At 42.5% G+C, this 144,179-nt stretch overlaps 2 long non-coding RNA genes and 1 pseudogene across 3 annotated transcripts; 2 read left to right on the top strand and 1 right to left on the bottom strand.

The window, feature by feature from the left end:
• Positions 1-49,243: 49,243 nt before the first annotated feature.
• On the bottom strand, positions 49,244-54,582 carry LOC311578742. Its single transcript, XR_014772960.1, has 3 exons — positions 54,461-54,582; positions 50,600-50,670; positions 49,244-49,837 (listed from the first exon to the last, which is right to left on the bottom strand). It is a non-coding gene; the product is annotated as an uncharacterized lncRNA (long non-coding RNA).
• Positions 54,583-64,357: 9,775 nt separating this feature from the next.
• LOC311578741 (eukaryotic translation initiation factor 3 subunit K-like) lies at positions 64,358-65,153 on the top strand (annotated as a pseudogene). Its single transcript has one exon. The product of its transcript is annotated as a eukaryotic translation initiation factor 3 subunit K-like (transcript).
• A 13,718-nt stretch (positions 65,154-78,871) lies between these two features.
• LOC311578416 lies at positions 78,872-115,625 on the top strand. The gene is made up of 3 exons (XR_014772864.1): positions 78,872-78,965; positions 79,150-79,233; positions 115,591-115,625. It is a non-coding gene; the product is annotated as an uncharacterized lncRNA (long non-coding RNA).
• Positions 115,626-144,179: the final 28,554 nt, after the last annotated feature.

Genomic DNA, 144,179 nt, shown 5'->3' with positions numbered 1-144,179 from the left:
GCTCAGGAAATATCACAGAAGAAGGAAAAGAATATAAGAGCTGAAGTGTAAGGAGAAATGCTATCTTTTGGGCATGACACAATCAGGGCAACCATGATCTCACAGCAGCTGCAGCTGCCTTCAGTGAGTCTGAACAACAGTGGGCCTGTCAACAGTCATTCCCAGCCTGAAGAGAGGCTCACAGTTCCCTGTGCATTACTGGTGAACTACTAGCTACTGATAGATTCTTGGGAGAAGAGAAGACATTGTCTTCAGTTTCATACCCACTGATGAGCCTACCAGGCTCCAAGAGTTAGTTCCAAATGCATAGTCCACACAGATGGCCTTGGTTAAAGTCAGAGACTCAGAAACAAAACAAAAAAACCATGAGTGTGGAAAAGGGACTTGTAGGGAGAAGGAGGGGGTAAAAGGAACTGGAGAGGTTTCAGAGGGTGTGGGAGATGATGCTAATCAGAATGTACTTGTATGAATTGCCACAAAACAATTTTAATACAGTTAAAAAAGACAGAGAAAGAAACCAGAAAGAGACCCTAAATCTTAAGATCCTCAACCCCTTCTCTGTTGTTTTTTGATCATTTCAATTGATTCTATCTATGGCATACAGTGAGATGAGGAGTGACCTAGAACATTCTGAGGGACACCAGGTAAAATAAAACTTGGCATTTCCCCCCAAAGGACCCACAGTCTAGTGGAGAACACAGCTGTGTGTCATAGTGTCACTGGCCATCATGAAATGGATGCTGCAAGATCTTGGAGGCCTAGCGGCTTAGTTTCATTGTACCCATGGAGATAAGGTTTGGCTGAGTTGATTGGAAGCATGGGGATGGTGGCTCTGGAGAGTTCTACAAACTCTTCTTGTAGTTTTAGAGTTTTCCAGCTGGATGAAGGACTGTAGGTTGTGCAGTCAGTGAAAAACTCAGTCCAGATAGTAAAGTGAAAGAAGGCACAATGGTATTTGGGGAAATAAACATAGCTGCCGGGACATGGAGTTTGAGTTGAGAAATATCAAACAATGAAGGTGAGGATCGAGAGAAAAACCAAACATGACTGACCGTTCAAATGTTGGCTTCACAGAGAAATCTGGGTGGGAGTTTTTAAATTGTGCTTGTTTTAGTGTAGAAATTTACCTTCCGTGAGTGAACAAGATCTACTCCCTTACCTCCATAGTGCATTGTAAGAGATTAAAAATCAGTTGGTTCACTTTTTCCAGGACCAAGATTTTCTATTCCCGTAGCACATGCTGACACACTACTTAGTGATTGTAGTGATCTAACTGAGAAATGCCCCGCATTCATTGGGAAGGTTTGAACACTTGGTCCCCAGTTGATGGAAATGTTTGGGAAGGTTTAGAAAGAACTTTGCCACTTGAAGAAAGTATGCCACTATTGGCAAAGTTTGAGAACAAAATGCCCCTCCCCTCCTAGTTTGCATGGTTTGCTTTCTGCTTGGAGTTCAAGATGTGAGCTCTTAGAATGCTATTTCTGCTGCTTCCCCACCACGAACACCTTTTGTTTTTCTGGAGAAGTCTTTCATCTGTAAGTTGCCTTGGACATAGTGTTTTATCACTGCACCAGAGACTTAACTAATAAAGTGCTGTTGTGGATGCAGGAAAACTTACTTTTTTCTTTGATTTATTTACTATATTTGCTCCCATTAGGCTAGAATAGATTTTAGAAGATGGAGAAAATGGCATTCAGAAAGAGGAATAGCTAAAAACTCGTTGAAGCTGCACAGAGCTAATCCTGGCCAGTGTTACAGGAAGGGCTTTTGACAGTCACTATGATGTCCTGACTTTCCATTCCTTGGCTTTGAAACTTTAGGCAAGTCATTTCAACTTTCTAGGGTGGGGCTTCTTCATAAACTTGAATCTGGATGCTAAGTCAGTAGTGTGCTAAGGAGAAGATGGCTTGAGCTGATGTGTAGGTAAAGTCCCTGCAGAAAACTCTACACAACAAAGATACTCAACAAATGGCATATTTGTGCATCTAAATCTACATCTGTGTCCAAGTCTATATCTTTATTTATTACCTGCATCTCTGCTTTTATCTTCATCCATACTTCACTTCATCCATCCAGCATCTTTTTGACATTCATATGAAAAAAGTTTGTGTCAACGTGAGCTTGGTAGAAGTGTCTACTTTTATGATAACCACCTAATTTATTCAGAACATGCTTACCTTTTAATTTTATTATGTTTGAAAGGAAAACATGCAAAAATGCAAAAACACTCATGGCCCTTAAAGGTCCCTGCAAACATTCTGTAGCTGACAAAAAGCCAGCGATTTGCATAAGAGATACTTGAACAAAGCTATTTAATATTCCTCTTTTAATACAAAATACTACTTGTTTTTCCTTAAGGGACAGTGGGTGATAGTGAAAGAAAAAAAAAACACAAAAGAAAATAGGAAAAAGATGAAGAATCATATAAGGAATACACGCCCACTCTCTGAAGGGAGCAGGGGAGGTCCTGAGTGAGTGAAGGCGTGAGTGAATGTGTATTGTTGACATAGGCACAAGCATGCCAAGGACTCCAAGGTCTTGGACCCATGGGAACCTGGCGAAGCCAATACCCACATGTGTCAGGCTCCAAAAGGTGAAGCCGTCCTCTGTCCAAGTACAAGTTTACAGGTGATTGATTGGTGGGTACAAAAACTAGCAACTGCAGCTTCCTTCTCCTAGATGTTTACACCCTGAGACAACTAGTCTTCAGAGGTCTCCTACCCAGATTGCCTAGCTCCTTCTCCCGTGTTCTACATAATACACACACCGAGCTTCCCAGCTGAGGTGGTAGTAGGTGCTACCTCATCAGAGGGCACACCCGACTTGACCCCAGCACTTCTGTACATGTATCTGTATGTCTGTCTTTTCTTCACATTTCCTTCTTTCCCCTAGTGAGGGATCTAGCACCCAAGCTGGCTTGCTTAATTAAAGAGACAATAGCGATAGCCCTGGCTTAACTGATTGTCTAACTTGCTTTATGATAAAGCTAAAGAGCCTAAAGCTTAGCACAGGAGTGAGGTCAATCTTCACAGCCTTCCTGTGTTGTATTTGAGAAACTAATTTTCCTGTCTGTGGGGGTAAGCCTTATCACACAATTTTAAAAGCCCTCATTGTTCCTCAAGACCCAACTATTCCACTCCTTGGAATGGAATACTATTCAGCTACTAAAAACAAGGAATTCCTGAAATTTGTGGACAAATGGATTGAACTAGAAATTATCATAGTGAGTGAATTCACCCAGAAGCAAAAAGAGACAAATGGTATATATTCACTTATATCTGCACACTAGCCCAAGGGGCATGGCCCATGAAAGTCTTCACTTACCAGGAAAGTGGGACAGAGGGGAGGACATCCTATTGGGACTCAACGTGAAAGAAGCATGGGAGAATGGCAAAGTTGAAGGATCCAGAGGGTCCTGGAAACCTGCAAGAAGAACATTATAACTGGTGGATCTGGGTCCTGAGGTCCTGCTCAAACTATGGCACCAGCCAAGGAAAATATAAGCAGTAAACTTCGAACCCCTACCCATATCTAGCCAATGGACAGGACATTCTCCACAGTTGAGTGGAGAGTGGGGTCTGACTCTCATACAAACTCTGGTGCCCCATATTTGAGCTCGTCCCCTTGATAGGGAGGCCTCGTGGCACTCAGAGGAAGGATAACAGGTCACCAAGAAGAGACTCGATACCCTATGAGCATATACAGGGGGAGGAGGTCCCCCTCAGTCACAGACAGAGGGGAGGGGAGTAGGGAGGAAACGGGAGGGAGGGAGGAATGGGAGGATACAAGGGATGGGCTAACAATTGAGATGTAATATGAATAAATTAGTAAAATATTTAAGAAGCCCCCATCGTTTTCCCACTCTAACAGTCATAATATGAAATACATAGTTTTACTGCAGATCCTCCTCCAGTGCTGTATATGAGGTAGTTATTCAATGAATGAGCATGGCTTGACTGTGGACAAGGGTGGGGGATGGTGGAAACAGAGCAGCAGAACTAGAATTCTACATGATCCTTGGGTATAGATATGAATCATCTAAGGCCCAGTCAGAGGGAGAAAAGCAAGCCTGTCTGCAGGAGTCATTTCCTTAGGTGCCCTTCAGATATAAGGTGAGGGCTTAGTCTAAGATTATTGATGACTCTTGAGCAAGAAGTCCAAAACACCTGAGGACTCAAGAAGAGACGTTATAGGACATTCGCAGGAGCATCACCGTTCATCTCCGGCCCTTTAGTTTCATTCTCTTCCCTCTCACTCTCTCTTTTAAAATAACTTACCAGTTCAAGTATTTTGGGCTTCCCAAATGCAAGCACAGCTCTAAAGACTTCCGGCATCTGCTGAGGCCAGAATCATCTTTAACCCATCTTACAGATAAAAGGATGAGACACAGAAAGGCTAAGTGAATTGCCCAAGGTGAGTTCAAGTTTAAATTTCAGGTGGTTTGGCTTCAAAGCCCATGTTATCACTCATGTTTAGTGAGCCTGGCTGCTGGCACCCTCACTGCTTTCCTCCATGCCAGAGCACTGTCAACCTATTTGCTAAGTGGTTATTATTTATCTGTTCATATTTCATGTTTTCAACCAGACTCCAAGAAGCTTGTGACATTATCTTTTCTCTTCTAGTGGATTCTGTCCCCAGGACACATGTTCAACTACAAAGGCAGTAAATAATTGACAATACTTACTGCTTTTGATTATGCTGATATCAGAGTCTATGTTTTTAAAACCGACATAGCCCAAGGCATGAATACAATCACACCTGGCTTTAATTTTAGGGAAGGAAACAAAATGAAGAAGTGATGGATTTCCCACTTTCTTTCTGATCTGTTGTCATAGTAACACCAGCCCCTGCTTTCCTTGACCACCCTTGTAGAATGGTTTCTACGAAGAATGTCCAAATGAAAAAAAAAATACTATTGTTTGATAGAGCATCTTCTCAGGATCTAAGCACTGAGGGCCTGCCTGATCTGTGACCCACCATGGATGATTTTACCAGTAGCTAAATGATGCTTGCCTTTGAAAATGTGTTAGAGAAGTTACTGTTGCTTTGAGATGTTATCTGCCAAATTCCCCAAACATTTTCTACCTGGACTAAGTCTCTGGAAACAGGGATTTGATCATTGAAACAGTGACCTGATGCTATCTATGAAGGAGGAAATCAGGCCCTGCTGTGGGAGCAGGGAAAATGCCAGGGCACAGACCAAGGAGGCACAGACCACTGCACTGGTGAAGAATGTTAAAAAAAAACCCATTTATTTAGTCCCATCTGTGTATGTACCTTTAGTTGTATGAAATGGTTGTGTGGAGCAGTTTCCATTTTTCTAAAGATCATTCTTTGGGCCTGGGCCTCTTTTTTTTTTTTTTTTTTTTACAAGCTTTAATCTGAAAATTATACTATTCAAAAATAAAATTCATAAATCCACTCACCAAAGCAGACACACAGAGCTGTGATTGATGAGGGACCCAAGGCCTATATTTAAGTCACAATATTTAACTCTAGAACTTTATTTTTATTTTTTAATAAAGTGTTTAACCTCTTTTCCTTTCTTATAGGTCAGTTTCTCCCCTCACACCCTCCTCACTAAATTATATCTTTGGCTTTTAAAATAGCTTCAAAGCTGAAGCCTGCTTTAAAAATAGTCCCCTCTTCTCTAAAGGTGGACTGTTCAAGTTTATTTCAGGTTTTGAGGTGGGACACACCTCTGGGAGAAGAACAGATGTTCAACTGACTTCTCAGTTCTGGCCCTTTTGTCCTTTCACAGACATCCACTAGGACTGTGGGCTCTGAGTCCTATCGTTACTGTGAAAATATGCATCATTTCAGTACAAAAGGAGGTGCTGGCTGCCAGGCAGAAGGTGGTGTTCCCCACGTCTGCATACTTTTATATAGCCCTATTTTTTCCCCCTCTGTGACAGGCACTTGTCTTCCTCCCCACCCCTTCCCTCCTGGGACTGTTTAGCAGGTTGGTTGTCTTCTGTCTTGTTTCTTGCCCCTATGTGCTCCCTATTGCTGGCCTTCCCAGTGCCCACTGGAACGTACTTTTAGAGCCAGGCTGGCAGAAGCTCCAGCCGCCACCTCAGGCCTGGCTGCTAGCCAGAGGGGCCGAGGCACAACTCAACAGACACCAGGCTTCTTGGCAGCCACTTCACACAGAGGGAAAGCCGGTAACCACCACCGGCCTCCAAATGAGACCGTCCGCACAAACAAACAAATAAGAAAATGCCAAATACAAACACAAGTGAAAGAAACCACACACACACACACACACTCAGAGAGACACAGAGCGCAAAGTCAAGCATGCTGGTGCCCGGCCCTCTCATCAGCCGTGGGCTTGGTGTCCCACTCAGAGCTGATGGGATGGCGGGCAGTTTGGAGATTCCTGTGGTCTGAACACACACCCTCCTCATCACCAAGATGTGCCTGGAAAAAAAGCAGTCATGGTCTCTAGGCTTCTGATTTATTTCCTGATAAAATAACCTTTCCCACCCCAGGCTGACTTGCTCTCCCAGATCACAGGGAAGCAGTCTTATTCCCGTCCACCAAAGCCTTCTGTGAATTAGGTCATGCCTTCTGTGGCCATGAAGGCTCCCAGCTGCCTGTCCCCGTTGTTAGTGCACAATAAGCTCTTTAAGATGCCCCCACCTAATTGCCAACACCGCAGTGACTCCTACTTAAGAGTTTCCTGGGCTATGCCAAGTGTCACCATGGGGAGATGTGTGTCACAGGCAAATTACGGAAGTCTTTAAACAGGAGTTGGTTTTTATTTCATGACAACACAGAAACCTTGTCTGGTGGAGGAAATAATAGATAGTGATACGCCATTTCTCTCCTGTCCGGCTCCCCACCCATGTTTATTTTCTCTTGCTTAACACTGCACATCTATTTGCAAGGCTGTCCTGAATTCTCTGGGAGCCTCTGGAGGCTGCCTCCACTGGCTAGACCTCAGGATGCATTCCCGGTCTTTGTCATGTCAACACCCTTCTTTAAATTCATGCTACTTGCTTTCTCCTGGTGGGTGTAGTTCACATCTCGCAGAGGGGGAGACATGGAAACGTCGGGGGGGGGGGTGAATGGCAACATGAGTAATATCTTTCTTCGCTCTGTCTGTTTCGTTAAACTTAAGGAATCGCAAGAGCTACCACTGTACAAGATGTCTGCTAAACCCCAGCATGTTGTCTGTGCATAATAAGCCCTTAAAAAATGCTCCCCCACCCCCCATAGCTTAGACTATGGTCTGTTTGCCTGCATATTTACAGGAGGAAAAAAAATGCTATGTCTAATCTTCTATGGCCTCCAAGAGCGGTAGATGTTGTTAATGGAGAGTGCCTTTTGGTTTTGTTTTGTTTTGTTTTTTTGTTCATGTCATACACATGGCCGGAAATACATGGATCCTGCCATATAGTTAGTTCTACAAGGCCAAAGAGATATCTAGGACTAGGGTGGGTAGCTTTTGAATAGACATGTGTAGGGCGGTCTAAGCAGCGAGACTTGGGAGAAGTGGCATTGCTAACTCCATGAAGTTGTTGATTTGGGAGCCAGCGAGACATCTCCCCTACTAAACTTCACACTCTGTCTCCTGCCATGAATGTTGTAACAAAATGGACAGGCTTTGCTTATGCCCTTGGAGTGAGTCGGCTGCTTGGCTAGATGGGAAGGAGCTGAGAGAGTGCGTACTGGCTGGGTCAGCTCAGGCAGAACTATTTTTCTCCCTTTCTTTGCTTCCTTCCTCATGTGTAGTCTCTGTTCTTTCACGCCTGTTCAGATCCCTCATAGGCCTGATGTTTTTTTTTCCTTCTTTAATGACTGGATCATAACGTTGTGTGATCTTTGTATTATATGATTTCTTTTTTTCCGTTCTTTTTTTAAAAAAAGATTTATTTATTTATCTTTTATGTATACAAGTGTTCTGTTTTCATGCACACCAAGGAGAGGGAATCAGACACCGTTACAGATGGTTGTGAGTCACCATGTGGTTGCTGAGACTTGAACTCAGGACCTCTGAAAAAGTAGCCAGTGCTCTTAACCACTGAGCCCTCTTTCCCACCTGTAGCATATGCTTTCTAAAGGAAATATAAACTAGGATTCCAGGGTATGTCAGCTCAAGACTGGTGGATAATACATAATTGTGTGTCCACTTTCCACCCTGAGAGCGCCTTTAATCCCAGGACACTGGAGGCAGAGGCAGGCAGATCACTGTGAGTTCAAGGCCAGGCTGGTCTACAAAACAAGTCTAGGACAGCCAAGGCTACACAGAGAAACCCTGTCTTGAATAACAACAACAACAAAAAAAAAAAAAAAAAAAGAAAGAAAGAAAGAAAGAAGAAATCAGTAATAATATTTGCTTATTTATTTATTTATTTATTTATTTATTCAAGACAGGGTTACTCTGTGTAGCCTTGGCTTTCCTGAACTTTCTCTGTAGACCAAGCTGGCCTTGAACTCACAGAGGTCTACCTGCCTCTGCCTCCCGAGTGCTGGGATTGAAAGCGTGTGCCACCACCACCCAGCTAGAGTGTTTGGTTAACTGCTTTGGATGGTCTAGTAGGGAAAATGGTCAAGTCACCGGTGTTAGGATAATTTTACTAACATGAAGTTAGACTCAGCATGATGTGGAAGCACAGGAGAGTGAAGTATTATTCATGAAAGAGGGAAATTACTTCAGGCCAGTGGGAAGACAAGAGGGTAGCCTCATTTATTCTCACTGGAAGGGAGGGGTATTTGCCCTGGGGCTGAGTGTAAGCATTGTGATGAGAGATCTACTGGTGACACTGAACAGTTCCAGCAAAGAGCCAAAGTGACAGCTATCTGAAAGGGAAGAATGAGGAAGCCTAAAGAAGGACAGACAGGAAAGATGCTCTCCAAAGCTTCTAATCCTGTCTCTGGCAGGATTGTCTTACTGACCTGGACACTACAACCTCTTCCTGCTGCCCAAATGGAGCAAGAATACAATGTGTGCTAGACCAGCACCAAGGAAACTGAGGTTAAAATTGAGCAGACATACCCTGGAATCCTATTTTATATTCCCTTTAGATGGCATATGCTACAGGTGGGAAAGGGGGTCAGTGGTTAAGAGCACTGGCTACTCTTTCAGAGGTCCTGAGTTCAAGTCTCAGCAACCACATGGTAACTCACAACCATCGGTAACGGTGTCTGATTCCCTCTCCTGGTGTGCATGAAAACAGAACACTTGTATACATAAAAGATAAATAAACAAATCTTTAAAAAGAAGAACGAAAGAAAAGAAATCATATGATACAAAGATCACACACTTACCAATAGCTGCATTAGCTTGGGTTTGTCACTTGTCCTGTGAGACTTTAATAAGCGGTTTACATGCAGGTGTTTGTGGCTCATAGGTGAACATACCCGAACAAGCAGCTTATGGGCAGAGACGTCTGTTTGCCTCAGGGTTTAAGATGTTAGTTTATCAAAGAAGGTAGGGTGACTCTGGAGGATGGCACATTGTAGATGGCTTCCTGTCACTCTTCCTTACCCCGCATGGTACCACCTAGGAAGGAGAGAGCTTGTGCTGGAACCATGACACATTATATAGGCTCAGGGGGTGCCATTCCTCCCCATCATCAATGTTCTCTATCTTCTAAATGTTTCCCAGTCTCCCCAAACAGTACCACCAGCTCAGGACTGAGTGTTCTAACCCACAAGCCTTTGGGAGGACATTTGATATTGAAGCTATAGCAAACGTTACTTAAGCCACAATAAAATTGTAGGTTTAAACTCTGTTGATATAAAAGACACTGTAAGACAAAAAAAAATTACTTTTATAACTTTGCTACTGGAAATACCAATAAATACTTTTCAGAGCTTGATTAAAGCTGGAAACCAATATATTTTTCCCCTCAAAAAGAAAGGATTCTTGGTCAATGTTAGAAAATTACTATCTTTGAATTTAAAAAAAGAATAAAGTATGTGTTAAAGAGCATGCTAATTACTATGGGCTGCAACTCAGAATAAAGCATACTTTGAATGAGAGAAATTGCCCAAATGCGGTGTAGTCGCAAACGCTTTTCCATGTAAACAACCCTTGGCTTCGTAGCAGCATTTTGGCTGAATCACAAATGGCACCTTAATTTATTTTCCTTTACAGAGACATCATTAATGAGCATCCTGGAACTGGGCCTTTATTCCACCTGGTCCACTGTTAACCCCGTGTAGCTAATTATGTATTTGATGGATCATTTCTTTGGGTCAGAACCATGGGGGTATGATGAAAGTAAAGTATCACTTTTGGAGCCACAGTCAATGCTTTCAGGAAGCTGGCATGGGGATGTGCAGCTCTCCACCCCCACCTCCCCCACCCCAAGGGATGGGATGGAAGGAAGGTGATACACACTTGAGAGCAGAATACTGCGTTACTGTTTGAATGAGCTTGCTTGGAGCCAAACCAGGCTCTTCCTTTCCCAGTCTTGTTAGCGTGAATTCCCTGTCTCAGTTCATATTTTCTTCATAAACCACTTGCCAGCTGCACACTCCACATTCAACCCGTGGGTGTTCCAGGCCCACTGTGCATGCGACCTAACACATGCTGCCTCCGCCCCAAACACCTCTGATTGCCCAAGAGAACCGGAGTCCCCGTCATTCTTCAGTCAGCTTTGCCTTTGGAGAAAATAGTTTCTATGGTTACCACCACACCTTGGCTTATGCTGATTCCCCTGCTTGGGATGTCTCCCTGTACCATTTCCACCTTAATATCTACTTACTATTAAGACCACTGCTACCATGCCACCTCCTCCTCTGAACGTTTCTCTCTGTCTACTTTGAGGATTAAATAGTTCTTTATGGATCTTATCCTTTCCATATCACAGACCAACCAGAAGCCATTCCCCTTCCTGTTCACAGACTTCTTGGAGGATCAGGCTCCGAAGCGTTTCTAAGCCAAGGAAACCCGACCAGGAGAGCATCTTACTTTAAGGCACACAAATCTTGTTTCGCTCCATGCCCATGATTGAGGGTGTGTGAAGGGAGGGAAGGATAAAGAGATGAAGTGGGACTTCCATATTGAGACTTGTACAAATTAAATTTATATTTAATGTATAGCCTGATTAAATGTTACTTATGTTTACATACATGTATCTACGCATTCATTTGCCCACCCGGTATCCATGTTCTCAGCACTTAAATCAAGATACACAAAACACTAGCAGATACACACACACACACACACACACACACACACACACACACACACACACACACACATCTCCCTCGAACCTTTCTTAAATAGCCCTCTAGTTCCCACCTGGGTATATGGCATCCCAACTTTTAGGTTAGTTTCACTCATTAAAAAAAATATTTACTCATTTGCATTTTGTATATATGGGTGTTTTTGCTTGCATGTATGTCCATGTACCATGTGCATGCCTGATGCCTTCAGAGACTACAAGAGGGCATTGGGTTCCCTAGAACTGGAGTTGTGGGTAGTTGTGAGGCACCGCATGGGTGCTGGAAGTCAAACTTGGGTTCCCTGGAAGAGCATCAAGTGCTCTTAACCACTGAACCATCTTCTCTAGTTCTGGTTTCACCTGTTTTTAAAGCTTCATACAGCAGAATTATATATTATACATTTTTGTGTTTTTAATTTTTTTCCACTCAGCAATTGATTAGAGCCAGGCGTGGTGGTGCACACCTGTGATCCCAGCGCACGGGGAGGCAGAGGCAAGCGGATCTCTGTGAGTTCAAGACCAGCCTGATCTACAAAGTGAGTCCAGGACAGAGGCACTCAGTCTCAGGGTGTGTGTGGGGTGGGGAGGGGGGGAAGGGGGGAAAGGGAGGAGAAGCAATGTATCAGAGTCTTTCCCTCTGCAGTTTTGTGTTATTGCTGAGTATGACTACAGCGTGGTATATTTGTGTTTTTGACTGTTTGATGGACATTTGGATTATTTCCAAGATTTAGCTCTTATGGTGAAGTGACCATGCATACCTGTGCACGTGTGAACACTGATGAGCATGAAGGAAATCGGTCCAAGGACCAGGGATTGTGTCAGGGATCCTGAGCATATTCAGTTTCAGTGTTTGGAAAGTGTTGCAAAGCAGTTTCCAAGTGGTTGTTCTGATTCAGACTCTCATCACAAAACAAGATTTTTGGTTTCTTCGCATCCGTGCTGACTCTGGCTGTGGTCAGGGTTTTACATCCTGCACTCTGTGCTGAACATGTCATGGTATTTCATTGCAATTACTGTGGTCTGAATCAACTTCCCCCAGGATGATGGGTGAAGCTGAGCATCCTCATGTGTTTGGGGTTATTTTCATATTCTTTGTGAATACCTTGTGTCGTTTTGAGTGTTAGACTCTGAGCTGCCCCATGCGGGCATGCTAGCCACCTAGTCTAAGCTCTCTTACTATCATTCGGATTATGTCTTCACCCAGATAACTTATTTAACGCAATGCATTATTCCATGTGCAGAAAACACATTCAGCTTATTATATAGTGGACATCATCAGGGACTGATGAGGGCTTCGTAGAAGCTTCTGTTCCCTTCTTACTGTGTTACTGTGAATCTTGCAGAAGTACTTAGGCAATAGACATTTCTCTAAGAGCCACATCTAGTCTGTTATACATTTAGAGTTCTTTTCTTAGGGGGCCCCAGCTCTGTAGACCTTACCTGTATATTTTGATTTATATAGGTTAGCTTTACTTTTTTAAAAAGAATGGATGTCTTTATTGCTACTTCCTGGTAAGCTTTTTGTCTGCCACGGGTAAAGTGGTCCTTCTAAGGACGGGAGATTCATCATATCACTTCTGCCATTTCCTTTGCTCAAAAATGCCACTAGTTTTTCCAGGGTTGCCTCTCCTTTGAGAGTTTTTGTATATCACTTCTATCATACTGTCTCTTGCTTTTCATATTATGCCCAAACAAGAGCTATAGGAGAAGAACTTATTTTGCCAGTACATGTTTATGCTAAACAGAATCATAAGTAATAATGTCATTTTCCTGTTAGAAAGTTAAATTCTATGATTTTTTTTCTTGCAATACATTAAAATAATCTCTCTGGCTATAGCTGATCAAAGATTTTTCTCTTCAGCTATTTAACTTTCGTCATCATATGAGTCATTGCCTTGTTAGTGGTGGGTGCGTAGTGATGGTGACTTCCTCTGGGCTACGGTTTGAATAGTATGGAACATCATATGTAGTGGCATTTTCCTGGGTGTTTTGAGAGAGTATCAGGGCCAGCCACTCAGCACTGTGATTTAAAAAAAAATAACAAAGTTCTCATGCTCCAATTATGCAGTTTTTGCAGCTTGTCATTAGCTTGATAGTTTTCAACTGGATTTAGGTTGAAGTTACAACATGTCTCTAAATTCTCAACAAAGGAATCTCAAATGATGGAGCATTTAAAAATGCTCAACATCATTAGTCATTAGGGAAATGCAAATCAAAATGATTCTGAGATACCAAAACCCATCAGAATGGCTAAGATAAAAAAAAAAAAAGACTCAAGTGATAGCACATGCTGGCAAGCATGTGGAGAAAGGGGAAACACTCCTCCACTGCTGGTGAGAATCCAAACTTGTACAACCACTTTGGAAATCAATCGGGAGCTCTCTCAGAAAATTGAGAATAGATCTAACCCAAGGCCAAGCTACACCACTCCTGGGTCTATACCCAAAAGGTGCTCTAACGCACAACAAGGACATTTGCTCAACTATGTTTACGGCAGCTTTATTTGTAAAAGCCAGAAACTGGAAACAACCTAGATGTCCTTCAATAGAAGAATGGATAAAGAAACTGTGGTACATTTACACAATGGAATACCACTCAGCAATTAAAAACAAGGAAGCATGCAATTTGCAGGCAAATGAAGGGAATTAGAAATGTTCATCCAGAGTGAGGAAACTCAGGCCCAGAAAGACACATATGGTATGTACTCACTTATAAGTGGATGTTAGCCATATAGTGTCAGATAATGGTACTAGAATTCACAGACCCAAAGAAGATAAGTAACAAGGAGGACCTAAGGGAGGATGCACGAATCTCACCGAGAAGGGGAAATAGAATAGACAGAGGAAGTGCTGGAAGAGAGGGAACAGGGTGGGAGAGGGAGTGCTAAGGGAGATGAGGGTGAGGATCTGATGTGGGGAGGGGGGACAAGAGGACAGAGTGCTTGTAGAGAGAGGAGAAACCTTGGCCTGGAGCATCTCTGAGATAGACCGGAGACCTATGACCTAGGGAAGGCTCCGGGGAGGATATGGGGGTGACTCTAGCTGAGACCCCTACTAGTGGCAGACACAGAGACTGAAAAGACCATCCTCTAACCAGACAGGCCTCCTAGTTGAGGAAGAAGAACACCAACCAATCCGCAAAACCTAAAGTTTACACTGCCTACAAGGTGCGCATGGATAAAGAAAGAGCAGCATTGAGAGAATGTCCAACTAATGCCTGGCCACGCCATGCAAGAGACCCAACCCCTGACACTATTACTAATGCTCTACTATGCTTGGAGATGGAAGCCTAGCATAGCTGTCCTCTGAGAAGCTCCATCCAGCAACGGATTGAAATAGATGCTGGAAGTCATAGCCAAGCACTGGGCAGAGCGCAGAAAGCCATGTGGAAGAGTGAAAGGAAGGATAGAAGGACCCGGAGAGAACAAGAGCTCCACAAGAAGAGCAACAGAGCCAACTAAATTGGGCTCAAGAGACTGAAACACCAACTAAGGACCACGTATGGACTGCACCTAGGCTCCCTACACATATGTACTTGATAGGCAGCTTGGTCTTAATGTGGGTCCTTTAGTAAGGGGAGTGGGGGCTATCTCTGACAAGGACTTTCTTGCATGCTTTTCAATCGCTTTCCCCTGGGCTGCCTTGCCAAACCAGTGTGGTAGAGGATGCACTCAGTCCAGATGCTACTGGATGTGCTGGGGTGGGTATGTTGGAAGAAGGGGGAGCTCTCCTGTTCTGAGAGATAGGGAAGGGGAATATGGGGAAGAAAGAGGGAGGATGGGACTGAGAGGAGAGGAGGGAGGGGGATACAATTGGGATGTAAAGTGAACAAATAAATAAATTAATTAAAAAGACATGTCTCTAGACAACTTCTTTTAGATTCTTTCTATGTTATGTAAAAAGAAGCGTCTACAAGGTCAATAGCATCCATGTGTACTGCAGTGAGGATTTGTTATTGGGTCTTTGAGAGAAAGGCACTAAGGAACAGGACTAGTGAGGTGATGTAGGAGGTAAGGTTCACACCCAGGAGGAATGCCATTGGACAGAGACGGCACAAGGAAGAGGGAACTCTGCACAAGCCTCAGCGAGCTGTTTTCCTGTATAATGTCAGCTAATTCAGCTAATTCACTTTTCTTCAGCATAGCTTTCCTATATGTAAAGTGGAGTCTATTAAAAGGTATCACATTTGTTTGTTTTGTGTGTCAGTACACACAACTCACATCTCTCTCTGCTCTGTCTCTCTGTTTCTGTGTCTGTCTGTCTGTCTGTCTGTCTGTCTGTCTGTCTGTCTGTCTCTCTCCCCCTCTCTGTGTGAATTTGAACATGCATGTCTGGAGGTCAAAGGGCAGCTGTGGGAGTCGGTTCTTTACTTCCATCACATAGGGCCTCAGGGAGTGAACTCTGATCATCAGGCTTGATGCAGGGCAGGTGCCTCTACTCAGTCACCTTGGTCTTTTGTTTGCTTAACATGAGACCCAAACAGAGTGAGACATATAAAGATGCCTCAATCAATTTAAAAGAGTAACCAGACATGGTCTAATGCTATAATAAGTGTTGTTCGAGAGTGGTGGAAAATGGTATTTTGGTGACAAATTGTTCACTTTAATAACTGCCTAGGGTCATTGCTAGTAGAAATAAAGGCTGGCTGATGACATTTCTTTATGTACGTTTATATTATTCTGCAAGCAATGGCAAAAAAGGGCTCAAGTACATGCATATGATGGGACAAATGAACTCTTCAGTGAAAGATTATTTTTGTAAACAGCTAATTTAATGAGGCCGGGAGGCTATCTCAGTCAGTAAAGTACATGCCCTGAAAGTATGTGAACTGGTTTGATTCTCAGAACTCACAAGGCTTGACGTGGTGCCATATGCTTATAATCCCAGCAATGGGGAGGCAGAGACAAGTGGATTGCTGGAGTACAGCAGTCAGTCAGCCTAGCAAACTAAGTGAATTCTAGGCCATTAACGTGAAAGAAAGCAAGCTCAGGGGGAAGGGAAGAGATAGAGACATGATGCAATTATCATCTCAAAAATAAAACCAATTATTTAAAATAAAATGACACCTGAGGAATGATGTGCAAAGCTTTATTTTTCAGACCTCCATCTGCACACACAAACACATGTACATGCGCATATGTACCCATGTATATACAAACAAGCAATACGTATATACAAACACTTATTTATGCAAAACCAATTTAATGAATAAAATGGTTTTATTTCTAAGATGTATAGCAAAGCCAAAACAAAACAAACAAAAAGGACCCCAAACCACTATACGCCATTCTGTCCTTTTCCAGGATTGGTTAAGTTTGTCTAGTTTGGTGTAGGTAGAGCCAGAACAAAGCATGTTGCTCTCCAGGTTGACTGAGCCAGTTCAGAGTTCATCCTATAAATGCAATGGCTAACACAGTACTTGAGTTCCTTTTAAAGTCTATGATTACTGATCTGTTACTTCAACCCTCATGATTTCTAGTGCTTCCAAATGGACAGTTGTCAACAAATGTGTCCAATTTTGCATACATATTCTAATCTAGCAAATCAAGGAAGAGAGTAAACATTGCTTACAACTTGATACTTGGTTATCATTGAATATTTGTCGTGTACAGTCTTGCTTCACGGATCATCACACCTGTAGTCGCTGCCTCATCAATGACAGTGGGAACTCCTCAGAGCAGATACTCACAGTAGTGGCCAGTGATCTGCTTCCAGGATATCACTACACTGTATTAATTAGTTATATTTTGTAAATTTTATAAGACCACACTCACATATACACTTGCCAATTTTGTATGTCATCTCGGCAAGGCTATAATGCCAGTTGTTTGGACACACACCACTAGAGGTGTTAACTACAAAGGCATTTTATTTTACTGTTTTTACATTTTGAAAAAGGGTCTGTGAATATATCCCAGGCTGACCTCGAACTTGGCAGTCCTCCTGCCTCTGTGTCCCAAGTCCTGGGTTGATAGGTGTATCACGCCATGCCTAGCCTGTGTTTTAGATATGATTAATATTTACATAATTAAACTCTGAGTAAAGCACACTGTCTTTTATCTTGTGGATAGGTGGATGGGTTTCAGAAAATCAACTGAAGACCTCAAAGGCAAACACTGAAAGAATGCTGCATTAAGACTGGCACAAAATCTCACGAGAGTTTTCAACTTTTTTCCTTATGGAATTCATTCTACAGACTGAAACATCAATCCTAGCTGAAATTTTAGGCTCCTGTTTGCACTGTGAGTTTTTGACTTGCAAAAGTACACACATTGCACACAAAATTTAAGACCCTCTCCCTCTCTGGTTTTACGTTTCTGGAAAATACAATATTTAATATTATTTTTAATATTTTAATTTAATATTTTTATTGAGTTGTGACTATTCACTTTTGTACTGCATAGAATTTCAATTAAAGTACTATAATTTTCTTTTTAAAATTTATATTTATTTAAAAAAATTTATGCATTTTACATCCCAATTGTAGCCTCCCTCCCTCTTCTCCTCCTGGTCCCACATTCCATCCCTTTCCCCCCTATGCCCCTCCCCTAGTCCTTAGAAAGCGGGAGCCTTCTTTCCCTACAAACTGAACCCAGCATATCAAGTCTCATCAGGACTACCTGCATCCTCTTCCTTTGTGGCCTAGCAAGGCTACCCTGCCAAGGGGTAAGTGATCAAAGAGCCAGCAACAGAGTTCACGGCAGAGACAGCTCCAGCTCCCCTTACTAGGAGACCCACATGGATACTGAGCTACAGATTGGCTACATCAGAGCTGGGGGCCTAGGTCATCTTCATGCATGGTCGGTGCATCAGTTTCTTCAAGTCTTGCTCTCCCAGATTTGTTGGCTCTCTTGGTCTTGTTGTGGAGCTCCTGACCCCTTCAGGTCCTTCTATCTCCCAATTCTTCCATACAGCTTAATGTTTGGCTGTGAGTCTCAGCATTTACTCTAATCCCCTGCTGGGTGGAGTCTTTCAGAGGACGTCTGTGGTAAGCTCCCTTTCATGTTCCATCTCTTCATCTGCTTCCAGTGTCTATTCTATTTGCTCTTCTGAATGAGAAGTAAGCATCCTCTCTAGTGCCCTCCTTGTACTTAGCTTCTTTAGGTCTGCGGATGGTAGTATGGTTTATCCTGTATTATATGGCTAATATTTGCTTATAAGTGAGTATATACCATGCCTGTCCTTCTGGGTCTGGGCTATATCCTTAGTGATCAGTGAAATGCAAATCAAAATGACTCTGAGATTCCATCAGAATGGCTAAGATCAAAAACTCAAGTGACAGCACAGACTTTCAAGGATGTGGAGAAAGGAGACGACTCCTCCATTGTTTGTGGGAGTGCAAACTTGTCCAACCCCTTTGGAAATCAATCTGGTGCTTTCTCAGAAAATTGGAAACAGCTCTACCTCAAGGCCCAGCTCTATCACTCCTGGGCATATAACCAAAAGATGCTCCACCGTTCAACAAGGACATTCATTCAACTATGTTCATAGTAGCATCATTTGTAATGGAAACAACTCATGCCTCTCACACAAAGAATGGATAAAGAAACTGTGGTACATCTACACAATGGACTACTCTCCAGTGATTAAAAAGAGAAGAAATCTTGAGATTTGCAGGCAAATGGATACAGCTGGGGAAAAAGAAAACCAATCTTGAGGTAGCTTACGCAAACCCAGAAGGACACGTGTGCTATATACTTATTTATAAGTGGATATTAGCCATATAATATACATTTCTTAAGTCATCAAACAAAAGTAAGTCACCTATTTAAATTTTATGTACTTATAAGTACTTCAAAGTGAAGGGAAGTGACCTTTACTACTGCACGACTTAAAAGTCACGTATTTTATCTGTCTTCGTCTGTTGGCTCTGCTCTAGCAGAACACTGGCCAAGAGATTTATAAAGAACAGAAAAGTCCAACTTACAGCTCCGCAAGCTGGAGCTCCAGAGCAGGTTGCAGGAGGGCTGACATCTGAAGGCCCTGTCTCTGTTTCCAAGACGATGTGACCTCACATAATGGAAGGCAGAAGGGAAAGAAAGGGACCATCTCCAAGGGGTCTTTTGTAAGAGTGTAAAAAGGGGAGAACATTCACCACACACAATCTTTCTCTAGAGCCCCCACCTTTTAATGGCACTACAGTGGAGATTAAATTTCAACAGGACTTTAGATAATGAACTAGTGCTGTGGCTTATGACTTACAGCATAGCACTAGCTCACTATCTAAATGTGAGATGTTGAAAATCAATAACATATTATTTCAAAGTTAATTCTTGCTAGGGCCTTGAATTTACTATGTAACCATGGCTGGTCTTGAACTCCTGATCTTTGTGCTGGCAATACAGTCATGTGGAACAACGCCTGGCTGGATAAACAATTTTAAAGGCTTAGGTTTCTGAACCAGTTGGTACCGTCTGCACTTCTGTTTCCAAAAATGAATAAGTGTGCCTTAGTCCCTGTTCTGTTTCTGTGAGGAAACACCATGACCAAGGCACTTTAGGACATAAAACATTGGTTGAATTCTGGGCTTCCTTACAGTGTCAGAGGGTTAGTCCATGGCCGTCACGGTGGGGAGCATGGTCACATGCAGACATGGCATGGCACTGGAGCAGCAGATGAGAGTGTCCATCTAATGTGCAAGTTACAGGCAGAGATGGAGGACGAGCAGAGATGGTGCAGTGACACATCTTCTCCTAGTCCTTCCTAAACGATCTACCAACAGGGGAGCAAAGATTCAAGTGTGTGAATCTGTGGGAGCCATATTCATATAGGCCTTCATGCTTTGCCTCTCATCACCCCTCAATTTTTTTTTTTTTATTTTCTAGACAGAGGTTCTCTGTGTAGCCTTGGCTGTCCTGGACTTGCATTGTAGACCAGGCTGGCCTCGAACTCACAGGGATCCACGTGCCTCTGCCTCCCATGTGCTGGGATTAAAGGCGTGCGCCACCACTGTCCAGCACCCCCAAACTCTTAACACCTTACAAAGGTACACTATCGTCCAGTTAGTTTGCAACAAAAATGATTGGCAAATAAACAGAACCGGAAAGTGCACCACTGAAATTCTTTTCGAAGTAATACCAGATAATCACTGTTATGCTTGCACTGACTAAAAAAATATTCTTCACAACAGAGTTAATTATTTTGTTCTGGTATTAATATACAATGTCACTAGATGATAATTCTCATTTTAATTTCCCTTTTTTTGGACCTACTTTGTGAAGATGTGTATAAAGTGCATTGTGTGTAAATAAATGCATATGTGTTGAGGGTGTGTGTTCAAAAGGTGTGAGGGTTGAGCTCAGTGGGAGAGAACTTGCCTACGTTGCACGGAGCCCTGAGTTCAATCCCTAGTACCACAGAAGAGAGTGCTTGGAGTAATTAGAAAGGTTTGGAGCCTGAGGTTAGATTCTTTTTTTAAAATATATTTTATTAATTTATTCATATTACATCTAAATTGTTATCCCATCTCTTGTATCTTCCCATTCCTCCCCGACTCCCATTTCCCCCTTACTCCCCTCCCCTATGACTGTGACTGAGGGGGACCTCTTCCCTCTGTATATGCTCATAGGGTATCAAGTCTTGTCTTGGTAGCCTGCTATCCTTCCTCTGAGTGCCACCAGGCCTCCCCATCCAGGGGACATGCTCAAAAAAGGGGCACCAGAGTTCGTGTGAAAGTCAGACCCCACTCTCCACTCAACTGTGGAAAATGTCCTGTCCATTGGCTAGATATGGGTACGGGTTCGAAGTTTACAGCCTGTATTGTCCTTGGCTGTGCCATAGTTTGAGTAGGACCCCTGGGCCCAGATCTGCTCATCATAATGTTCTTCTTGTAGGTTTTTAGGACTCTCTGGATCCTTCTATTTCCCCATTCTCCCATGCTTCTCTCACCTAGGTCCCAGTAGGATGTCCTCCCCTCTGTTCCACTTTCCTGGTAAGTGAAGACTTTCATGGGACATACCTCTTGGGCTAGTGTCCAGATATAAGTGAGTATATACCATTTGACTCTTTCTGCTTCTGGGTTAACTCACTCATTATGATCATTTCTAGTTTAATACATTTGTCCACAAATTTCAGGAATTCCTTGTTTTTTATAGCTGAATAGTAAGAGTATAAATGTGCCACAGTTTCTTTATCCATTCTTCTACTGAGGGACACTTAGGCTGTTTCCATGTTCTGGCTATTATGAATAAGGCTGCTATGAACATGGTTGAGCAAATGTGTTCTTGTTGTATGCTGGAGCATTTTCTGGGTATATCCCAAGGAGTGGAATAGCTGGGTCTTGAGGAAGGCTTATTCCCAGTTTTCTGAGATAGTGCCAGATAGATTTCTAAAGTGGCTGTACTAGTTTGCATTCCCACCAGCAATGAAGGAGTGTTCCTCTCTCTCCACATCCTTGCCAGTATGTGGAATCGCTTGAATTTTTGATCTTAGCCATTCTGATGGGTGTAAGATAGAATCTCAGAGTTGTTTTGATTTGCATTTCCCTGATGACTAAGGAGGTTGAGCATTTCTTTAAGTGTTTCTCAGCCATTCAATATTCCTCTGTTGAGAATTCTCTGTTTAGTTCTGAGCCCCATTTCTCAATTGGATTATTTGGTTTGGTGGTGTTTAATTTCTTGAGTTCTTTATATATTTTGGATATTAGACCTTTGTCAGATGTAGAGTTGGTGAAGATCTTTTCCCAGTCTGTAGGCTGTCGCTTTGTTCTCTTGACAGTGTCTCCTGCCTTACGGAAGCTTCTCAGCTTCATGAGGTCCCATTTATTAATTGTTGACATTAAGGCCTGGGCTGTTGGTGTTCTGTTCAGGAGGTTGTCTCCTGTGCCCATGTGTTCCAGGCTCTTCCCCACTTTTTCTTCTAACTGATTTAGTGTCTCTGGTTTTATGTTGAGGTCTTTGATCCACTTGGACTTGAGTTTTGTGCACGGTGACAAATTTCTCTTAAGAACATTGATGCAAAAATACTCAGTAAAATACTTGCAAAATGAATACAAGAACACATCAAAGATATCATTCACCATGACCAGGTTGGCTTCATTCCAGGCATGCAGGGATGGTTTAATATATGGAAATCCATCAATGTAATCCACCATATAAACAAACTGAAAATAAAAAACCACATGATCATCTCCTTAGATGCAGAGAAAGCATTTGATAAAATCCAACACTCATTCATGTTTAAAGTTTTGGACAGATCAGGGATACAAGGCACATACCTTAACATAATAAAGGCTATATACAGCAAGCCAATAGCCAGATTCAAATTAAATAGTGAGAGACTCAAGGAAATTTCTCTAAAATTGGGAACAAGGCAAGGCTGCTGACTCTTTCCATATCTCTTCAGTATAGTACTGGAGGTTCTAGCCAGAGCAATAAGACAGCAAAAGGAGATCAAGGGTATCCAAATGGGAAAGGAGGAAATCAAATTATCCCTATTTGCAGAAAATATGATAGTGTACATAAGTGACCCCCAAAATTCCACCAGAGAACTACTACAGCTAATAAACACCTTCAGCAAATTGGCTGGATACAAAATTAACTGAAAAAAGTCAGTAGCCTTCCTATATACAAATGACAATCATGCAGAGGAAGAAATTAGGAAAACTACACCCTTCACATTAGCCACAAGCAATATAAATTATTTAGGAGTTACTCTAACCAAGCAAGTGAAGGACTTGTTTGAAAAATTTCTCAAAACTCTGAAGAAAGAGATTGAAAATGACATGAGAAGATGGAATGATCTTCCTTGCTTTTGGATTGTGAGAATTTACATAGTAAAAATGGCCATCTTACCAAAAGCAATTTGCAGATTCAATTCAATCCCTATCAAAATACCTACACAATTTTTTTTAAAGGCATTAAAAGTTCAATTCTCAACTTCATATGGAAAAAACAAAAAACTCATAATATACAAAACAATTTTGTACAATAAAAGATCCTCCGGAGGAATCTCCATACCTGATTTCAAGCTGTACTATAAAGCAACAGTAATTAAAACAGCGTGGTACTGGCACAGCAATAGGCTGGTTGATCAGTGGAATCGAATTGAAGACCCAGATATGAATCCACACACATATGGTCACTTGAGTTTTGACAAAGAAGCCAAATCTATTCAATGGAAAAAGGATAACATCTTCAACAAATGGTGCTGGTCTAACTGGATGTCTACGTGTAAAAAAAAATGCAATTGGATCTGAGGTTAGATTCTTAAAGGTAGATGACTGAAGGGTGCCCCCATGTGGTGGGGGGAAAGGCCACAGCCGTAGGCACAAGGTATAGGGCAATACCTAAGAATAGGAAGTAAGGAAACAATCTGAAGGCAGTAAAAAAAACCTCAGGGGCATCGAGCGATGCTGAAGGCAACTGTGCCAACTGGCAACTGTCCAGGATGCTAATGCCCCTTTTCTTGCAGAAATATCAAGGGAGCAAGGGGGCGGGGGGAACAGAGAGGCTAACTTGGAAGCCTATCAGGAAATACAGGAAATTTAATTTTAAAATTAGAAAAAGTTTTCATTTAATGGGATTAAGGAGAGCATTGGGTAAGCACTGTTTAAAAATGTAAAGCTGCACAGAACGGCAACCTGCCAGCCATCTATAGTAAGTCTCCTCTCCTCCGCATTATCTGGAATGGTTCTTTGTGTTTAACTTTTTCTCTCTGGAATACTAAACTTGTTGGCTGGTTGCTTCATTTTTAGCACATGCTTGCAAATGGAAGAGATACAACGTGATGGCTTGTTTATTATTATTGTTTTCTTTAGACTGTAACTTTGGTAAAAATGGTTGAAGTCTGGCGTAGGGTTGGAGTAAAGGATTGTCTTTCTCAATTAGCCAGAATGATCCTTAAATAAAAAGGGACCTAAGAGGCTCAAACCAGACAGGAACAGAACCAACACCAGAATTTCTATTGCTAGAATACTGCTTATGCACAGACTCTGTTAGGCAGGTGTGTGCAGTGTGGCTTTTGGAGGCGCACAGGGAGGGATGAGGTCTTCAAAGAGTACATTGTGTGTAGTTGCACAATTTTCCTTCCTCTTGGCAAAGCTTGACTATTACGAAAGGGTGGAGATGAGGACTCTGAAGAGATTAGGAAGGGCACGCCCTACAGCAGAATTCACCTTCAGAACCTCTGTGGGCTTCAGTGAAATTGAAGAGACAGAGTCAGTTTTGAATACGTGACTTACCACTTGGCACATTGATACCTTTCACGTTCAAGTTTGCAGCTATTCAAGGCTTATTTTCACCAAACCCGCCTTTGGATCTTTTCTTATGGGGACTGGGTAAGGGGCAGCCAAACTCTGAATCTTAGAAGTCTGTGGGAGATGCTGTCCCTGACCAGGGTTTTAAGGAGGTGTGTATGACCTCTCTTTATGGCCTGGAGGAGAAGTGGTCTGTTTTTGAAATACAATAACCTCCGGAACACAGTCCCTTGATGTCCTCATCACATTGTTCCCGGGACTCCTCCCACTGGCACAAAGCCCATTTGCAGATACCAAATCCACTGGGCGGACATGCAACTGCACAGTGACTGCACAGATATCCAGAGAGACTCATACAGTGTAAACCATCTCTGGATTCTTATAGCACAGAACACAATGTAAATGTATCTGAATAGTCGTTAAGCTCCGATTTTAGAGAAAATGATAAGAAAAAAAAATAGAGTCACTCTTAGGAGATTTGTGATTTTTTTGTGGGTTTAAAAATTACTTTTCATCTGAGGCCCTTTGGATCTATGGAGGTAGAGCCCAGGATACAGAGGGCCAGTTACACCTACAGAATCTGACCACTTTTCAGATATCCATTATTATCTTGTTGTGCAAGTTGCCATCACTGTCCACTGGCCTTTTCTAATACTCCTTTAGTTATTGTTGTTTCTGCTCACACCTTTGTTCCAATGGAATCTGTTCTAAGCACAAAGTCACAGTGATCATTTGCTAAGTTGGACTATGTTTCTCCATCTTCAGTGGCACCCCATTGTGTTCAGATGTAAAGCCCAAATCCATCTAAAGGCCTAAGGACTCTGCGGGGCTGTCGCTGTGCATACACCCTATCTGCCTTGCTCAGTTACACTTAGCCATGCATCTCCTTATGTTTCATCAAATAGCCCAAGTACAGGCTTTACTTTTTCTACTCCATGTCTCTGAAATATTCTTTTATCAAATAGATATAAGGATTCTTTTATGCCTCTTGTCCTTTGCTGGCCTATAGTATAGAATCATTCTGCAGTATTTCCTTTAGAAAACTTTTCGCTACCTACCAGGTACAAAGATTTATCTTTGTATTCTTTAGAGCTGTGCTTCAGAGACTCTGTCTATGGTGCCCATGTCTGTTGGGACTGTACCACTATTTCTCAAAAGCAGGAATTTGTTTTCTTCTAGCTTATGCAAAATGTACTTGAATTTCATGAAGTCAACATTTCTCTTTATTTTGGGGCAGTTATATTTCTGTGTGGTTTTTGGTGGCTGGGATTTAGTTATCAGGATATTTGTTGTGGACTGAATTGTAGTCCCCTTTGAACTCACCAGCCTCCAGACTTGACCCTCTGTGAAAGTATTTGGTGAGGGATCCTGGTCATAGGATGATGTCATAAGACTTGGAATTAACTCAATAGGACTGATGACCTTATAGGGGAGGGACGTTTGTTCTCTCTATGCACATACTGGAGAAAGGGCACATAAGGACATAATGAGAAAGTAGACTTCATACTCAAGGCAAGCCATGTCCTTACCAGGAACTGAGTCTGTAGGCACCTTGGACTTCCGGGAGTCCAGAACTTCAAGAAATAAATCTGTTAAGCTCACCAGTCTAATGTGATATTTTGTTATGGAAACATGAGCTACCGTAAAGAACATCAGAGGTGTACAAAAAGGTCAGTTTGTCCAGAAAAAGTGCTAGATGCTGTTTGGCCACCTAGCATTGTTTCTATATGTTCTTTATAAACCTTGTTTAATGGCTGTATAGTATTATAAAATGAATGTTTCAGAAATAAAGATAAACCCAGGGCCTTACATAGGCTAATCAGACAACCACATTTCCACTGAGCCTTCTAATTCTTAAAAGAGTATCTTGACAGAGGGTCTCATAGAATTGGCCATGCAAGCCTCAAACTTGTAATTTTCTTGCTTCTGTCTGCCCATTAGCCAGGACTACATAATGTGTGCTGTTGCTGCTCATGGCTAGAAAAGGAGTCTTTCCTAAAGAAAAAATTTTGGAGAGATAAAAAACCTTTGCCATCAGTGCATTACCTCCCAGCTTCCCAGAATAATCCTCTATTGAAGGTGCTGGTGTGGGAATGCCACGTTCATTAGCTTTCCATTACTGTAACAAAATACCAAAGATAATTAACTTAAATAGAGGAAAGGTTTATTTTGGCTGATGGTTTTGCAGTTTCAGTTGTTACTTTCTGGCCAGTGGCAAGTCAGTGCATCGTGTAGGGAATGTGTGAAGGATAAAGCTGCTCACCGTATGTTATCTAGGAAACGACCAAGGAAGAGGAAGAGAGAGGAGGGCACGGGCATCCTGTCAGTTGCCTAACTTTATCCCAGTATGTCCAATTTCTTAAAAATTCTATCGCTTCTCAAAGTTCTGGAGACAAAGCCTTCTTCATGGAGACCGTTGGTAGACATACGCTGAAGCCACGGCTCTGTGTGGCCCACGTTGGGTTTCAGCCTGGGTGGAGGCAGTTGAGTGATTAACAAAAGAGGAGTGTTTCTCCTGTGTTTTCAATTCCATGAGCTTTAAGAGAGGCATCTCAAGCCACTGGCAGTGCCTGTGTTTCCGCTGACATCCAACCTTTCTGAACACACCCTGAGGTTCTATGCTGCATAGACAGTTGTGACCTTTGAGATGATTGCAACTTGAAAACCGAACCATTTCCCACTAAACATGGCACAGGGGAAATAGCCCATAACCAAACCAGCTGCTTCTGAAGTCCAGGATTCAGGTTTTGACACTCAGGAACTTTCTACCAAAATTCTGCTAAGGTCCTTGCAGGACCTTCCCACTTTCTACTGAAACTGACTCAGGAAGAATTTGCTTGTGCTGTGAGAGTGCTGTGAGCTCTCATTTATATAATCACGCCTTCATATGGCTGCTCTCTGTCAACTTGGTGAAATGCTTAAAACAACCAAGAGATATTTAGGAGATGTTTCCCAAAGGAAGAATTGATCCACAGTTGCAGTTTCTCCTGCTGGCTGAGAGGAATAATTTCTGTATCTCACTCCACACCACTGCACACCTTGGTGGAGGTTTAGCTTTTCGACCAGCTCTCATTTCATTCACCAGTCTCTTTACAATGAATGTCCCTGGGAACTGGGCATTAAAAGCTGTAAGAAAACATTAATGTTGGTGACAGGGAATTTCTTGATTGAACAACTATAATAGAGATTCCTTATAGTGAGTGTAGGCTGCCTTCTTGGTCATTCTAATTTCTTGTTTGAAGCCACTTAGTGAATCTACAATTTCTTCTTTACAGGAAACCTCTGGATCATGATAAACATCTGCTCTGTGCTTCTCAGTGCCTCGATGGCCCAGGTAGAAGATTCTAGTTCCTTAAAGAATTGTCATATCTCTCTAACTCCAGATGAAAAGATGGTTCAAGCTGGGGCTATGAGTAATGTCAGAGATGGTGTCTTAAAACCCATCTCCAGCATGAAGGTAGCCATGCAAGTCACACAAAGACAGCAAATAATAAGATAAAATGAAAAAGTCAAGATCACTTATTAAGAAGGAGCCAGTCCTGCCATAGAAGCAGGCTCAAAAAGAAAGAGATCATAGCTACTTAGGGTGATGGTAGAGACTGGGTGGGGGTAGGTTAAAAAAAAAGAGAGACTGTTTAGGACACAGGTGAGAGTGAGAGTCAGACTTAGTGGGAATCAAGTCAGAGGAGGGAGGGGACTTCTGTAGTTTTGGCAAAGCATGACAACTAGAAAAAAGCTTTACCTCTGTTAGTTGCCTGGCCTGCTTTATGATGGAAAACAGACGTGGTCTGTGATAATATGGAGAGACTTTGTGGTTCCTATTGTCCTATTCTCTGCCTGAAGAACATCTTTGAGCCTAAGTCACTTTGAGTCACAACTAAGACACAGCCTACAAAAAGGAAAATTTTTGTCTTCTGCCAGGAACTGCTGAAAAACACTATCACACAGCAGCCGGTTCATCTAGTGTAGCTAGAAACCATTTTTATTGACAGATTCCCATCGGCTATTTTTTTTTTCTAGCCTTACCTACATCATAAATAAAGGTCCCAGAGAGATGTGGTCTGGAGAAATCAAAGACTATTACCTTTCCATTTTAAATAAAGTTTTCTCCTAATTGAAGCCTCATTTCTTCTAATTCAGTTCAATTTTCTGCGGACCATGGCTATTGGGCTAAGACTGTGACTGTGACTCTTCTCAGTATCTATTTGCTGGGGCTGAGACTGCACAGGTCAAGGACTGAAGAAGCAGGTTTGGTCCCCAGTGCAGTATTTGGAGGTGGAGATCTGGGGGGAAGTGACTCAGTGATGAGCACGCCGACGCAGTGTGTTGATGGAGTCTCGAAACCGAATGGAAGATGGTGAAAACACTGGAAAGTGGGGCCTGACTGGAGGAGGCAGGCAGCTAGGAGCTTGCTTTTGAAGGATGTGTCTTGTCCTCAGCTTCTTCCTCTCATTTTCCGATTGTAACAAGGTGGCCATCCTCTTCCACTACATACACCATATTTCTGCCTGGCAATGGATTCAACCTCGCAAGGACTGGAACATCTAACACCTCAAGTAAAAACCTTTTTCCTTTTAAGGTTGCTATTCTCAGGTGTTTTGTCACAACAACAGAAAGCTGTCTAACACAAGGAGATAGAGATAGATAAATAGATAGATAGATAGATAGATAGAGAGAGAGAGAGAGGGGGGGGGTGGGGGATGAGGTGGGATAGAATTTCAACATGAATTTGGAGAAAGACACATAATGTTTATTGTATGACCTTTCAGCATATTTGGCAGAGAATGCATACTTTATATGTCAACATTTATATTACCTATCTCACACAGTTGCATCCAACAGTGGATTTGCTAGATAGCCTCAGTGGCTATAGTAGGGCTCCCCAGAGGGACAGATCTGATAGGAGGAATATATGTTAGAGAGTAATTTATTAGATTGACGTATACAGTATAGCCTGGACAGTCTAACACTAATTGCTGCATACTGGAGAACACCGAGAACCAAGCATTTACTCAGGCCATGAGACTGAGGGTCCCAGCAGTCCTGATCTGGCACCGAAGGCTTAGAGAGCCACTGGTCTTCAGTCCACGCTGAAAGGCTGAAGGACCTGGGTTCCAGCATCAGCGAAAGGATGCAGGAGCAACAGTAGCAGGAACAGAGTAGATGAACTTGCTAGCAAGAGTGGACTGCTTCTTCTTCTTCTTCCTCTTATCAGAGCTGTCATAGGAAGATGTTACTGACACACAGGGTGAGACTCCACACTTCAAATAACCCAAGCAACACAGTCTCACAGGAGTCCCCAGTGCCTTACCTATTAGTTGATTACAGAACCAGTCAATTCTACAGCCAGGAGTAATCGTTCAGTGGTCAGCAGCCGTGGGGAAAGCTAACTATCTATTGGTCAAAGGTGTTTTCTATTCTGCTGTGAGGAATATTTATCAAGAATGAGGGACAAGGCAAACACACAGATTGATCTCTCTGTCTTCTTTGTTAATACTGCCAATACAGTATCTTAACAAAATTCTAAGTGACCTTAGGAGCTAGGCTCAATGTATATACCTTATTTCTAATTCTCACAAACATCTCCCAAGGGTGCTGTTTTTACTTATTTCCGAGAAGAACGAGGATCACTTAGTGACATTAAATAACTCACTCAGAAGATTTGTAGGTAGAAACTGACTGAGTTTGCATGTAAACCCAAGTCTGTCTAAGTTTCCCTAAACCCTGTAGAGAGGAGCTGTGGAAAGGGCAACACACGTATTTTGCAGAAAATGTCTCTTGGAAGGCAGAGACTCCTCTGGGCCAACCACAACCAATGCAGTGTCTCCAGGGAACCAAACAGTAAGGACTTGAAATGAGGAACCAAAATGACCCAAAGAGGGAGGCCAGGGCCAGCATAGCATGTCTTTAAGGCAGCTTGTGTGTACAAGGGGTGGGCCTTGAATGTTGAGCATGGTCCTTTCCTTCAACATAGAGAACAGACACTAGGACCAGAATTGTCACTGTTCAGGAAGGACAGGAACACCTCAACTGCAAAGAGCCTGAAAGTCTATAAACTAAAGCCAGCCGACAGTGGGTGCCCAGTAAACATTTGTCACAGGAATGCATGGATGGTTTAAAACTATTTATTCTGTTGACTCAGTTCTGACTTGGAGCAGCTGTTGGCTGTAGAGAAGGGTGGACCTCCCTCCTTAATACTGTTTAGGAGCATAATCTGGGAAGATGTGTCTTAGCAACGTGCCATGGATAGGATGTGCACTCTCACCAGATTTACGTTCAGGTTTGTGGAGTGGACCCTCACGAATTTCTTTGTTTCCTGTTGAATTCTTCTTCTGCACAGTAGAAACCTCCCTGCCACCCCCCGCCCCCAGCAAACCCAAACCAAACTGCAGGCAATCCTTAAATACAGTGTACAGATTTAAATCTCTAAGTGGATCCAGAAGCTGCTTTCTTCTTCTTAACCAAAACTGGAAATGATTTCATCAAATTGGAGAAAAAAAAAGACAGAAAGCAGCGGAGCATGCTGGGATGTGCTTCTGCACGGAGGGAGTCTGCGTTTGGACAAACTCTAGTTCAGAAACCCTGATATGTCTAATTTCATAAAGAAGACTCCAATTCCATGTTCGTCTCCAAGGCTCTCTTCCTCTAGGCTACTCAACGTTGGCCACTGTCTCCCATGCAGCATTTGGCTTTCATGTCTCCTTGGCTTGCTAACTTTTCTTATTCATGCACCAGACTGGTGGTGGCTTTGGGGAGGGGTGGGTGGAGAATGGGAGATGTGAGGGTAGGAAGTTTGCTCCTAGGGCAGGTGGGCAGGTTCACGTTCCCCCTTCACAGGCAACTCGGAAGCTTGACTTTAGTCTTATATCAAGTCACTCTCTTTCATTGGGAGAACTTCATCACTTTACTGCTTTATGATAGATGCATACTTTTTGCAGAATCTTTTACGATCTGTCTTCTTGTGTTCTTAGTTACAAAAACCTTCTCTGTTTTTTCTTCTTCTTCTTCTTCTTCTTCTTCTTCTTCTTCTTCTTCTTCTTCTTCTTCTTCTTCTTCTTCTTCTTCTTCTTCTTCTTTTTGTTCATAGAACAGACAATGTAAGAATTTTTCAAAAGTTGTCCCAGGACATCATGAGGCAGGGCAGCCTGTCAGTGGTGTGGATTTAGCTAGAATATTAATGAAGGGAAAAGCCACAGCGTTATTGTGGTCACTGCTGAGTTTTAAAACTTCACAGCTCAAGACAACGTGTTTTACATTACTGTTTACCTCCTTGAAGGAAACGGTTGTTTTAAGGCGACATGGTGTGACCAGGCTCATTATGCACCACCGTGACAGCGCTCATATCTTCTAGAAATCTGAAATGCTTTAAACACACCCACATATTTCCATGGTGAGGCATTCTCTGTGCAGGCCTGCCAAGCTCGGCTGCACATACAGCGTGAGACTGATTATTTACTAGCGTTCTTGGTTGATCACTGAGGCTAAGCGTCTACCTTTCCTGAATAGATGACAACAATATGTAACTGGGAAATTGATTCATGTAAAGAATTTTAAGGGATTCTTTTCCTTTTTCTATAAGAGTTGGGTAATGGCTAACACTTTGTTCCCCGTTACTGGTTCCTCGATGCCTCTGCCATGTGCAGTTCTTCTGTAGAAGCAGGTAGAGTAGTTGATAGGACTTGTGACTTGCCCTTTTCTCCCCGATTGGTATTCACCTGTCTGCAGAGGTGGACTTCTGGGAATACCTAGGGCCTCCACAGGAGTTCTGCAGAGATGTTCTTGATCAATAAACAAGTTACATGTTTTTAGAAGTTGATATCCTATGATGGAAAGAGAATACTAAATCTTCTTTTCTTTCCAAGTTATGAGGCAGGGTACATAGTCTCTCACCGAGTTCCCCGAGTGATGGAGCCCCAAGCAATAGCTAACTTTACCCAGCACCCCTGATGTGTCTTCCCTTGCCCTCCTCCATCTCTCCTCATTTGAACCTGATCAGAAACCCCCAGGACATGGTATATATATATTTCACTTATTTTACTTTATGTGTGTGGGTGTTTTGCCTGCATGTATGTATCTGTAGCATGTCCACATCTCGTGCCCTCTGAAGAGGATTTTCTGGAACTGTAGTTGCAGATGGTTGTGAGGCATGTGGGCGCTGGGAACTAAAACCAGGTCCTCTGCAGGCACAACAATTCCTCCTAACTGTTGAACCATCTCTCCAGTGCCCAAGACAGGGCTTTGAACCTTATAGAATGCATCTGAGTTGTCCTGAATGTGCCCTAGTCTGTCATGAATAGAACTTGACACCTCTTTTTGTTTCTTTTTTAATAGCCTTTGTGTTTTGAGCAGTCAATAGATTCACAGCAAAACCATGGCCCACCTGCCTTCACAGGAATACCATCCATCCCAAGGTCAGCATTTGGACAGTAAAACAACCCACATGAACTTATCTCTGTCACTCCCTGTCCACAGCTTATTAAGAGTTTGTTCTTGGAGGTGTGTCCACTGTGGATTTTTGACAAAAGCTGAAGGACATGTTTCTGCCATCCGCTTTTCTTCTCCTTAAGGATAAATTCCAGGTTTGTTATCTTTTAAAATCCAGAATGAATATTTAAATCTCACCCCTTTAGCCTTTGATCCGAGCTGTGCCACTTTAGAGCACCTGGTGATAATTTGCCACATGTCGTCTGCCTGGTACCAAAGGGAGAAGCATCCTTAGTCAGGTTGTCAGGGGGTGGTTCTGCATACCTAACTTCAGAGGCGTTGTCATCTGTCTCGGGAGCGCTAGTTGAGGCAGGCTATGTAAATATTATCTATTATTATTACTAATAATTACTGGCAGCTGTAACGGTGACAAAGCTAGCTTGCCCCATGTCCCAGATGGGGCCCTCCTAGGCCTCTGCTGCTTATAGTGATGTGAACTGCAGTGAACTTGACTTGTCTGCCTGCATCTCCATACCGAGAACAAAATCCCTGCTGCTCAGGCGCGATGTGTGCTGCGGAGCTTTACTGCAAAGCAGTCCTCATTTGCACTTCCGAGAAGTCCCCCCCCCCCCACCACACTGCCACTTTTTTTTCTTTCTGAAAAAACGTAGAACGGAATAATCAGCCACAGTTCTTGGTGTGAGGTCCCGTGTGTTCTGCCCTAGGTTCTGAAGCTGGCTGTCAGGCCAGGAGGGGCCTGTACCCAGGGAACGTTATTTTAGTGGCGCGCATGTTGTTTTTAGCTAGCAATTTTCTTCCTTTTCTTTCCCTTCCCCCCCTTTTTCCTTTTCTCTCTTTCTTGTTCTTCTCTTCTAAATCACCATGCTTAAAGCTGCAGAGCATCACAGACTGTCCTTCCTCCCTGCCGGCCTGCAAACAGAAAGTTATCTCCCTGGGAACAGTGACGGCCTAAGATGCAGGAGTTGAGTGGACTGTGTAGCTGAAGGGGCCTTGCTGACTCTCTCTTCCAGTTATTTGTTCCTGATCTGGACATTGTCTGTCAGTATTGGGAGCACTATTGAACCACAGCCATCTCTTTTATTTCTTCATAAAGGTCCCCATTATTTTATTAAATTAAATTAGTTCCTTAATTTTGAGAGAGGGTTTTAATGTTAGCCCAGCCTCGTCTCAGACTCACTACATAGCCGGGGATGACCTTGAACATCTAATCTTTGTGCTTGCACCTTCCAAATGCTAGGATTACAGGCATCTGCTTATAAATACCTGGCTAGTGTGGTGTCCTGTCTGCGAGACAAGCACCTTACCAACTGAACTACATCCACAGCCCCCGTTTCTTCTATTAAAGCCAGTTATCTCTGGTAATGCAGCTGGTGGATATTTCACCTCTACACGCTCCTGTTCTCCTTGCTGACTACAAGGACAAGTTAGCTCCACACCTACTGCTGTGCGAGGTACTAGTGTGCGCTCAGGAAGCCTTCGTTAACTGAACCGACAAAAGAGAGCTGAGGAGTCCCAGCTATCATATGGCCCGTGTTCTCTCACCCTTGTGTGGGAAAATGCAGCAAGTGCGCCATGGCCCTGCTGGGGGGTAGGGGGTCAACATACTGCTATAGGAATGACTTGGGGGAACTTAGATAAATTATTCTTCTAATGTAGTGTCTCAGATTCTCACAGGCCTTACCTGCTCTATCAGCCTCAGGGAATTTTTTAATGGGTTCAGTTTCAGGACAGATCCAGGACGCTCGCCTCTGTATTCCAGTGTAATTTCTACTTACACCCTCACTGTCTAGCTAAGCGTCCGTCGTCCCTCTTCTGCTGCTGATTTCTGGGAGTTACATTTTCTTGCCTGCTGCCCCAACTGAAGAAGGCTCATGTGTTCTACACAAATGCTGACTTTTATGAACAGGGGGGGGGGGGGGAGAAGTGGTTAACAGGCATGAGCTCTGAGCACACGTGGATATTAAAAAGAAAAGTTTTCGGAGCTTGCTGTGTGCACACTTGAGGCGTGGCTTCAGTAAGACCACTCCATCGGATGGAGGTGGGAGGGCGTCTTAATTCAGATTAAGGACCGGGTGCCAAGGTTTTGAATGCCAACATGCGTTAGGTATTGCTTTAGTCTGGCAGGACAGACAGACAGACATGTGGTAACAAGGTTACTGTCCCCTAAAGCTGGTCGCATGCTGAGGACCTTAGTTCAGGGTTAGAACTCTATCCTACCCAGGTGTATCTATTTCCTCCCCTAATTGTTCCTCCCCTTTACGAAATGCTGATGCAAGCTTTAACCATACCGTACTATCCAAGGGTGGGTTGCCAAATTAGTTTTGAAAAGGGTTCAACAAAGCTAAACCAGGTTAAGACGGAACCTTCCAGATCTTTGCTCCTGATCCTTTGAGATTTCGGAGAGCTCTGCTGAGTATTCCAAGCTTTGAGACCATGGAGTACTTTTGGCAGAGTTCAGGGGCATTCTTATTCTGAGAAGCCTATCTTTGGAAACGATCTTTTGATGTTCTCCCAGAGTTCAGCCATTTGCGATCTGAATGTCTCTTTGGCTTCCCTGGGTGAAATGTTCCTGCCTGGAGAATTGGATTCTTATGGAAACTTCCCGGTCATATTTGGTTGTTGCGTTTATCAGACTGAGTTGTCCCATCATTGTTATCACTTGGCACTGTAGTTTTAGATCTATCCAAATACTATTTGGAAGTTGAAGAATTACAGGTCCAAGTAGGTCAAATAACTTAACCATAATCAAATTATTATTTTGTTACTCTTACGTTTTGACTTCTTTGAATACCAGAGTTATTGTGTTGACTTTGGTTTCCTTTATAATGTCCCATAGAGCATCTTCTGGGGAAATGCATCTCTTCTTCTTGGAACAGAGCAGGAGTGGTCCAGAGGCCCAAGTATGCAAATTTAATGCCTGGGGCACAATTCCTATGAACTTTTTGATGCCTAAACAATGTAGAAATGGAAAGGAAATGACAGAAAGAAAGAAGGGGACTATAGAAATACCAGGGTCCTCGGAACAGGGTACTTACTTTTTGCATAGCTGAACTGCCAGGACTTGTAGATCAGGAAAGATTTCACCCATGGTGGAAAAATCAAGGTTAAAAGGGGAGCCCTGCTCCTCTCTAGCTCAGTGGGAGGTCCTCCCATGTGCTCTTCTTTCCAGGCAGACAGAGGAAGCGTAAGGAAAATGGCCTTTGAGTTTTGCTATCAGCAGTGTGGAGGATACGGTGAGTTTGGGTTTGGTTTTAAAAGGAACGATTAACATCTCTCAGAGAAGTTCAGAGAGAAAGCTGCTTGGGGGCTATGGAAGGGGATGAGGGACAGATTTGACATAGCTATCATTACTTTCCAAGGAGGCCCAAAGGGCTTGGAAAATCTTCAAAGCAGGAATTCCCAAAATGCATGGTCAGGACATTCCTGAGAACAAAAGCTTGTCTGCAGAAGTAGCTTGCAGGACACCAATGACCCAACAGTAAAACTCAGGTGTCCAGGACTTTGTTATAGGCAGGATGATCCTGAGTCAGAAGGACTTATCAATAAAGTGAAGCGCCCCACAGGTGAGACACACAATGCAGAAGTAGGCTCCTGCATTTGATGGACACGCCTTCCGCTGCTCGCCAGGTTCCCGGAGGAACTCTAGAACTTAGCAGATGCCCCCACATGAACTAGGGACATGATCAACACTTGGTGGATGAAAAATTAAGTTTTGATGTTGTAACTTCCTGGTAAGTTGCCTAAAGCCTTCTAGCCTCCTCTTTTCCCCCTTCCCACTTTCCCTCATGCCTCTTACTAGAAATTTGGTAATTGCCCAGAACATTTTATTTCTGTTCAATACAAAAATCTGGCAACCTTAAGGGCTTTGCAATTATAAAGACCAACTTGTTTTTTCAGGGCTAAGACCACAATGGTCTCTTCTGTGTAGTGAGAAGCAACTCGAGGGAAGGACCCTGTTGGCTGAACTTGTAGCATCTGTTTGATAAACCAGTTACTGGAGTCACCACAGCCAGATGCCCGGCGGGAGAATATATCTGTGATGTGGTTTTGAGAACGTTCTGGGTTTTGTTTTGTTTTTTTTTTTCTTTCCCTCATGGCATTTCCTTCTCTGAATTCTAATAGCACCTTCTTTGTACTTTTCTCACATCACTTGGGAAACAAGAGCAAAGGGTTCAGGGTTGGGACCCCTGGGTTCAAGGTGGGTTGCTTCTGGCTTGTTGACAGAAGTGTCCTTCCAACGTCATTGGCTGCTCTAGCTTCAGGTTGGAGCTGGTTAGGTGGGACGATAAATATCTCACATGATAATAAACCTGTGAGGAGGAAGCAAAACAATAAATAAGAAAATGCGCACCATAATCTTGCCTATTATGGCGCCATCACCTAGTCCTAAATTGCTGACCCCTGGAAAGCAGGGAGCTGTAGACGGTCATTCTTATCAGCCTCAGCAGCTAGACAGGTGATTTACATTAACAATGGCATCGGATATAGAAATAGAGATAACACGTGAACCAGGAATCAATCTTCCTCTCCCAGTTCAAAAAAAAAAAAAAATTACAGCAATAACGAAGGGACCTTAGGAGATTGTGGGTTGTGTGTGTGTGTGTGTGGAGTGGTTTGCGGGATAGAAGGTAGGTGATACAGAAGTTTGGTAAGGCAATTGTCACTCCCTTCTGTAGGAAAAACCAGGAAAGGAACAACTCCCTGCACTCCCTGGGCGAGGGTGGGGGGGTGGGGGGGGTAGGGGGGGCTGTCTCTTTTGCCAGTGGTCATGTTTTGCGTGAAAATTGCATTGGGAAGCAAACACCGTTTTTGGAAATCTTGTCCCTGGGTGCTAAATGAGAGGACTAACTGGAGTGGTTGGAAGAACCAAGAGTTTGTTTTGTTTTCTTGCCATGGACTTATTTTGTTTTTCCAAGATGATCTTCAACTCTTCATCCTCCTGTTAGTACCTCTCAAGTTCTGGGATTTCAGGTGTGTACCACCATGCCTGGCCATGGACTTCGGAAGGAAAAATCACAGGCTCATTTCCTAAGGATAGGCACTTTTATTCTACCCAACGAGCAATCAGGGTGACATGGACAGACTTTATGTGACTGAGTTCTATATCTATTGTATGATCAAATATGCATCTGGAAAACCTGATGATTTTAGGAAAGCATCGATAAGGCTATGAGTTCTTTTTCCAGTTTTAATCAGGGTCAGTGTGATCTGTGAAAGAGTCAGTTGCTTACGTGTTTCTCCTTCTATCTTGCAAGATGACTAAGGGATGATTTAGTCTTTGATGACAGTCACTCCCTGAAGCTCTGAACTAGGCATTACCAGCCTTCATTAAAGACTGCCCAGGCTATCTGTCTGACCGGCTCTTTTTCTTTTCCCGGAGTCTTCTTTCAATATTCGCTGCATTATCCTTTGTGTCTGAGTTTGGCATGTCTGCCTGGGAGTTCTCTCATTGTGGGTTTGGGTGTGGCAGAGAAGACAAAGATGAACATCCTCCTGGCTGCCTCCCAGCTGCCTGCTTTCTTCTAGTGTGGCATCAGAACACCTGTGGGAAAGTCACGGAGACCAGACAGGATGGGGAGGAAGTTGGGTCTGTCTCAACACCTCAAGCATTTGCTGCCTTCTCCTCTCTGTAGCCAATTATCTCACAAGATAATAATACTCGTTTATTGGTCTCAAAGTCTCCACCTTCCCTTGATATTGTTTCATATGCCTGCAAATTGTGTCTGCTTTCTCAAGCATGTTTGTCTAAGCTAACGTCTTCCACCTGTGGTGAGCCCACAGCCACGGGGATTACTTCTGAGCTGACTGTTTTTTTTATCATAATGGGCACGTTGAGGGCAATGAGGGAATTTATGTACGGGTACATCCATGGGCGCTAGTCCTAGCTTCACAACTGCACGTGGTGGTTGCTCAATAAAGATTTGGGGCAACTGGAAATTGAATAATGCCAGGTTTATTATATGTATGCCAGGAAAGTACAAAATAGAGGTCATAAATCACGAATGTGGGTTCATTAAAGACCCAGCTGGAGACTCAGAGTGAGCAAGTTGAGTGGAGGCCTACTGACAGCAGGTTCTACAATGTCAATCATTTCTGCTTAAACTTTTGATTCCTTATCATTTGCACTGGTTGCAAGTAGAGGCTTGAAATTTGTAAGCTCTACAAAAGGAAGGACCCCAGAACAGCTCAAGCTAGGTTGTGAAAAGCTATGTCTCCGGGAGACCCAGAAGGGCTGCTCAAGAGCCATTGTGAAGCTGTGGAATTGAGTTGGGCAATCTTTTCCATAGTTTCATTGCTGGCTCAATAATTCCCTCATCATCTGTGTATTTCCCCTAATAAATCTGCTCATTATGTTGTGTACGCATAAGTTCTTTTAATTTCACACTAGCTCAATTACTCCTTAGAACATTGTATAATTTCTATTGTGAATTGTTATTGCTTTGAGAGACAGACTGGAACTCATTTGCCTGCCTATCCCCTCTAAGGTAATGCCACCCTGTCAACACACTAATAATTCAGGACCTAAGGTTTTAAAATGAATTTTTTATTTTTTCTTCTTCACTAAATGAATGCCATCATAGAGAGAGAGAGAGAGAGAGAGAGAGAGAGAGAGAGAGAGAGAGAGAGAGAGAGAAAGAGAAAGAGAGAGAGAGAGAGAGAGAGAGAGAGAGAGAGAGAGAGATGCTTTCCTTGACCATACCTTGTAGATTCTGCTCTTCTTACAAAAGAATGAGGGGATCTCTGGAGGAGAAGGAAAATTCTGTTAATTTCAAGTGTTCCTTGTATTCAGAGATGCCCTGTAGGGGTGAGCCAAAACACCATGCTTATAATAATGGCCAAAGATATTTCACAAACAGTTTCTATGCCAATCAATACAAAAGAAATAATCGCTCAGAGTATTCTGTTATGCTTTTGATCAGGCTCACGTGTGATTTAGACAAGTTTATCTTGTTTTTCATAACATTTTTATTGATTATTTCGGAATTTCATATCGTGAACCCTGAAGAAACTCACTTTCCAGTCCTCCCAGGTCTTCTTCCACCTTGTGACTCTCCCCACCCATCCCCCCAAAAAAGAAGAAAAAAAATCATCTAATTTGTGTTGCCTATGGCCATGTTGTAACCATTGGAGCATGGTCAAACTCTTGGTAACCAGCCCCTTAAAGAAAACAGAGATCTTCCCCACCTTGCCAGAAGCCATTAAATGTACAGAGCTACACTTCAGCATCCTTATCACAATTTTAAAGAGTTCTTTTCAATGGCTTTCTTTTTTGGAGGGGATAATGTGAATTGGGGGGAGGGGTTATCATAAAAGCCTTCTATGTCCCTCTTTCTCAACTGTGAGTCTATAATCATCAATGGCGCTGCAAAAGTAGCTTCCTTGCCCTTTCCAGTCAGCAGGACCATAGATCATAGGTGTAAATGTGGTTTCTGGTGATAGCATGGATCATATGGTCTCTGGCCTTGGCACATGCCACAAAGTGCAGCATTGACACTGGTGGCAGCACAGCCAACGGACATCAATGTGACTTCAGGTTTCAACATAGACTATTGCCATTCGCATTTCCCTCTGTGGTAATAGGGTCATGGAGATCAGCACAGTGCCCAGCTTCTGTAGGATGACCAACCTAGACATGGCCGTCAGCAGCAGCAAGGACCCCCCGACATCAACATAGCCTCAGGTGTCAGTGCAGGCCACTCCCATCAATATGGCCCCAGCTGTAGCATGGGCCATGAACATCAACATGGTTTCAGGTCCAGCTTACCTTTTTATGACATACTATTTTATCAATTCTTTGAGAATTTCATGTACTATATTTTGATAATACCTGCCTCCCGCTCCTCTCCCTAACTCCTCCCATATCTACCTTTACCCCCCCTCATCCTTAAAACCTTCATGTCTCCTTCCTTTTTTCCACCTATAACAAAGTGAGTCCAATTTTTGTTGATCATGCACTTATAGGTGTGAGGCCATCTACTTTAAGATCACCCCTTAGAAACCAACTCTCTCCCTTCTGGATGTCATTACCCGCCAATATCTCCTAAGTAAGAGTGGGGGCTCCTGAGCTCTTTTCAACTGGAATGTTAGCTGGCTGGATCTTGTTCAGTCTTTCAGGCAGCCACCGCGGCTGTTTGAGTGCAAGAGTGCTGTGTTGTCTAAAAGAGACTGTTTTGCTTTGGTCTTGCAGATCGTTAGGGTTTTCAATCTTTCCAGCCTCTTTTTTGTAATGGTTCCTGAGCCCTGGAGGTTGGAGTGGGGGTGAGAGGGTCTGGGGGGGGGATGTAGGTAGCACTTTTAGTGGCTAGCACTCCATAGACATGCACTTGTACTCTTTGTATTCTGACCACTTGTGAGCTTGTATAGTCACTGCCTGCCATTGGACAATAAAACTTCTCTGACGAGGAGGACTGAGGGCTGCATGCATCAATGGTCATCAAGGTACAAATTTAGGGGACAGTTTGATACTATGCTCTTTTACTAAGATAATAATAGTAGGTTCACTCACTGGGGCCTGTGAGTTTCCTTATGTGAAGTGGGCCCTAAATCCAATCAGACAGAAAGCACCAAGTTACTTAAATAGTATTTGTACCCTTATTGTGCCCCTGAGCGTATCTTGTCATGTTGTAGACATGGCTAATTTTAGCATGTGCTAACTGAACATCTCCTACAACCCAGGCAGTTCACTAGAACTAAATATGCTAAGCTACACGATGCATGTTCAGTCTCTAGAACTAGAAACCTGTTTTCACATTCACCACTTAATGTAGATAGGAAAGAACCTAGACTTCAGATAAACTTATAGCAGTCATAATATTTCCTTATGCTTGATTATTATTACTACCACATCCTTTTCCCATATTTGTGTTCTGGTAAGTGCCATTAGTATTCACAAAATTGTTTGTTAGCATTTAGTCACATTCAATCACTCTGAACTGGATTGTTGCTTTATCTAAAGGCTACTTCCTTTTGTGGGGCAACTCCTAAATAAAAACCACTTAAATAGTTTTCATTTAGAGAGAGGGAAAACAAAAAAGGAAACATTCCAGCTATAACTGTGTCATTGTCAGATTCAACAAGACCACACCCCTATTTTGCATTTGTTTGTTGCTAGGAAGGCCTATCTTTCTCTGCTACTAGTATGAGTTTCTTTTCTTTTCCTTCCTTCCTTTCTTTCTTTCCCTCAGGTTGAGCCCAAACTCACTTGTTTTTGTTAGCCTTAGTTAACTGACCCAGGCCCTTTTCCAAACTCTTAAAACTCTGATTTGCTGACCATGTTTTGACATCTAGTTTGTATTTTATTAATTCTCATCCATGCTCAGGATAAGGCCATACTACCTAACCTTTGGTGGCCTTTGGACATCTAGCCCAATACCTCTCACATGGTAATGTACTTCATAAAGAATTTCTATTTGCTAATGGATGTTGCTTTACCCTACGCAAAAGTGTTAGCTGCTCACATTAATTAATGCCCAAGGCAAAACATGTGGGAATTGCTTGTGCTGATCTTAGAAAAATAAAAAGCAAAGCAAACCCTTGAAATCTGAGAGCCTGAAAACCTCATCTTGATAAGGGAAAGAGCACTTTTATGAGCTCAACCTTCATTCAGGATTTTGGCTTCTTCTTCCTGAACTGGCTCTGCACCACACCACAGAAAAACTTGTTTACATCCTAGGACCCTGGGCTGGGGGCAAGACACAGCCAGTGCCTGATTTTGTCATTTTTCATGTTGGGCAATTGAACCTGTTCCAAATAAAATGTTATTTTCAAAGAAGTTACAAACCAAATGACCACCAGAAACAAATTCTGTTTTGAGTCGTGAATCTCTCTCTATATTTTGTTTGGTTTTTCCCATCCAGATTGGCAAAATCTCTGTGTTATTGGTACTTGGCTGCTCACTAGGCAGCATCTCATTGGAACAATTAAAATGATTCAGAAAAGCTAGGGTTATGAAGTCGAAGCTTGAATTTTCCTGGGAACCATTGAAGATTCTTGGCAGTTTGTAGGAAACAGGCCTAGGCCATATGTAGGCAAATAACCATGCATTAAACAACTTCAAATCTCCATGTAATCGCTCTTGGATATCTTTTCCCTTTTGTTTTCAAGGACAGAAAAAGAGATAGCACATACCACCAAGCATCAATTTATGTCCAGGGATGAGATAATGTGCATCAATGCCCAGTACCCTGTATAAGGGGAGTGTAAGGTAATATCTTTCTCGACTTCCTCCTTGTCTCCCTAGCCATCTGAACTACTTTCTTCCACCTCAGATAGAGTTTATAATTTTATCAGCTCTATTCCGAAACCCCGCATATATTTGACAGTGGTCTTGTGATAGGTAGAGAAAACAATTGGTAAGTATAGTTGTCGCTTATCGTACCAGGGTTTGCGAATACATATTTACTTGGAAAATCCTTTTGGAGTTAGGAATCAATAGAGAATTCTTGTATTGTTCCCTTCCTAAGCAAGGAGAAAAGCTGTCATGGAATCAGAACCCTTGGAATTTATTTGTGGCCACAGAGATAATCCTTTTCATAGGAAGAATGAGCTAACAAACAACTCCCAGCCCAAAGCATATTATCTCTTGCTGACTCCCCCTCTCTCCAGTTATGCATTATAGTTATTGAGAAACGATTTGGCTTTTCGAGTGACTCTCTTGTGCCATTGTGTTTTGGACTTTGAGGTTGTTCAGTTGAATTCAGTCTGGCCTAATGCTTCAAAGTTCTTGTCTGAAGAAGACTTGGGTTAATTACCAAGCTCATCTATGGAAGAAGGATCTTAGATCAGGTTAAGCTGTGTATGTTTGCCCACAAATCCATATTTGCATTTGCATCTTAGCCAGTCTTCGGTTCTTGGAAAGCATTTTTTTCACACATGCTGAGCCTGGGTGGGAAAATATAAACTCCTGGCTTTGAAGGGTGCCATGTATGCAAATGTAAAAATGTGGTAGGATAAAATATATTTTCCTACTGGGCCAACTTTGGCTTCATGCACTTCTCGTTTCATCTGGCATCTATTGCTTTCACTATTCTGAAAAATATAAGTAAAGGGTGGGGTGAGCTTTACCTGAATAATTTGTGCTGTATAGATATTTGAACTGAATCATCCAGACTGCTGATCATTCAACTGCGTTTGTAAGATCTTTGCAAGTCAGTGACTTGGTCTTTCTGCCGGTCAGGAAGCAGCTTGGGTGTTTCCAGTGAGATGCTTTTATGTTGGTACTATGCCTTAAGGGTTCTTCCAAGGGCAAATGACCAAATCTAAATTGAGGAGTGAGGCAGTGGAAGTGGTTTGGGGCAACCTTATTTATGGAAAGCATGGAAAGTTGAAAATAACTACTATTAATAGGTGCGACCTAGTCAGGAGTTTTGTATGAAAAAAAAAAAAAAGAGAGATCACTCAGAAACTTTGAGTTTTGGCCAATTCTCTCGGGAAGTCCTCACAAGTCTCTGTAACTCATGGGTGTGACCATGGAAAATCGTAGTAAAATAATGACATATCGCAAAAGCTCATTATTTTTTTAAGAAAACTGGCCAATGAAACCAGAGACCCAATTCTAAGATGATAGAAGAATGTTTTTATTTTGGTAGAATGTTTTTGACCATTGATTTGGATATATCTTGAAGCTTTTGTATATTAAATCTTTCATTGCTGCACTTGAGTTATTTTCAAAATGGAGCAGTGAAGGTTGCTGTAGACATTATAACCCAGAGAACTATGTTACTGGCTCATTTTGCAGGGCACTGTATATGCAAAGCACACATGTATCCCCTGGAGTTTCCATTCTAGAGATGGAGCTCAGTGAATGGGCCTAGCACATTGTCTAGTATATAACAGGCATGCAGTGTCACCTACACATTTAGAAACCATCTCTGAGCATGTCCTCTGAGAAGAAAACAGACACAAAGCTGTTTGGAGCCATACAGTAGCACACGGCTAAGTGAGGACTTTGTGTTAATTGTGAGTCAGACTGACTCACTCACTGGTCCAGCGAAGTCACTCATCCATAAGACTGAGGCGGTGGGCAAGGCCTCGTGAAGCAGGATGGACCTGGACTAGAACAGAGGTTGGGGAGGATGTGAACAAAGAGATGGGAGTGAGGGGTTGAGGCTAGAACATGACGTGTGTGATACAGGGAGTAGGTGACATGCCAGTAGCTGGAGTTTGAATACCACCCATTAAGTCTGCCTTTCTTGTGCTTAGTGGGAAAACATCTGGCTACTTTTTTTTTTTTTTAAAAGCTGGTTGTGACAGAGTAAAATTGATTGGGGAAGAGGGGACGGTCCACAGCTATCGGTCCACAGCATGCTACAGCATGAGCTGCTGCAGGAAGACAACGGACAAATCACTTGAGCCTCTCTCCAGCTGCTGCAGTGATCCAGGTAGACTGGAAAGCAGCCAAATTGGAAGGACACAGCTGGGAACAAAAGTGAGGACACAGGTGAGGGAGCAGCCTCTGAAGGGAGAGGCTTGGAGGAAAGGGGTGATGGGGGATTCCTGAGGCTCACTTAGGGAAGAAAAGACCACCGGGCCATCCAGGACAGTGGCATTCTTGACCCAGCTTTGTAACTTAGTTTCTAAGACACTGTCTAATCGCCCTTCCACAATAATTCCCCTTTGCTTTGACCAATTGGTGGGTTTAGCTATTTACTCAGCAAGAAAAACAGCTGAGTCATTTTCTGAGGGAGCCAGCTACCTAGATAATTGCTGTGAGGATGGAAATTATAAACAGAGCCCTCACGCATACTGGTTAAGCTGCCGGAATATTTACTACTTGGTGGTGGCAAAACATTCCTTTGCCTAGAGACAGCTTTGGTGGGGCAGCCACACTCCTAAGGAAGCCAGGTCTTCTTTGTGTTTTCCTGCCAACCCCTGAAACTTAGTAGTTTGCTGTGTGCATAATAGAGTCTTTAAGGACCACTTGGTCCTGACCACCTAGAATCTTGCTTTTCACCTCCACTGTAAGTAGCTAAATTTTGTAACTTACAGGTCTGGCTTTCTTTTGACATATGCTACGTATGCGCTAGATTCTCTAAAGAATCAAGCCATTTCTTTCTTGGCTAGTCAAACAGCACATCTTAGTCTCTGCCTAGGAAAGCAGGCTTTGTCTTTGCCCTGAGTATCAATTTGCCCAAGAACAGTGTTGTAAATGAATGACTTTCCTGACAACACAAATTAAGGTGAGCTGTCCGAAGGGGACTATTTGTATAGATGTCACAGATCATCTGCCAATTGTCTGTTGAGTAGAGTTGGCATCCCAAGTTCAGTTTAAACTCTTTCCACCCACGGACACAAGGCCAACCAGTCCTTTAGGTAAGACTGGTCCTGAGCATGAATTTTCTGTTTTATTTTACACGGGCAAACATTGCAGGCCCATAGAATAGGACAGTATAGAATACAGAGTAGAATATCACACCAGAGTCCTGTTCAGAGCTTAATTATTATACACGAGACTCCAGCAGAGCGATTTCAAAGTCTCCTTTGAAGAGCTGAATATACAGTTTTCTGTGCCCACAGCTGCCAATTCTTAAGTTTTTTTTTAGTGGTCTTCCATTCTCCATTTGCTGAAGATATAAAACCACATCTCAGAATGCATGTAGAAACACTATAAAAAGCATCCATGATTAATAGAACGTTTTTAACATTAACTGTCTTAACCAATTCTATTAAAAGAAAACTTAAAGAATATCTCCCCCCCTTTTTTCTCCTTCCAAGTTTTAGGGGGTGTTCAAATATGGAAGCCTTCTGTCAGATTCCCCTTGAATCCACGGGAGACTGTGATTGTCACATAAAAAGACAGAGATTTCTCCTTCTTACCTCCCACATTGTTGTTTTAACCATTTTACTACTAAACTACGGTAAAGATCTCGGTACACTTACGAGAGTGGAACAGCCAGCCACTCGCATCTAAGACCATTTCAGAAATGGCAGGTTAAAAGTGAGGACACCCTTTGCTACTTCCTTGACTTATGTGCTGGTTCTCCCGTCACCATGATTCCTCTGTGTCTCAAGATTTCTTCCTCTCTCTTCTCTCCACTGTTCTCCAGGCTGACCCTTCATCTCCCTTTTGACAAACTGACATGGCAACAGAACGGAGGCGGCGATGCTCAGGTTTCAAAGGACAGTACAGCGCGCTGATGAGAAACAATCACCAGAAGGCAAGGACTCCTAAGACGCTCAAGATAAAAGGACCTTATTTTCTTGGCAAGCCACATAGACGTTCTGCAGTGACGGATGATACGACTGTTATCTTGACACCGTACTCTCCCATGTTGAAACTGTTTATGAGAACCAAACATCATATGAAGAACAGATTGCCAGACTAGCTAAGTAAATCATTGTAAAGGGCGGTGAGTCAAGTATTGCCAGTTTTACCCACATTGTCATTGTTATGATGTAACACATTCCTTAAGACTGATATTGTCTCCAAATTTGGGCACAAAAGCCTCCTCTTGATCAGTTGGCCAGGAATCTCTGCCCCCTGATATGTCACATACAGACCCACATACTGAGAGACCCATACATCCAGATTTGGACATATCCCCGACCTGGGTGCAGCGAAATGAACAACTCAGGAGAGAGAGGATACTTTAAAAGGTGTGTAGAGATTACACAAACTGTAAATTTCAACCCTTGCTCAAGCAGTAAACCCTGTAATCCTCTAAACTCTGCTAGCAATGATTAATAAACAGTGGGTGTGCTAAGCATATGGAAAAACCATCCCATCTGGACCATTTAAAACTAGGACAAAGACTTTATCTTTGTTTATTTCATCCTTAGCTAAAAGGCTTATTATGAATTGCAATAATCCAAGAAGCCAACCATGGAGGACAGACAAACTCTTTAGATAAAACCAAAAAAGCAAGCTCTGTAACTGAGGACCAGATGTATTTTTGGGTTTAGCCCTTGTACATATTTAGCCGAGCTTTTCAAGTGGGGAAGATTTGCATGTTTGTTTTGCAATACTAATGAATATGTTTTTGATTTACATTTTAGAAAATGGAAACTTTTATCTTCTTGAGGCTTTGTAACTTAATGACTTCCAGAGGGTAGCTTCGTGTCCTCTTTTAACCCTTCACCACGAGAAACACATCGTGTTCAGAGGCCCAGCATTGGGTCCTGTTGAGTAAAAACCCCTAGGATAATAGGATTCTGTCTTTGCTGCCGGGATGGTAAGGGTGAAAGAACATTTGACTTTCAATCTAGTGAAAACATATGTAAATGGCAAATTATTTTTAAACTGACTTTAATGTGAATCTTGGGGGCATAAAAATGACTCCACAGATGATCTTTATGTTAGACAAATGAGGATGACTCTTTGGGATGAAGGTTTGCTTTGGGAGGGAGAATCTTCAGGGTTGCCTCGACTTCCTCCAAGATAAAGCTTGTTTGAGGAACGAAATATCATAATATTAAAAAAATATGCTGGAAGATATCCTTAGGATCAGTTCTTCTGTCCTTCCTTTATATTTCTTTGAAGATGCTACGTGGAAAAATCACTAAACACATTTTACCCCCAAGACTTCCTTTCCTTGTAATTTGGGTTAGACAAGGACCTTATCAGAAATGGAAAAATTTACCCTTCAGGGGTAACAGTGTTTTAGAGGAAGATATAACGAGAGCTTTGAACTCTCATTATATGACAAACAGTCCAAAGAGCTTGCTTTTCTTCTAAACTCTTCCAGTAGTTAAAAAAAAAAAAAGCATGTGACAGACTAGGAGGATACCTTTAGAACCCGAATTGGGGCTTCTCTAAATGCTTAATTCTCTGGGACAAACAAATGGAGGTGTTATGTCACATGGAGCATGAAACAACATTTTACTTTAGTTCTACAGTTATTAGTTGTGTTGAGGTTCATTGAAAATGTACTAGCGAGAGCCAAGTACCTCCATGATAAGGGACAACGGGCATTTTTATGGTCTCACATCTGAAAAGCATCTGCTCAGCGGTCCCTAAGCCCACTCTTCTCCTGGGAAACCATTTTACCCCTGGAGAATATTTCTCCCACTCAGAGTCTGTTAATAACTAGTTTAAACTTTCCAGACAGTTTTATAGTGTTGTATTAAAATTAGATACATATTTGCTGTGAGTTCTTGGATAGCAAGCATTTTCTAACACAATTTCTTCAAAGCAAGAAAGGTTGAGATGTGGTGTAAGAATTCCTTATTTCCCCCTTTAAAATCCTCCAAAGCTTTCAGTTCCATTCTATTTTAAGCTTCTACAGGAAACTACCTACATGTCTTTAAAAACTAGGCATCTTTCTTACTATCCTGAATTCCAGACTAGAAACATACTTCTTTGACTAGGACTTTAATTTGTTAGATATTAAGTTATTTATTCATGATTTACATATTAATTTAGCCTTCTCCTGTATAAGGAAAAGGAAAGGAACAGTTAGCTAATTGATTCTGTAAACATTACACACCAGGAATTTAGTCCTTGTTGTTTTATTGTCTTAGGAGAAAGTACACACACAGGTCTTATTACAGAGAGAAGCTGAAATACAGAAAACCTCTTCAGCCAGTGGGAAAGCTAGTATTCAAACTCAAGTCCTTATGAAATAATTTTCTTTGTCCAATATCATAATGCTTTAATTACTGTTTCCCAATCATCCATCTAAAGCCCTTTGGAAGGAGCTTCTTGGAATGACTGTTCCAGGTATCTGGAATAACAGGCATAGAAGGGTTGTTTGGAGTAAGCCTGCTGGATGAACTCATGCAGGAGCAAGTGGTGAGGGAATGGAGACCAAGTAGTGCAATAGTGGCCATGGCCTCTCCTTCCAAGCCATTGTACAGAATCTTAGGAAACTCTGATAGGTGCTAAGCATGTTTAGCTACGAAAGCACGAAACACCCAAACACCCGCTTTAATGTTTAGTAGCTGGTATGTGTGACGAAGCTGCCGAGGTTGAGGAGTCTGTTGTGAGTCTGCCCTGAATCTAGGATAGCACAGCAGCTACCAGTTTCCGAATGTTGATTCCGAATGAAGAGAGAATCTCTGGTCCCCACTAGGTCTGGGATCTGAAATAAGATGCGAGACATTAAGGATGGTCTTTAGGTGACCTGGGGCTAGCCCCCCAACATATCTTCATGGCTGACTGCCCACTCATTGCTTTTTAGAATACCCAGAGGAAAGCAACGTTTTCCGAAGTGAGTCTTTTTTCTTTGCAAATATCCCGATTAAGTTCTGTCATAAACGGACATGAAATCTGCCTCTCTTGCTTATCACGGCTCCCACTTCTGCCTGATCAGCTGACATTTTAAAACTTCTCCCCCCCCCACCCCCCAACTGAGAGTCACCTCCTGAATGTTTCCTTGTTCTCCAGACATTGGAGTTACGATCGACAACGTAGACTGAAACTTGGGCTAGTTACACATGTAGCAAATTCTTGAATGTGTACATTAAAATCGTCCAATATCCCTGAAATATGGTTTCACATAAGCTCTCAGTCAATCATGATATTGTGAAGGCAAGAGGGGGAGGTCAAATATTTGGCTGGAAGAGCTCACATTATTAAGATTATATTAAGGATTCAATTTTGTGCAAGCCTTCCTGTAAATTTCCCTTCCCACCCCCTGTCTCACACCACGCCACTCTCCTGCTAGCTTGAATTGTCAGCACACCTGTACCTTTTTAATGATTATGGCTAACCCCCAGTGCCAGCTGGAGAGAAAGGTCACGTTTCATGGTGGTGTAACTGGAGAACAGTGTTTCTTAAGAGTAAAGGTGGCAGAGCCTTTTTGGAAAGTTTGAGAACATAGACCTATTCAAAAGCCACTTACCTTGGGTAGTGAATCATCTTTTAAATACCTGGCCGGGCCTCGGTTTTTATTGTGGCTTCTCCCTCATATAGCTAGGGATTAAATGAATGGTCAGAGTGAGATAGGTCACCAAACAAAGGTGGAATCTGAGTTGCAAGCAAAGGTAAAGGAGGTAATTGGGTCGAGTGTGTAATATGAGGTTTATTACACACTTTCCTACTTCTTCCCTGTATGAACGGATGGATGATTTTCCTTGTCTAGTGGCCACAAATCATCTTTATTAATGGAAACCGTGTTTGTTGTTATAATAATTAAAAAGTAACTCACATTTCTATACTTTCTATAGCAAGTCTGTTCCCTAAAGTGATCTGTTGATGGAATGCAGACAGAGGTGAGTACAGCCATGGTGTCTTTCAAATTTCAGAGTGCCTTTCAAGGAAAAGCTACCATGTGGAGATCGACATGTTTACATTGTTGAAATCCCTTTGGCTGCAAAACAGTGGGGACATCTAAGAGATGAAAAAATGCTTAGCACTTGGGTTTAAAATTTTTGTTTCATTTGCACAAACACGAAAATATCCGAGATCTAATCTTAAACTGAAACTTGGCTCTCAGAGACATGTGTAATAAATTAACAGATTAAAGTTGTTTACACCTTTGGCACTTCTAATCTCATACTTCTGCTTTAAATAGCTTGCCTGGCAATTACATACCAGATTTTTTTTCAATATATAATTCTAAAAGTTGCATGATGGGTTATCAGTACCATATCCTTCTCAGCCTCAGCTCTATGATGATTATTGATAATAATAACATACAAAATATTCTTATTTATGTTTGATTTAATTTCATGTGAATAAATCCCGAACTCGGTCAAACCACTTCCCATGTCTTTTCTCATCATTATTAGACACTACTTTGATGCTTTGAAGTGGTGACTATTGAAATCAAAGCAACACACTAACACAAATATTTGTGAGTTGGAGCCTACCGTGGATGCAAAGTATGATGTTCTGTAGGTCATCACAGACTTGGAAGTCACATAAGAAATTTAGGATGGCATTCAATATTACAGGAAAGCATTCAGACAGAGTGATGTGAATTCCAGGAAGGGAAGAAAATATCATTATGTGCTAAGTCTATGCCTTTGACACAGAAGAAAAGACACACTCCTCATCTGTATGGCCCATGGGGGTCACACACTCCTCATCCGATGGCCCAGGGGATCACACGCAAGCTATCCCCTTCTGTTTTGGTTTCCACCTCTGTGCTTTTTTGACTCACACTTCTTCTGCTTCAGCCCCACTCCTGGAACTGTAGCTATTCTCCTCTTCAAGACCTCTATCCTCGCTATTCTCTCTAGTCAGACTATTGCTTTCTCAGACACTTTATGGCATGCCCCCTCAACTCCTTCACACTGTTGCTTAAAATATTATAGTAGTGAGGACTCCACTTTTTACTGAGACAGAGTTTCACTGGGTTTCTCAGACTATCCTGGAACTCATGGTAATGGTCCTCCTGCCTTACTCTCCCGGTTGCTAGGATTAAGAGTGCGAGCTACCATGTCTGGCTTGTAAGTTATTTCAGAACCATCTCATTTAGAAATCTAACCTCTGGGATTTTACCTATTATTCCCCCTTAATTCTGTAACACTCTGCTCATTCTAGTATTGTAGATTTGCTTCAACCATCTTGTTCTTTCGCTTTCTCAGACCCAGATAATGTACCTCCTGAAAGCAGAGACTCGTCTGTTGTGTTCACTGCCATATCATTAAAATATCCTTACGCAATCTAATGGCCAAAATTGTTGTTGTTTTAAATACATGGATTCCACAAAAGCTTAGCCAGGATGAGGCCAACTGGGGCTCCTTGGAGGTCTCATCACCTTGCCAAAATCTCCTTCAAGGACATGGTTTTCAAAGCCCACCTCTTCCTTTGAACGTCTCCTTTCTTTTATTTCCCCCGGAGACTGCAAAGCCATTCACCCAACACTAGATGATTGGTTTCCCCTAGCTAAGAGGGGACAAATGGAAAGGCTAGAGGAGGGAGAAAATGGCGTTAATGTAGCCAAGAGGATGTACATTTCTCTGGAAGCTGGGTAGGCGATGAGAACTCTTATTTAAAAGCCCACGCTAAGACCTCTTGAGGTTCAGCTCAGGACTGGCCCCCCATCTCTGTGACTTGGAGAGTCTCATGCATTCACAAGCCTTTTCTTGTAGTTGTAAACTGAACTTCTTCATGAGTGGTGGTGGGGGAGGGAAGGAGACAAAATTCATTTTTTCTTTTATAAAGCATTCTGAAATTCTTGCATGAGAGGTGTTAAATATGCAAACTGTTAGGTTTTATTTTTAAATCATGCAAGCTATATATTTTCCCCATTAAATGTTCACTTGCCTGTTATCCTCTTTCTGGCCTGAAAAAAAATACAACCTCAATAATATATTATTCAATTACTATGATACATTTGACATATTAAAAAAAATTTCTCTTTGTTAATGGGAGCAAGTGCCTCTCATCACTTAAAAGATAATATTGGCTACAGTGACTTCCATGACTTCATGGCCTTGGCCACTATACTTGAGTCAATCATGTTAATATGGCGATATAAACATAGGACCTCTGTCTGTCTGTCTATCTGTCTGTCTGTCTGTCTGTTTGTCTGCCTGCCTGCCTATCTACCTTTCCACCTTGATCTCCTCCCTTCCTTGCCTTCTCCATACCTGACATTTTTCAAAGTTATAAATGTTTATTTTTTAATCTTCCTTATATTTTTCTAATAAAAATAGTTGTTATTGGCAGGACGCTATTACCCCCTCTCTATTGAGAGGTCCCTTCCATAGCTAACGCAGATCATTGTTTCTGGGCCATTTTCTTGCTTAGTCTTTATTTGGATCATCCTTGATCATTGCCTCAGCATTCTGACAGTCTTCCTGCTTAGCTTCCTGAGTGCTAAGTTGTACTACCACACCTAACGTGAGCCTGAGGTTTTCCTTTTGACATTCGCTATGTGAGGATCTTGGGCAAGTTGTGTCATGAGCTCGATTCCATCTGCTGCTCTATGCATACTATGACATGGGGCGGTGGAGGGGCAAAGGACCAAAGACCCCTGGGTAAACAAGGTGCTTCAAGGACTCACTCATCTGGGCAACTCTGTGTATCTCAGTAAGAAATTGTTATGTAGAACCCAGCATAGAATCTGGGATTTGAGTGTGTGACTTGTGGAAGAGATCACTCTCTATTAGACATTTTCAGAAGGCAGAGACAATCATGTGTATAGAAAGTTAATAAATGGGCACTAGCACGCGTGGAAAGCTGAAGTTGATAACTAGGCAGCTTTCCTTCACTGTAGGTGGCAGAAAGGAAGCCCTGTAATTTCAGAGTGGCACCAGGGTGATGTTGCTTTTGTCTCTGGACAATGTTATGAAGTGACTTTGCTTTCTTGGTCTATCATGGGTTCAGCTACGTGGCCTGAGGTTGGTATTCTGTGAGATAGTTTATGTCTTACAGAGTATAGCAAGACCTCACTGGGAATTCCAGGCTAGCTTCAGAAGCTGGGGCAGGACTATTTTTTTTCCATTCTTAAAAAAAAAAAAGCAACATAAACCCTTGGCACGGTATCAAGAGCCTGAGGACTCAATACATTGTGGTAGTCCTTTTTCATCATGAAAATCTAAATTACGCACTCAGTCATCCCAGTTCCAGGATAAATAATAACCAGTTTCTTCTGCTGAGCCTCTGGGTCCTGGAGGGCAATAAACACAGGGAACACTTCTTTCAACTTCATGCCAGCACCCTGCTAAACACTTTACATGGATGATCATATAGCCTTTACCATGATTTGATCGGAGAGGGCTTTTTTTTTTATTTAACTTTGGCAACCCACCTACGAGGCAACTGCCTTTGGAGAGTTTAAGAAAGTCTCCCGTGTGTGTGGCGCCTTCTCTTCAGGTCACACAGAGGCAAATAACTAAGGAAGCCTGAAACGGCTCCAGGAAGTCTCTCCAGAAACTCACTGCCTAGTGCTTCCTTCTGTTTCCTGAGGAATTGTGGGAGCTCTAATCCAGAGCCTCTCCAACGTCCGTTACACTTCTTACTCCTCTCTGAACCACACTGAATGTTGTACTCCTTGCGCGTATTTTACAGCAACCCTTTTACAGTTTTCATTAGCTGATAGCAGCAAAGCACGCAGCTTTAATTCAGCTAGACTGTGCCTTTCAGCCTTAGTGGCAGGACAAATCTGGTGCGGGTTTAGATCGGAAGTTTTGAAATCTTCTCTTTGGACTGGAGGAGAACAGTGATCCTAGGTTGAGAATTCCAGACATTATGGTCCCTGTGCTACTTTAAAAAAAAACCACATTTACAATATTCAAGCATAATAGTTTCTGGAGAGTTAGCGGAATGATAATACCGAACACTATGCAGCAGCCTCCAACTGGCACTTGCTTGGCGTTATTGTAATGTTGCTGTATCAACATTCCGCTGATGAGAATCCAGGTTTCTGGCACTCGCAGTTGCATGCGCTGTGGAAATAGAGATCTCGGCTGTGTACAGAGTTAGAAGAAGGGAACTAGAATAATTTGAGAATCTACTTGATGCCAGAACGTGGTCTGATTGCTTTTATGTTCAGTTCTTCCTTGTAACAATCTGGGAGAGGAAAGTGTGAATTGCTCATTGTTTAGGCTGCTGACAGTCCACCCTGGGTTCCTGGGCCACTCCCTTCCTAACTAATTGTTCTCCTTGTTCTGAGTTTTGCTTTTTAATGTCAAATCTGAAATTACCATTATTATTATTTTCTTCTTCATCATTTTTTTTTATGGTTAGCAAAATGGCACAGTGGATAGTGGTTCCTGCTGCCAAGCCTCACCTCCTGAGTTCGATCCCTGTGAGCCACCTGGTGCAAAGAGAACTGACTCCTGAGGCTTGTCTTCTGACCTTCACATGTATTCGATGGCACTCACACATACAAAAACGTAAATGCAATAAATTCTTTTAAAAAGACATTTTAAAAATTAGAGTCAAGCCCTCTTCCTTCCCTGCTTAAAATTCGCCTTGGGGTTTCATTGCTCTTGAGATGAAATCTCAGTCCCTTAGCATAACCCGAGCGCCCATTGGATGTGGCTCTGTCTGGTCTCTGATGTCATCTTAGCCATTCTTCAACTTGATCACCAAAAGCACAGATGTGTTCTCCCATCAAGGTTTTTAGACTTGCCAATTTTTTTTTTTTTTTGACTTGCCAATATCTAGGCCGGGAAACTCCCACTCTCCAATTCTTTCTGTGCCTGTCTTGTTGATGTTCAGCTTTGCACACCAATGCAGGTTTCTGTGGGAAGTCTGCTTGGAACAGTTACTGCAGTTGTCCCTTCTCTATGGCAGCAGTCAGCATCCAGCACACTGCCGTGTTTTCCTGTATGGCATTTCTCACCGTGTGAAACTGCAATGCTCATTCACATTTTCACATGGTATAGAGTGTGACTGTAGATGCAGACAAACGGTCAATAGTAGGAAGAGCTTGTCTGGGTGATGGTGCTCCTCATGTCGATTGACTGAATATGTAGTTGGGCACACCTATGAGAGGTTTTTTTTATCAAGATACCTGAAGGAAGACAACCAACCCTACATGTGGGTAGCACCTTCTGGTGGCAGTCCAGGTAAAAGGAAGTATAAAAGAAAAAACACTTTGCTTCTTCCCTTACTGTCTTCTGCTGGTAAATTCACCTACCCTGCTGCTGCTGCTGCAGCTGCAGCTGCAGCTGCACCTGCAGCTGCTACTACAATCCTTCAATGAGATAAGAACACAGCTCCTCTGTCCTTTCAATAGCTGCTTGAGGGCAGTGGCTTTTCTGGAATTCTCCCGGCTTTTGGCATCAGATAGGGCTGCATAAGGCAAGTTGCCTGGTAGACTGAGAAGCACCTGGATTCTCAGTCTCTCCAATGTGAAGGCAGTCATCATGAGACTACCCAGGCAAGCTCATCTGTTACAACCCTTTTCAATACCCCCCCCAATTATTCTCTGTGTTCTGTAGCTCTAGAGCAGTGGTTCTCAACCTTTCTGATGCTTTACCACGGCTCCTCATGCTGTGGTGACCTCCAACCATAAAATTATTCTTGTTCCTACTTCATAACTGCAATTTTGCTACTGTTATCTGTATGCAGGGTTTCTGATATAGGACACCTGTGAAAGGGTTGGTCAACTCCTAAGTGGTTGTAACCCACAGGTTGAGAACCTCTATTCTATAAACTATCGCTTGAACTTAGTTCACTATTACATAAGTGAATATGCATTTTATATGATAACATATGAATATGCACAGTTTATGTGATAAACATCATAATGGTGACTAGCTACATTTTATTCATTTATTTTGGGGTCTGTGCCTGTTTGTGGCAATAAATATGTACATATGTGCTTGTGAAGGACAGAGGGCACCTTGGATATTGTTCCCCAGGTATTGTCCACTTTTTTGAGACATTTTTCTTGGACTAGAGCTTGCATATAGACTGGCTGACTAGCCAGCAAACCTCAGGCATCTCCACCAGTGTGTCTCCTCGATGCTGGGATTGTAAGTGTGCACCACCTCATCCTATAACTATAATTTATTGAGTGACTTCTGTATGCTAGGCACCAAGCAATGGACATTAAAAATGAAGTCTCATTTTATTCTTCTGCAAAGCATCCCTAAGGAATACTCCAGGTGTATAGAGTTTTATTCTCAGTGAAATTTGTGGGAGGATAAGGTGGCCACTTGGTCTAGCGTATTCATGGATCCATCCTATAGGATCTGATTACCTGCTCTCCCCAGTGTGTGTGTGTGTGTGTGTGTGTGTGTGTGTGTGTGTATGTGTGTAGCTTAGTTTAGAAGAGGAGATAAAACACTGCTTTTGATATGATGGAAATCCCAGGGCTCAGACAGATGGCCCATCATCTGAGGCAGCATCATGGTGCAGTAAGGCTCTGATGTAGGTGGCCAGCTGACAGCACGAGTTCTGTGTACTGTTTTGACAAAAGCCAGTGCCATTTTTGCTCATCATTTACTCTTAATTGAAATATACCAATTATGCATGTTTTTATAGAATAAAGTGTTACATTTCAAGGCATGTAACCTTTGCGTGATGATAACTCGGGGTGTTTAGCATATCTACCACCTCAAGCATTTGGCATCTCTTTGTGAGGAGAACACTGAAAATCCTGCCTTCTAGTTCTTTTGAAATACACAGCATCATTTGCCCTCTTTACTCTGTTATTCAATACAACAGTAGAGTTTACCCTTAGTAGTAATCTTTTATCACTGACCCATCTCTACTCTATCGTAACATCTCTATCTTCAGACAACTTCTATTCAGCTACCTACTTTTATCTATCCATCTTTAAAGACTGCAAATGAGTAAGAACATAAAGTGTCTGGGCTTCCTTTTGTTTCTTTATTTCAATTAACATAGTTTTCCCCAGGTTCACCCATGTGGGTGTAAATGACAGGACTTCACTCTTCTTATTGCTGAATAGTATCTCCCGGTGTTTATGCACACCACATTTTCTTTAGTTTATCTGCGGAAAGACACATCATTTGGACATAGTGACTACTAGTAAGCATCATGCAAGAGTAAGCATCTCTTCAGCATACTGATTTCATTTTCTTTGGATAAACAGTAGTGGGGGTGCTGCAGCAGACGGTGAAGTAATGTGTTTGCTTTTCCTAAGAGGACTGTTTCAGAAGCTCTTCATAAGTAAGGCACAGACACCCCAGCCCGACTTCATTGGGAAAGTGAAATTATTTCAAGGTACCCAAGAAAAAAAAATTATTACTGGCTAGTTTGGCTTAGTGTAGTCTGGCACATTCAAAATGCTTTTGTTTTTCTGCCAGGGGTCTTTTTCTCAACTTAGAGACCTAATTGCATGCCACCCCGTGGGCTGAGACTGGCCACGATCTGGATCTAAGTAAAGAACTCCCTGGTTCTCCATGCTTGGCTTCAGTGTCACACCTTTGATTCAACCCAACTGCTTTCCCCATTGGTACCTGCACATAAGTTAAATGGTTAAATGATTAGTTGATTATTTTCTTCTGTGGGATGTCTTATCTACACCCATGTTTTCCAACATTGCTTCTCTAGTGACCATTTGGCCTAGTTAGTTCCCTTAGGTGTGGAGTCCTTTGAATTGGAGGGTTCTTAGAAAAGTCCTTGGATTTGACCCAGTAGATACAACTATTATGAGGCCTTAGTTATGAAAATGGTTTTCAGACATTGCTGAATCTTCAGGAGCCACGTATGCTATGGTACTGACTAGACACCACCTGAGTTCCCTAGCTGGGCCATCATATCTATTAAATGTGACTTTAGTCTTGTAAATCTGAGATGGACTTTTATATTCTCACATGAGAAGTACAAGTGGTGTTTCTGGAATCATGTGAAGGCAAGATATAGGCTTAATAAAGTAAACAGAGGGATGCCTGAGGTGTCAGTCCAAAAGCCATAGGGTTGAGACTTGGGATTCATATGAAACAGGTTGAAATGTAGGGACTTGCAGGTACCAAGGACTTGGAGTGATGATGTTGTACCAAATATGTAGTTACTGCTCAAATAGTGGTATTGCTCAGCGTGGTATCAAATAGGTAGTTAGTCCTCAAACAGTAGAGCTCAGTGTGATACCCAGAATATCATTAGTACTAAAGCAGCAGTGAGTCTTACACAGTGATTCCTAAACACCACACACAAATCTCCAAATCTCTATTATTCGTGTGTGTGTGTGTGTGTGTGTGTGTGTGTGTGTGTGTGTGTTCCAGGTATTGTGGCACCATAATCCCAGCACTATTGGAGGCAGAGGCAGGTAGATCTCTGTGAGTTTGAGGCCACCTTGCTCTGCAAAGTGAGTCCAGGACAGCCAAGGCTACACAGAGAAACCCTGTCTGGTATTAGGTGATGTACTGAAAACATGTTAGCATTGAAATATGCTGGTTACATGGTAATATTTTAGAAACCTCTTAGAAACTTTTTAAAGCATAACTTTGCTTTAAGGTAAACTTAAACTTTGCATAGGAGTCAGTACATAAAACTAGTGGGCTGGAAGTCACAGGAAAGTGAAAGTAAAATCAAGTCCTTGGTGCCTCTGAGCTTTGAGAGATATTTTTGTAGAACCCAAGGACAGTGTAAGAACAAGGTTTGAAAACTGCCAATCAGTGAAATGGGGCTGTGGCACAGAGGCAGGAGGATGGAGAGTTTGAAGGCAGCCTGGTCTACTTGGCAAGGTCTCATCTCAAGAACAACACAAGAAAGGAAAGAAAGAAGGAGGAAGGGGAAAGAAGAAAAGGAGAGGAAGGAGGAAGGAGAAAGGGAAGAAAGGAAGTGAGGGAGGAAGAGGAGAAAGCCATGACCACACAGCTACAGTAAACTTTGGTAAGTGTTTCCTGTGTCATCACTTCCTCTCAGGGATGTAGATTCTGGTCACGTGTTGCCCCTTTCCACAACACATTCTCTAGTTCTTACACAATAACGATTACTCATTCATAATTACACCTGTGTCCCAGTGAATGCCATTCTTTATCCAGAGCTGAAGTCAAGTTTGCTATTTTCCAGGATGTTTAAGGAGCTGCCTTATGAAACTTCTTTTTCTAAGAAACTGTGCCTTTTAAGTTTATAGTCACACCTTAAATTAAAAACACTGTTTTTAGCTCTGGCTGTATGCCACACCAGATCTACGCTGATGTCAGTGTTCCTTTAAAGAGACAAGATTTCATGACTGGCTTTGCTTCTTTGTGTGTGTGTCACCAAGTCCTCGTCCTTCATTTGTATTTGCACCCATGCATCCCAAGTGTAAGTGCTACCCCTGACCCACTTCTGCGTGCAGGCTTGTTTCGGATATGGGGAGTTCACCATCGTCTTGCCTTCAGAGCCAGCATATGTGGGGAGGTGCCACAGTGTCTGAACTTAATAGACCTTGCTAGATCTCCCTAACATATTGAAGAGTCAGTGCTTCCATTTGGACACTGACTGCCCCCTAAATGTCTGTGTGTGAAAGCCTTGGCCCCCAGGGTCCCCAGGGTCTCCTTCCCACTGTTGAAAGGTGATGGAACCTAAAAAGGAGGAGGAGTGTTCTAAGAAGTCCTTATATCTTGAAATGATAGTGGGACCCTAGTCACTTTCTGGTCTCTCTATTGCTTCCTAATAAAGTGCTCTAGCATGTCTTTTCTGCCATTGCCAGCTGACACCCCCAGGAGAGAATTTAAAACAGCACTTCCACCCAATTCCAGACTGCAGCCTCTAAAACTGTGAGGAAAAGCAACTTATTTGTTCATAAGTTAATGTCACCAGGTGACTTTTTAAAAGAAACAGTAAACTCTAAAACGCAGTTGGATAGCATGTTGATAATCAGGGACATCAGCCCCATGAAAGCTGGTTTGGAATGTTGGTCTTGTCTACTCTGCAGCCTTTAAAATAACTTATAACTGTTCAAAACAGATCAATGCATTTGGCCTTTAGATGCATCTTTATACACTAGCCAAAGTAGAGATGATTGGTTGGAGTAGTTGATAAACAATGGCAAGTTGAGTCTTGGGTTGGGCCAGGCAGGCTTTGGTTGGACATTCTCACAATCTCTGTTCTATCTGTTCTACCTTTATCCCTGTACATCTTCTAGGCAGGGTAAATTTTGGAAGAGAGCCAACCCCTGACACTATTAATGATACTTTGCTATGCCTGCAGACAGGAGCCTATCGGTTGTCCTCTGAAGGGCTCTACCCAGCAGCAGTTCAAAACAGATGCCGAGAATCACATTCAAACTTTAGGCGAAGCAAAGGGAGTCTAGTGGAAACATGGGAGGAAGGATAAAAGGACCTGCAGGTGACAAGAGCTCCACAAGAAGACCAATAGAGCCACTAATCAGGGCCCAGTGGGGCCTGTGGAGTCTGAAACATCAACCAAGGACCATGCCTGGACTGGACCTAGGTCCTCTACACAGATGTAGCTCATAGGCATCTCAGGCTTCATGTGGGTCCTCTAGTAAGGGACTGTCTCTGACATGGACTCTGTTGCATGCGTTTTGGTCCTTTTCCCCTGACAGGAGTGCCTTGTCAGGCCACAGGGGAAGAGGACACACTCACTCCTGATGTGACTTGATGAGCTGGGGTAGGTGGGTGGTTGGGTGGCTCCCCTTTTCCTAGGAATAAGGGAAGGGGCATGGAGGAGGGAGCAGGTTACAACTGGGATATAAAGTGAATGAATAAATGAATTAATAATAAAAAAACAATATCAAGTTGAGTCTCACAATGTAGTTCCTTGAAATGAAATGATGCTTCTGTTGTCCCCAAAGAAGAAACTCCAATGAGAATTCAGTGTGACCAAAACTCCAGAAATCGTTACCTGCTCAAGAAGGCCTTCCCTGGTCTGCCTTTAAAACTTCAACCTCTCACTAGTGGACAGCTTTCTTCCTAGTACTATGGTTAAGGGCTTATGATTTGGCACAGTGCTAAAATACTATATATTGGATTTTTTTTTTTTTTTGCATCTCATTTATTGGCCTTGACCCACAGTAGAGGTGAGACAGAGAGTTCCGTCTGTTTTCATTTCTTCTGTTTCTTTGGTACTTGAAAGAGTACCTGGACCGAGAGTTTTTCTCAGTAGAGTATTGTCCAAAGACTGAGTACAGTAAGCCATGTTCGTGTAGGACTCAGCCATATATGTATGTTAGCTTAGCCTCCCTTGTTCTGCAGACACGCGGGCGCCGAGGTGCAGAGACACAGGGCACTACAGGCACACAAACCGGAGTCCCAAGAGCCAGGTTCGGATTCTGTTCCTGCCCTTACATTGTGGTGACCTGTGTAGGTTGTTGAATTCTGCACCCTGCTTCTGCAGCTGTGATGTGGAGATGATACATAGCTGATTGTAATGGGAATGGAGTTATTAAAAACCCAGGCCAAAGTATGTGCCTAATTAACGTGAGCTGTATCTGAAGCAGAACTCTTACAAGGGTACTAAAAGCGTCTCTCTTTGAGAAAACATTGATTTTTAGTGAAGGATAAAAGCTAAAGGCACTGTGACATTTTTATTTTCCTGAGGGGGCCCTAAAACATTTTAGCAATTTCCCTTCTGGCAAATGCCAGAATAAAAACCGTCTGCTTGGCACACCCAGCCATCCCTTTGACTGAAGCCCACGTCAGGATGCAGAGCCCCAGGGAATCCAGGGCAGTTTCATAGGTGCCTGGGGACTGCAGGTGCTTGGTGAGAGCTTTCACAACCTTCAGAGGCTGGGGAGACGTGAAGCTGGATGTTGGGGGGCACATGGATTGGAATAGCAGTGAGTGGATTGTTCTTTAGCCAGTGAACAGCCCTACTGGCACAGTTAACAGAAGGTTTTTAAATGCATCATAGGGTATACGTTGCTAAGAACTGAATATGGAAAACCAAACTAACTCAGTCAAATGTTGAAGAGGTTCAAGGCAGGAAATTCAGAGGTTCATAATGACCTGTGTTGCAAAGGCATCGTTGCTCTCATTGCTTTGTGGAATGCTGTGCTTTGTTATAATTTATGGAGCAGGATTCAGGAGGGTAGCACTTGGTGGCAGATGCTATGAAACAAAACGTGGCAATGGTGGGGAGAGTGCCCGGGTGGAGGAGAAGGTGAGAAAGGGGTTTTGCTTGTGTAGGAGACATCCTCAAGAGCCTTTCTCACTACAAGCTGAGTGGGGACTCCATACACTCAATGACAGTTGCTTGGATTCTAAGAAGTAGCTGGCCTTGAACCATTGTCTTTCAAGACTGTCGTCAGCATCACTTTGAGGAAGAACTTTTGAAGAACGGTGTTGATGATGACAGAAGTGCTTCCTGGAAGGGGAACACCTACATAGGCCTTCAAGTGTAAATGCAGTGGCATGTCACAGGTGCTTCATGTAAACGTGGTTCACAGCAGAGCCAGAGCCTCAGGTTGCGAGTGCACCAAGGCGAGTTTTCAGAGATCACTCGACCTCCTGGCCTCAAGCCCTCTCTACCTTGGGAATGAATGCTGTGAAATATTCTGAAAAAAAAAATAGCTGAGCAAGAAGGGTGGACTGTGCTGGGGCACTGTGTAGTTTCGATCTCTGTGGAAAGAAGGGCTGCTGATGACTTTTTCTTTCCGGGGTTGTGGGCCTGGAGAAGGTGGAGGAAGGACTGGGACTGTGGTAGGGCTTGAGAGCCTTCCCTTTGCTCACTCCTCACACTGTCTCATCCCTTGTCAAGGCTCTTGAGCTTTTCTTTTGTCTCTCTCATCATACGTATGATGACACATGTCAAAATCTTTCTGCGAAGGAAAAAAAAAGCAGCAAAACTTCCATGTATGAAAAACACTGAGGATAGCAGAGCGAGCAACAGTGGACAACAAAAGCACCCAAGACACCTGTTGTCTTTTTACTAAAACACACAGGGATCTTTTGTCTAAGTAAACTCATGGATGGGTAAGAGGGCTTGGTCAGGAGTCTTTGCGGCTACCAGGGAAGACACTGGAGCCTGGTTGGGACTGGGCTTCCAAGAAAACTGAGTAATACAACATCACCATGCACAAGTGCACCATCCTTCCTACCCCCAGCATTTGCTGGTGTCATCTGAAACACTTCTGTATTGGTATTGAATTTGTTTTCCCTATGACCTGGGTGTGGTTTGTCCTTTTAATGTTGGTTATATACAAACCTGTCCCTTATTGGTGATGCTGAGATGGTGGGATTTTTAAAAGGTAGGACCTTCTGCCATGCGATTAGGTTGTGGGGTGTCATACCGAGAAGGGGTTAACATGACTCTTACAGAATTAGTTTTTTCCTTTTCTTTTCCTTCCGGCCCTGGAGAAGTGCACACGGAGGCTGGTGTTCGACTCCTGCCGTGGGGTGCGGAAGACGGCAGTGATCATGGCGATGTTTGAGCAGATGAGAGCGAACGTGGGCAAGTTGCTGAAGGGTTCGATAGGTATAATCCAGAAAACTTGGCTACCCTGGAGCGGTATGTGGAGACGCAGGCCAAGGAAAATGCCTATGACCTGGAGGCCAACCTAGCCGTCCTGAAACGGTACCAGTTCAACCCAGCCTTCTTTTAGACCACAGTCACAACCCAGATCCTGCTGAAGGCCCTCACCAACCTGCCCCACACCGACTTCACTCTGTGCAAGTGCATGATTGACCAGGCACACCAAGAAGAACGGCCCATCAGACAGATCCTGTACCTTGGTGACCTGATGGAGACCTACCACTTCCAAGCCTTCTGGCAAGCCCTGGATGAAAACACGGACCTGCCGGAAGGCATAACTGGCTTTGAAGACTCTGTCCGAAAATTTATCTGCCACGTGGTGGGCATCATGTACCAGCGCATCGACCGCTGGCTGCTGGCGGAGGTACTTGGAGATCTGACTGACAGCCAGCTGAAGGCATGGATGAGCAAGTACCGCTGGAGCGCCGACGAGTCCGGGCAGATCTTCATCTGCAGCCAGGAGGAGAGCATTAAGCCCAAGAACATCGTGGAGAAGATCGACTTTGACAGTGTGTCCAGCATCATGGTCTCCTCCCCGTAACTGTGTGTGCATTTAATAAAGCTGTGTTCACTCAAAAAAAAAAAAAAAAAAAAAAGAATTAGTATTTCAAGAGGTATTGTTACAGAAAAACAAGCTCAACCCCCCACATCTCCCTCTTTTGCCATATCATGTGACCTCCCCATCTGCGCGTGTTCTTATCACAATGCCGTCTACCATGCTGGGATGTATGTGGATGTTCCTTGTAAGAGCTCAGCAGATGCTGGTGCTATGCTCTTGAGTCTGCAGAAATGCAGGCTAACAGCAACAATAACAACAACAACAGCAACAACAACAACAACAACAACAACAACAAAATAAAGCCAATTTCCTTACAAACATTTCACCAGAGGTATTTTGTTATAGGAACAAAGAATGTGCTAATGCAAAGCTTCAGTCTTTGACATTGGCTCATCAAAGTTTGCATACCCAGAAACATCTCTAGGGCAACAATATAGAAAATGGAACAAGGCTCAAAATGGTACTGATTAAATGATGCACCACTTTGGGCCATATGCAAAGGAACTGAAATCGTTCAACTTGCGTTCCAATAGCAACCATCAAGTGAGCTTTAGACCTCATTAACAATTTATCATCTACATAGATGATCAGTAAGTGGTAGAAAAAAAGGGCTATAGGAAAATGTTCTGTTTTTTTTTTTGTTTTTTTGTTTTCATGCTTCTGGGCTGTGATATAGAGACATGAAGACCAGACAATGTCAAGAGTAGCTCTGTGTTCCTTAAGCTCGCATCTTCTACCAGGGTCTCATGTACCTTGACCAAGCCTGACCGCATAGCATAAGACAAAATACGTACCTATTTGTAGACATCAAGCCATGCATATAGCTGCTTTTTGAAGAGGTATGAACAAGGATACTGCTTAGATCTGCACACATACAGGATAAAACCAAATCGGAAGTGGAAGGGCAGCTGACTTTAGATCATGTTATCCTTAGATGGGAGAGAGGAAGCGAATAGAAAACACAGAGACACTATTGTCAGCGATTTGATCCGTAGCTAGCTGGATAGTGAGATAAGCGTGTGCCACCGCCTTACAAGAATAAGCCAGAGATGAAATAAAACAGACTAAGGTAGAATAGAGACACACATGAAACAAAGAAGCCAATGGGTGATTAACTGGGGATTAGTATAACCCGATTCTGCATGCCTGGTTATTATAAATGTAAATGAAGGAACAAAGAAACAGACTCACGACTAAGCACGGAGATGAATGGTTTAATGGATGAATTGATGAAAACAGGTAAGTCTGTCTCTTTTAGCCCATAATTGTTTTTTCTTTCTGTATAGAAAAATTATTTCCATGCATGTGTTTTGATCATGTTTTTCCCTTGCCCCGATTCCTCCTACAATCTCCATATACCTCTAGCTATTTAGCTTTATGCTCTTTTTCGCTTTCTTTCTTTAAAACAACTAAAACCAAAAACAAAAAGACAAACAAACAAACAAAAGAACCCTGAAACACATACACCCTGACCCCCACAAACCCACAAAAAGTTTTTTTTAATGGATCTATAAACAGTTTTTGATGATGTGTATCATTCACTTAGGGATAGGGGTCTAAGTTATGGCAATATTAGAAGGAATTTCCATTAAATTCCAAGGCAGTTTCAATTACTCTTTAATTTTAATTATGTGTATGTATGTGCTTGCATCTGTCTGTCTGTACTTGTGAATGCAGTGCCTAAGGTGGCCAGAAGAGGGTTTTGGATTGCCCTGGATTGGGAATTACAAGAGAATACACAATGTGGGCACTAGGAGCCAAACTCTGGTCTTCTGCAAGAACAGTACATGCTCTTTAGCACTGAGTCATCACTCCAAGTCCCTCTATAAAAGCCCAAATGCTGTTCCAAATCTCAGCTCACCTCTCAGAGTCACAGAACTGCAGTGATTGACAGGAGTGTGTTACATTGTCTGAAAATGTAGAAGCAGTGATATTCCATTTTCTTTTTCTTTTTTCTTTTTGCATTATTAGTTTAATGCACTAGCTATTTATTTAGCTCTTAAAGTAAGACTGATAATGACTCAGATTTTATCTCCAGAGATTTATAGTCTTGTTAGGGTAACACACCCATGAGCAGCTTATTCCTGCTCTGACGGGAAAAATATCAGAGGCCAGGTGAAGGTGTGTGGTGACAGTGTGGAAAAAAGGTGAATAACAGGGACAAGAGAGATTTTCATGAAGAATGTGGGGGTGATATGGAAGACGGATCAGTGTGTTGAGACTTATACAGTTGTTCTATTGCCTTGTCTCAGAGTAATAGCTTGACATTAATTACTTCTAATAAGGTTGGTGCTATAAAGATGTATATATATATATATAAAATCTCCGTACATATATACGTGTGTGTGTATAAAGAAAGTATTGCTGTGTAGCCCAGTATGGTATAAAACTCACAGTCTTTCTGTCTTTCTCTCTCAGGGGCTGGGATTACATGTGTACAATACCCAGCTCTTTCCTGAGTCTTTGAGCAAAGCCTACTATGGTATGCTTTCAAGTTAGACTGATTAACTTCTGCTTTTTCTTCTTCTGCAGAGTGAGTTTTCTTCCATTTTAAGCCCAGTCCTAAGCACTAAATAGATTGTTTGTAAGCTGAGATTGGCTCATGGTACTCTTGCCATTCTTAAGAAAGTGGAACAACTTTGCATGGAGTTTAAAAGATATTTTTCTGGCAAAATCTGAAGTGCTTGGCTGAATTTTCTAATTTTAATATTTTGACACATTACACAAGCAAATAAAGGTCTCATTTTCATATGCAGAGTCTCTCTGCATAGAAGTCTATTCGTCTGAATATAGACACACATATGTGTCTATCTATAAATGTATGTGTAACAACCGAACTTCATTCTGGCAAGTGGTAGCACGTTTCATATACTGTAAGAGCAGAGTTCCTACGTGAGTTAGTGTTCGTTGTTGAACAAATCTATACAAAAGGTGAGAGTTAAGAGGTTAAAAGGCAAGGGGGTGTGTAGGATGACCCATTCCAGCGTGGCTCAGAGAGTAAAGAGCCCTAAGAAAAAATAGAGCAGTGTTGGAAATGGTCACCTGACTTGCAAATGTTTACAGTTGGGAATGCCCAGCAGGCTTTGGTTTATTAACTTCAAGAAGGCTGTGTAGGAGGCTGGCGTTATCTGATGGAGCAGCGCTTGTGACTTCTCTACAAAGTGGAGAAGCTGTCATTTGCCCAAGCCCTCATTTCTTTGTTGATTTTACTGAAGCGTCTATTTATCTAATCTCCGAGGGATAGTTTCCATTTAAACAGGAAAAATAATCTTGGAGGATTTTACTCTCTGTTTAATCTTTGCCTCTCTTCCTTTCTTGTGAATGTTTCCCTATTTAAAACTCGCCATGAGTCACCTTCATCAACGTTTCTGACAAAAACCTCTTCTGTATTCCAGTGGATCTTAACAAAACAAGCATGACAGGAATTGTCTGCCATGCCAAAACTTTAACTAGTGTGACTCCACTTTTGGTGATAAGTGGTGGTTTTGTTTTGACGTCTTTCTAAGACAGCTCTTAAGTAGCACAAGTTGCAAATGGCATGGTACTTCGGTAACTCTGAAGGAAGTTATTTTTCCACCCGAGAGAAACCACTTATTTTTTTTTATTCTTTGTGGAATAAAAGACACACATTTATGTATATAAACACATATACATAAACGTTTGTGGAAGATTGGATTGAAGGAGGACTATTCTAGAAACTTCTGTTTGTGAGCACTTACTCTCTAAGCAAGAGTGCAGGGATGGACAACCTCAGGGCCTGACTTCAGTGTCAGTTATTTCCCAGACTTACAGTGATGTATGCAGAGATACAGCTAGAGCAGAAGGAGCCAGGGGGGCTCTTGCCTGTCCATCATTCTGACGTGACTGAGCCTGCATCCCGCCTCAGTGCTCTCTGAGCTTGTGGTCTCTGGGGATCACCAGCACTGGTGTTTTGTAGTTCTCAGTTTGGTCCTTAGGTCAGTGTGTAGTCACTGCTGCCCTTCTGATCAAACAAGGTGTGTGTTCAGCGCTGCCATCTTGGATATCTTCCACCGCTTTCTGAGTTTGTGAGGAAGTGTTTCTTTACATATGGGTGAGTTTTCTTTCTTTAGGTGCTCTGTGTGCTGCACTTTGCTCTAAGAAATTACGAGAGAAAAAAGCAGGTTGAGTATTCACCCAAATTTCAAGCGTGTGTGTGTGTGTGTGTGTGTGTGTGTGTGTGTGTGTGTGTGTGTGTGTGTATGTGTGTGTGTACCTGTCTGAGCCATTGTATGTATGCATGAATGTGCGTAGACCCATGTGTGTATGTGTGGTTGATGTTCAGAGTTTTCTCTATAACTCTACACCTTCATTTTTGTTGAGGCAATGTCTCTCACTTGACCCATATGAGCTTGAGTTTCAGTTAGATGGGATCCACTTGTTTCCCTGTACCCATCACTAGTATGCAAGTACATGCCCCACAGCCAGCTTTTACCATAGCTTTACGGATTTGAACTCAGGCCTCCATGCTTGCAGAGCAAGCACTTTACCCACCCACTGAGCGATTACCACTTCTGTTTGATGCATTTTGGATAATGTTGCTGCCTCATTACTATGAACAAATCAGATTGCCTTCCATTATGGGACACACAGAGAACTTGGTCACTCCAGTGTCATCAAGGGGTTATAATGCGCAAGCCTAGAATTGTGGTGCAGACGGAAGCGGATCTGAGCCTGGAAAGGCTCACCACAGTTTGAAGCTTGCTGATAGTAGCTTCATTGAGAATTCAAAGAGAGGCATGAGTTCCAGCCACAGCTGCCTGGATTTGTTCCTGAGTGCTTGGGAGTGGAAACAGTTCAGCTACCACTCTCCAGTGCGCAGATGGCCCAGGGTGAGGAAGGAGGCTTGGCACAGACGAAATGTGCAAGAAGAAGGTGATGAAGAAAGAGGACCACCACATAGACCCGTGGGAGGGTGGAAAAAAGATGACAACAAGGAAAGGGAACAGGTTGCCTATGCACTCATGTCGTAAGAATTCATTATGTTCTTCCTGTGGCACCAGGCTCAGGCAGAAGCTGGAACGAAGAAGCAAAGGACACAAATAGAGCCTGCTGGGAGATTCACCTGCTGCTGTCAGTGGTGGAAACAAGGGAGCGCCAGAGTGTTAATGATGACAATGTTCTGTGAATAGGGATGACGCCGGCACTTTTCTGGGTGGTATGCAAGATGAGGGTCAGTGTGTGTGGATCAAGTCTGTTTTCCAAAAAGGCTGTTGTTGTGTCAGTTGGCTTTAGCTGGACACAAATGAAAAATGGTGATGGTTGTGTGAGGAGCAAGGATAAAACGAGGAAAGAACAGTTTCGAAGGACCATAGCGAGAAAAGAAAGAAGTGCATACTCAAGAGGGCATGAGGGGAGAAAGGAGACGGTTAAGTCATGTGCCGGAAGTGGATATAAAGTGGGGGCACACGCATGTGGAGATTCAAGAAGAGGGGAAAGGTAAGGAACAGTAAATGCTGTGTGTGCTGCAGTTAGAGAACTAGACTGGATTTTACTCAGTGAGTGAACGCGCCTATCAATTGTCTCCCAAAGGAAAAGCTGGAGCTTTAGCTCTTACTACTGGCCACATACTAGAATTCGCCAGAGACTTCCAAAAGACCTGTCCACCCTCCATTTGCTTCAGAAATCTTTACCCATGTGGCCTGGATAGAGTTTGGTCATAGCTTTTTAAAGGACCTTTGACATCAAAGCTACGGTTGTGTCTTAATTTTGCCATAAATAAAATGAGAAAACTCACGTTATTTAAATAATTGTTAAGGAAAAACAATCTTTAGAAGGGCAAAGGTTGATGAACTGGTGTGGTTTTCAACTAGGGGAGACTTTGCTCCCAGGAGATATTTGGCAAAACATAGAGACATTTTTGATGGGCCCACCAGAGAAGGAGGTGTGACTGATGTGTAGTGAGCACAGGGCATGAATGCAGCTCCGTATCCTGCAAAGCTTGGGGGTGTCACTACAGCAAAGACCGGGCAGGCTCGCAATGTCAGTAGTGATAAGGCTGAAACACGCATGGGTAGCAGGTAGACACAAGGCTCTGGACCAGACTGCCTGGGATCAAATCCAGGTAGAGCCTGGGCTCTACCACTGACTATATAACCTTAAGGCATTTATAACCTTTATGCGATTCAAGTCTCAAGACCTGTGTACTTCAGTTGTGTGGCAAATGAAGTGGAAGCAATGAGCAGGTATTAAACAGATAGTATACATGGAAGCAGAGAAGTCCTTATCGTCATTAAAGGAGCAAGGAACAACTGAGATTTTGGGGATGTCCCTTGCTTAGATCATTGGGTTTGTAGTATTTGAAGAAAAGATTAAACAGAATTTGTAATAATCATAGTTTACTAAGAGCTCAGTACATGACAATGTGTTAAGTGCCATATTGTAAAGCGACAAGTAGAGTGGTTTTGTGTACGATTTCATTGAGTCTTTGCAAGAATCCAGATGGCATAGGTATTATTAATCCCAATTTAATATGTACCTTCTCCTCTTTGAGATAGGATCTTGTGTAGCCCAGGCTGGCCCCGAACTCACTATGTAGTGAAGGCTGGCTACAAACACCTGATCCTTCTGCTTTCATTTCAAAAGTGTTGTGATTATAGGCATGCATCATCATGCTCATCTAATTGTCCTACTTCTCAGAAACAAATTAAGGACTGAAAAATTAAGGACTTTACCAAATTTTAAATAAGAGCCATGTAAACATTGTCTGTTTGCAGAGCTTGTGCACTCAACACAATGATCTACAAAAGGTGAAAATGTGTAGCAACAAAGCAAACAGCACACAGCACATGATTGTGGCATCAGGTCTTCTGGCTTCAACTTACTTGGATTTTCATCTAGTCTAACTCCATCAGTTTCTTTTTTTTTTACTGGATCCTTAGTTCTAAGAGTAACTGTCAGCACACTGTCTGTCTCTGTGGGCCATGGTCCTCAGACTATTTACAGTGGATACTTCTTAGTGAAATATTTTAAATTGGGAATCTTTCCAAGTAGAAACACACACACACACACACACACACACACACACACACACACACACACACACACACACTTATTTTATTATATATTAACCCTGCTCTCCAAAGCACAGCTTGGCTGGACTGGAAACAAGTCCAGAACTCTTTTCCTTTCTGCATTTCCTTGACAAAGAGGGTGGGTGTTGGGAAACAAATGCAGATGAGGAGAGATGAGATATGATAGGTATTGAATTTCATTCAGAAATTTAGATCCAACAAGACAAGAAAGATGCTTACTTCAAGTTTGACAAATACAAATAGCCAAATCCCTATGAATGTGACATTTATATAATTCACGACTGTCTCATGGTTCTCCCTGCTCTATGTAGTTTGTTTTATTCATGTGCAATAAAATAAATGTATATGTTAAAAAATAAAATAAATAAATATAATTGTTTTAGTTAGGGTTTAAAAAAGGCCAATCAATGTAGCTAATCAATATACCAAACCCAGGGTGAATAAATAAATCTGAATTTATCTTCTAAAAAAATGCTACAGATGATCTGCAGATGATTGGGTAGATTTACTTCAAATTGGCATCTGGGGGTCCAAACTTTTCTACTACTTTTCTTTAATTTTGGCTTCTTAAGATATCTTTGATAAGATGTAGCAGTCCTGATAATGAATGAGAATGAGAATTTCTTATGACGCCATTGGCTAGGAAAGAGGAAGGTCAAAGAGACCGGAGAGCCACCATTCTTTTTCGGACTTGAGAAATTTTGGGTAGAGAGAAACAGTCCCCAACAAAGTCAGCCATTGTCAGAGCAAAACCCAAAGAGGTGAGAACAAGAATTTCTCTCACAAGGTCTCACGGCTTTGTCAGATATTTTCCCCGTCTCTTATTTCTAGTTGCATTCAAGACTTTCGAATCTTAAACCCCTTGCATTCCATAAAGCAGCGCGGGGTAGAAATTTTGATTCCAGTTCTAAAGAGAGCAGTTTTGTTGTTGTTGATGTAGCAATTGAAGAAATTTGCTTGGTACTTTTTCATTCTTAGGAAGTTAAGAATATATAAACAAAGCCTGAGGAGTAGAAAAACTCTAAAGCAACTTATTAAAGTGCCACTATACAAAGATGTTTATGCAATCAGACAAGCAGTTAAAAAGAGCAGAATGATTAGTTCTCTGCATGTGTAGTCATCTTTTATATTGGAGGATGAAGAAACAGATGGTCTTGTTATCAGTTTGCATATTTGTCTGAAAAAAAAAAAGCAAACAGCACAGGTGTAAGACCCACATTCGATTCCACATGGCACACGCATAAGAGCCTGGCTCTGGCTTAGTGATGATAGATGCTGCATGAGAGCCTAACATGAATTCACTACGCTCCAGGGTGCGCCCAATCCTTGGGCAAGAATCCACCCCATTTTCAGTCACCACATTCCAAATTCATTTGCCCCAGACCTTGTTGATATTGAACTTGGAGTGTTCCTGTAATGATTCTTTTGGCTATATTCAGAAATAATTATCAAATAATTGCCATTGCCAGATACCATGCAAAGCACCTGCTCAGTAAAAAATGTTTTGATCAGGCACCCTGATTGGGCTTTGGTTCCAAATCGAAACAACACAGCAATGCTGGCATTGCCTACTTGGTAGTGTAGTTTTGAGTATTGAATGACTGTGTGTGTGTGTGTGTGTGTGTGTGTGTGTGTGTGTGTGTGTGTGTGAAATCCCAGCATTAAGTTTTTGAAACCCAAAGGAAGCACTCACAGAATTCTTGCCCACATCAGGTGACTGTTTGCCCACTGAGAACACGTGAAAGTTTGCCATAAGGGCTGGAGAAATGGCTCAGTGGTGAAGAGTACTTGGTGTTCTTGCAGAGAACCAACTTTCAGTTCCCGGCACCCACATGGTAGCTCACAACTAGCGTTTATAACTAGGGGATCCAGCGGCCTCTGCAGATGCCAGGCATGCATACAGTTGCACATACTTGCAAGCAAAGACTTATAAAATTAAAGCTTACTCCGGTGCATTGGTTGAATGAGTTCGATCCTTTGGTATTTGTCACAGTTTTTGGTATTCTACACAGGAGGTGGACTTTCAAGAGTGTCCTCACTGCCCTGCTCTATTGAGTACATCTCTGGCTCCTTACAGTGGTGGTACTGGCTCTCTTTTCTCAACCGTATGTTGACCCACATGGTCATCTTCTGGGATCAGCACCCAACCTCTAACCTAACCCCTTATTCTCATCTCTTTTACTCCTTTCTCCAGGTCCTTGGCCTTTCTTTCATCTCAGCAATTCATCCGCAAGGGCTTTGCCTTGGTGCTGGCCTTTAATCTGTGACTGTCTGTTCCCTGCTGGATGGCTACAGAGCATCCTTCCAGGAGAGAAGAAAAGAGGCAAGAGAAGCCCACGTCGACTGTTCTTACTGTGCGAAACTACATGACAATCATACCGACTGGATTATCACCTCATAAGTCTCTATGACTTTTAATGCTAAAAGATTGTTAATTTCTTTCAGTTATTCTGTACAGATACTGATACTTACATGGAAAAAAAAGTGGAAGAAAAAGAATCTAGTCTCAAAAGCTGTGTGGTCACCTCAGTGCTAGAACATGGCAAATGATTAATGAGTTAGGGATATTTCTATTTTATTAGTTTAGTAGGGATGCCAAACTACCACAGTCCTCAAGATAAACAGTAAAAAATCATTTTCTTATAATTCTGGAGGCTGAAGTCTGAGGTCATGGTGCCAGAAGAGCTGATTGATTCTGAGACCCTGTCCTTGGGCTTCTAGGTCACTATCTTTTTGGGTCCCCCTCTTTATGTGTCAGTTGCCAAAATACCCTCTTTAGGTAAGGACACCAGTCATATTAGATTAAAGTCTTGCCAGAAATGCAGCTCAGTGGTAGAGCCCATGCCCTCACGTGCTCCAGGACCCAGGTTCAGTCCTCTTCACATTGCTATGACAAAACACTGACGAGAGCAACTTCAGAAAGAAAGGGCTTATTTCAGTTCACAGTTTATGGAGAGTGAAAGTGGAAGGTGCTTGAAGCAGCTGGTCCCATTACACCCACACCAGGAAACCCAGAGGGATGGATGCCTGGGGCTGCTCAGCTCCCTTTCCCCAATTACACCAGCCAGAATCCTAGCTAGGAAATGGTGCCACCTGCAGCAGGTAAGTCTCTCCACCCCAGTGAATGAAATCATGATAACCCTCCACAGGCATGTCAAGAGGCCTGTTTCCCAGAAGAGTCAGGTTCTGTCAAGTTGACATTTAACATTAACCCTAACCCCAATCCCCAATACTAGAAAAGTAACGTATGTTTAAATTACACAGTACCTTAATGCCACTAGCATCCTGTCTTCAAATACAACCACATTCTAAAGTGCTTCAACACATACAATTTGAGGAAGCAGAATTCTGCCCCTACATTACTGTTAGCTGTGGTCTTATCTATTTAAAAGGTCACATTCAGGATCATGCGCACAGGTAACTTGCTTAAGGTAGCCCTTGTATGTGCTTTGCTGGTAGATCTGCCACCTTTGTTCTACATGGGATCTGATAAAGGTTGTTCCTCCCTGGCTCAGTCATGAGGCCTGTTCAAGAACAATGCGTGAGACCTGATGTGGTGGTGCACACTTGAAATCCTAGTGCTCAGGGTGTGGAAACAAGAGTCAGCCTAGGTGGCATGATACACTGCTGAAGAAGGCAGAGGAGGAGGAGGAGGAGGAGGAGGAGGAGGAGGAGGAGGAGGAGGAGGAGGCGAAGGAATTAGTGTGAAGTTACTGATCTGACAGAGTAATGTAAATTAATTAGAATTTCCATCTTATCTATCTATTTATCTAATCTATCATCTATCTATCTTTTCACCTTTCTCTATCTTTTTGAATCAAGGTCTCACACTGTAGCTTAGGCTCACCTGGAACTCACTATGTGAGTTATCTTATGGTAATCATTTTGCCTTAACTTTTTAAATGCTGGGTTTATAGACATGAGCTCTCCTGCCTTGCTAAAAACTCCTGTCTTATGTATAAGTTACTGAAACAGAACATGAAGTGACTTAACAAGCTCATAGGACTGTTGGCAATTATTTATGCACCTTACTTGTACACCGAGAATCAGGGAACATTGATGGCCCATAGATGTACCCTCTGAGTTACTGTAGAACTGCCTGGCAAGTATCAGCTTCTGGGAACACGCTTAGCTTTCTTTATCAACTTTCTAAAATATAGTTAAGTATATCTGGGACAATCTTTGGCAATGTCTACAGCTTCTTTGATAGAGAAAAGTAAACACATAAATCTTGATTATTGCATGCACACATCTGCAAAGTTGTTTCTTACATACCATGGGTAGATGCTTTCAGGAAAGATTTTATAGCAAATTGCTCATAATTACAACTCCGATTCAGGCACCAGAGCACAATAGTATCTAAGACTTGGGAACCGTGACTGCCTGTGGATCTGTTGGAAGGCAACTTTGCAAAATGGCTACCCATATCCAACTTCAACTTACTGCTGTATTTTACTTGGCAAATAAATTGTATGTATATGTATTGTGCTTGCGGCGTTTGTAGATAAACGTTGTCTAGTTTCCCACAATCTTTATCACTCCCTGTTATCTTATTCCAGCTAGATTTAAACATGCACATTACTACATCTTCTGATAGGCATGTGAGGATAAAAGATGAAAAGGCTTCAGGAACACATAGAGAAAAGAGGCAAGAAATGCAGAGTTCTTGGATCTAGCCCAGAGCAAAGGTCTACCAAAGACACCAGGGGTGTGATGGGGAGGTAGAGTTAGGAATGAGGAGATGGGCAGGGTTCTTAGTCAAGTATTACACCCTAGGTATTTTGCCTATAGAATCCCGTTTCACAAACTCACAAAGCTAATGCCAAGTAGGAATTCTTACCCTATTTGTATTAGCAAAAAACAGGTGGAGAGGTTAAAAGACGTTGCCAAAGATAATGAGTATAGCAAAGAGCGAGGTGTGCTGTCCAGGGCTGTGCTGGTCTAAAGCTGACACTTTCACATTTTCTCATCACACCTGTGTGATAACACTAGCAGTTTTGGCACCAAATGTGTTCTTGGAGAAAGTAAAAAATAGTTTTTTTTTTCAGACTCATCCATTTAAATCTAAAATGAAAGAAACCTTCTCAGACACCATAGAAGAAAAGTATATTTTTGTAATTTAAGCTACCTCTTTTACAGAAAAAAAAGAAACCCAACAACAAAAGAGGATTACTGATGAGGAAATTAGAGATTTTTTTTTTCATAAGAATAGTAACTCATCAGATGCTGTAGGCCAAAGAGTGGACTTAGGAGTGTCTAAAGGAAGGTACCTCATACAAACAACAGTAGCTATAGTAGAGCAAAGTTGTAGATAGAATCGAATCAGTATCCTGCTCCCAAAGACACATTAAGCAAGTCACTGCAGGAGAGGCATCTTCCCACTAAAGCCACTGAGCAGCAATTTGGAATGGAAACAACAATCTATGATAGGTTGAACCTCAGTTACCAAGGGAAGGAAGCATGCACGAGAGTGAAGGATGCATCAAACATCACTGTAATGTATGGAGTTTTAACTTAAAAACAGAGCAAGAGGAAGATGCTGTGATAAGAATATTTAAAAGATGGTGGGGGATAGCTCAGTTGGCAAAGTGTTTGCCATGTAAGCATGAGGTCCTAAGTCCAATCCTCAGCATCCATATAAAAAGCCAGATACAGTTGATCATCCCTGTTATTCTAGCACTGGAGAGGTGGAGATAGGAGGACCACTGGGGCTTCTTGGCCTGTCAGTGTAGCTGACTCAGTGCGCCCAGGTGCACTGAGAGACCCAGTCTCAAAAAGTCAGGTGTATAGAGTGATAGAACAAAGACTCAGAGCAGAATTTTGTCTTACTCCCCCCCCCCCATGAACACATATGCACTTGCAGCCTCCCTCCAAATATGTACACAAAATGCAAGAAGTAAAATTAAAAATCAAGTCCCATTAATACATCTATATGGATGATATAATGAACTCTGTCTGAAATCATAAAGATAAGGAACTTCTTTTTATTGTGTGGTTAACAAGGGCCCATCATGTAGGATAGTGTAAACAACTTGGACATAATTAAGAGCCTGTAAATGTAGTTATGGGTAAAGGATAGTTAAAAGACCACTTAACATGTTTGGACATGTGCACTCCAGGAATGTGTGTTTCTAAGACATTGGTGACAACCACCGTTAATGGTAATTGTTGGCCTCCAAGGACCCCTGTGAAAATCCATAAGAAGTGAAAAGTGGTAACAAATTTGTTTTACTGGAGGGATTTATGGTTGTATGGGAGCCCGTGGGATGCCTGGTTTCCATAAAGCATTTCTTCACAGAAGTTAAGTGACTTGTGCTGGAAAGACCCTCCAGCTGATTCTCCTTGCTCTTCAGCCTGCCCTGTTTTCTGGGAGGCATCAACAAAATTCCTTGCCCTTTGACCTCTCGTTGAGTATGGCCAATGGGGGCAGGAGAAGAGAAGAGGGCATCACCAGTGTATTTTCTTCCTTGCCTGCCTTCCTGTGGGGCTGTGGGTTGTCCCTGTTTTTGTTTCTTTACAGGATGGCATAGCTCTTCTGTGTGGCTAGGCAGCTGGAACTTCCTAATTGAGTTCACGGTAAAGTTCATACAGCCATTGTAATTCCCCAAAGTAACCTGCAGGCTCCACAAGCCCAGGCACCAAGTAACTTCCTGGAATGCTGGGAATTGTAGTTCTTGGGAACTAACAAAGCCTCATGGGTTTGTCTTCTCTTGGCTAGTATTTAATATTTAGTAAATGCTTGCTTTAAATTTGGCCATAAATGGTGGAGTTGGTTTTCCTGGCAATCTCAGGATTAACAGGTGGGTTCAAGTGTGTGTGTGTGTGTGTGTGTGTGTGTGTGTGTGTGTGTGTGTGTGTGTGTGTGTGTAGGGAGGGCAGGGGCGGGGTGTGAGGAGATGGCAGGGAAGGCAGTACAAGCCGCTGGTAATTCCAGTAGGCTTGTAACCATTCTCTCTACATTTTTGAATCTTGCTCTTTTATAAGACTCTGTCCTCAACGCTGAGCTGGTGCATCCTCCATTCCCTCACAGACAAGACGCTGAGCTTCAATTTTGACCCTTCAGAACAGGTGAGCCTACTTTTTATAGCTACACTGACAGTAAAACTTTACATACGAATCAAGTAGAATAATAAAGGCATCATAATTAATAGTATCCAAAAAGCATGTATGGTAATTGCCTTGAATGTGAGGAAGGAACATCCGTGTGAAGCTTGAACGCAGGTGGCCTGTGGAGTAGTCGCTGTACGGTCTACAGGGTCATAGCGGCCCAGTTAGTCTTGTTGCCTTCGTGGTGTGCTATTGGCTTGGTTAAGAGCAGCGTTAGTGTCGGCCTTCCGGCCTGTGCACGGTACAAAGCAGAAGTTTAAGATTTTTGGTGGGGGCAAACTCCAGGTGGGGCCAGCAGTTCACACTACTTCAGATGAACTCTGACAAGCCCTTGTAATATGGAATGTCGTGTTTCAGATATAAGTTTTCTCTGTGGGTCTTACACTCAGAAGCTTTTTGCTTCCTTCCCCGACTTTAAGTTATTAAATAGCCCTTAAGTCATGGTTCAAGGATGGAGAGCCTCTGAAGATGGGTCCCTGGTTGGTTCGTGCCCTTATGAAAGCCATTTCACCCTTCCTGAATCTGACAGAACACAGGACACAGCGAGCTAGGCAGCAAGTCTTTATCAGGCATTCAGTTGCTGTGGTTTTAAGCTTGGACTGACCAGGTTCCAGGACTGTGAATAATAAATGTTTCTTATTTATAAACCACCCTGGGCTACAGTATTCTGTCATAGCAGTTCCAATGGGCCTAGACAGGAGATAGCTATTGAAAAGTCTCTAGCATCTATGTCCCTATCTGGTGAACATATTCTAATCCCCGTTCAAGCTGCTGATTGATTTTTACCCATATGGGTAATTGTGCGGCTTTCCATTGTCACTTGCAACGTTTAATCAGTAGGATTATACACACTGCTCTCCAGATCCAGCAGGAGAATGGCTGGCTGTTGCTGGAGGGGGGAATTACTGGCTCCGTGAGGTGAATGCTTTCAGCAGTCAAATAAGGACAGTTAATTCAAGTGTGCGTCATAGCCTTGTGCATCCGGTAAGGAATGAGGCTGGCAAAAAAGTCCTCCCTTTCTCAATCTGTCTGGACCACAGAGAGCACCAGACACAGTGTGTGGTAGATCCCTGCCTAGTCCTTGTTTTCAGCAACAAGGCTTACGCCCCTGCAGTGCTCTAGCATCCAGAGTGAACTGCATGTATTGCTGCTGCTGTTGCTACTGCCTGGCATCCCTGGGCTCTGGGGGGGGGGGGGGGAGGGGGAGGAAGACTGATACTGTCCACTCCTCTCTCATCACCTCAGGGGATCCAGGTTATGAAGGCATTCAGGCCCTGTCTTTCATGTACTTGGCTTGTATTATAAGGAATCACCGAATAGAAAATATAATGTTCCCAAGTTAAAAAGGAACCATAAAAAGTAAAAATAAATTTTGATTTGTGCTGAGCGCGGTTGCTTCTCCAGGCAAAAATAATGCCAATATATCAGAACTTTTCACCTACTGAAAGCAATTATTTCAAAGCACTGGGAACAGGCTGTGGGGGCAACTCCTGAATCAGTGCTTAGAGATGGCCTAAGTTACTAGCTTTCCTCTCCTCCCCCACTTATCATCCAACAGGGAGGTGACTGTACAGATATTACAATCTTAGGAGCCTATCGGGAAGAATTACAGTACCACATACCCCACAGGATGCTTAATTTCAGTGCCCTTCTCAAGAGAATAGTTAGGACCCAGCTGTGAAAGCTTATCACATCTTAGAAACACAAACTGTGTGAATAAAGTATTAACCTTGTGAACTGTAGGACTCTGTTATGTACATATTCCCAACACCTACCCCCTCTTTGGAGAAATGAGGGCGCACAAGGCAGCAAGATTGTCAGCTCTGGGACAGAAATAGCCACAGATCCAGCCTTCTCTTCCCAGAGGCAGCGCTTATCTCCACATCTTCCTGAGTTTTTCAAGCTTGGCCGAATGTTGCTTTAAAAATGAACATCCCAACTGCCCATACCCAAGCAAGCAGGGCTCTCTTCCTGTAACTACTGCCCCCCGCCCCACATATGAAATTGCTTTTGCATGATTTGGTAGCCTGTGCCTTCATATTGCCTTACTGAAAAGCGCAGTACATAGCTTTCTTTTCAAAGCTCTAAATTGTCTTGCTTAACAATTTAAGGGGGAAATTTAACCTAGGTCTTAACTTAAAGTTAAAACAAATACTAAGCTCAGTTACGACTGAAAGCCAAATAATCTGTCCTAATGCATTTGCCTTGTGGGAAGAGACACCACTTTGAAGAGATTTTTACAAAAATAATAAATTCTACCAAAAAGGGAAAAAGGAAGTCTACCATTCTTTTGAAAGCACTGCCCGTTTTCAAGGACCTGAGGGAGGAGGGCAGTGCCGGCAGTGCCCTCAGCCCAATGACCTGACACTGGAGAGGAGAACAAACAGGATCTGTGTGAGTTTTGATGTAATCTGAGACTTTTCTCTTTTCTTGTGCCCTTAAACAATGCAGGAGTGAGTCGCATCACGGCTGAGTGGATGCCTTGCTCTGGTATTTTAATGTATTACAATTTACGGCAGTATTTACTTCAGTTCTTGGCTTGCTGACACTAAAATTATCTTAAACAGGAATTATAACATAAAATTAGATTAGATATACTTCAACAAGTTTATCTCTAACAATAAATATATACAAATTCTGCAGTGAAGAACCCTGCAATTTTCAGCTCGTGCTTAAAGTAATTACACATTCTGTGATGGTAACACATTCCTTTTTTTTTTTTTTTTTTAAATTGTGCCACAAGCTGGTGAGGCACCTCTACCACGCATGTTAATGCTAATTAGCAGATAAAGTGTAAATCTGCGGAAGCTTCAGACTCTGTCTTTCTGCCAGCTCCCCCTTGATTGGAAACTGCAGGCCGAATTTCCTCTCGTTCCCGGCATGGCCTATTCGGGCATGGTGTGAGATGTCTTTCCTCGGTGCGTTTTAATCCATCAGCCCTGTTCATCGGAATGCCTCGCTGCTCGCTGCTCGTTCTGAATTCAGCAGTCGCCAACCGTTTCCTCCATAACTGCCTTTTACAATCCGTCAGAGGAGGATTTAGACGGTGCCCAACAATAGGTGGGGACACTGTGTTTATCCCATGTTCCCTCATCCATGTCGGGGAGGTGTTTCTGTTTAGATGTTAATAAAGTGGCATTTTGAAATATGTTCCTCAACCAAGAGAGAGAGGGAGATGAGCTCTGAGCCAGCTTCGTTTCCTTATAGGCAGCCGGACCGCCCCCCGCCACCCCCCCTGCCCCCGTGTTTAGGACCAGTTCTTGCACTCAGGAGTTCAGCTAAAGGGAACATCTACAGGCTTGCAAGTCCCTTGGTTCTTTGGTGTCTCAGGCCAAGGGTGTGGACAGCAACCTACCAGTTTCAGGATTTATTTTGCTCTGCTAAGCACAGTCAATGCACAGCTTGCAGCACCGTCCGTAGCCTCTTTGCCTCTCCGCCTTGTGGCCCGGTCCTGCTTTTGAAGTTGGTGGAGGATCATTAATGGCACAATTTTTCCTTTGCCTTGAGCTGTGGGGCTATATTTAATTTGAAGTTATAATCTGGGCTTCACAATGGAACATATTTTGGGTTTCAATAAATTAAAATGCAGCTCATCAAATCACCCCTCTCACCACCTCTTTATTTCCAGTTGCCTTTTCTTTTTGTTGTAGTTTGTTGCTTTGAGACAGGTTTTCTGTGTGTTTAGGCTTGAAATTGCTATTCTACCACAGTGGTCTGAGAGCTGGGGTGACAGGTTTGTGCTACCACACCCAACTCCTACTGTCTTTTGGCTTGCCTCCATGTCAATCTCCAAAAGTCTCCCGTCGCTCCCACACCCATGTGCTCTTTACTCTGTCCCTGTTAATTGCTAAACTTTGCCTACAATCTTGACCAATGGTGTGGGCAGCTAGCAGGGTCATCATCCTAGAATGAGACGTCATTGTCTCTGGGACACTTGGCAATCAACACAGATGCACTCTCTGTTTCTTCCCCTTCTGAGGGGAGTGGTGAAGAAGATAAATTATGTTGGACATACTCCCGTCGCTAGTGGCAGGCTTCACTATAGAAAGTTTAGAAAGAAGAGTTGAGTAAGAAGGAGAAATTGTCTCCAAAGATGTGCCACCCAGAAAGAGTACCTGGTCCTGTGTGAATGTCCTGGGACGTCATGAGCAAGCTTGTCTGTGTTGCGGTCACAGGTGCTCCAAGGCAGGCAGGTACACCATGCACTCTGTTTTCAGATAGGGCTCCATATTGTGTGTCTGCTTAGAAGTCTGCTTTTCATGTTTCACAGTATTGTTGTTAATATGTCCAAATTTATGGTAAATGAATTTAGTATTTTATTCATTTTATTAATTTATTCATATTACATCTCAATGGTTGTCCCATCCCTTGTATCCTCCCATTCCTCCCTCCCTTCCATTTTCCCCTTACTCCCCTCCCCTATGACTGTGACTGAGGGGGACTTCCTCCCCCTGTATATGCTCATAGGGTATCAAGTCTCTTCTTGGTAGCCTGCTATCCTTCCTCTGAGTGCCACCAGGTCTCCCCATCCAGGGGATGTGGTCAAATATGGGGCACCAGAGTTCGTGTGAAAGTCAGACCCCACTCTCCACTCAACTGTGGAGAATGTCCTGTCCATTGGCTAGATCTGGGTAGGGGTTTGAAGTTTACTGCACGTATTGTCCTTGGCTGGTGCCATAGTTTGAGCAAGACCCCTGGGCCCAAATCTGCCTATCATAATGTTCTTCTTGAAGGTTTCTAGGACCCTCTGGATCCTTCTACTTTACCATTCTCTCCCATGCTTCTCTCATCTAGAGTCCCAATGGGATGTCCTCCCCTCTGTCCCACTTTCCTGGTAAGTGAAGACTTTCATGGAATATGCCCCTTGGGCTAGTGTGCAGATATAAGTGAGCATATACCATTTGACTCTTTTTGCTTCTGGGTTTACTCACTCATTATGATCATTTCTAGTTTGTCCACAAATTTTGGGAATTCCTTAGTATTTTATTCTTGAGAGTTTTAAACACACACACACACACACACACACACACACACATATATATATATATATATATATATATATATATATATATATATATATATACACAATGATATACAATCCTATTTGCCCCCGTATTTCCCTCAATATGCCCCCTCCCAATTTTATTTTTATTTACTGATTTTTGGAAAACCCAACTAGTGATGTGCATATATTCTTGCGTAGGTGTGAGCCATCCACTGGGGCATGGTATACTGCTACCAATGGCCACACCCTCAAGCAGAGTGGTTCTCCTTACCTCAGTGACTATCAGCTTCTGGCAGCTCCTCAGTGGGGCCTGGAGATCACCTGCTTCATGTATGTTAGAGGCTTTGTTTTGTGTAGGTAACTGCAGATGCTGTAAGTCCATGATTGCCTTAGCCACATCATGTCCAAAGGACAACGTTTCGGAGCTTTCCACCATACCCTTCTACTCTTACTTTCTTGTCTCTTCTGTGATGTTCCCTGAGCCTTGGTGGTAGAAATTGATAAAGAGGCCCATTTAAGGCTGAGCATGTGGCCTCTGGTTGCCAGCACTCTGACCAGTTCTGCATCTCCATTGGCTACTGCCCACTGCAAAAAAATTTTTTTTCTGATTAAGCTGAGAACAACTGTGTCTATGTGTATACATATGTATATATATATAATATATATATATATATATACATTTTTAATTAAATACTTTTTGAAATGAAACTATATTTATATTATTTCTTTCCTCTATGTTCATTTTTCATCCATCCAATTCCTCTCACAGCCTCTTCTTGCCTTTTTCAATTCATGGCATCTTTCTTTTTTTATTATTGATATTTATCCCCCCCCAACATGCATACAAAAGTACATAAATATAACCTTCTCAGTGTGTTTAGTGTCACTCACATGTATGTGATTTCATGGCAGACCATTTGGTATTGGATAACCAATGAGGAGCCTTATCCTTGAGGAAGAAAAATTCTTTCCACATTCCTTAGTTGCTGTAGTTCTTTGACGATGGGCGGGTCCCCATGAAAATTTTCCTGTCCATGTTAGCCTGTCTGTTGGTGTTGTCCCTGTCCAGGTTTTGTTTGGACAGCCATACTGTCGGACCTCACAACTTCTAAATTGAGACTATAACAGAATAGCATGCCTGGGTTCTGGGGAGAAAAGGGAACAGCAGTGAGATGCAAAGTGCCATGATCCAAAGGCCTAGAAAGCTCTGAGGGACAAGCCACTCAACCAAAAAAGTGCCAAGTAGAAGGGACGGTCACTCTTGTCTCACGGAACATTCATCATGTCTCTTGGACACATGGTTTCTGACAAGCCTGGATCCCATCGAGTTTGCATCCATCGCTATGCTAGGGTGGTGACTTAATAACAAAACCCCCAACTTGCAGTTTTGACTCAGCTATCACAAGGAAGCCAGCCCTGTGGTGTAACAAATGTGTGAATGTGTCGGCACGTACCGGGAAGGAGCAGTCCACTGCTGTTTAAATACTTAGAGGGATTACTTGCCATCTCTTAAAACTAGTTACATTAAAACACCTTGTAAATTTACTCTCTGAACAACCCATGCAAGAATGCCCCTTTGGTAAAGGGCCAGAAAGTGACTGGCAGGCATTTGAATGACAATGGGATCAGAGGAATCGGGACTAAAGGTATCAATTGGTTCAGCGTGCATGAATAAAGAAAATAAAATCTGGGGGGAGGGGGAAGGAAGAAATAAAAGGTGAAGCAAACATCTATAGCGCCGGTTGTGTAATTTGGACATCAAATGTGAAAGCCATCCTATGTGTGTAGGGTGCTGAGGTCCTTTGGCAGAGGGCAGCACGTTTGGAACCTTGAGCCCTGGAGAACTTTCAGAGGAAAGAGGACCGGCTGGTCCAGCTCCAGAAAACCGTTGCATCTTAAGACACTCAACATTTGTATGTACGGAGAGGGGGAAAGAGATACAGAGTTATGTGCTGGATGGAAGTCTCCAGATAGAGCGTACACCTACTCTGGATTGAGGCATTACTGATGTTCGGCTGGGGCCATGCATGAGACTAAGTTTCCTAGCTATGTTTACTGAGGATCTGGTGTTCAATGCATGACCATTCTGTGGTGCTTGGGGCATAGCTGTATTCTGTGGCGTGGGCCAGAGGAAGATCCCTGACTTTTCTTCACATTTAGGTTTCTGGGTGTAGATAAGACAAACGCTCACAGGTAGAGATTGCTGAAAGTCCATCAGAGTGAATTGCAAATAGCTTCTTGGTTAGTGGGTGGAACTTTGAATCCATCTTCCCTTCTCAGTGATGGGATTTTTGTCTGGTTTGAACCTGGGCCATGTGCAGAGAAGTGTGAGCATCCAGTTCTGAATGAGCTGTCTTCAACCAAACCCCCCCCTTTAAGGCTCAGGCATCTATGTGGAAGAGAAGGCAGAAAGTGTGTCACTAGAGGGGCTGGGTGACTCCAAGGAAACAGTGTTTCTAGACACAACTGCCCTGGTAAACATATGAACTGACAGAGACGGTGACCACATGCCTCATAGATGGCTTTTTTCTTTTAAATATAGGTTCTGGGGATCAAATTCAGGTCCTTCTGTTTGCAAGACAAGTGTTTGACTGACTAAGCTATTTTCCCAGCCCTGAGGGAGGACCCCTTTCCCCCAGCCCTTAGCTGGTGGCCAGAGGACTCGCATCTCTAGCATCCTGGCTATGCTTTTGTTATGGCTCTGGGTGGCCAGAAGGGCTTAGATGAATTCCCAGGCAGTTATGGTTGAATCAAATGGAAGCAGTCTGGGTTTCTCTTTAGTTCCCGTGAGGCACAGGAGCCTGCATGTTAAGAGTCTCCTGTGCACTAGTGTTCTAAGCTGAGACTCAGCTTTAGAAGACGGTAGAGAACATTCTAAGAAGACTGTGTCTGGGTGTGGAGGAACGCAGTCAGCGGGGTGTTGCTGGGCTTCTCTCTAATGATGGAGCAGGCGTAAAGGTGCCATTCTCTCTTTCTGGAGCTCTCTGCTAAGCTCTGGAGACAGAACCTCTGGAGACAGAACCTCTGGAGGTTTTCACTCTACTTCTGGGGTTTATCATGTGGCTAAAGCCGAGTCTTCCAATGTTGTGCGCCATGATTTCCGGTTACTTTTCCCAGCCAGGCTACACTGTTGAGAGAAACTAGTTACATATCTAGTATGGGGGGAGGTTCTGATGTAAGAAATCTTCTGTGGGGTTCTCATTCTTGCCTGCAGATTAGTGTCACTGAGCAAATAAACAAACAGGCCCAGATGCGACAGGTTGCCTCCAAACTTGATCTCAGAGTCAGGAAGCAAAGGGCTTCTCCAGGCCTCAGTTTTAGCTTCAATTTCCCTCCTGGGTATTAATGTCGGGAGCTGGGGGAATAGGTATGGTTGGTAGAGATGTCCATTACCTGGGAGTAAAAGTTTCACTCAGGTCTAAAGATTGCCTACACGGCTCTTTGTGCTATGTCCAACTTTTTGCATGGGTTGGAGGCATGTGTCTCCATGCCTAGATAATGTCATGCTGGGGACCAAATCACAGGCCCAGCTCTTTATTTTGTCTAGTTAAATCATCTATTATACATCATTGTAATTATAACAAAGTGACATGGCTTGTGTCTGAGGTAGGACAGAGATGTAGGCCTGTCCTCTCTGACCTTAAAATAAAACAAGCCAGATTTGTCAAGGGCAGTGCAGAAGGGCCCCAAAATATCGTGGATGAAAAAGCCTGTCTTCAGAACCCTCAGCTTCAGTGTGTCTGTGTAAGACATTCAGGGCGTATTAGGTGTTGGAACGGGGAGAGAGAGAGAGAGGTGTGAAACAGTTCTAGCAGCCGCCCACAGGTAAGATGTTAACGGTGCTGGGTGAGAGAGTGCCCGGCTCAGATGAGATCTGTGAAGCCTCAGATGGTGATTTTCCACTGGAAACATATTTTTCCATTCCAGAATTCTACTGCTGGCCTGAGGCGGTGATTTAACAGCAGAGGCTGCTGGCTTCTTCTAGGCTTCTCCTTCTTCTCCTTCTTTTCCTTTCTTCCTTCCTCCTCTTCCTCTCTTTTCCTTCCTGCCTCTTTCTCTTTTCCTCCCTCCCTTCCTTTATCCTCCTCCTCTTCTTCCTCTCTCTCCCTTCGCCCCTCTTATTTCTCTGTCTCAGTCTCTCTCTCTCTCTCTCTCTCTCTCTCTCTCTCTCTCTCTCTCTCTTTTCTCAGACACCAGGCTAAGCCTAGGGACGGAGGTGAAAGCTGGAATCTGCAGGCCTCTGATATTCTCCACTGTTGCACACTGTTCCGCATGCCCGTCCACTGCAGCATGGGTGGTCTCCACTTGTACTGGGCAGCTGCAGGGGTTCAGCCAGCTCCCAGCCCCAGCCTCTGATGCAACTAAACACATGACCATTGATTGGCCAAGAGCTGGCAGCTGGCCACGGCTGTTATTATAATTTTTTTTTCCTTTCTGGTGTTTTGCACTTTTATGTCAAAGCTGCTACCTTTGCTGAGCTTAACGGAGGCAGAACATTTGAAATTTATTTTCAGACCCAGAAAGGGCTGCAAGAAGCAATTGGTGGCCAGGCTTTATGTGAGTCCAGAGAACAAGGTCATGGGCTTTATTAGTGTATGTGTGTGAGGAAGGAGGGAGGTAGGGAGAGGAGAGAAAGACGTTCAGATGCGCATATCTAAGTCTTGTTCTTTCTTTCTATATTTTCTGCTTTTTATTTTCCTTCCTTCCTTTTTTTTTTTTCCCCTTTTGGTTTTTTGAGTCAGACTTTCTCTCTGTAGACCAGCCTGGCCTCGAACTCAGAGACTTGCCTGTCCTTGAGTCCTGAGTGCATTGCCACTACCTGTCTCTTTTCTGCTTCTTAAGGAAATAATTGCTTGAATCATTTCAAGGCTGAAAGAAGGAGGAGCACAAATCAGGAGATGTGTGTCCAAGCTGCTTTTGTGTTCTTTCCAAGTGCGCCTCGTATTCTCAAGTTCGAGTGCCCCACCTTGATTGCAGAGACAGCCCGACCTCCGTGGCCTAGAGCTTGTGGACTGTAACATTTCTGTTATTCCGGATATGCTGGTGTGAACAGGATAGTTGAAGAAAATGGCTACTAATTGAGTGGCGTGTGTGATGCTGGAACTTTCAACGTTCTGCCTCATAGCAGTACTACAGGCAACCCTCACATCTTACAAACGAGATGGCTGAAGCTCAGAGACGTTCAACAACTGGGCCAAGGTTGCGGTTGCGGAATATAGATGCCGGGGTTGTGATGTCAAAGCCCATCACTTGCCTCCTGGTTCTAACAAGCTCGCAACATATCATTGCAGTCTATCAGCACTGTGAACAGGCTTGCTTTGAAACAGTCAGATGTACCATCTGTATTGCTGCTGTATTCCCAGAGCCCAGGATGCCAGTAAACATTTTCTCAATGTGTGGGCACTTCTCTTGGGACCTCAATTCTTCTAATACTGGCATTCCAAAAACCAGCCAAGCTTTCATTTCCTTTGCCTTTTTTGTTTGTTTGTTGTTGTTGTTGAATTTAGAAAGGCTTGTCTATATTTTTTGAATTATACTTTGGAGGGAACAAGGGCCACATTAATTGGCTCTAACTGGTGCAGTAGACTGTTAATGGCCTGAGCATTTGCTGATGTGCCTCTGGAAACGAACTGCTGAACAGACAGTTGTGTGTGGGAAACACAGTTAGTGTCTTCCCTGCTTTGAAAGCCTTGTCTTAACATTCAGAGGCGAACGGATGACATCTTGGTGAAGTCGCATCCAGTGAGCTCTGTTTGACATGATGCTTATTTTAAAAGACACTGTGTGCACTGGCAGTGGGTGCACACCATGCCAGCTTGTCGGGAGGCAGGATTTTCCCATCTTATTTTATGGAAATGTGGTACACCATATGTCTCAGGGGGTGAGAAATCTGTGATGCCATTGAATGAACGCCTAAACTGCACCAAGTTTGGCATCATCAGGGTCTGGCACAGGAGTGCTCACTTCTGCCAAGTGAGGTTTAGTTTATGGAAAGTGAGAGGTGGGAGAGCAATTTGAATGATCAGTTTCTGTGAGGCAAAAGAAAAGATCCTTTTGTCAGCATTTTTTGACTCTTCTCATAAAATATGAAAAAAAAACTGCATTGATAAAGATACTGCTAAAGTGAATTGCATTAAGATGCTCCCCTTTCCTCTCCTTTGATACAGAGCATCACATAGCCCATGCCGTCTCCAAACTCACTATGTAACTGAGGATGACCTTGAACTTAAAGCTTTCATTGATTCTTATTTATTTTTATTGTTTTACAGTTTTGTACATTTATATTTTACTTTTAATTGAATGTATATATTTGTATCTATGTGAGTGAAGGTGCCCACAGAGACCAGAGGTCTCAGGTCCCCTGAGCTGGAGTTACAGGCGGGTGTGAGCTGCCTGGCCTGCATGCTGAGAAGTGAGCTCAGGTCCTCTGCAAAGGCAGTATGTCCTCTTAATTGCTTAATCATCTCTCCATTCTCTTCATACATTTATGTAATTAATTTTAGTTGTTTTCATCTACCATTTCCCTCTCTCATCTACTTCCCTCTCTGTCAGAAAGTCGGCTTTGCAGTGATCCCACCTCCTAATTTTAGGCCTTCTTCCCTGAGTTTAATTAGAGTTTCTTGCTCAGTGTAGGTAGAAGGTTATTTGCCAGAGCAAGTGCAAACTATCAGTAGCTATACCAGTGAAGAGGGTGATGCCCTTTCTCCCAACAACCATTATTTGTCATTACTCATACCTCAAGAAGGAATGGGGCCTCATGGGTCTCTCTGTCATGGACGGGCTGACTCTTGTGTAGGATTTGTGTAGATAACCACAACTGCAGTGAGTCCATGAGTGCAACAAATACGTCATGTCCTGAAGATGTCTTTTTATTGTTAGCTTCCTATTCTCTAGCTCTTCCCTTCTTTCCATCCTTCTTCTGTGACATTCCCTGAGCCTTGGAAGAGGTGTTACAGAGGTCCTACTTAGGCCCGAGTACTCCACTATAAGTACTTTGGCCAGTTATTCTGTAGTAAGAAGTTTCTCTGATAAGGGTTGGGAGCAGTACTACTACATGAGCATAACATGACCCTTCAGTAAAACAAAACGACAGTTGTAGGTTCTCCACTAGAGCCTACAACCTCCACAGTCCAGGGCTCTTGATCAGGTTTCTAGATGTTCAAAGTCAATTCATAAGCAACTGGTTCCTCCCACAATAGTCATGCCCCTGTTGCGCTAGAGGACACTGTTTGCTTGGCATATGTCTTTGAAAGTGTGGTCCTCTTATTGTCTCCTTCAGGATTTCAGGCACTTCAGCTTCTGGTTTATTAGGTTCTAGGGATTGAAGTCAGGGTTTCTTGAATGCTAGGCAATCATCCTACTAATATCTATATGTAATTTCTTTTTATAAATTACTTTGGGTCAAGATATATATATATATATATATATATATATATATATATATATATATATGTATATATGTATATATTACTATAAAACAAGTACAACTTAAGAGTCAGAATGATGTCAAAAAAAGAGACTGTTTTTTGACTTGATTGTTGATACAAAAAGGAGTTGGCATTGTCTTAGATGTTATATAATTAATTAACTTTTGTGAGTGTAGTGGGGCAGTGATAAGTTCAAGATCACATGACCAGCAAGTAGTGGATATAGGATTGAAGTTCAGGTTGATCTGAAAACCAAATTCATGGATGACCCCTTTCCATTGGCGGGATGCTGTTTCCTGATGGCGCCATACAAGATTTGAGTCCTGTCGTTACTGGACTGCAATGTTTCCTCATGTATATTTATATTGAGGCAGAAATGAATTATGCATCACTATGTATTATTTAATCAGTTTGTTTATTCATTAAAGTCCTTGGCCTTTGCATTGTTAGAGAGGATACTTAGGTGAGGGATCCCCTACTGAGTTTTGGTAGAGAACAAGGGGCATAGATATCATATCGTAAAGGTAAAATTATCCTTTTTGGCCACTGAGGCAAGGTCTTGTATTTAGAGAAGGAAACGGTAGTAATATAAAACTTACAGGAGAATGTCCCAACTTATGACCAAGACTTGCTTTATAAAAACTTAAAAAAAAAAGTGTTCCATTTTGGTAATAACCCTAAGTGTGGTACGGGAATATAATGAAGAAGAGCAGCAAGCTCACTGCCTGGCTTAGACCTTCAATTGCTGTTTAATAGCTGAGTAGATTCCTCCAGGCCTCCCTTGCTCAGTTCCTCCATCTGTTCAATGCTTCGGTTTTGGTGATCTTTATTTAACTTTCCCTCATAGGGTCTCATGTAGCCAAGCCAACCGTCTATAGTTGAGAATGACCTTGAACTCTTGATCCCCTTGCCCCTACCTCCCGAGTGCTGGGATTTTAGTCATATACTGAACACCATGCCTAGTTTTGTTGCCCATTGGTAATGTCCACTTTATGGGCTCAACAGTAAGATGAAATATAAAAGGAGATAAACTTGGAGGCTATTTTTTGCCCAGCACAGAGTAAGTGGCTCAAGAAAAGTGAATAGTTATGAAAATTATTTTACTGTATGGCTATAGGAAATATTGTCTCTATGGTGATTCTAAGCCATTGGGTAGTTGAACATTTTCTTAAGTAGGTTTGGAAAACGTAGCAAGTGAATTTCTTCTTTTCTGCACTGTAGAGAAAGATCAAAGAACTAGAAAGCAAAGTCCCCACACAGAGTTCCAACTTCTTTAGCTCTAGCCTGTGCTAAAAAGTATACTCCTGCTGACTTACCGTGAAGTTGGAATTTACTTGAGCATGTTGAGATATATATATATATATATATATATATATATATATATATATATATATCCATATATATACATATATACATATATATATATTTGATCAACACAGCTTTTTTTACATTTGTTTTCCCAATTATCTGTGGTTCAGCTCTCCTTTTCCTGTTGCTGAACTATAGCTCCCCTCAGTCTCATATGTACACTGATTTTCAGTTTGTTTCCTTCTGACATCTGCCTAGTGCAGACCTTGCTCTGGGTGAGCAACTGAACATCACATGTTTCCCAAAGGCCTGTTGTGTAATGAGTGAAGTTTCTAGCATCTTGTTTCCTAAGCCTACTGTGATGCCCCTCTCCAAATTTCCAGTTTAGAGTTACCTGATATAACCCTTGATGTATACTTGTTGACAGTATAGTAAATGACGTTAAAATACATTTTACAAAAAATGAGTGACAGGGATTCCTTTTTAGTGTCCAGGCTTGAAGTAGTATTGTTTTTTAAAAGCAGAATAAGGTGGTTTTCCTTTTTAAAGGTCTTTATAGTTTAGATCTTTTAAAGATCATACTATTTTTCTTCATTTGTGTTTAATGTAATTTGATGGCAGGCAAATGTGTGTGGAAAGGAATGACATTATTATATGTTTGTCTGGTTACTTTATAGTTAAAAATAGTCATATGCATTCTTATGGAAAGTATAACTTTCGTGCAATCTTATCTACAGTGCTGCTGTTTTCATTTGGCTGGCTGGGAAATGACATGAAGGTGGGGCTAACTGGTCAATGGCAGTGACATGAAGGCGGAGGTAACGAGTGAGTGGCAGGGCTCTTGTGTCAAGCTGTGCCTCCTTGACTTTAGAATATTTTTTATTCACAATGCACTGTGATGCTTTTTCTGAGAGTCAGCCTATATTCCTGTCTAGGTCAAAGTACTTAAGTCTGTTGGAGGACTGTGAAGCCAAGGTCACCAATTGTACTGAGATTTCCTCATCATTTAAACCCTACATGCACTTTAGGCTCACCTGTCTTGTTATGTTGCTAGGGGAGATATAGCTATATTGTCCTTAAAAATTATTGCACTGTCTCTTCCATTTTAAGATAAGCCATTTTAAATTTCTTCTCTCCCTTCCTCCAGTTTCAACAAATTAAACTATGAAGGTAATTGTGTCTCCCAACTTCCTGTGATCTTGTAACATTTCTGACCTTAGTTTCCCTAGCAACATCAATGGATGACTCTGAGAATCTGGAAGACAACACAAAAATCAATGTTGTCTGCCAAAAAAGGGCACAGTTAATATTATAATTGCATTCTTAATATATATTTATGGGATCAACTTATAAGGGTTATGAGTTTAACAATTCTGTGTTAATCTGAGGGCAATGCATTGTGTTACTGCACGTTCAAATGTCACTCCAGCCTGTTTGATCTTTGGCTTCCGGGACCAGAGAGACCTTTTAGTGAGCTATTCAATTAGGTGACTAAGTGACTTAAAAGTGTCAACTACATTTTAGTTCAAAATCAAGAACAAAGCACAGAGAAATGGTGAATGGAGTCACAGAGCAAGGTGTCACTGAAGCCACTTAGGACCTGTAGGTTTTCAGATGCCAAATTGATGGGCATCATCCTTAGCAGGCAGAGCCTGGGAGTGAAAGTCACACAACTCCAATTGCAAATCCTGTGGTTCAGAGAAAACTCAATTGCCTTGCTTCTTTCAGGGGCTTGCCCATCCTCCCAGGGTGGACTCATGTGGCTCCAACATGGAAGATTTGGAAACTGATGCAGCCTTCTTTCCAAGCTAGGAAACCTGCTTGGTATCCAGTGCCAGACTGTCACTCCTCCCCAGGAAGGGAAAGATTTCTTGATGTCATAGCCTTCCCTGGACCCAGACATCAATCGTCTGAAGATATGAGTAGTGTAAACACGTTTTTCTTCAATTTTAGGGTAGGAAAGTGGTCTTGCATAAAATTCATAAAATTAACATGAAAGGCATGGCTTGGATTTCACCGTCCACGCTCACCCATGCACAGATATGGTTTACATTGGTAACAGAGCAGTTTGAGGCAAATAGGTTTAGAGATGACAAGACAGGAACTCTCATGCATGACTGGCAGTCAATGCTTTAGACAAATAAATGGAAAATTATATGCCAATTTGCTCATGCTTACCATGAGGCCAAACTGATACATTTTGTGAGAAATAAAAAAAGGGTCAGTTCTTTTCACAGCACCCAGGGGCTTTGTCCTGTTTCATTAAAGTGGTATACCACTTTTTTTTCCTTCCTGAATTTGAGTTTCAGAGTGTAGGGGTGATGCCTTAAACTATGTTGGAGTCTCATTCTCAGGCATTGGCATACATCTTTCTCAAAGAAGATGATCATTTACTTCTGAGTTGTGCAACCCCTGACTTTAACATTCTTGTAGATATCTTTAGTGTACATGCATTTAAAAGAATTGAAAATGAGAGATACCAGGAGAGTGTAATGAGAAGTAAAATTTATTATTATCGTGAGTGGCCCCAGGCTTCTTGATAGTTCAATAAAGAGTTTATCCATGACAAGTAAAATTCCAGTCAGCTAAAAAGGTGATCTTTTAACTCAGGCACAGTGGGAATATCTTAAAAGTCTTTTTCCCCTCTACAAATCTGTTCAAGTAAACATGTGAGTTTGCACAGAGAAGAAACATCTCCATAGAAAACACATTCAACTGACAGGTTTTTATGGTCTAGACATTCCAGAATTTCATAAGATTTACAAGGATCCAATAAAATGTGGAAGAAAACCTATAAAACTCCAAGTGGTTTGAAATGAAACATTTTCACCAAGTGGAAACCAACCTGCTTTGATTAAAACACAGTTCAAAGGAAAGTGAACCAGTGTGATAGAAGAAATTCTGTGAATACAGTGCTTCCTTTACATCTTCCATCACTCTTCTCAGTAAAACTATTAGGATGATAAGAAGAATTAATCACTCATATAGGACCTGAGATGTAGTATGTTAGGAAAGAGTATTGTTATTCCAAAATATTGGTCTTAGTGGCTGGAAACACAAACACACATACACACACAGATATACATACACATACATATACACAGATACACACAAACATACTAATTTACACCTCCACATATACATATTCACACACACATACACAATAGACACATACATACACATTCATACATAAACATAGACATAGATACACACATACCGACATACACATCCCCTCACAAGCACATACACACACACACACAGAGACACACAAGCATACACAGTTGCACACATATACATACGTACACTCACATGCATATACCCACACACTTAACAGTTTCTACTACAAATATTATATACATATCTCATTCTATTTTAGGAGAGTTATTATGTCCACTTTAGATATAGTTTCAGTGTTGGGTGAATTTAGAAAGACGTCAAGGGCATTCAGTTAGTTGTGGTCTTTCTATTTTCAAAGTCTCATCAAGGCCGTATGTTTGGGTGGCAAGCATATCTTTCTCTCTATGATGACCTAGTGATGCTTTTATGGCTGTGAGACTCAGTGAAGGCAGATGGCACTAATAAAGCTGGTAGGTAGAGGAGAAAGTTTGTCCATCCATTGAGGGTTATCAAGGGAACCTTGGAACTTATGTCTTCCTAATAAAAGTTTCAAGGAATTATAGCACAATAGAAGGCCAATTGCACATGAGAAGGGCAATCAGCCTGGTACACAGCTGTATTACTCATCTCCGATGTACGGCAGCATCGTATAACACTCAGCACTCCCAAGTGGCTTCTGTGTGGTGAGTTGGAGCACAGACTCATGGGTAGTCTACATATGTTCAGTGATAGCGCACACTGGAACCACCTCAGCAGCTGATAAACACTGCCTGTGAAACTCTGTCTCCAAAGTGTCTCATCTTTTAGAGTAGAGACAGGACCAGCAGATTCACATTTTAAGTGCCCACTTGTTGCTGCTGCTATGAGTTTGAAACCTTGCATCCTTGCAAACTATTTGCTCTTTGTTGTCAAGTATGTATTTTTCATAATGAGAGTGCTTATGTCCACTCTCATTTAAACAGTATGTAAGAAGCTCCACAAACTTATCACCAAACTTTGCTACATCATCCACCAGGCATGTTATTATTGTTAGGTATGCTGCTTGCTGAGCACCTCATAGCATAGTCCAGATGATCACAACTTTCTTAGTTAGTGATTAGGTACCGGCTGTACTTTTGGAGCATATTTCTTAGGCACTTTGCTTTATTCAACTGGATTTCCTACACTGAGTTTGGGGAAAGTTCATTTTCTGATCAGATAACACTTATAGTAGCTCCTCAAGATGAAGCCATTTCTCTAGCCAATCTCTTTTCTCACAGGATGCTTCCATCAGCTTCATCAGAGGCTGGTGTTTTCTCTGGTATGGCCCTCCACATTGCCTGCGGGACCCTCTTTGTGGTCTCCAATATGTATTGATGGTGTGCGATGATGTCTCCTATTTATTGGGAGATTATTATGTCAGGAATGGCTCCAGGCATCTATACAAAGAAACTTATTTCGTGTTAAAAATCATAGCCACATGAGAAAAGCACTTTAAAAAACCTATTTCTACACTAAAGATGAAGGGAGAAAGATAAAGAAAGGTGAGACAGTTTGTCTTAGTTTGTGTTCTATAATATGAGACCACACAAGGATTTGAACCTGTTAGTTAGAAATCTGCTTGTCTATCTCTTGCTTTTGATGCCTTCTGTCTGGATGGCTGAGAGGAATATTTTCCACTAATCATGTGTTCTCAGAAGTGGGTATGACCTTCATTGCACTTGTACAGGATGGTTGAGTCTTACGGATCCATGAAGGCTGAGAGCAACTGAAATTGGATTGTACATAGTTTGCTGGCGTAGGCCCTGCTATCTAAGATGAGGCTTCCTGCCCCATGAAACGGTGATTAGAAGAAAGCACTTAAGAGGAGAGAACCATTTTGGATCTCCCTTTCTCTCTCCTCCTTTTGTCACAGAAATTAGTATATTATTGTAGGTGCTCCAATGTTCCTGTGCCTGTGGTGGAGGTGGTAAAGTTAACTAGAATGTGTGAAGTTATTATTTCATGGTTTTTCTTGCTGTAGGAAGTTTATTGTATATATGTGTAATAATATAAATGTACATGTAAAAACATTTAATAAAAATTGTAAAAAAAAAAAAGAATGCCCTAAATAATTGATTGAAAATTAATAAAAAAGTCTGTGCGTGTGTGTGTGTGTGTGTGTGTGTGTGTGTGTGTGTGTGTGTGTTTATTTATGTAGACTTGGCTGACCTGGAACTCACTATATAGATCTGTGTGGCCTCAAACTCAATATACCTGCCTTTCTCTCACAAATCCTGGGATAAAAGACATGGGTCATCATACCCACCCTTAGAAGTCTTATTATGGCATCACTTCTAAGCCAAGTATCATAACTGGATTCTCTAAATCAGCCCAAGGCAAGAACCTGAATATGTGTGATTGCTGAAAGAATATTCAAGAAAATTTACACTGGCTGTGTGTGGTGGCAGACATCTTGGATCCCAACACTTGGGAGGCAGAGGCAGGCGGATCTCTGAGTTCAAGGCCTTTCTGATTTACATAGAGAGTTCTGGGTGATTCAGAGCTATATAGAGAGACCCTGACTCAAAAACAAAATAAAGAAATGAAAACAAAAACAGACCTCACAAACAGAAAAACCCAGAAAATTTACACTAGAGTGAGAGAAACAGCAGAGAGGAAGCTGCAAGTAAGGACAATATATATCCTCAGGTTAAAGGCATCTGAGACACAGATGTCATGAGGAGCCTTCACAATTACTTGTATTTGAGACAGTGGAGTTGATGGCTTGTAGAGGTTGGTGAGGGGACTGGAGGATGGACTTTAAAGTGAATTGGCCCCTCAGATGAGATTTTTCAGGCCATGGAGGCATCTATCATGTATTAAATGTTACATATTTACCTCTGCCAGGAGTGGGTAACTTGGTCCTAAAGGAGATCTGGGTGTTAAATTAAGCTCTGATTTCAAAAGTAGCATGAACAGCTATAAATATTATATTTTTATCTTCTTCTAGTTGGCTTATATATCTACTCTTCACTTAGGTGGAGAGATTTGATTATCAGTGTAAACCCCATCAGTAGGCAGCCAAGCTTTCCTCTGCACTAATAGCAGATTGAGACTGCTTATTTATAGAATAATCACACATTCTCTTAAGCCTCTCATCCCAGTGAAGTATGCCTGCGTTTGTCTAGAAGGTGGAAATGAAAATAATTTGTTGGGTTGTTTTTCTTTCTAATAATTGATGATAGCAAATGGTTGTATTATGATACTAGTTGTGTTTTGAAAGGAAGGAAGAAAGGAACAGAAGAAAGAGGGGAGAGAGGAAAGAAGAGTAGCTAAGGAAATGTGTGAATGATGTTTTTGGTTAATAGCTTCAGGGGCGTCTGTAATGTACTGGGGACTTTATGGGCTTTGGAAAATGTGGATTCAAATGGAGACTTTCCCCTCTGCTAGCTGCTTGATTTTAAGCAGTCAGCTTCTCTGAGGTTCATCCCTCTTATTCATAGAGTTGTAGGAAAATTTCACAAGAAACTGTTTCAGAAGCTTCTCTTACAGTGCCTGGCACATAGTGGGTGCACTAAATGTAGACACCATGCAGGCAATAAAGATTCATTCATTGCTCTAGTACAATAATCCCTATGTGATACAGTGGTCAATGGGTGTATAAAAAGGTGTATAATAAATATTTCAAGAGCAGATTAGCCTGATCTGGTTACATAACATAATCCTAACACCTGGGAAGATGAAGCAGAGGATGCTGAATACAAGAGCAGTCTGAACTATGTAACTAGACCCTGTTTAAAAGAAATGGAAAAGGAGAAGGTACAAACCACCACACTCTATGAAAATGTTGCTACTGAAAAAAAAATACTTGATCTAGGCTGCCTTCACAACTCTGATATTGGACAACCTGGTGTTGATATCTCTTGTTATAAATCAATATTCACCTGCCATTTTGGTCCATTAGACCTCTGAACTATATATGACAATTCAATAACATTCCCAAGTACAGGTTCTATTAATAAAAGTCTCATGAACCTCCCCAAGGAATGTTGATGAGGATTACTGTGGTATGTTGATATGAATGTATAGCACACAGCAGAGGTCTGCCAAAAATTCATATGAATGTTGAATTTAATTTCCATAAATTGAATTACAGTGTAAATGAATTAGGAACTCAAAATTTATTCATGAATATGATTTTAAAATTTTAAGAAAAGACATTATACATATTAAACAGTAGTTTTCTTTATGATCGAAAGAGAAATTTCTAATGTACCTTTATAAATCAATACTTCTTTTTTGAGGGTAGTTTAGCTAGGAATAATAATGGCTTTAAGATGGTTTAACTATTAAAGAGACAAATAATATGCACAGAGTACTTATCATGTGTTAAATAGTTTGTAATATCATTTAAGCTTTTCAACACACTGGGAGAGATTTGGGTCAGTTGCTACCATTTTCTTACTACTCTCTACATTTCTTCTTACTAATAACACTCTTCATTTGTTCAGAGGTATGCTATTATGGAGTACTTTCCAGATGATGAACAAAGATTCAGCTATGGTATCCTGATGTTTAAGCAGGGATGGGTGTAAGGCTAAGTATGTGACTCCAATCTGGCCAATTGTCCCCAAGGAGATTTCTTCTAAGGGCTTCTGGGCAAGACTTGATGAAAAGAGGAAGCCTTTGCTACCTTCTTGAAGCTTTGGGCATTTTGACATGAGAATATAAATTCTTGGAGCTCTTATAGACCTCTCATGGTCATGAGAGGGAGTCTAGAATATCCACTTCTGAACAGTTGATCTGTAGGATCTTCCCTGCAGCTAACAACCTCTGGAGTATGTGATAGATTAGACAAATAAACCCACATTGTTGAAGCAAACTATGTCCAGACACTATGTTAACTTACTTCTAAAAGTATCCCAACTAATGTGTTCCCGCTTTCAGGTTAGGTCATGGAAGTGCAGTTGGGCTAAGACACTTACTCAAGATATTAACAGATATTAGAGAGAGAAGAAAAATTATGTCTGTCAGAAGCCGAAACTTAGGTTCTGTGTTGGGTAAAAAAATGAGATTAAAAATTTCCCTTTTTACATTAATTTATTTTTTATTAACTCCCTAACGCTCACAATCAAGAACTATTCAGTAACTTGTTGGGGGTTAGTCTGGTGCCACTATTCAAATGCTAAGTTACTGGCTCCCAAGATCTGATGGCAGCCCAGATGAGCATATTCTTATGTATACCAAGTGATGTCCTGTAAATTTTCCTCATTAATATTCTCTGACTGGTTAAATAAGGTTGCTGACAGCCTATAGCTGGGCAGGAGAGAGGTAGGTGGAGCTTTGATTCCTCTGCTTAGGGTCTCTGAGGGACCACAAGGTTGGAAGGAGGAGAGAGGAAGCAGAAGATGTAGCAAGAAGAGAAGCTGGGAAAGAAAGAAGATGCCACGGGGCAGTATTGACCATGGGCATGTGGCCATGAGGGTTGGCCTGATGGAACATAAGCTGCCTACACACTTGGGGTGTGTAGGTGGGAAATAGTAATATAGCTTAGAGGGTTGCTATCTGCCCAGTATGGAGCCTTAAAGCTTTTATTAATCTAAGCTGTCTCTGTCTTGATTATTTGGGAACTAACTGGGGTAGAGAAGCCCTCTAGAGCCTAATATCCCTTCCACCAACAGGAACCATCTGTTGTAAAGCATCCACACAGCACAAAAGCTAAAACAGACACGGTATTCCCGAAGCCAGCCTTCCTCTATGATAGTCCGTGTCTACTACTTACTGCCAGTTTAATATGTGCATTGTGTGAAGTGTTTTACATACATTATTTTATTGTAACCATAACCATATGAAGTGGGTTGTTTCAGACAAGGAAATACATTTTATAAGGTTTGAACAACTTGCCCAAAGTCCAGAAGCTTGGCAGAGCCGAAGCCACTTTTAACTACTATCTTATATTCCCACCATACTGCACCATAAGCTGTACTTGGAAATCTTGAGCAGGAAACACTTTTCTCAGCCTTTTTTTCTCTCTGATTTTACAGGGAAACTATACAGTCAGTAGAAATTTTTGCAAGAATAAGTTTTACTTTTGCCAACACAAAACAAGAGAGAGAGAGAGAGAGAGAGAGAGAGAGAGAGAGAGAGAGAGAGAGAGAGAGAGAGAGAGAGAGAGAGAAGGGATTAACTTAATATGGTGTCCAGATGCTTGCCAATACATTATACCATCTTAGTTTGGACGATTGCTAAAGTCATCCTGTCCAGCTTTTTCCTTCCCTGGATGGCTACTTCAAGCAGACATTATTCAGTGTTCACTCATTTTGGGGCTCCTCACTATGGCCTAGATCCAATTGTCAGAGAGCTGATTTTTCCTATGGGCCTTTTGCAGTATCATTTTTGGAGGGTCTAGATCTATCTTCTCCACAGGAACACTCTTTGGCTGCACAGTGACCTAGGCTCATGTTTTTCTAAAATGAAATATTGTCTGTCCTTGCTCAGCCTCAGGTTTCTCATTAAAATGAGGGAGAGAACCTGTCTTATTTAGGGGTTATGTTTGCTGTAAAGAGACATCATGACCACGTCAACTCTTCTAAAGAAAAACATTTAACTGGAGCTGGCTTGCAGATTCAGAGGGTTAGTCCATAGTCATCATGGTGGCGAGCACGGTGGCACGCAGGCAGACATGGTGACAGAGAAGCAGGCTAGTGTTCTACGTCTGGATCCAAGGCATCAAGAAGAGAGAGTGAGCCTGGGCCTAGCTTGAGCTTCTAACATCTCAAAGACCTCCACCCCGAGTGACTCACTTCCTCCATCAAGGCCACACCTCCTAATAGTGCCACTCCTTATGGGTCTATTGGGGCCATGTTCTTTCAAATGACCACAGAACTTTTGGTATCATTGGGTCAAAGTATGGATGAGAGTTGGACCTCAGTCTCTCCTATGTATGAATTTCCAAGTGGGTCTGATCCTGTGTGGCTACTACTTTAAGGATGGTATTTTCAAATCAGCTGTGCTCATGACCCAAAGGAGTAGAAGCAGTTTCTCTATTCTTATGTCAGTATTCAGGAGAATGTCATGTCCCAAGGGTCTCATCAGGGACTATAACCTGCAGTAGTTCCCATCAGCAAACACCCACAGGTACAGGGGTAACAATAGAAACTAAAAGAGTCCTGTGTAGCTTCCATACTTAATTTAGAGTACAGATACTTAATGCATTTTAGTTTGTTTCATTATCTTCTTATTTCACTTGAAAAACCTTTCAGATTCTCATTCAAGATAATCTAGAAGTTATTGACTGTATGTTTCCCATGTTTGTATGTTACTGCATGTGTGACAACTTTCCCAGCAGTACTTGGGGCATTTTCCATGCTTTTGGTTTTTTTTCCTGCTACCATCAGATAGCTGTGCATGGGAAGGGGGTTTCAAGGTTGGAATGACTGAATTGATTCTGAGATACCACACACCTAAAGCTTTTGTTCTACATGCAGGATTCGGAACTATTTCAACCCAGTTATTCTAGTCTTCACCACTCTAAGTAGCCATTGTTCAGTGGTAAATCTCTGAAAAAGTCAGATCTCATAAATATTGCATTGGAAGAACATGGAAGCAAGAAAATGCATACCATTGTCCTAGCTTTCTACATTTTCCCTTGCCATAGTGGAGACGCACCTTATGCCAGGATAGCCCCCAATCTAGCAGTACTCAACTTTAGTGTGGATCAGATTCCCCTGAGGAACAATTTTTAGATTTCTAAATCTTATCCTTAAGTATTCTAATCCATATGGAGCATCAGAAATGACATTTAAAGATAATCCCAGGCTGGAGAAATGGTTCAGTAAGAGAGCTCCTGCCCAGTATACAAATGCTACTCTTTCTTTCTTTCTTTCTTTCTTTCTTTCTTTCCTTCCTTCCTTCCTTCCTTCTTTTCTCACCCTCAGCAGTTCTTTTATTACTCAGGATCTTTATTTTGTATTTTTTATAATTTATTCACAAATGCTATGGCTTCAAGCTCCAGTCTGTCTGTCTGTCTCTTTCTCTCTCTCACACACATGTGAAGCAGTCATTTTTAGAAACAGCCAGGCATGGAAAATTTAGGACTCCTTGGATCAGCAGGCCAGGGGCTTTCCTTGGAAGCAAACTTGTTCAGACCTCGGGCTCCCACTTCTTTCTGAGATCTTGCTTATTGTTGGCTCCTATCTTGTAGGCACTCCGTTTGCATGTCCCTCAGGACATTTGCTGCTGAATGGCTAGTTAATTTACACTCACAGAAGACAGAGATTTCTGGATACAGAACCAGCCAAGGGGAAGCTGCTTGATTTATTGAAGAATGAATTTAATGCATCTCTGGTGCGATAAGGTTGAACAAAATCCAAGTGATTAAACTTAGCCATTATTTCTAAAGTTGTCATCTCTGGACTTATCTTTGTCACTCAAATTGTCCTCTATGTTATTAGCTTTTTTTTATGCTTGTTTTGGTTTTCTGGTCCGAGTTTTTGCCTGACCAACTATCAATTGCAGACTATGACCTGACATAGTACTAAATTTTTCTGTTTTTAAAATGTATATTTTATACATATATAGATATGTATCTTTATATAGATATATTTATATATACTTCTCCCTCCAGCCCCCTCTCTCTTCCCCCCCTCTCTCTACACACACACACACACACACACACACACACACACACACACACACACACACTTAGGCTACCCAATCCTTATAGCACAAGTATGAAGTCATTTCTGTTTTTATTTAAGATGAATATATTCCAGGGCCAGTATGGTGGCTTATCTGATAAAGGTCCTGGCTGTCAAGCCTGGTGACCAGTGTTGTATCCTTTGGTCCTATATGGACAAAAAAGAGAGCTTTCCTTTGATCTCACACATATACTGTGCCATGTATGCTCCAATATGCAAAAATATACACAAATAAATATAATTAAAGACTAATACATGCTTTTTTATTTTTAAATTAATTTTTTGAACTGACATCACCATGTTGATATTCATATGGCTGAATAATAGACTCCTATAAACCATACATATTCCCGTTCTTGAAGAAACTGAGTCATGAAGAAGGTAGATTTACAGTGTTGGTGGGACAGTGTTAGTACTACACAGGCAAAGTGACTCCTGGTGCTGTGTGTGCTTGTGTGTTGTCTATTGCTGTAGCCCCCTTTCCACAGAGCATTCTATGGCTCACAGAGTGACAAGGGAACACTTGAAAAATATGCCGTTTTCTTTAATGTGTGTCATAACTGACAGAAGTCATCGGTGGGGGGATCTGGAGTTCCCAATAATTGTTCCAGGGAACCCTATGTGTAGCATTTAATTGCAGTTGTTACACCCTTCACCCCCACCAGTTCAAACACACTTTTCTGAAGCCATAGCATTTCCTGCTATCTTTCCTAAACAAAGAGATCATCTCTGTGATTCTGGGTGACGCATTTTATCAGTGGTGCCTTTGTTGCACAATTCACATTTTTGCTCTTGAAGATAGAAAAAAGATTTATGTCTGGTGGTCTGTGATGTGGTTTGCATCTAAGAGAAAAACAATTCCTTCAAAAAAAAAAAAAGGAGAAGAAAAGGAAAAAATGAAAAAAGAAAATAAAATACCATATCCCCAAATGATTTTATAATTGCAAACAGTGTTGACGAGCTCTTTGGCTTAAATACGTTTATAACATATTTGCTGTGTTTTTGTGTAGATATGTTTTGATGTGCTTGCTAAGGAAAAAATAATTAAAAACCCTCTGCCATTTCTAATTGAGAAGAAAGTAATGCAACCCATTAGTTGGTGTCTACCATCATGAGATTTTTTTTTTCCTCCCTCATTTCATTCCAGATTTGTTTCAAGGATTAACTTGTGTTAAATAGTTTCAGGTCTGAACGTCAGCCATGTTTCTCATTATTGGAGATCAAAATGGCTTAATTCCCTTTGTGTGTTGGTGCCACTAAAACACAAGGGACTCCTAAAACTACAAACTTCTGATAGAAGCACCGCATTTTCTTAGTCAATCTGTCTGGCAGACCTTGTATATTTTCTTCTGCATTAATGGCTGAACCAGTGCTTTGTGCTAATGATGTTTGAGAGTCTGGAGCCTTGTAAAGGCTGGGCAGGGGTTGGGGGTGGGGTGGGGTGGGGATTGCTGAGGACCTATTCTGGCTCTGAAATCCTTGGCATCCCTGTACCTACAGACATATGGTTGGTAGCTTTGGTTTCTAACACTCTGAATGAAGTATGGTGTCCTGCTCTCTGAGGATGGTGCAAGAAACCACCATCAAAAGGAAATCCATCCTCCGTCTCTGTACTCAAACAACCTGATGTTAAGTTCTGATATCAGTACTACCTCTAAGACTCATGAGGAATTTGAAGATCTTTCTTACCTGCAAACCAGGGCCAATGGTAGCATTTGCCAAGACCTAACACCAAGCCACAAGCAAATGAAATTGGAATACTATTTTTATTTATTTAAAAAATTTTATTAATTCATTCATTTTACATCTCAATAGTTATCCCATCCCTTGTATCCTCTCATTCCCCCCTGCCTCCCACTTTCCCCCTACTCCCCTCCCCTATGAGTGTGACTGAGGGGGGCCTCCTCCCCATGTATATACTCATAGGGTATCAAGTCTCTTCTTGGTAGCCTGCAATCCTTCCTCTGAGTGCCACCAGGCCTCCCCATCCAGGAGATCAAATATAGGTGGTGGTCAAATATAGGGCACCAGGGTTTGTGTGAAAGTCATACCCCACTCTCCACTCAACTTTGGAAAATGTCCTGACCATTGGCTAGATCTGGGTAGGGGTTCAAAGTTACTGCACGTACATTCCTTGGCTGGTACCATAGTTGGAACAGGACCCCTGGGCCCAGATCTGCCCGTCATAATGTTCTTCTTGTAGGTTTCTAGGACTCTCTGGATACTTCTATTTCCCCATCCTCCCATACTTCTCTTGCCTAAAGTCCCAATAGGATGTCCTCCCCTCTGTCCCACTTTCCTGATAAGTGAAGACTTTCATGGTACATGCCCCTTGGGCTAGTGTCCAGCTGTAAATGAGTATATACCATTTGAGTCTTTGTACTTTTGGGTTAACTCACTTATTATGATCATTTCTAGTTCAATCCATTTGTCCACACATTTCAGAAATTGCTTGTTTTTAATAGCTGAGTAGTGGAATACTACTTTTATGACTGATGAAAACCAAGCGCAAAGTCAAGCCAGTGTCAATGGCATTTTCATCAGAGCCCTAGAAGCAGGGGCAGCCTTTTACCCAGCCTGGGGTCCTAGCCACCCCCTTTCTTGAGAAGCACAACTGCCTGACAGCTTGCTCACCAGAGGAAATGACACAGCTAATATATTCTTTCTAAATTCACCCATCAAAAAAAAAAAAAGGCGAGTGAGGGCTGGTGAGGTACTGGGAACCAGAGCATACTCTGTATTCTAGCACTTGTAGACTGTGGACTTAAAGAAAAAAAAGTGTTGTTTTAAGAAATTATCTGTGTGTGTGTGTGTGTGTGTGTGTGTGTGTGTGTGTGTGTGTGTGTGTGTGTGTCTGTCTGTCTGTCTGTCTGTCTGTCTGTCTATGTGTGTGTATGGGCGTGTATGTGTCTGTCGGTGTGTGTGGGCACACTCACATGCATACATGCCCTTGTGTTACAATGTGGAAATGGAAATCAGAGATCAGCTTTAAGGAAGCAGTTATTTCCTCGCACATGAAGATGCAGAGGCTCAAACTGAGATAGCCAGGTTGGTAGCAAGTACCTTTACTCGCTGAGCCACCTTATTCCTCCTGTATTTCTCTAAAACCTTTAAAAATATCTATTTTAAATTTGTTCATTGGCGATTTCACATATGTGTGTAACGCATTTTAGTCAGATTCATATCTATTACCCTCTCATAGCTCCCTGTTACTTCTGTTGGATCCTTTCTCCTTCCCTAAAGATTCTTCTCTTATTTTCATTTGTGTGTATGTGTGTGTGTGTGTGTGTGTATGTGTGTGTGTGTGTGTGTGTGTGTGTGTGTGTGTGTGTATGAGAGAGAGGGGGTGGGGAGAGGAACCCTGTTTTTAAGGTCAAAGTCTGGCACTTCTTGATAGCCTCTGAGCTCAGTATACAGTGATGGACTCCCTTTCTTCGCAGGGTTATCTCTGCCTGATCTGGGAAACCCCAGATTTTGTAAGGAGCATGGCATATCCCCCAGGGAAGATTACAGGCCCAGCTCTTTCCTGATAGAACCTGCTCAGCAAACACCTGAGGATTCCTGGAAATACCCTACACTATGCTAAGGAGATCCTAGCCTTCAGAAAATGACCTTTAATCGGTCCTGGAAGTTCTTCCCCTACCCATAGCTTAATTAAATACTTTGTTCTCCTTCTTGTGACTGGAGCCTCTGCTTCTGCATGTAAACGAGGAACTGTACCACTGTCTGTAAGTCAAATATCCTGGCACTGCCAGCCCCAGTGAATCAGACACATTCACCCTCAGCCCCCTTCCCACTGCTCAAAGTTTAAAAATCCCCGATTCACAAAAATAAAGGTGGGCTTACTCTCCTGTGCTCACACCATCCCTCCACCACGACCATCTGAGACTTCATTTATTCTGGGGAAGACTCACCATTGTGCACCTGGGACTTTACTGCCAGTCAGGTAGTAATGGCAGAGCTTCCTTGGCAGCTGGTGAAGCCATCACCACTGTCTTGGTGACCTCTGGGGATGCACCCTCTGGTCTTGTGGCTCACTGGACCTGTCTTCCAGATCATTAGGGACGTCAGCCTCCTACCTCCTCTGCTGTGCTTTGCACGGCAGCCTAACCAAGAAGCTGTAACACTTTTGGTATCAGCACAGGCTCGTTCAGCTCCTGAGTCTCCACTGCCATCTGATAGTCTCATTCTAAAAGAGCTAGCTAACTAACTCTAACACTCCGTGGAAAACTCTTTCCACATCCCATCCTAGCACATGGGCCTCTGCCTAAAGCACTCTAGTTGTTTCTGAGAGAAACAGGACCTTTGCTCTTGAGGTCCGTCTGTTCTCATCCGGAAATGAGCGGCACCTGGACCAACCCACCAGACATGGAAGCCAGGCCTCCAGGAGAGAAAGAGGCAGAGACACTCACACAGAGACTGACAGACAGACAGACAGACAGACAGACAGATACACACACACACACACACACACACACACACACACACACACACACACACACAGAAAGAGAGAGAGAGACCCATTGATCTTAATTAGGGTGGCCTGGCCTATTGAGCACCAGTAGAAAAATTATTTACTTGGGCATGGGCAATTTACTAGGGGCCACACAACTGAAGAAAATGATTCTTTCTTCCCTAGTAACCATTAACTGCTAGTAGCTCATCAGTGAGGGGAGGGGCCTCAAGAGTCCCTTGCACTTTCATGATAAATCGTTGATAGGCCCAGTCCTATGCAGCTCTTGTGCCGGTAACCACTCCTGTTGTGACTTCATTTGTCAGTGGTTACGCCCTATCAAGAAGACAGCATTTCACAGCACCCCACCTCTTACCTCTTCCTCTTTCTGCTCCATCCTCTTCAATGTTCCATGAGCTTTGGAGGGACTGATGTAGATGTCCCATTAAATACTGCTTTATGAAGAAAACTTATGGGTGACACGTCAAGAACTGGCTGTGTTACTTGCAGATTAAACTAGTTCATAGTCAACAGAGTCAGTTTTTTTCCCCCTAGGTCCATAGAGACTTGGTAAGATAATATCATGTACACAGACGGGACTCTTCTTCAACCATCCTTTCTTCTTTCAATTTATGACTAAAACCAGCAATCCCATGTAAAAGACTACTGTCAAAGTACTCACTGTAATGTAACGAGGGCGGGTGGCATTAGCTGGCAGCTTGAAGGGTGAAGATTCAATTTCTAATGTGTGTTAGCTTTGGACAGAGGTAAATTGTTGCATTACAAGGCTTGGCACCCTTGTCTTTGTCCATCTGTTGAACAAATGTGTGTCCTTGGTCCCCAATCGAACCAGATTCGAGGGTGTAGATAGCTGAATGTGAGCCCTCATTACTACTGTGAGAACAACGGGAAGCACATGTCTTGCTGACAGGGGTGTGGGCATAGCAGGCAATAAATACATCCACCGTGCATATGCTCTGAGGTACATCTTCAAGTTGTGCTTAGCAGGAGGTCCAAGCCACACACATACTTTTAGAATCTTTGAATCCCAATGTGTGGACAAGTAGAGGGTCCGATAGGTCCTAAGTCTTCCTGGAGGAGCTTTTTGGAGAAAGCTGGCTTAAGACCGGAAGAGACCTTGCCTCTGTGATGGGGCCCTCCTTTTGCCTGCTTTCTTTCTTTCTTTCTTTCTTTCTTTCTTTCTTTCTTTCTTTCTTTCTTTCAAGATTTATTTATTTATTTATTTTATTTGTTATACAGTGCTCTGCCTGCATGTACATCGACATGCCAGAAGAGAGCATCAGATCACACTTTAGATGGTTGTGAGCCACTGGGAATTGAACTCAGGATCTCTGGAAGAGCAGCCAGTGCTCTTAACCCCTGAGCCATCTCTCCGGCCCCTGGTGTGGCCTTTCTTAAGCTACTTTTATTCTACAGCACCCATGTCACTACTTTTGAGTTTTTAAACTATTTTGCATGTTTCCTAATGCAAACAGTGAACTCTACAGGACTGGGGTGTCGGTGTGTTAATGTCAGGTACATGGTTGGATTGATGGGAGCGACCAAAGCAATTTCTCCTTGAGCTGACTTGAAGTTCAGATGTATAAGTACTATATGGGTTGGAGGGATGTTTTGTTGGGGGGGGGTGCCCCCTAAGTCACGTGCCTATTCTTCTAATCACAACCTTCAAACGTGTCCAGCACCTCTGAGAGGTTAACCACATTAATCTTATTTGAGATATCTCTACAGCAATAAATAACTTAGATTACAGAGTTCTTAACACTCCGGACTGAAGGAAGTCCTGTTTTATCTACACCTGAACTTGATTATACTAATCTGTGTTACTGACTATTTGCAAAGGATCAGGACTTGAAATAAGGTGGGAAGAGTGGGACTGATAGAAATGGAAGAGTGACAAGGGGAGATGTCGAAAGAGAACAACCAGAATGCATTATATAAATGTATAAAATTATCGAGCAATAAGATTAGTTGATAATAAACAACAAAAAGACCAAAAAAAAAAAATCCCCAAACTTGGCATTGGATATAAAATTTAAGGAGTACCACACCCATCAGTTATCAAGATTAATATTTTAATAGAATATTCTGAAGGTTCAAATTTCAAATTTCAAAATTCTAAATAAAGAAGTTTAAGTTTTCTCAGTTTTCCTTTGGTCTCTGTATGAGTTTTCATTGGCTCACTTATTTCTTTCTAGTCCTAGTGCTGTAGAAGACAGCACTAAGGGAGTCTCAACTGTATCTATCCTGTATTTTATCCATGGCATTTGTCTGTCTGTCTGTCTGTATATATCAGAGATATAGAAGGGTAGGAGATGATATAGGTTTTTAATAGAATGAAAGATAGTGTGCACACACTCACAATACACACACACTCACACACACACACACACACAAATAAAACATAATCATGAAAGTAAGCAACAGTTGGGCTAATATTAGAAAAAGATTCATAGAAAAACGTTACATATTCAACACGTGAATAACAAAAGGATGAACTAAATACAATTTAATAACGTTCATCAATATGGCTACAAGATTTATTTCTCAGTTGAGCATGCATGGGTTCCTTTTATTGGCTTTTTCCTTTACTGGAATTGATTTTTTAAAAGATCCTTTTCTTCAATTGCTCTGGATTTCTTTTATGCAGCACAGAATGCTGCTGTATGCAAAGTTGCTTTCAGTGAGAGCCAATGTGTATGAAATCAGTAAAGGCTCTGGAGTGCGCCGCCCTCTCCTACTGGAAGAGCTTCCCTCATTTACATAGGAGAACATGAAGCCAGAAAAAGGGGGAAAACACAAACATGAAATCTGCAAGCGCCCTTTGGAAACATGGCAGATAAACAACACTGAAGCGTGACAGATGCCAAGTGGGTTTTGAATTTCTTGCAGGGGAGCAGCAGCATCTCCAGGGGAACCAGCTCCTTCCTGGGGAGCATCCAGTTGCTCATTGTAGACACCAAGGTTCTGCTGTCGCTTGGGCTCTGAGCAGGTGTGAGGAGGCAAGCTTGTGTTGCTGTAGAAAAGCACCAGTGTCATTTGTTTCCGAAACAGAAAATAAAATGCTGAGAAAACGTTAAGAGAAGGAATCCTCAGGCAGCTCCCCTCCACCCTGCTTCATGGAGGCACAGCTGTGGTTCTATCACAATATCCCCCTGGTGTTTTCTTTGGATCTCTTTACCTGGTGCCAATGGTCTACAGCGAAAGGAAGGAGTAGAGTGTTATTTGGCGGGAACAAAGCCCCAGTCAGGATGTGGAATCCTCTCCAGGCTCCTTTTTGTAGGATGTGGTGTGTCTGTTTCCCCGTATACAAGACGTATCCCCCCACCCTTCAGTACGCATGCGTTCTGGAGGCTCCGTGCGCAGGCTCCTGCTATGGCAACTGCGGAAAGACACCAAATCTTGGCCCATAGCCTATGATAGGAGATGTAACCGACCTACTACCAAAGACCACGATTCTAATTATGGTCCCGCAGCCTCAGAGCTGTAGCTACAAGGGGGTAACCTTGTTTTCTGGATAAAGTTGTCTCATGGCTGATTGCACATTAAAAACACCAAGGGAGCTTTAAAAAAATATGGATGCCAAGGACCTACTTCAGTCCTATTAAATTAAATATCCTAAGGATGGGAAGCATGCATCCAGCATCTTTTAGAGTTCCCCAGGTGACTGTAATGTGTAGCCAGGGTTGAGAGGTTCTAACTCAGAGCTGGGGCCACAGACAGCCTTTTCTCTCCTCGGGGCTGCCTCTCCACCCGTGCAGCTCAGTGGCTGCCAGTAGTAGAAGCTGCAGCTGCCTTTCAGTTTAATTCAGTTCGGAGACACAGATTTAATTCAATAAAGGCTTACTCAACTACTTCTCTACACTTAATTTCTGATTGCATCTCCCATTAGACTGGTAAGGATGCTGTTTCCCAAATAGGATAGCCAGGAGATTTTAATTTATCTCATGTTTTAAGAGGCGTATTAAAAATTATAGGTGTTTAACTGAGATTGCAAGTTGTTACATTTTTTTAAAATGTGGGATTCACTTATTGTCTGTTCTCCCACTGCCCCCCCCCATCTCTGAACAGATATGTAAAGCCCCCATCTTTCTATTTATTCATTTATTCTATGCTTGCCATTAACTATCAATGATCAGCGATGATGGAGACAAAGCACTTCGTTTCTGAATATGTCACTGACCCGTAAGGGTAAAAGAGATTGGTAGGATATGTTTCATATTGGTTCAAGAGAGTGATTGTGCCTGACTAGACAAGGCTGACAGAGGACGGATGGAAAAGACGCTTCTCCAGGGATGCTTACAGGGACTCAACTTAGGGAAACATAGGTGTAGTTTTCAGAGGGAAGAACTCACTGTGCAACTTTCTGAAGGCTTCACAGTGAGCACAAGAGCAGGGAGACATTGCCCATGCATGGCCTTGGAGCTCTAGCTGCTGGACCTGTGTCTCTAATCCATTCTTGCCCAGTGGCTGTGTTTCAAAACTGTCAAGTTACAGCTGCCTTTGGGCTGTCATGACTGAGAGGAGGATGCTGGCTCTGGGAGGGGTAGGACAGTCCTTTTGGCAAGTGATGGAGAAGACTTGGAGGGGGAACTAAACGAAGAAGTCCCTGAATTGCCTTGACTTGAGACTGTACTAGATTGGAATTTGGATGAGCTATAACCAATTTACGGTTTCTCAAGCTTACCTTCCAAGCTACTCCCACCCAGGGGTAACTGCATTTGGTATTACATCAAAGTACACAGTAAACTGAGGTGGCTCAGTGGGAGAAGGTACCTGCCACTCAGCCTAATGACCTGAGTTCAATCCCTGATCCCACACAGGAGAACAAAAAGAACTGACTTTTGCAAGTGGCAAGTTGCAAGTTGTCTTCTGACCTCCACATGTTATGGCACGTGCATATGCGCGCGCGCGCGCGCGCGCACACACACGCACACACACACACACACACACACAAAACCCCACTATTGACAAATGTAGAAAATGTCAATAAGACATAGCTCTTTCAGTTGAGGTGTAGAGTTTTGATTAAATTTTATTGGTATTTATTTGTGATTCCATCTATATCTGTCCTTTTGTCCTTCTTGTGACTATATTCAGAAGTCCACCACACAGGTGATTAGAAGAAGACTGTGATTTCGAACCAATGTATGGTGCGTTCTGGGGAGCAGTAAAACAAATCACAACACAGATCTAGAAAGTTCTCTGATAGCTTTCTCAAGTCTCTTCTACCCACAGGCCCACTCTACAGTCCATTGAGACTTTACCTCCAAATTAACCAAACTTAAAGGTTTCGAACAAAAACCAAACCAAACCAAAACTAGAGCAGAACATGACCAGGCTCAGGGCATTCATCATTCTTTCTCTACTTCATAGACACGCTAAAGAGGATAAAATTGGAGTAAGGTGTTGGAGACCCAAAACAGATTATGACAGATGGGAGGTGTTCAAGTGTTGGGTTTAATGTAAGTGATCAGAGGAAAACTCATGAACTTGAGAGTGAGAAAGTGGGGTGGTGGGCATATATGGCCTCTGGAGGGAGGGAAATGATGTAATTATAATCTCAAAAGATTAAAAATATTTAAAAAAGAGAAGAAATAGAGAACTATACTTAAGGGCACTAGCTCTTACAAATAGTAAAACAGTTATTTTGGACCATAAGCCTTCCGGCTAAGATAAGTAGCAAAATTCAAAATTTTGGCCGAGGCTGTGGATTTTAACATGAGAGTGAAAGCACATGGACACATACAGCTATGAAATAACCGACATCGCTTAGAAACCTGGCTCCCAGTTTTATTGAACACACTCCCATCTCTGCTTTCATCTATTATTTTGATTTTTTTCCCCTCATTTGTATTTCTTCTCCCATGTCTTCTTGAGGACATTTGTGGCAAGGTCCCAATCTTGGCTCACTGAGAGTTCATCTGCTTCTGATGGCTGCTCTTCCTCCAGCTAAAGTCACAATCTGTTCTTGGAGGGGACATTTTCATTTGTACAACGACTGACTGTGATGTGGAAAGGGGGAATTGTAACATCAGTTGGGGCAATGAGTGACTGACATAGAAAAAGTTCACTAAGGCGAGATCCAATTTCTATACATGTGTCCTTAATAACAACGAAGGGGTAGGGGGTAAAATATGTGGGAAGGGGGCAGAATTGTTTCGGAATAGCTAGTCTGAGGGAGTACATATGATGTCAGCAATTAATTCAGGCCCTACATTCTGTTTTCCTATAAAAATCCTATTTTAGTTGTGGTATCTTTGACGCATCTGCTGGCATAAGCAGGATATATGCCACAAATAAAAATTCAAAAATATCTCTTTCTTGTAGAACTTGGAAACAGAAAGCCTGCAATGGGAGGAAACCTACAGAGCATTCAAAAGAATTCCAGGCCCTTCCTCATATGGACGGCACTGTAGTTCTAAACTTGGGTGCCCCTGGAGGGCAGGACCAAGGTGGGTACAATGGAAAGCAAGATGACACCAGCAGGAGTCCAGGCAGGCTTTACCTCTGCAAAACCTCAAGTGATGTCCCTAGAAGACATATGGACTCCAAGAAGAAAAGAGAGGTGAGTTTGCTTCCTGCTCCAATGACGAAAGTGGAAACTCAACGCTTCCGCCTTTTGCTAACAAAGCTTAGGAAGCCTGATGGCGGCTCAGTAAATCAGCTGAACATCTTTTCCTGAAAGTAGTAAGAATAGGTCACACTGCCACCAGGGTGGTGGCAGTCTCATGCTCTTATATCACCCACTGATGGACTAGCAAGCTATGCCTGAGTAAGTAGATTCTGTGATGTACCACAAAAGGAAACTTCCTGGATGAAGGGAGTCTTAGCTTATTCTGTAGAGTGCTTGACTAACATTCCTGGAGCCTTGGATTCAGCCTCAACCCTGCATAAACGCGGCATGGTGGCATATACCTATAATCTCAGCATAGGGGAGATGAAGGCAGGAGGATGTTAAATTTAAGTTCATCCTCAGTCATAAATCGAGTTTTAGACTTGCTTGATAGAAATGAGCTTTTCTTTCAACTAACCAACCAACCAACCAACCTTCAAAGTCTCCAAATCATTCATTTCTCAGCACTTACTCTTGCTAGGTGATGCATTACCATAGTGGAAACTCAGATGGCCTCTTTTTAAAAGAATCTCAGATCTAGATCTACTGACTATGTTGACTGCGATGGACTTCACCGTTCAGTGAGATCCATTCCTTCTTGTTTTGTTGCAGAAATTGCTGTCCAGCTACTTCCTGTTACAGCCTGGGACATAATTCTGGTCCTGCAAGTGACGTGTCTATTGTTTCAGTGCCCAGCATTCTCTTCACACACTATCCCAAGAGATTCCTAAAACTTAGCTGGGTGAGTCCAGAGCTAGGTGTAAGGAGGGATGGGTGTGCTATCTGACCACTGTGGAAAACCTGACGAAGCAGCATAAACTGCTGGGACGGGCAAGTGGCCAAGACTCACAAAGCAAACCTGAAGAGTAATGTGGCCAGTTGTGTCCAGCTTTTCCCATCAGCTCCAATAGTTGGGGGGATATAAAATAGGGAGTTTGTTTCAAATCATGGGATGGAAAACTTCCTCAAAAGGAACTCTGTGCTATCTTTCTAAGTCAGACAGTGGGAAGGAGGGGAAAGGGGCCCAAGTGCCCAGGATCCAAGGCCTCCAGAAAATAATTGCAGACCTGAGTCTCAGGCCATCCAGCAACAGTGGAAGGCATGGTGTGGATGATAATGATGGTTACATAAAGATACAGCTGAGAGAATCAAGAAGCCTGTACATCTCAGGAACAAGGTAGAAAACATTTTTTTTCTCAAAAGTACAAAGAATGATGGAATCTCTGCAAGCGGTAAAAGAAACAAAAAGGCCAAGTCTAGAATGCATGTTTATGAAGATTTGATTTATTTCAGGATTCACATCTGAACAAGAACAGAGAGACCAATCCTCAAGCATGCTATGACTGCTCTTAACATGGGGCAGAGTGGGTGAGGTAGCATCTGTCATCATAGACATCATCGATCAGAACCAGGAGCAGAAGGTGATCAGCACCACCCTGCACAGACCAACACTGCAGAGGGAAAGTTCAAATCTTGAATGAGATCTTTTCTTATGACTTTGTCGTTTGTTGGGGGCTAACTTCGAGATTAAACAGTGTTTACTGTATTTTTCTCCAGTATTCATATTATTTCACACACATGATACAATTAACTGACTAATAAATATTTTCACAGTCAGCTTTATTTTTCCCTCCTCTCTGAACACTTTTGGTCATCTACACAAAACCCTGTTTTCTAAGCACCGTGCAAGAAGGGCCCTGCTGCAAGAGTGTCTGAAACATTCATGTGGCTGTGATCAGCGTCTGGTGTAGGCAGAGCTGTTCCATGAGGATGCCTGAGGGAGCTTTCTTCTGGTGAGGATGTGCTTGAACAAGACCAGGAACACTAAGGGGAATTAAAAAAAAAAATCTTGCAGTTGCACTTCTCTACCACTAGATGATATGCATGTATAAGCAAGGTACTGATGGTCCTGCCATGTTCTCTTTCCTCCTCAGTGGCCAGTGATGAATGGACAAGGTAAGGAACTTAGAGTTTTATTAGTGGTGCTATTAGTAAGATAAGCAAAAGGCGAACCTGACCTGTCCGTGATTAGGATAAGAATTATAATATATCTATTGAACTCTCATTGCTGGAGGCAGGGGTCTTTAGACTATTGCAGGTGGCCAAATCCAGCTCACAGTCGGTCTGGTTTTATAAATAAAGTTTTATTGGAGCGTGGTTACCCTTATTGACCTGTGGCTGATTCTTGCTCAATTGTAATGGAGGTGAAATAGCTGAGACAGAAACTATCTGTACTGCTGTGCTGAAGACATTTTTATCTGATCCTTAATGGAAAAGGTCTAAGCATATATGCTAAAGTCATTTAATTATTCTACTTCTATGGTTCTGGGCATGCAGAAAAAGAAATTGATAAAAAGCATTGAATGAATCAGGAGAATATGTTAAATGAGAAATGCAGTCATGTGTGACCAATTCTAAAACAACTGGTATAGGACACACTTGATACCACAGCATTCCAAGAACAACCTCTGCTTCCAAGTAGGCTGTTGGGGCACTAGAAAGGTGATGTTAAAATTCTTGCCACGCTAGGCCAGTTTTCCGTGTGCTGCAGCTGCGATCGAGTAGCTGTTCCTGAACACTTTCTCCCAAAGTAGCATTTTCTCAGATCCTAAGAAAACATTTTGACACAGTACCCCAAGATGTCAGGTGACACAACAAGAAAGCAGGGGTTAAATTGTGATCGGAGCCTGTGTGGTCAGAGGGAGACGGCAGAGAGAAGGCAGGCAAAGGGCAGGTTTTTTTTCCTTGTCTTCTTTTCCTCTAATTCAAGGTGGCCTTTGCTCCTTTAATATTAGAGTCTGAGTCTCCTGGGAAGAGGGCTAAGGCACGGGGCTGGGGCCTCACAGTTTTCCATTCCACTGGTCCTCCTCAGGGACCTCGTCCCCAATAGTTTATCATGAGCTGTGCTGTCCTATGTATATTCTAACTGCTCATTCCACACTAGGGAGGGTTGCTCTTTATTGCTGTTGCAATTACTATTTGTATCACTTCCCCTTTATTGATGTGCTTGGGTGACTTTGAGTCATAGGTTACGAAGAAGGGGGAGCCTCAGGAATCAAGACCTTGCTAAACAACTTATTCCTTTGCCCAAGGAATCAAGATGTTGCTAAACAAAGGGTTTTCTCCATGGACCCCCCTCAGATCTTACCCCTTCTTTAGCTTGAGGGAGACCCTTTTTCTACACTTGATATCTCATTTTCAGTACACTTCAGCAGTCAGAAGCATAGGGGAGAATGCCGTCTCCATTGCAGCTGTTGACTCAGTAAGAGGAGGAGGTGTTTCTTTGATGTCGTCTTCTGGTAAAGAGGGGATGTGGGGATGGACCAGATGAGAGGAAAGAGAAACACTGTGGCCTTGTAGAAGTTATGGAGGAAAAGTGAGGCTGTGGTGCTTTGGATGGGTTTGCCCTCGCCCACACCATAGGCATATGTTTAAATGCTTGGTCCTCAGTTGATGAAACTGTTCAGGAAGAATTGGAGAAGAGATACAGGAATTAGAGGTGAGAGCAAAGACATGCATGTTTCACCTCTTATTAAGCCCCTGCATGTGAGTGAAATGTTCACATTTAAAATGCTGCTGTTCTCATGACTAGAGTTGCAAATGGATGGCCATGGATCAGGGCAAAGAGATGTTAATCAGGATTAGGAACTGTTTCCTACATGGTCTCTTTGGATAACGTCTGACTACATGGCCATGCCTTACTGTGCTCTGTGAGGGATAGCCCACAAATACAAGAGAATGAGAAATAAGTTCAAGAGCACAGAATTTGTGTTTGTCTCCATCACAATCTTCCTCTAGTTGGTCCAGGAGCTTACAGAATAATCATTACGTTTTATTCTTTCTGTCTTCAGACTCAAAATTGAGACATCATCCTTCTCCCTCCTCCTTCTATTACAGGACATCCAGGTGAGGGTTTAATTAGTTATCCAAACAGGGTTTCTTTTGTTCTTAATTCTTTATCCTATCCCTGGTCCTTAAGGGGTGTTTGGCCAGAAAGGCTTGGTTTTAAAAATCTCTGTTACTGGGTGGAGAAACAAGGGTTGAAGCCCATCCTGGGTTACGTCAAGGGGTGTCAAATTTGGCCCTATCTCCTCGCTTCCTGTTGACTCCAAGGGAAAGGCCGCAGTTGGCATCCGACAGTGAAAAACATGAAGCTCTGAGACCAGACTGAATTAGTAATCACTACATGTCCTATTCACTGTAACGACTTTCCAAGTGATTAAACAAACTGGCCAGGTCCGTGACTCAGCTTCCGAGGGGGAGCCGGCAGTCCCCACTGACTGCACAGCCAAAGCCTTCAGCTTCTTAAGGTTTGATCCAGCACTGCCCCCACAGCTTCTGTCCCCCTTGGACCATCTCCCTCTCTGGACAGAAGGGCAGACATAGATGATGAGGTGTACGATCTACTGGGGGAGGGGACCACCTTTACCACGAGTGCTTTAGGGAAAGGCTTGCCAAAATGTCATCTTTCAACAGTTGGTGTCACAACCTTGGAACCAGTCACAAGTAGCTGGGTGTGGCAGGGTGAAGCCTTCTGAAGTCTGAAAGGAGAAAATATATTAGTGGGAAACACTAACTCTTTCCTTTTCTGGCTTCACTGTCAACAGATACAGTATGCCTGTATTTTTCAGTAACTACTGAAGGTTCTGGAAGGAGATGTCACTATTTCAGGACAGTGTAATTGCCCAGTTTTCTAAGCGATTAGATGAGTCTTGCTGCCTTTCCTATGCTCAGCATCCAGTCACCATGAAAAAGGCAGCGTGCAGTCAGTGGTGGAAACAAGGGTGGGAGTCTAGAAGCCACAGGGGACCAAGCTTCCAGGAACTCCCAGTCTCATATGCAAATTAGATTAAACCACACTGCAGCCAGGGCTGGGGGGGGGGGGACAGTGGGGAAGGGGGGGAAAATAATTGGCTCCCTGACTTTTCATCTTAGCTTTGTCTCCTGTGGGAGTTAAAGAAGCTGATTCCAATTTATTTCAGCTACCGCCTGGCTTTAGGAAGTCCTGTGTCTCAGTCCACCTTGCTTAAGTAAAGTCCGTACTCTGTACCGCCGCCTTTGAATTCTTCAAATAAGACTGTTTAAGTCTCCGAAGCAAATACTGCAAGCAGCTCAGTCTTTTCTCTCCAAAAGAAGCTGAGTCTTTTGAATGGCTGGTGCCACCACATCCTCCAGGCGGTTTTCATACTTGGCATGGAACTTTTAGTCATTTCGCATATTCCCTTTGTTTTGATTAGTCAACGCGTGATAAGTTGACAACACTCAAAAGGGAAAGCTTGAGGAGGAGGGTGGTAGGGAGGGAAGAAATCCTTCAGCCAGCAGATCCTAACCGCCCCCCCCCTTTAATTAAAAAGAAATACTTTTTTTTTTCTTTTTAAAAGCATGGCTATTTCTGCATCAAGGGGAATGAAGTTGAACTTGACGATCAGACCACCAGACCATGACGTGGAATCTCCGACTACGCTGTCGAAACTGGCTCTGGAAAGTTTGTGTGAGCTGTGCGTAGCTGAGAGTAAACAGGCAGATTCCTTCTTTGCCAGGACAGGAGCACTGCTGTTCCATCCATGGAGCTGGGCAGCTGGGCAAGCTGGGCAGCTGAGTGGTGGGCTTGGCACATAGTGCATGTTTGTTCTATTTATGGAGGAAGCGTGTATTTGCGAGCTCTGCATGTGTACACACTCCTTTTCGGATCGCTTACTGTCTTTAAAGCCTTTTCTCCCCACTCTGGACCCAGAGCATGTCTCGATGTCATCTCCTTCCCTCTCATGTCTCTTTCTTTCCCATTTCTCAACCTTTAAATTACAGGGTCAAAATCAGGCCTGCAGATGAAGTGATACATAAAAGCACATCTTTCATTCATTCATTCATTCATTCTTTCTTTCTTTCTTATTATGTATTTATTTGTTTTTGTAATTAACATGCTACTTGTTGAGGACATTCTCTGTTCTGGACTCTCTGCAAAAATGTCTAGGGTCTTGTACTTAATATCTCTGTGGTTGCACATGTCACAGTTTATTGGGGGAAACATAACAATATACATGATGACACACAAGTTATATAGCTTTATTTGTGACACTTGTTATAAGATGTCTCTTACTTGTTTGAAGTCAGTATATATGGACCAGTGTGAGAAGAGACAGAAGGTTTCCCCCAAGGAAATGACAATTAAGCAGTGACACAAAGGATGAGGAAGACTTAAGGAATTTTTATATGGGGGTTGTGGGTGGAGGGTGGGAGGTGGGGGTGGGAGTGGGAGGGTGAGGGGAAAAGATGCTTCCTTAGTAGAGAGAACAGCGTGGGAGTAGAGTGAGCAAGTGAAGTGAGTGTGTCTGAGAGGAAGAGGGAGAAGGGGAAGATAGAGGCTTGAAGTGCGTGGTGGCTCAGTTTGAAGCTTTGTTTTGGGGGTTGTGTGAAGTCCATGCAGTTAACAATAGAAACAGGAACAGGGAAGAAAAGGACAGGAAGACAGTTGCAAAAACTCTTGTTGTGGCCTAGGCAACAGATGATGGATGCTAAGTGATGGAAGAGGAAGGAGTGGAGCTCACGTACAAGGCACAGGATATGGTGGTTGAGGGGTCAAGTGGTGTCAAGGGTGACTGCAAGATGTTTTTCCAAGGAGTTTGGGTGGATAAGTGATTGTTAGAAACTGGAAGGAGGAGCCAAGAGATGGTGGTGGCACACGCCTTTAATCCCAGCACTTGGGAGGCAGAGGCAGGTGGATCTCTGAGTTCGAGGCCAGCCTGGTCTACAAAGAGTCAAGGATATCCAGGGCTACACAGAGAAACCCTGTCTCAACAAACAAACAAACAAACAATCAGACAAACAGACAAACAAGAAAAGAAAGTGGATGGAGGAAAAGATGATTCGCTTATTTTATAAAATGTTCAGTGAGTTGGTAGCTTATAGGTTAAATCTACCAGTCTGACCATCAAATGTAACCTCTGAAATGAGTTGCACATAATTTAGATAGCTAGGATAAAAGTAATCCTTGTCTTTAGCATCCTTCTGGAAACAGGTCTTCCTAGGTAAGACAATTCAGATAGTCCTGAGTTGCCTCTGAGAAGCAAATTCATGTCTATCTGGCTTGAACTAAGGTGTGTGATTATAAATTCTCTCTGTGTTCAAGTTTTTTTTTTATTCTCTTTGACTATCTCTTTTATTATCTCTGTTACTGGGTAGAGAAACAGAGGCCCCGACATTGCAGGAAGAAACTGTATTATTCTTTAACTTGCTCTCATTTTATTTGACTTCCCCTTTAAAGCTGGCACTGTTATTTCATACAGATGAGAGGAAGCTGAATTGCAGGTTTCGATGACTTAATGCCATGCCACACAAGGCAAGGGCAGTGCCAGAGTTTGAATCCAGGTGTCTCTAGGCTACAGGTCCACTCTAGAAGTCTCCATCATCTCTGCTAATGTCCTCACCTGACTGACAGATGACACATAAGTAGGGTCCATTGGTATAGTCAGTTAATAGTATCATTGGGGAACAGTTCTACCTCTCCACTATGTGTGGAACCCTCACCTTGATTGTCTCATCAAATATTTTTATAACAAACAACAACAATAGCAGCAACAACAACAAGAAGATTACAGATGGTCAAACTCTTTTAATTTCGACCATCGGGAGGCGTGTGTAACTCTCCATCATTCTCTCTACTTTCTTTGTTCCCTGCACTTATCTACCACACAGCCCCAGCAGACACATGAACTTACAACCATGTGTTCTTCTAGGAATGAGACAGAACTCAAGTGCTCACATTTTCTTGTACTAGCCAAATATTCGGTTTTAATGGTTTAGAATGGAACTGTCTTTGAGCGGTTCATGTGTTTGAGCGCTTGGTCCCTATCTGGTGGCACTATTTTGGGAGGTTATGCAATCTTTTGGATGCGGTGTGTACGTGGTAGACACAGGGCTGCCGAGGCATGGCTTCTGGGCTACAGTTCAGCTCCAATTTGGTTTGAGGCCAGGTTTGAGGTTCCTGGTCAGTCACCAATATGTGAGCAAGTCACCTCACATTCCTACTGCCATGGAAGCTAGTCTTGCATATTGCTGCACTGCCATCCCTCACATGAAACTGTGAGCTAAAAATAAATCCTTCCTTAATTAATTTGATTTTGCAATGTATTATGTCATAAGAATGAGAAAGGCACCTAATATATTAGAATAGATAAATTAAAAGAATATAAAAATATAGATGAAAATCCTAGCATTTTCACTTTTGGTTCCAATAAACCATCATGGATTATTTATTTTTGCCCTCCTTGGGAAAAACTAAGGAGATTGAAGCAAGGAAGCCAGGGCAAGAGAGGATCCCCAGGCAATTGGCCATGGCTGGTTAGAGGCTACACCTGCACAACGCAGAGAATCACCTAAGATATGCTAACGACAAACTTGTCCCCACCACATTGGGTGACATGGGTTCTGTCCAGAGGCCCATGTGTTATTGTGATCTCTCTGGAATCTCAGAGTTTTTTTTTTTTTTTCACTTTATTCTCTGTTTTTGTCCTTAGTTTTAATTTCCGTCCTGTCCTGAACTATGTTGTAATACTAGCATCAACAGCTAACATTTGTTGACTTCTGTGTGCCACTGTGCTAAAGAGATTTGTACATAGTCCTTCACTGTCATTTTTAGGATCCTGGAAATACTATTTTTCTCACTTTATGAATGGGGACACGGAAGCATAGAGCGCTAGGGCTTAGCAATGCGTGTAGTGGTTATGGATGGCTACGCATGGCCGTCCTCTACTACCAAATCACCTCCCCCTCTCCCCCTCCTCCCCCTCTCCCCCTCCTCCCCCTCTGTCTCCTCCCCTCCTCTCCATCCTTCTCCTTCCTCTTCCTCTTCTCCTTCTATTTCTCCTTTTCTTCTTCTAAGAAAGTTTCTCTGTGTAGCCTTCGCTATCCTAGAACATGCTTTGTAGACCAGGGTGGCCTCGAATTCAGAGATCTGCCTACCTCTGCCTTCTGAGTGCTGGGGTTGGATCACATACTCTTTACTGCTAAACTCTACTGCCCATAGGATGAATGGTTAGATTCCTGAAAGTGGTGGAATGATGCCCATTAGCGGAAGTCACATGGGAAGCATGGCTAGCCTCAAGGTTGAATGCACAGTGGCTGTGGAAAAACAAGGGAGCATCCAGGTTTACAAATACTCAAATGTGCTTGTACAGTAAAACGCACACACACATGCACATTTTCACATGCATGGGAGGTCAGAAGAGGTTGATAGGGAGTGTTTTCTTTGATTGCTATAGTATACCCATTTTCTATTATGGGATGTATATGATTCAAGTTTCAATTTGAGATTAAGTGCTTAAAATATGGGGGTGGGGAGGGAAGGGAGAAGAGTGTGAGAGAGAGAATAGGTTAGGATCTGGCATACATCTAAGCGGCGGAGTCAGTCAGACCTGGGTTTGAACCCTGACTCTGCTCTCCTGCAGTTGTGAGAACTTTGGGAGGTTGTCTTAGCTATTCAAGGCACAGTTCTTTCACCTTTACAATGGACATAATAAGACCTCCTTCAAAGCACTGATTTCGGACTGTAAACGACTTGCCATGTGATTGTGTTGCTCACAGCACTCCCAGGTTGTTAGAAGTTACTGTTATCCTTGGCCTGTTTCTCTTAAGGAGAGGCGCTGGTAGATATTCCGAGGCATAATGTCATAATCTCTGCTATGTTGGTTACATTCCACATATCCCGTTTGAAAGAGATTTATTTTGGTTCTCCTTGCTGTCTTGCTACCAGCAGAAGAAACCATTTCCACAAAGAGCAGTAACAACAGGAGCCGCTGTAGGCTTATGGCTCTATAGAGAATGCAGTTCCAAGAAGAAGAAGAAGAAAAGAAGTCTGGCGATCAGCGACACCCTTCCGAGGGGGCCCAGATGTAGGCCAGATGCTGAGGATGTGTGGAGGCACAGTCTCCACGATTGTTATGCCATGACTTTCATCCACGTGGGCATGCAGAATATCGACTGATCTCACTGAGATGATTAGGAATGACTTCAGGGTTCTGGAAACACTGGTGTAAGAGGCTGGGGCTCAAGGGTGGTCTTGACAACCCTCCTAGTTGAGAAGAAGAGTGTCTGTAGATGACAGACCTACTGTAGTGATGGATGCCCACTTCACACGCTTTGTTGCATGCCACTGCAGAAGGGCACTCAGCTCAAACCCCTAAAATACTCAGCGGAGACAACTGGTAATTTCTAGATCTGTAGAGGTTGTGCCTAGTGAGCTTATTCTGTGCATACTGGACTTGGTTTCAAAGCGACCGTGTCCTTGGCGATTGCACCCATCACTTCTGTGGGTCAGCCCGAACGTACCCGTTGAGCTGGACCTTCACCCTTCTGCTTCAGCCATCCGGTTTGCATCTTGATGGGCATGATTTGTTCTTTTAAGTTTTAAAGGATGATGAAGCCTCCCCTTTAAACAGGGCTCAAATCCAGGAGCTGAAGATGGTCGACATAGAAGATGCTCTCCTCCCTGAATTCAGAACCCTCTTTCCTACATCTACTTTTTCCATGCAGCCCACACAACATTACTGTGGCTCAGGCTGCTGTGCGAATCTCTGGTGCTGCTGAAAGCCACAGGTGGACTAAAAGCGGGCAGACTATCTCCTTCTAGAGGCTCTGGGGACTTCTGCTTCCCTAGAGACGAAACTCTGCTGACCCCGTGGCTCCTTGTACTCTTCTCCTTTGTGTGGCCAACAGTGCTTCACTATGCCTTCCTGACCTTTCTCCTCAAGCCTTTCCATGACCACAGGGACTCTGTTCTTAAAGACCCATGAGATTAGGCTGGACCCAGCCAGGATCACCTCTCTGCTTCTAAACTCTTTATTGGACTCTTGAAAAGTTACATTGCAAAGCAAAGTGGCATGTTCAAAGGTCCTGGGTGAAGGTGTGGCTATCCTTGGGGGTCGTCATTCCGTCATACTTACCAGCCTGCTTTAAGCCCTTCACCCCCTCCTTGAGTGACCAGAGCTGGAGCTGCTACTTAAAAGGCTTCTTTTCTGTGTGATCTTCTTCTTCTTCTTCTTCTTCTTCTTCTTCTTCTTCTTCTTCTTCTTCTTCTTCTTCTTCTTCTTCTTCTTCTTCTCCTCCTCCTCCTCCTCCTCCTCCTCCTCCTCCTCCTCCTCCTCCTCCTCCCTTAATTCTTTTCGCTTTCATTCTCATGGAAGGACACTGGGCCCCTGGTTTCCTGAATACACCAACCACACCCCTGCCTGAAATCCTCTGTGCTTGCTTTCCTCTATCCTAAGAATGTTTTCACTCAGGCAACTCCAGGATTGCCTCCTTTAAGGCTCATCAAGTATCTTCTCCTCAGATGGGAACCTTCCCTGAAGAGTTTACAAAAATGCAGCCCTTCTCTTCCCATTTCAGTGTGTCTGTTTACTGTCTCACATTTGTACTAAAAGACTTCTCCTCTTCCTCCTCTTCCTCTTCTTCTTCTCCCTCTCCATTCCTCCTCCTCCTTCTTTTTTTCTTCTTCTTTTTTGACAAGGTTCTGTTATGTTGCCCAGGCTGTTCTTCAGCTTGAGTACCCTTTGCCTTATTCTTTCAAGTTCTGAGATTACAGGCACACACTTCTGAAGTAGGGCTGTTCACTTAATGTTTATTATTATTATTATTATTATTATTATTATTATTATTATTATTATTATTATTATTAACATTACAGTTGCTTAGAAGCCTTTTCTTTACTTTCATTTAGAAAGGTAGTACTACTGATTTTAGACATAAGCTGACAATGCTCCCTTCAGTACTTTAAAGATATACCTTCACTGTCTTCAGGACTGCATTGTCTGTGAGTAGTCTTTGTCTTCTTTATATAATTTGATGTTTTTATGATTTTTCTCTTTGTCACTTGTGTCCACAAATTTTTATTAATATTTTATTAATATTTTCATGTGATTTTTGTTTCCTTTTCTTGGAGGTTATGCAGCTTTATGGATGTGTGGATTTATTTTTTCCTTAAAATTTGAAAATGTCCAGTTAATATTTTGTCATCAAATCATTCTACAGTCCTTTCTTTTTTAAATTTAACTCTAGCTATGTGCACATTAGCTCATGTAACATTCCTCCACACCTCACTAACTCTGGTTTTGCTACCTTTTATTCTCTCTGATGCTTACTGTGGTTCTATCACCATGCCTTGTGTCCAATATTTCTGCTGTATTAACAATGAATATTTTTCATTTACGATACTGATCATGTTTACATTTCTCTACTTTCATAAACATCAATTGAACATTTCTCATAACTGGCCAGTATCTTTTCTGGCTATTCTGTCATGTCTCCTAATGACTGCCATTTCCCCTTATGGCCCACATCTTCTTATTTCCTTGCAGTCCTATAGTTTTGATTTGATACCGATATTATTAATTTCTTTCTTTTTTATTCTTGAGATTATTTTTTTATTTCTTGTGTGTGTGACTATGAAGGCCAGAAGCTGATGCCTCGCAGTTTCCTCAGTTACTTTCCATCTTAGTTTTTGACACAGGGTCTCTCATGAAGCGGAGGATCATAGATTTGGCCAGGGTGGGACTATATGGGTGCATGGCCTCGTCCTGTTTTTCCATGGGTGCCAGAGTTCCAAACTTATTCATGCACATCAAGTGCTTTATGGATTGGGCTGTGTCCCGCAGCTGGCTTATAATGGACCCGTAAAGTAATTTTGTACTTATTCCTTACTTTACATACTGCTGTCTGCTCATGGGCTTGCTCGCTGCAGTGCGCGCTCTTCTGAGGGTCTGCTTCCAGCTCTGTGTGTTCCTGCTGATGAGGGAAACAGCAGACTCGACTCCTGTGAAGATTCTTCTGTGAGCTCTTTTCTCCTGCTTTTTTTCTTTGGCCTTTATAGTGTCTTCACTTGCATATAATACTGCTTAGTAAGGGACTCCGAGCGACCTTCTAGAAGCATAGAGACACTTTCCTGTTTAGTTCTGCTCCTCCAGTTGCATCCACCTTGGGCTCTGGAAGTGGAGCCTCAGCCCTTTCTTCAATTCACAGAGAGAGCCAAGTTTTCTTTGGGACCCTCCTTCCCAACCTGTGGTCTGGAAACACTTTTGATTTACAAAGTTGGGTCACTTGTTCATGTCTCTTCTCTCAAAATTGATTATTCTACTATGCCAGTTGTCCAATTTCCGACAAATGCTGTTTCATGATATTTTGCCCAGTTTTTTTTTAATTGTTTGAGATGAGAAACTAAATCTGGCCCCTGTTACTCTCTTTTGCCTTGGGGCACAGTTTTTGAGGGCTGTTTATTCTAAGCCTGCCTTTCCTCACATCCCTGGCTTTGAGCTCTGTCCTCAGTGCCATCTCTGGCCCTTCTGGAACTTGCTACATCTCCATTTCCTCTGTTTATTTGAATTTGGATTTCTTTTTCCTTTTTAAAAGGCCTGGATTTGACTTGCCTTCCAGACTCTTTCATTCTGAACATCTCTGCTGTGGGACTTACAGACTTGTTAGGTACCTTGATATCCCCCTGACTCAGCAACGCTTCCTTCTTTGTTGTATATGGAAAGGAGGTTACTATGCATTTAAAAGAATTCAGTAGTAATAGGTGAAAATGCCACCTTATTTTGACTGTTGTTTCTTTGAGTACTGATGATACTGAACTTTCCTCCAGTGTGTCTTGTTTACAATTCTTCTTTCATGAGCAAACAATCCACTTGCAATTTTCTATTGTGTTTTCTCTGCCTCATAGGCTCTGTATTAAACCCTTAGTTTCTACTGTAGTTTAGATAGGACAACTGGTCATGCCAGAACCCCAGTGTGTGCTTTCTCTAGCAAATGCATGTTTCTGTTCAGCTGAAAACTTTTTTCCGTTGAAGTCCTAAAGAGCTCTTTTTTCCCTTTTACTTCAGCTCTAAATATTCAATGTTAGATGTGTGTGTGTGTGTGTGTGTGTGTGTGTGTGTGTGTGTGTGTGTGAGAGAGAGAGAGAGAGAGAGAGAGAGAGAGAGAGAGACAGAGAGACAGAGACAGAGAGACAGAGAGAGACAGAGAGATTATTGATTTTTTCCCACATCATTTTACCACTCAAGAGCAAGTGTTGAGAGCAATACCTAATCATTGAGTTCAATTTCCTTTAATTAATTTTTGTACTGAAAGTATATTGGCATCCAAGTCTAAATGAAAGGGAGATGAAGGTATTTTAAGTAATGAATCCAACAAATTAAAAAGAGTGATAAATGAGGCATCTGGCATCAGAACCTATTGGTCAGGACTGCTAGATAAACTGGGGACAACTGGGAACTTGAACAGTTGTGGGTTCACAATCGAAGCACAGGCCTGAATCACACCTGAGGGTTTATAGACTCTATAGCTGTACACCATTGCTCAAAGTGTCGTCTGTTGTGCTACTCACAAGCATTACATTATCACCATTATCAGAGCAACAGATACTTATGGTCTTATTAGGATTACTTACTTACTTCATTTTCATCCCATGATGTTTTGGATATATGAATGATTATTCTGATCATGTCTATGGCTATACCATCCCCAGCCTACTTGATTTTACTTGAAGACTCTGGTTGTGTCTACATCATTCATTGTAACTATCTCTGCATTATATCTAGGTAGACAGTGTTTTTATTTCCCAATGAAACTGTATTCTGATATGGCAATCAGGAAATACCATCTTTCTAGGTTCTATTCTGGTTTCATGTTACGGTCAAGATTTAGTGATTTACAGTTTTCTCTAGTCTGTATAAATGAGTACAGTTTCCTAAATATGTTCTGTTTTTATATATAATTCACTTGCTGGTGTAGGGAGCAAGATAGCAATATATAACTTTCCTTTCTTGCTTTTCCAATTTGGAGTCTCAGATCATTTAGAATAGGCAGAGATTGATAGATTACGTCAATCCTCTTGCTGATAAAGTAGAGTAGGTGACATTCATTTATTGGCCAAGGGGAATTTGTTAGCCCTTCCACCCTGCACAGTTAGATTTTATGTCTATTGAACTGCCTGGCCCCAAGCCAGTGTGGAAAACTACAGGTCTTTCTTATATGGGACCCCTTAACATCAGCCTGAGAAGAAGTAGAAATGTTCTGAATAAAGTATGTCCAGTTTCTTCTCCTAAGTTTCATAAGCAGATCATCCACTCTTCCTATAACATGAGGAAAAAGAGTAGAAAAGAGATAAATCCTCATGCATGGCCATGTGAGTGAGGGAGACTGTGTTTCCACTAAGAACAGTGTCTGTGCTAGTTTTCAGAGACAGCCTATAGACCACAACTAATTTACTTAAAGGTTATTTGTTCTTTTTTGTGGAGAAAACGACCAGAGTGGGGTTTACTATCCTAGGTTCAAAGCTACTCAGCAGTGATGTAACCTCTCCAGCCTTAGTTTCCTTTCTTGTGAAGTAGAGGCAGCAGCACTATAAGACATCTTACCTGATGGATGAGAGCAGTCAGTAAGATAATGCATAGACAAGTGTATCACAGAAAAGCAAATTACTATGAACATGGTTGAGCATATGTCCTTGTTGTGTGGTGGAACATCTTCTGAGTATATCCCAAGGAGTGGAATAGCTGGGTCTTGAGGAAGTCTCAGTTTTCTGAGAAAGTGCCAGATAGATTTCCAAAGCAGCCTTATTCATAATAGCCAGAACCTGGAAACAGCCTAAATGTCCCTCAGTTGAAGAATGGATAAAGAAAAATGTGGTACATTTACACTATGGAATACTACTCAGCTATTAAAAACAAGGAAATACCAAAATTTGTGGACAAATGGTTAGAACTAGAAATGGTCATACTGAGTGAGTTAACCCAGAAGCAGAAAGACTCACATGGTATATACTCACTTATAATTGGATCCTAGTCCAAAAGGCAGGTCCCAGGAAAGTCTTCACTTACTAGGAAATTGGGGTAGATGTGAGGACATCCTATTAGGACTCTAGGTGAGAGAAATGTAGGAGAATTGGGAAATAGAAGGATCCAGAGGGTCCTAGAAATCTACAAGAAGAACATCATGATCGGTGGATCTGGGCCCGGGGGCGGGGGTTGCTAAAACTACTTCACCAACCAAGGACAATACAAGCAGTAAGCATCGAACCACTACTCAGATCTAGCCAATGGACAGGACATTCTCCATGGTTGAGTGGTGAGCGGGGACTGACTCTGACATAAACTCTGGTGCCCCATATTTGACCACTTCCCCTTGGTGGGGAGGCCTGGTGGCACTCAGAGAAAGGATAAGCAGGCTACCAAGATGAGACTTGATAGCCTATGACCATATAGTGGAGGAGAAGGTCCTCCTCAGTCATAAACCTAGGGGAGAGGAATAGGGTGAAAGTGGGAGGTAGAGAGGAATGGAAGGGTACAAGTGACGGGATAACAATTGAGTTGTAATCTGAATAAATTAATTAAATGATAAAAAAAAAGAAAAGCAAATTACTCTTCAGTGCTTTTCTAGTAGTCAGTCCCTGCTAAATGCTTTTGCTTCTTGGAAAAAGAAGTTATAAGAACTCTAGATAACTACACAGGAAGACAGGGAGCCAGGATTTCTAACCCTTATCCACAAGGCTCCCATAAAGGGTAAGTACCTGGATAGGTTAAACATGGCGCATGAAGCTGCACTCTGGGATCAAAGCAAACCAAAGAGATCCTCTTTTCCTTGTACAGCCCATGCTCACCTATGCCTGCTTGGCTTTGTTGTTGTTCATTTTTGTTTGGAGACTGGGTCTCACTCTGTAGCCTAGGCTGGCTTAGAATCATTGTGTAGTATAGGCTAGCCTAAAACTTATGGTAGTCCTCCTGCCTAAGCCTGGAGAGCTCTGTGATTATAGGTGTTGAACTACCACATAGAGGTCCTACCTTCACCTCAACTCACTCTGTAGTCCAGGCTGCCCTCAGGCTCACAACCCTTCTCCCTGTGCCGGAGGTTAGTGACATGCAGCATTACATCCATTATAGCTGAGCACCGCTCTCTCCCTGGCTTTGAGTGGATGGTGATTCTGGCTGTCATCACGACAAAGACAGGGGTTGTGGAAGCTGAGGCTTGCCATGCCCAGCTGTGCCTCTCTCCCTATACTCCTATGTGCTGGTCACTGAACCACCTCTCTTTCCTGGACCCATCCCTGGGAACACTGCTCAGGGATGGGCAGGAAGCCTCTTCTTCTCTGATATGCTTGGGGGAATTAAATACAGTAGTTGCATTCCATTCTGGCTTTGCCTCATTAAGAGGTCTCTATAGATTAATTCCCAGGAGATCGAATCTTGTTACTTTACTGTGGCAAAGTGAAATTAGTGTAAAGTAACAAGGAGCCAGATTAATGTGACCCCAGGAAATAATCCATAAAAAACTTATGAGGCCTTTAGCAGGCTGTAAATTGGGTTTCAGACAGGGTGAGGGGAGGGGAGAATCATGTTAAAAACAATCGGTTTGTAATGAATAGGGATAATATTTTAGCACTTCGAAATGGAAGAAAACACCAGAGTAAATAACCTGGGGCACCCAATGGCAATATTTTCTAACATGTGTAAATAATTGAAATTGTGATTACAATCCTAACTGAATTTTTCTTGCTTTATAGCTGCTGGGAAGCGCATTGTTCATTAAGCATCCCAGAACGCTAAATCAAAAGAACAAAGGGGAAGTGGGCAGCAGAAGAAAGAGATGGAAAGAAAAAAAAAGATCTCGTCTGGAACAGTCAGTTGTCCAGCCTTCTCTGCATGCTGGAGGGTCGGCTGTCCTGGGTTAGTTGCTGCAAGGCTGGCAGGCTGCTGGAACCATACATCCATTCCCAGGTCAGGGTTAGCCATAGCAAAGCCTAAAAAAGCAAGTAAACAAGTCACAATGTCCAAGTAATTCTTTTCTGGGATAAATAAGCTTAACTTTTGAAAGTGAGGGGAAGTGGTTTGGGTACTAATACACTATTCGAACGCATTTTTTTTCAGACTTCATACTTATTGTGTAGTAAAAGTTTAGAATGGGGTCATATGTTTGTGCATGAATACAATATATGTCTAATTCATACATACATAATATATTTAATAAAATTTTTGCCCAAACTAATTTAAATATATACTGAATATGTTAGTAATTAGTAAATGCTTCTTAAAATTAGCAAAGAAAGAAAGAATGAAGCTGCAAAATACAGCCAAGAATATTTTTCTTCTGCGGTTCCAGGAATGGAGATCTTACATGTCCTCGGGAGTCACACTTAGACTCTTGCATCATGACATTAAGAGACGATGTCAGGTTCAATCTGACTGTGTTAAGCATCCTGGTGGGACGGTTACACTTATGCCCCTTGCTGCATCTCTCCAAAGTCTCATGGGGCTTGTCCTTTCAGCTTAACAGTGTGATGTCTTTGAGGTTAACCTGTACAAAGACCACATGCTGTCCAGCATCCTCAAGGACAAGAATAGGCATGGCAAGAAGACCAGGAAACCAGACCCGTTTTAAGAAAGATACAGTTAGCCTGAGGGTGAGGGACGGTGGTGTGAGCTCATAGAGACTGGAGTGAATGCCACTTACAAGGAAGGCACTGACTTTGGACCCAAAGAACACTTCCACTGAAGGCTACCTTGGTGAGACAATGACGTCATTGAGTTGCTTATGGAATCGTGGGTAAAGGGTCACTTATAGTAGCTTTGGTGACTCCCGTGCAGCCACATCATCATAAGTTGATCCCGGAGTGGATGATGAAGTCCCTACAGTTACATCAAAGGGATTTCCCCCCCCCCTTAAGTTAGCCTTCCATTGTCTACCATTCTCCGGTGCCTCCCAAGACCACGCGCAGTGGGCCAGAATCACTTTCCTCTGGAATGAAGCACAAGCGTGAGGGAATAGCTGGGGAGTCTGTTAAGGGCCTAGCGATCCTTTTCACCTCTCCTTTCTGTGAGAGAACTTCAACAGGCCCCAGCTTATTGAAGGCCGCTGACGGGTAATCACAGCTGCTCCAATTAAGACAATAACGGCTGGCATCCTAGGACGGAGTTCACAACAGGGAGACAGTCTGAAGTTCACAGGACGCTGAAGCTCAAAGGCAGGGGATAAAAAACTTTAGCCCTCTAGGCCGCTTGGAGCCAGGGTGAACTCTAACCAGGAGCTATGATGCCATCTGTCAATTGTACAAGAAATATCGGAGGCAGAAAGTGAGAATCAAGTTTCTTTGTCTAAAGGCACCGAAAAGCCTATCGTTCCAGTCCTGTCTGCCTGCCTGGGTAGTATTTTGAGCTTAAGCAAGAATTTCTATCTTCCCTATATAATCCCTAGATTAGTTTACCAGCTGAATGCAATTTAACACAATTCCAGCCTTTGAAGGAAAACATCTCTAAAGTTACTAAATAGGAGCACTAAATAGGTGAAAACAGCTAATACAATAAAAAAAAAAAAGAGTCAGGAGAGGTTCTTTTCACATAACATAGGGCATACTATGTGAGAAATAAAGGGATACAGCCTCGGGACAGGTAGACAGAAAAATAGACTGTAACAGGCAAGTCAGATCCATGTTGTGATATATATATCAATACATGTCAACACAGATAAGAAAAGAAAAACAGTTTTGTTAGTAGAACATGTAAAATTCATTTGTCAAGTAGAAAAAAATTGAAATTCTTAGTACTTTCCATGTAGCAAAGTTTCTAAAAAAAAAAAAATGTGTGTCCAAATGTGTATATTGGGTTGAACTGTATCCTAAAAGATACAGCTATGTTACAACAGCCTTAGGGACATTGCACGTTACATTTACACATGCATGTGATTTTGAATTTTAATGCTTTAAATGTAAATTACTTTTAACTGATAAAATATGTTTATGGTATGTAGCATGGTGTTTTATGTAGATATCTATCATATGCTTTAACTCACATACTTTCTGGTGGTGTGAACTCTTACCATCTACCTTTTTTTTTTTTTGTTCTCAGTATATAGAATTGACTGTTGCTACAGGAGTCACCATATTGTAAGTAAAATGGTTCTTTTTGAACTGACTTATTGTCAAACCGAACTTTTATATTCTTAATTCTAATAGATTTTAATGACAATAACATGTTGAAGGTGGTTAGTTCGATGAAGCCTTTTTCCCATAACAGGTATTAAACATTTCACAAAGCAGCAATTACTAAAAAGGGAGACTAATAGATCACTGGAGAATAAAATGTGAGACTTGAATGTGTATGAAACATGGAGGCAAGTCAGATGCAGCAGGTAACCTGGCTCTCAGACTTCCTCAAGGTGAGCACACTTTAAGCTCCAGGTCAGTGTGGGAGGCCTTTGTGTGGCTTAGCCTCAGAAATAAGGAAGTGACAGTTTTGACGAGTTTGATTGGCCATTTAATCACAAAGACCTGACCAGATTTAAAGGGACAAGGCATGAGCCTCTGAGAAGGAGGCAAGATTCCAGGATGGCATGTGAGATGGAAGATGTCACTGTCCTAATTAAACAGTGGCTACTGTGGGGGCTTGGGACATCTGGTGTTCTCTGCCTGGGGGCAGTCTGCACTTTGCTTCTTGAGTGGCTCAGATTGTGTTTCACCTTTGTACCTTTTTGGGCTCTCAAATGGTACCCTCCCCTTTGCTGCCCTGTCTTTATCTTGGGACAAAATTCTCAAACACTGCTGGCAGTATTATTTTGTGAAGTCTTTCGGGGGAAAGTGCTGAATGTGATTTCTAACAGGGTAAAAGTGACCGTGGACCTAGTCTCTAGCAAACGACAGAAGAACTCAAATGAAAAAAGACAAAGAACATTGGGGTTTTGATAGTTTTAGGTAACACAAACTTGAGGAATTGTAAAAGTAATTTTGAACATGCCAGAGAGCCACAGATGCAGTTTTTCAGATATTTCTAGACGTGGAGAGGCCACAAGAATTTTTGAGGTTTCTCCATACTGTTTCGGGGCTTCAAGACCAGCCTAAATCTGTCTTGTTAAATGTGTGGCCTGGCACTTCTGGATTGTAACTTCTGGGACTTCAGCCTCAAGGAAACCCTTTTGCTCGCTATGTTGTGACTTTGCTCCTGCCATCTAACTTTCCCCAGCCAGCTAACTATAGCTTTTCCATGTTATAGGGTCTTGGAGGAACATCAAACAACGAACAAGCAAGCAAGCAGCATGGCTTACATAGCTTGCAGAAACTGAACTGACAGCTTGTAGTTTCCACTTTGCATCATGAGAATCAACTATTCCACGTCATGTCTCCAAGTCAGATGGAAAGAAGACAACTTTGGCAAAAAATTTATGGAGAACAGGAACTTTCACCTCTATCTAACCATAGCAAATGTATCTTGTCATAGGCAGCGGCTTCTTTATCAGAAATGAACTTGTGGACAACACATTCTCATCGGTTGTGGGGAGAGTGGGGACTGCCTCTGATATGAACTCTGGTGCCCCCAATCTGATCACTTCCCCTTGTTGGGGAGGCCTGGTGACACAGAGGAAGGGGAAGCTGGCTATCCAGATGAGACCTGATAGCACGTGGTCATATGTTGGGGGGAGGAGGTAGGGGAGGGGATAGGGTGAACGAGGGAGAAGGGGGTGGGAAGATACAGGTGAGATGTAATCTGAATAAATTATATTTTAAAAAAGAAAGTAACTTTAACCTCTTGCTGGCTTCACACAAGCGTTGCCTATGATAACCCATGGGTTTTGAAAGAAGCCATTCTGTTCAGGGTCAGAAAATGCTCAGTACCAAATAGCACTGCTACGTTCTCTATCCTAATTTGAATAAATAATGTCAATATAGGAGGAGTAGAGAGGATACAGGCTTTTTATGTCTGCTCATAAAGAAATTTAAATAAGAGGACCACAGCCTCTTAGATAAGGAAAAGAGAGTATATACAGGTATAGGAGGACTAAGTACATCGTCCTGAGCTACAGCGTCTATGTATATATGTGACCGAGAGATTTGCTGAATAAAGAAAGAAAGAAATTAAGAATTTGGAATGAGTTAAAAAAAAAAGTGAAGTCGGGAGAAACTTTATAGCACAGTAAATGTTTTCATATAACGACATTGTTACGTTAAGCATAAGTGTTCACTGCTAGCGGCTTGTGATGTTAGGGTCCCTAGCTTTGCCTACCAGGTCATTGGCATTTTAGGTCACAGCTTTGCTTAAGTTCTTTTTCTTAAAACAATAATATTTTTATTAATTCACTTTACATTGCGAATTGTAACCCCCGCCCTCCTCTCCTCCCAGCCCCATACTCCCCAACTCCTCCACCATGCACTGTCCCTTATTCCTCAGAAAAGGGGAGCCCCTCCCAACCCAGCCCAGGCTCATCATGTCCCGTTAGGACTGAGCTTGTCTTCTTCTCTGTGGCCTGGTAAAGCAGCCCTGCCAGGGGAAGTGATAAAAAAAAAAAAAGGCAGGCAACAGAGTCCTCTGCGTCTATTCTTCTTACTAGGGGCCCCACATGAAACCTGAGCTGCCCATCAGCTACATCTGTGTAGGGAACCTAATTCCAGTCCACGCATAGTCCATGGGTGATGCTTCAACCTCAGCAAGCCCCTCCGGGCCCTGGTTACTTGGCTCTGTTGGTCTTCACATGGAGTTCCTGTCCCCCCCAGGTCTTTTTATCTATTACCCCACCTTTCCACAAGACTCCCCACTCTTCACCCAGTGTTTGTCTGTGAGTATCAGCATCTGTTTTGTTCCGATGCTGGGTGCAGCCTCTCAGAGGACAGCTATGCTAGGCTCTTGTCTGCGAGCATAGCAGAATATTTTTAATAGTGTCAGGGTTGGCTCTCCCTCTCTCATGCGGTGGGTCTCAGGTTCAGCCAGGCATTGATTAGACAATCCATCAATCTCTGCACATCTTATAGGTAGGGTAAATTTTGGGTCGAAGTTTTTGTGGGTGGGTTGGTGTTTCCATCCTTCCATGAGGAATCTTGTCTAGGGAGAGGTTATCCTGTTCAGTCTCCATGACCGTTGCTACTAGGAGTCTCAGCCAGAGTCAAGGCCCCCGCCCCCAACCTCCCAGAAGCCTACTCAGTCTTCATTCCCCAGCCTGTCCCTTCAGTTCCTAAAGACTCCAATTTGTGCTTGTGCCTTAACTTTTGATGATTTTTGTTTTTGGTGTGATGACCCCTGCAGAATGGTGTAGTTCATTCTTTATGCATCTGATGTGCTTTGCAGTTCTCTGATGCCTGGTTCATGTAGGCTTAGCAGGTGCATTTCGGAGGAGAGGAAGGAGGCTGGCAAGATTGTGTTTCAACTCTTTCTCCACACTCCACAGAGGGTGGGGAAATGCAATTGCAGGAATAATAAATGCAATGAAGAAGAAGAAAAAAAAGTCCTTACAGCGTGCTTTCCCAAGGCACTAGGGACACTTTGAAGATATTAATTAATGCTCGTTAAAGTCCTATGGGATAGGAAGGGGGCAAGGATTATTAACTTGTTTTATAGGGGAAATGAAGCAAGAGAGCTTTAATAAACTCCCTGTATCAAGCAGTAATTACGGAGGAGAATAAAGTGTCAAATCCCAAGCCCCCCTTTTCTCAGGGCCCCGCTTAGGGACACATAGTCAGATTGGCCCTCAATTGCAGTATATTAGGTATATTTCAGCCAGCTTTGCACTCATTTCTTTTACTTTCCTGTCTTGGTCCTGAGAACAGGTGTTCTAAGGCGTTTTTACATGGTTCGGCCAAGCCCTCTGCTTCCATCGTCTCAATAGATGAAATTACCTCTCGTTTCACAGAGATCCTTGAAGCCATGTACGGTGAACTCCCAACCTCCCGTTGCTCTGATTCAAACTTTATTTTTATCTTCACCCGCATTCTGCTTGTTCCCTGCCCTGCTTTCAGAATCTTATCGCCTTTAAGAGTTGAGTCTGTCTACCCATCTTTGGGATTGTAGGCATTACAACCCTCTGGCAGGGCAAGGGGACTTTCCACCCCCTACCACCCCCATATATCTTTAATCTCTCCTTCTCCCTTAGCTCTTTCCCATCAGGCTAAAATTGGTCTCAAAACTCTCCTTCCCTAAAAATACTTTTTCTTGGCACCCGTTTTCTTTTGTGCAACATCCCTATCTCTCTCTTCCTGTGATTGCTACATCTCTGAAAAGAGTAGCCTGTGTCCGGCTCCTCCAGGCTCTTTGCAAAGATCATCTGGGCTGTGCTTGTTTGCATGAGAAACAGCTGGAGCTTGCTCCCAAACTGCCTAGATTCAAGCCCAAATCTGCTATGCCCACATCGTGATTGCTAACACTTTGTCTCTTCACACACAGATTTGCATTCTTCTTGCAGTGTGTGTAGTGTCTCAGCTTGGAAAGACACCTCCTCTCTTAATTTCAGATTTGAATGCATGCCTGACATCATGATTTATCTATTTCATATAATTCAGTTGAATTTGGATATTGTAAAGGGAATGACTTGCATTTTAAACACAATATATATATATATATATATATATATATATATATGTATATATAAATTTTAAAATTCTAGCAGGAGGTGAAGAAAACAGAGCAATGTGAAAAATACATCCTTGTATTATGGGCTGGCTGACTCTCATAGCTTTTCAGTTACTATCTCATACCCACAAGATAGGATGACCACGTGGGCCTTTGGGGAAGCAATTTCTGCTAGATTTCAAGTAAGGATAAAGCAATAATTAATTACTCAGTTACTTGGAGATCTTTCAGCATTCTTTCCTATATTTTGTTTAAAAAACTATTGAGTGCATAACGGAAATCTTGATGTGCCATAGAGATCCACTGTTGGATGGTAAGGAAATTGTTCTGTTCCATGGAAGAGAAGAATGAACCAGACACAAACAAGTTCTGCTGGTGGCAGTTATTTAGGTAACAAAAAGGTATCATTAGATTAAAAATGGAATCTGATGCCATTTGTAATGAGAGACTGACAATTCAATTATTAAGTAAATGTGGGGAGGTGTCAGTTGCTGCCTGTGATTTGTGTGGCCAACAGGCAAGACGCTCATTTCTCAAATAAACATCAGGGGAACCGCTTCTAAACTAGGCACTGGGAAGGAAGCTCTGTCCCCATACAGAAAGAGATCTAGGACACAAAGTGAGATTTAAGCAAGCAGTGGGAAGATGAGCCAGAGGCAAGGAGGAGAGGCAGCCCACGTCTCAGTCAAAAGGCAAATAAGCGCCAGGACCCAAGTTTGATTCCCAGGACCCATGTTAAAAAGCTGGACACAGAAAAAAAGAGCTGGGCACACAAAGCTGGTCACACATTTGCAATCCCACTATGGAGGAGATGGAGACCGGTCCAGGTTTGTTGAACAGCCAGTTGAACTTACTTGACAAGCTACAGGACAAAAAGAGACCTGTGGCAAAAATGAGGTGGTCAACATCTAAAGAATAATATTGAGGTTGATCTCTGACATCCACACACATGGGCATACAAATACATGTGCACCTACACACACACACACACACACACACACACACACACACACACACACACACACACACACACCCTTACATGACATTAAAATATTACCAGTGGTCATAAAAGATGAAAGTGAGAAATAAAGACTCAAATTAAAAATCAAATGTGCCAGCCAAAGCTCCTGACTGTGTGCTGCCCTGGGTCTACTTTTCCTTTCATTGTGACCAGGCACCATTGTGCATCTGGCTGGACTGGAAAAAAACGAAGCTTAGCCAGGGCAGACGGGTTATGCAGGTTCTCGGTTGGCGTTGAGTGAGAGAGAAACAGCCTTCTCCGAGGTGGTTTTCCATGAAACAGCTCTGTTTATCTGGGGAGGGGGTGAATAAGGATTATATAAACCTTGGGGAGTACGTAAGGGGTTTGGGGTGAGTGTACATCATTGGCTGGGGCCGAGGTGCTGGGAATTCTTCATTTACATGGAGAGGAATTCCAGGTGCTAGCTGGACATGTCTTTATAAGGAGATAGGATGTTTAACCTGAAACCTGGCCACCAGGCTAAGTGACTACATCGAGGGTGGCAGAGGTATGGGTCTTGTGAAGCAGCACGTGTAGGCCCAAAGACTGGAGGAAGCAGCCCGGCTCCTGTCTGTCTCAGGATGAGAGTTTTTGGGTTTGGTCTCGACATCACTCTTGCTCCAGACTGGCTCCCTTGGTCGCACTGCAAGCCGTGCCGCTGAGAAGGGAGAATGTAACCCTGACTTATAAAGTCTGGTCAAATGATTTTAAGATAGTCTGTGAGTAGGGCTCAGTGACCTTGACACGAGCACTACAGACTCAGGAGCTCAGGGTGCTTTAAGTGGTCTTTGCAGCTCCAAGCTCTGCCCTCGTCTCGGGTGTGCCATCTTCTTGTGTTGCATATCCCCCTACTCTGCAGCTGGGTTTATGCTCACATTTTCCTCCTTATGCCTTTCAGAGGGTAACGGAGACTGATTGGAAGTCTGGCTTGGTCTGAGCTTCAGACAATACCTTGCAGCCATAAGGACAGAGGATATACTCCAGGCTGCATTCTTTGTGGGCAGCGTAGCTTCCACCCCACTCTTGCCTTTTCCGTGCAGACAATAGCTCTCACAATCGAAAGCAGCTCCCCTTTGTAAAAAAGGATTTTCTCAATGAAATTGGCAGTTTTATGAAGAAATGGGCTGTGTTTATAAAGGAACAAAGAACCACTTCTTCACCAGTATTACAGGGTGTGGAGCAACTTTATAATGTTTGGCAAATGCTTTTTAAACATGGCACAGGGAAGGAAGAAGAAGTGCCGCTTCTGAGATCATTGTTTCTCTTCTGTTCAGTTGTATTTGCTCCGCAGGGACCCAGAGTTAAATGCAAAGCAGAGAAGCAGCACCTATGCACCCTTTGTGTTCCATTCGTCCTCACCCATGTTACACACATGGTGCAGCGGAGAAGAGGCATGGAGTGTTATTGGTACCCTTCCTTCAGAGAAAGAAACCGAGGACCAGAAGGTTAAATAACAGGTATCAGATGACATAACAAATTAGACAAGTCTAATCATAGGTTTAACCTACCTTAGACTAGGATACATTTTTCTCATGGCACTTAATACATTTATGTACTCAAGGCACCCTCGCCCTTCAGAACCTTTATTTAGAGCAAAGATGTTATGGATTTCACTGATATGAGCTATACAACAAATTTGAGAGAAATTTTCCAATTGACCATATCTGTGAATTGGCCTTTAGATCAAGACATAAACTGACCATTGACCCCCTCAAAAGTGCCTTCACGTTCTTAGCCAAGCATGACCCCTATTTGAGGACAAAAGTACCTTACTTCTAAAAAACAAAACAAACAAAAAAAAGTACCTTACTTCTATCATCATCTTACGTTTGCCTCTTCTTGGATATGGATGGAGTCCTATAGTCTTGTTTCTGGATGCTTCTACTCAGTCTTACACTTGTAATATTAATTCAGAATTTGCATGCAATTAGAGATTGCTCATTGCTCTATAGTATTCTAGGATGTGAAATTAATGTAAAATATTGTGCACAAGTATGCATATTGTCAGGCTTGTTCATTCTTACTACTGTCAGGCATTCTAGGGTGTGAATTTCACTCATCATGTTGCTTACATGATTTTTTAACTCTCACGGCTGTGTAGTATTCCAGGTAGGGTTTATGTATCACTCATTCAGTCTTTTGTTTTTGAACTATCTAGACATTTCCTGGGGTTTGTGACAGAATGATAATTCTCCAAAGATGTCCTCATTCAAATCCCTATGTGTGTTACCTTAGGAGGCAAAGGAGATTTTTACAGAGGGAATTACATTGAGGGTCTTTCAATTGGGACGTTTTCTTGCAGTCTCCCCTCCCCTGTAAATCTCCATGCAAGGATGAGAAGGGAGTTAGGCTCAGAGAAAAGATGTGATGGAAACAAGAGGTGAGTGTGGAGAATGGTCTCAATATAAGGATGGCCGTTAGCACCTAGCGTCCAGAAATAGCAAGGACACAGATCTACTCTTGTCTTCTCCAGAAGGACAGAAGTTCTACTGACTCATGATTTTTACCTAGAAGATACATTTTAGGATGAAGAACGAAAAGCTATATGAAAATATATTTGTTTTGCTTTAAGCCATGTTATACCACCAATGAGAGACTGATACAGGGTGCTTAAGGGAAGTGCCACATGGAAAAATCCTAGTATGTGTGTTTTGGTATCAAATAGTCATCTCCTCAGAGGGAGAAGACTGAGTCATAGGGCGTGATTATTTCAGCTTCAGGTGATAATGCCAAATAAATTTCCAGTGTGGGAACACTTAGTAGCCCTCTCACGGGAAGGGGTGAGCATTCTGATGCTTCAACATGTGAAATCTCTCTTGGATAGAAACTTTGTGATTGTATAGTGGTATCACTTTGTGATTTCAACTTGTATTGTTCTCGTTGTGACTAAAGTGGCTTCATACTCTTTCAAATATTTATT

The sequence above is a fragment of the Acomys minous genome (genome assembly GCF_964271855.1).
Source record: "Acomys minous genome assembly, chromosome: 12".
In the NCBI taxonomy this organism is placed as follows: domain Eukaryota; kingdom Metazoa; phylum Chordata; class Mammalia; order Rodentia; family Muridae; genus Acomys; species Acomys minous.
Note: the sequence above shows the minus strand (reverse complement) of the source record. Positions and strands in the feature narration are given on the sequence as shown.